The 135,004-nt window shown below is 39.4% G+C and overlaps 10 protein-coding genes and 2 long non-coding RNA genes across 18 annotated transcripts; 2 read left to right on the forward strand and 10 right to left on the reverse strand.

Moving 5' to 3' along the window:
• Positions 1–887: 887 nt before the first annotated feature.
• Positions 888–4,550, reverse strand: LOC136177211 (ADP-ribosyl cyclase/cyclic ADP-ribose hydrolase 1-like). Its single transcript, XM_065948936.1, has 8 exons — positions 3,983–4,550; positions 3,723–3,843; positions 3,486–3,618; positions 3,083–3,162; positions 2,163–2,236; positions 1,703–1,786; positions 1,437–1,526; positions 888–1,012 (listed from the first exon to the last, which is right to left on the reverse strand). Exons 1-8 carry the CDS (start codon positions 4,129–4,131, stop codon positions 979–981), a joined length of 765 nt encoding a protein of 254 aa, XP_065805008.1. The 5' UTR covers positions 4,132–4,550; the 3' UTR covers positions 888–978.
• Positions 4,551–5,063: 513 nt separating this feature from the next.
• On the reverse strand, positions 5,064–6,254 carry LOC136177226 (uncharacterized). The gene is made up of 3 exons (XR_010664864.1): positions 5,874–6,254; positions 5,610–5,697; positions 5,064–5,182 (listed from the first exon to the last, which is right to left on the reverse strand). It is a non-coding gene; the product is annotated as an uncharacterized lncRNA (long non-coding RNA).
• A 5,623-nt stretch (positions 6,255–11,877) lies between these two features.
• LOC136177228 (ADP-ribosyl cyclase/cyclic ADP-ribose hydrolase 1-like) lies at positions 11,878–14,544 on the reverse strand. Its single transcript, XM_065949092.1, has 8 exons — positions 14,301–14,544; positions 14,100–14,220; positions 13,871–14,006; positions 12,793–12,866; positions 12,624–12,697; positions 12,370–12,453; positions 12,152–12,232; positions 11,878–12,052 (listed from the first exon to the last, which is right to left on the reverse strand). The coding sequence occupies exons 1-8, from the start codon at positions 14,450–14,452 to the stop codon at positions 11,998–12,000; spliced, it is 777 nt and encodes a 258-aa protein (XP_065805164.1). The 5' UTR covers positions 14,453–14,544; the 3' UTR covers positions 11,878–11,997.
• A 555-nt stretch (positions 14,545–15,099) lies between these two features.
• Positions 15,100–18,200, reverse strand: LOC136177229 (ADP-ribosyl cyclase/cyclic ADP-ribose hydrolase 1-like). 3 transcript variants are annotated; one of them, XM_065949093.1, is made up of 5 exons: positions 18,001–18,186; positions 16,819–16,892; positions 16,518–16,601; positions 16,217–16,303; positions 15,100–16,121 (listed from the first exon to the last, which is right to left on the reverse strand). In XM_065949093.1, exons 1-5 carry the CDS (start codon positions 18,034–18,036, stop codon positions 16,016–16,018), a joined length of 387 nt encoding a protein of 128 aa, XP_065805165.1. In that variant the 5' UTR covers positions 18,037–18,186; the 3' UTR covers positions 15,100–16,015. The 3 variants fall into 3 exon arrangements, with proteins under 3 accessions (XP_065805165.1, XP_065805167.1, XP_065805168.1); XM_065949095.1 differs by having other exon boundaries at positions 17,572–18,176; XM_065949096.1 differs by lacking the exon at positions 16,217–16,303 and having other exon boundaries at positions 18,001–18,200.
• A 5,432-nt stretch (positions 18,201–23,632) lies between these two features.
• LOC109976791 (ADP-ribosyl cyclase/cyclic ADP-ribose hydrolase 1-like) lies at positions 23,633–26,493 on the reverse strand. Its single transcript, XM_020626776.3, has 8 exons — positions 26,085–26,493; positions 25,884–26,004; positions 25,655–25,790; positions 24,585–24,658; positions 24,426–24,499; positions 24,192–24,275; positions 23,974–24,054; positions 23,633–23,876 (listed from the first exon to the last, which is right to left on the reverse strand). The coding sequence occupies exons 1-8, from the start codon at positions 26,234–26,236 to the stop codon at positions 23,822–23,824; spliced, it is 777 nt and encodes a 258-aa protein (XP_020482432.2). The 5' UTR covers positions 26,237–26,493; the 3' UTR covers positions 23,633–23,821.
• A 2,643-nt stretch (positions 26,494–29,136) lies between these two features.
• LOC110004189 (ADP-ribosyl cyclase/cyclic ADP-ribose hydrolase 1-like) lies at positions 29,137–32,927 on the reverse strand. The gene is made up of 8 exons (XM_020659737.3): positions 32,649–32,927; positions 32,374–32,494; positions 32,142–32,271; positions 31,249–31,328; positions 30,635–30,708; positions 29,960–30,043; positions 29,694–29,783; positions 29,137–29,266 (listed from the first exon to the last, which is right to left on the reverse strand). Exons 1-8 carry the CDS (start codon positions 32,783–32,785, stop codon positions 29,191–29,193), a joined length of 792 nt encoding a protein of 263 aa, XP_020515393.1. The 5' UTR covers positions 32,786–32,927; the 3' UTR covers positions 29,137–29,190.
• A 3,593-nt stretch (positions 32,928–36,520) lies between these two features.
• LOC110004190 (ADP-ribosyl cyclase/cyclic ADP-ribose hydrolase 1) lies at positions 36,521–39,317 on the reverse strand. The gene is made up of 8 exons (XM_020659738.3): positions 39,075–39,317; positions 38,874–38,994; positions 38,645–38,780; positions 37,571–37,644; positions 37,412–37,485; positions 37,176–37,259; positions 36,958–37,038; positions 36,521–36,858 (listed from the first exon to the last, which is right to left on the reverse strand). The coding sequence occupies exons 1-8, from the start codon at positions 39,224–39,226 to the stop codon at positions 36,804–36,806; spliced, it is 777 nt and encodes a 258-aa protein (XP_020515394.2). The 5' UTR covers positions 39,227–39,317; the 3' UTR covers positions 36,521–36,803.
• A 1,670-nt stretch (positions 39,318–40,987) lies between these two features.
• LOC136177212 (uncharacterized) lies at positions 40,988–41,943 on the reverse strand. Its single transcript, XR_010664849.1, has 3 exons — positions 41,763–41,943; positions 41,309–41,382; positions 40,988–41,063 (listed from the first exon to the last, which is right to left on the reverse strand). It is a non-coding gene; the product is annotated as an uncharacterized lncRNA (long non-coding RNA).
• A 4,113-nt stretch (positions 41,944–46,056) lies between these two features.
• On the reverse strand, positions 46,057–52,236 carry LOC109983794 (ADP-ribosyl cyclase/cyclic ADP-ribose hydrolase 1). Its single transcript, XM_020633676.3, has 8 exons — positions 51,944–52,236; positions 51,372–51,498; positions 51,122–51,257; positions 50,329–50,411; positions 48,176–48,249; positions 46,757–46,843; positions 46,527–46,610; positions 46,057–46,412 (listed from the first exon to the last, which is right to left on the reverse strand). The coding sequence occupies exons 1-8, from the start codon at positions 52,120–52,122 to the stop codon at positions 46,355–46,357; spliced, it is 828 nt and encodes a 275-aa protein (XP_020489332.2). The 5' UTR covers positions 52,123–52,236; the 3' UTR covers positions 46,057–46,354.
• A 2,414-nt stretch (positions 52,237–54,650) lies between these two features.
• On the reverse strand, positions 54,651–76,269 carry LOC109983737 (ADP-ribosyl cyclase/cyclic ADP-ribose hydrolase 1). Of its 4 annotated transcripts, XM_065948812.1 has the most exons (11): positions 76,151–76,269; positions 69,793–69,880; positions 60,377–60,480; positions 60,138–60,261; positions 57,093–57,219; positions 56,857–56,992; positions 55,892–55,974; positions 55,679–55,752; positions 55,510–55,602; positions 55,237–55,323; positions 54,651–54,852 (listed from the first exon to the last, which is right to left on the reverse strand). In XM_065948812.1, exons 3-11 carry the CDS (start codon positions 60,441–60,443, stop codon positions 54,753–54,755), a joined length of 891 nt encoding a protein of 296 aa, XP_065804884.1. In that variant the 5' UTR covers positions 60,444–60,480; positions 69,793–69,880; positions 76,151–76,269; the 3' UTR covers positions 54,651–54,752. The 4 variants fall into 4 exon arrangements, with proteins under 4 accessions (XP_065804884.1, XP_020489229.2, XP_029133115.2 ...); XM_020633573.3 differs by lacking the exons at positions 69,793–69,880; positions 76,151–76,269 and adding an exon at positions 68,485–68,550; XM_029277282.2 differs by lacking the exons at positions 69,793–69,880; positions 76,151–76,269 and adding an exon at positions 68,481–68,533.
• On the forward strand, positions 67,088–77,942 carry LOC109983770 (inositol monophosphatase 1). Of its 2 annotated transcripts, none has more exons than XM_065948813.1 (9): positions 67,088–67,287; positions 68,187–68,297; positions 70,495–70,628; positions 71,704–71,808; positions 72,058–72,103; positions 72,301–72,409; positions 72,637–72,745; positions 74,209–74,360; positions 76,174–77,942. In XM_065948813.1, exons 2-9 carry the CDS (start codon positions 68,235–68,237, stop codon positions 76,290–76,292), a joined length of 837 nt encoding a protein of 278 aa, XP_065804885.1. In that variant the 5' UTR covers positions 67,088–67,287; positions 68,187–68,234; the 3' UTR covers positions 76,293–77,942. The 2 variants fall into 2 exon arrangements, with proteins under 2 accessions (XP_065804885.1, XP_020489292.1); XM_020633636.3 differs by lacking the exon at positions 67,088–67,287 and adding an exon at positions 67,816–67,899.
• A 6,081-nt stretch (positions 77,943–84,023) lies between these two features.
• On the forward strand, positions 84,024–88,685 carry LOC109983771 (inositol monophosphatase 1). Its single transcript, XM_020633637.3, has 9 exons — positions 84,024–84,087; positions 85,242–85,340; positions 85,460–85,593; positions 85,686–85,790; positions 86,619–86,664; positions 86,764–86,872; positions 87,225–87,333; positions 88,215–88,366; positions 88,478–88,685. The coding sequence occupies exons 2-9, from the start codon at positions 85,278–85,280 to the stop codon at positions 88,603–88,605; spliced, it is 846 nt and encodes a 281-aa protein (XP_020489293.2). The 5' UTR covers positions 84,024–84,087; positions 85,242–85,277; the 3' UTR covers positions 88,606–88,685.
• Positions 88,686–135,004: the final 46,319 nt, after the last annotated feature.

Raw genomic sequence — 135,004 nt, forward strand, 5'->3', positions numbered from 1 at the left:
ATAAAGAATTATTATTATTTATTTATTTATTTTAGTCAGGGGGGGTTTGTCGGGGTAATCTGTTATCACCATGTCACCACAATAACATTTGGCTTCTTAAGAAAAAACCCTTGATAACACAACTGTAGGCCTATTGTGGGTCTGTCTGCATTCCTCATAACAATTTAAAGTCCCTAAATGAACTATTTTAGTACACATTCAGACTTTATCACAGGTGTATTGTTCTACAGTCAGCTTAAAAAATGCTGCATGCTAGCCATTCTGTGCATGAAACAGAGCTTTATCATTATTCTTGGTTATGTAGGCAGAAGAAACACACATCATTTAGGCTGTTAGCATTAACCCTTTAGTGAACTGATGGATACTTACGGAAACGTTTCATTTATCAGTCTGATTATGGTTTCTATTCTGTGTAAGTGAAAGTCCAGAGTAGTAAATTGACTTTAGGACCTTGTTATTGTCTTAAAAATGCTAAAGACTATGATTAGCATGTTTTTGTTCATGGTCGGTACAGTGATTTAAAAAAACGTTCCTTCCCAGCACAGACACACACTGATTACGGTACGAGTGACACAGCAGCAAGTCACTGGAAAGGAAAGAGGAGGTAAAGACTGCTCAGCGGCTGAGCCTCCTCCTTCCTGCCCACAGCAGTACTCACACACTGAAAGGTCCACACTCCCCCTCTTAAAGTTCCTGTGTGTGTGTGTGTGTGTGTGTGTGTGTGTGTGTGTGTGTGTGTGTGTGTGTGTGGACATTCTAGTTCTACACACACAACAATGAAACCATCAGTAGGTGTGTGTTTTAATCATTAGGATTACCTTTCAAGATTTCTTAACTAAACATCACTTCATTGCGTTTTGACCTTTTCATATTAAACCAGAGGCTGCTTTCATTTTTGCTCAAATTATTTTTATTGTGCGATCACAACTGAGTCAGTCAAATCACATTTTAAGTAACTCTTGACATTTACAGACTCCATCAGCAGGTATTTAATATTCTCTCCACCTGGGATCTGCAATGAAGCAAAGAATAAAAACTTTATTTATATAACACCTTGAAAAACACGGACATGAAAAAAGAATAAAGGAAAAGAAACCAAACACAGACAAACATAAACAACAGCAAGAATATAGACAATACAACATAATACAGAACAACAAAGAAACAACCCAACAGCATAAGAACCCACACAACAATAGACCCAACAAACACATTTAACCCGACCATCATAAGACACCCACAAAAAGAACGCAGGCAACACAAGAACCCAACAACACGAGCTGAGACCAAAAGGACCAAAGATGTGATGATACTAAAAGAGCTCACAGCTTCTAAAAACAGATAACAGCAATACAAAGCACAAAAGGAATAAACATGATCGATATGTGACAACCTCAGCATAGAACGATGTTACTCGTGATCTTCAGTGAACTTACCTGAACACTTCCTTGCAATCGTAACCGATTTGTTTTTGTTTCAGCTCCTTTTTTAATTCCTTGAGGGATTTGTCGTTGCATCCCGGTCTCCTAAATAAAAGAAATGCAGGGAGGACACAGAACAGCATATGGTTTATTATGTTTACCAATTTGTCTTTGTATATATTTTAAGTCAACTGATGACAACTACAGCAAAAAAACAGGCCTATTTAGTTTCAAAGCGATGTGGCAAAAGTCTGCCATAAGAAATAAATATGAAATCGTACCCTTTCTTCTTAACAGCCATAATAACATCCAGTTTCGTCACTACGCCGGGTCTAAGATATGGTACCTCAGATTCTGCCAAGTACCTAATAACATAAGAGAAACATTGAGAAAGAATAAAACAAGTCAGGTTAACAGGGGCCGTTACATCAGGCAGCATTTAAAAGTACAAGTAAAGGGCTGAGATATTTTAAAACTTTGTAATACTTTGTCTTTTTCATCTCAATCAATCAATCAGACTTTATTTGTATAGCACTTTATTATACAATACAAATGTGCTCTCCATACTCTAGGGGGGGGGGGGGGGGGGGGTTGCAGACACTTGGAGGGAAGACATTACTTGTGACAATAATATTTTCAAATATGTCAGCTTAGGTGTCATGTCAAACATCACAGCATTTTTGGTTATCATCGAGGGGTTCATAAATCTGTCCACATTTCAAGTGTAGAGCTGCTGCCTACCTGTTAATATCGTATGGTTCTTTCACATCTCCATTCAGCAGCACTTTGACTTCTCCACAGGCATATTGTGCATACTACAGCAGACATAAGAACAAGTTATTAATTATTTATTTCATACAATGGTTGATCTATCCATCCATCCATCCATCCATCCATCCATCCATCAACCAACCAATTAATCAACCAATCATACTTCATTATCTGTCAGGTTTCTGCAGCTAGGCTCAGTTGTGTTTTAAAGACACAGGCATTTGACAGAAAAGTGTTTGAGAAATTAAGAACAAGTAAGTTCAATCAGGAAGACTATAACTGCCTTCATGATCGGGTATATCTCTCATTCATCGCTTTTTGAACACTCACTCATGTTTCCGCTGTCACTCTCGAGCTGTCATTTTTGGCCTGTCAATGGGTAATCGGCTGTCTCGTCAGCGGTACTCATCTAACCAATCACATGGCGTTCCTCCCTGATTTTCAACCTATCATTGTTCTGCTCCCCTTTTAAATATGATTCTTTCTGTGCATTAGTTCCTTCATGCTGATGTTTCGAGCGCCCCTCCACCTCTCCATCACCGCCAGTCTTCACAGACTCATCATCCATCAATTCGTCACCCATCCGGTCTCATCAAGTCATCAGCTTCACCACCACCAGGGTCTGGACTCCATGGGGGGGATTTATTCTGTCGATGCTCAGAATTGTCATTCTCCAAACACATCACCCTACCCATAGAGTCCAAGCGCCAAAGTATTTCTGTCAAGTCACATTTCCATGTTATTGTAATAAATCATTAGTTAGTTTACTTGTCTCTCCTGATTGAACTATATCTAGTTCCCTTGAGGCAAAGTGTTTCTGTTTTTGTACATGTCACTGACTGAATTAATGTAAGTGATGAAAAACGAGTACTTTCTCGCTGGGTACTTACCCTGATGGAGGCCGTTGTCCAAAATGAATTAGAAGGGTTGATTTTGGGCTTCGTACACTGAGAGAAATCAGTGAAAGTTTCTAGAATAAAAGACAATAAGTGTTTGTGTGATAGTTTACAGAGTTTAGACTTTAAAAAGATACAACTGACTGTGAGCGATATCAGGAATGACAAAGTGTCTTTTTATCTGTATTCAATTCAATTCAAGTTCATTTGTATCGCACTTTACATAGAAATGTATACTTAGTGTGCTTTACAGAAGACACAAATAAACCAACACAATATAAATGATCACAACTAGATTCAAAAGCACATTTGTAAAGGTCACATATTATACTATACTACACTGAACTGTTTCTGATTTAAAGGCTACGTCTTAACGTCACTATGACTAATGACTTACTCGGGCTGTTCTTCTTCCCACACCAGAACAAATCGTCCAGCACGTATCCCAACATAGTGTGTACAATGGGGACGTAGCATTTTCCTTTTTTAACCAACTTGACCAAATCACGTGTTTTGCTCCACAGCAGTGACTAACCCCAAAAGAGATGATATGCCGTTGTTAAGTATACAAATCTGCTTTAATTCATAAGAATAAGGATGTTACTCAGACAGATGTGTGGTTAGGGATGTTTACTTTTTCGCATGGATGATTGAAGGGGAACTCATCAAAGAGATCGTTGTATTTGTCAGGAGTGACAGTTTTCGGGTCCTTCCCTACATAGGCTTTTTCAAAGATAACCCATGCTTTTTCACAGCTGAAAAATAAATGTTATTACTTAGTACAGGAAAAGTTGTTTACACTTTTTTTATATATTATGAATATGATAGCAAACAATATGTTTTTACTCAACCCAGATGTTAATTCAAGTAGACTAAAAATTCAAAGAGACTTACATTTCTTTTTTCTCTTTAAACTCCGAGCACTTCCTCATGAACGTATCTTCGAACTTTTTAGGAATCAGCAGTACCGATGGAACGAGGACAACCACGACAACCACAAAGGTGATAGCGCCATCGATGGCCAAAGCCTTTTTAGAAACCATTTTAAAGCTTCCTGTAGTGGTGGGCGATAAAACGATCTTAGATCGTGAAGGATATTAACGTGCTGACGATCTGCCAAAGCAGGGAGATCGTAGAACCGGGCTAATGTGTTTATTCTATCATGCTGCAGTCTATGCTCCGATACAGACGCGTCTCCCTCCCTCCTTTTTTGCTCCGCAGCGGTGAAAATGAAAACTAAACAAAAGTCCGCAAAAAGAACTCCGTCCCGGTTATATGCAACTGTTCTGATATTTTTCCAAACCGACGCGCTGCATAGTTTGCACAGTTAAGTTTACATCTCGGATAGTGACACAAGAAATCGTTTAACGACCCGGAGACGTTAACAGTCTGCAGAGAGACAGACAGAGCGGAGCTCTGTTGAGACTGTGGTCAAGCTGAGCCTCTTCCTTCCTGCCCACAGCAATACTCTCACACTGAAAGGTTCACACTTCCCCTCTTAAAGTTCCTGTGTGTGTCGACATACATACGCCCTCGCTTCACACATATAATAGAGGTGACATTCTAGTTCTACACACACAAGAATGAAACCATCAGTAGGTGTGTGTTTTAATAAGTACTTTATTTTATTTTCAGAGATGTCGTGTTTTTCTCTATCTTCATACACCCTCTTCTAAACTGAGGCAGCAGCTTCCAGTTTCAAATGATCAAAAAAGAAACACAAAAGCACAAGTGTTCAAAAGTTGGACACATAACTAAGACAACAAACTGAGTAAAATGTGTCTGGAAACTCGTGGAATAGAAGTAACTAGTAAGGCTGTGGGGTTTGAGATAAGTGCCCACAATACTCATTGAATCATTACAGACATAGCACTGAAAATAAATGTATCATTAGGACTACCTTTCAAGATTTTTAAACTAAACATCACTTCATTGCATTTTGACCTTTTCATATTAAACCAGAGACTGCTTTCATTTTTGCTCAAATTATTTTTATTGTGCGATCACAACTGAGTCAGTCAAATCACATTTTAAGTAACTCTTGACATTTACAGACTCCATCAGCAGGTATTTAATATTTTCTTCAGCTGGGATCTGCAATGAAGCAAAGAATAAAAACTTTATTTTTTATATAACACCTTGAAAAACACGGACATGAAAAAAGAATAAAAGAAAAGAAACAAAACGCAGACGAACATAAACAACAGCAAGAATATAGACAATGCAACATAATACAGAACAACAAAGAAACAACCCAACAGCATAAGAACCCACACAACAATAGACCCAACAAACACATTTAACCCGACCATCATAAGACACCCACAAAAAGAACGCAGGCAACACAAGAACCCAACAACACGAGCTGAGACCAAAAAGACCAAAGATGTGATGATACTAAAAGAGCTCACAGCTTCTAAAAACAGATAACAGCAATACGAAGCACAAAAGGAATAAACATGATCGATATGTGACAACCTCAGCATAGAACGATGTTACTCGTGATCTTCAGTGAACTTACTCGAACACTTCCTTGCAATCGTAAACGATTCCTTTTTGTTTCAGCTATTTTTTTTTAATTCTTGAGGGAGTCGTTGTTGCACTGCGTCCTAAATAAAATAAATGCAGGGAGGACACAGAACAGCATATGGTTTATTATGTTTATCAATTTGTCTTTGTACTTATTTTAAGTCAACTGATGAAAACTACAGCCAAAAAACAGGCCTATTTAGTTTCAAAGCGATGTGGCAAAAGTCTGCCATAAGAAATAAAAATGAAATCCTACCGTTTCTTCTTAACAACCAGAATAACAGCCAGTTTCGTCACTCTGGGATGTTCAAGATATGGTACCTCAGAATTACTTAAGAAACTAATAACATAAGAGAAACATTGACAAAGAATAATACAAGTCAGGTTAACAGGGGCCGTTACATCAGGCAGCATTTAAAAGTACAAGTAAAGGGCTGAGATATTTTAAAACTTTGTAATACTTTGTCTTTTTCATCTCAATCAATCAATCAGACTTTATTTGTATAGCACTTTTTTATACAATACAAATGTAACATAAAGTGCTCTCCATACTCTGAGGGAAGACATTACTTGTGACAATAATATTTTCAAATATGTCAGTTTAGATATTATTTATCACTGCATATTGATATTAACTATACATGTTCTTGTGTTATTTTTCTATTCCAATCTCGAACAGAAACATTTAGGTTAATCATTATCCCTGAACATAATGTAATGCAGCTGTTAACTTCATCCTCTCATTAAGGTAGTGACCGTTTTAGATAATGACAGCGGGAGGACATGTGTGCATTATGACTCCTTAAATTTTTTTTTCAAAGGTTTATTATGGGGCTTTTTATGCTTTTATTATAGAGATAGGACAGTGGATAGAGTCAGAAATAAGGGAGAGAGAGTCTACAGAGTCAAAGCATTAAAACATCATCCATTGTAATGTTGGTGATTCATACTGACTTATATCTCTACATCCATTGTTAAAATGCTCATACATAAAAAAAGCATTACAAAAGGGTAATGCATTTTCTTTGTTATCATTGAAGAGGTCAAGTGTTGTGCTGCTTACCTGGAGGGGTAGTGTGGGTTGTCTATTTCACCAATAAGAACTGCTATTACAGGACCACATGCATAACGTGCAAACTAAAGACACAAACATAAGAACACAAGAAAAAAGGATGTGAGTGAGTGATATATGTTTTTATGGTGAAGATACTGTATATCATTTAAGGCCTGCATGATGGTGCAGTGGCTTGGGCTTTTGCCTCACAGCTAGAAAATTGCTGGTTCAAATCCCCCATCATGCAGGGTCTTTTTGTGTGGAGGGTTGCATGTTCTCTACGTGCATGTGTAACAGGCCCCGTATGGAGGACTGTTGCCAGATTAGATTTGTCCTGTAAATAACAGGGAAATAATGAGACAAAGCAAAGTATTGTGTTTCCTTTCCTCGCTTCTGTCACATTTCAACACAATATGCACAGAAATATACATAAACTTATACTTCGTCTTATATAACACGCAAAAGTTCTCAAAACTACAAAATAAATGTTTCTGTGTGTTATTATTCTTTAAACAAATATAAAATCATTTGGTTCTGCTACTTAAGAGCTTCTTATTAATGCAATACAGTTGCATACAGGTTCATACAGGAGGAGATCAATCCTCGCTTAGCATTATGCTAACAAATAACATGGGAAATCCCATAGAGAAACTGCAAAGCTAGCGGAGTAAGCGTTACACATTTTACAAGAAAATAAGTACAAAATATGAAAACGAACAGTCTTCATGAACTCACAGTTACTTTAAGAGATATGCAGGAGCTTTACTAAACAACATGGGAGCTAGGGACAACCCATGACCGACATACAGTGGCCACGTTCATACATATATGAACATGGCGATGAGCTAAGCTAGTGCTCATGAGCATCATAGCTAAAGTACCTTAAAACCTTCAAAACACATTTAAAACACATCCTGACACACACTTAAGGATGGTGTTAGCTTCTACATGTTACAGAAGAATATACTATAGACCACATGTATGTGATTTGTGACATTTACTCACCTGTAAAAAACAGGGAAATAATGAGACAAAGCAATGTAGTGTGTTTCCTTTCCTCGCTTCTGTCAGTCTGAAGACGAGGTCTGCCGAGCAGACTAAGCTGTCTCACCTGAAGGTTACGCCTCCTTGTGGCACAAATTGGAACCACACTCTAAATGAGATTTTACACAAAGTAACAGAACTAATGCTCCTAATTACACATTTACATATTGAAATATACACAATACACAAAAATAAATCACATAATGTGATCACACATTTCTGTGTAGCACACATGGGTGCAGTCCAAAGACATGCTCATGCTGACTCTAAGGTGCCCATAGGTGTGAGTGTAAACATGGATGTTTGTCTCTTTATGTCAGCCCCATGACTGGAATGATAGACTGGCGACCAGGGTGTAAACCCAATGACAGCTGGGATTGGCTCCAGCACCCCTTTGACCCCGAAACGGGACAAGCAGTAGAGATGATTGATGGATGTCAGCCCTGTGTTGGACTGGATTGATGGATGTCAGCCCTGTGTTGGACTGGATTGATGGATGTCAGTCCTGTGTTGGACTGGATTGATGGATGTCAGCCTTGTGTTGGACTGGATTGATGGATGTCAGTCCTGTGTTGGACTGGATTGATGGATGTCAGCCCTGTGTTGGACTGGATTGATGGATGTCAGTCCTGTGTTGGACTGGCGACCTGGATGTATACTGCCTCTCGCCCAATGGCAGCCCCCCTCGACCCCAAACAGCACAAGCGGTATTGATGATGGATGGATGGATTTGTCTTTTAATGACTCTCACAAACATCTACATGATGTACAGATAACAATCTGTAGGTAGAAGTTATCTCCTTATTCCAACGTGGCAAGTACAATTCTTGCAGCTCGAGCAACAATTTGGACTGTAATCCATGTTGATCTATTTATATAGCTCCATAGAGATCGAGAAAAAGAGCCTCAATGTTGATGAACCAGCCCAAATGACCTCTGTCCCTGCTTTAACCTGTAAGTCCCTAATACATGACACTGACTTCATTAATGTATTTGATGTTAAAAACAAATGACTGTCTATTGGGTATACTTACCGATTTCGAGGCACTTTCCCAGAATGACGTCACAGGGTTAGGTTTGGACTGTTTGCAGAGATAAATATATGTGTTTGTAAAAACACATACAAAGAAACACAGACATGTTTTTAAATAAATATGACTACTCCAATCTGTCTGCATTGTTCAGGCTTTGTAATGCTCTGTGAGTTTTCTTTCCTCTGTTGGCCTCCTGACCACACCACTCCAGTCCATCCAGCACAGATCCCAACAAAGTGTCTGTCAAGATGATAGTACTGTAAGATTAAAAAGTGAAGTAAATTCATATATTTGAGTTAATCCATGTATTTAAGTTTAAGTTAAAAATAAGTTAACATTTATACAGTGAACTATTTACATATTTGAGTTTACGAAGTTAATATTGACATACTTAAATGTTTTAATGTTTGCAGTAGCACCTAGTAACTGTGACCATATATTATATTGAGTCTACTTCTGTGCTTGTCTAATGGAAAAATATATGTTCTTGCTTATGCATTTAACACATACAAATTTCTGCTTGCACAGTGGAAAAATAAGTAACACGTACACAAACAACACATGCCAAACCACATCTGGGTGTGAGGACATTTGTACGACACCCTGTCTTAAAGAACAGCACAAAAAACACACGAACATAACTGTCATGAAACTAAGAGATAATAATAGACAAGTCTCTAGGTAGATTAAAACACATCAACATGAGTCAACCAATGAGTGTGCCCCGCTATGCGAAGTCTGGTATGAATGTCTCGATGTAACCGCTCCCGAGCGGGATTCTGCTATGCACTTGTGACGATAGTCACCTCTGTATAAGTTTCCTCCTTTTGCAAAAGAAACCCTATTACTCTGATAATAAAAGACAAAGACAAGAAACGGTTTGATTTGAGATCTTTTGTTAAATACAGAAAAATCCACAACATTTGTCATAATGTTTGCCTTGAGTTTAATCATCCTAACCTCTGATTGGCTAACCACAGGACAGGTGATGAGTAACAAGGAAGTGTTGGTTGTTGTGTAGCAGAGCAATGTGGATGACAGTTAAGTGCTGCTGAGAAAGTTATCCGTCTCCATCCTTCTGTTTCTCTTAACTAGAGTGATCCATCCACCACACATCGGACCCTCACGTTACAGTACCGAACTTCTTGGAAAACCAATCGACCACATCTTTTGTTCCACTCCAGTAGATCAGACAAATCATAAAGCCATAACAAAAAGCTTCATGAATGTTGCCTTGAATTGAGCAGTACAGTGCGAGGAGTCAGCAGTACTGAAGGAACAACCACAATCCAGATCCCAACAACCCCACCAAAGACAGCAGCACTGATGCAAATGTTCCTTGTCGACATCATGTTTAAGCTCCTTTGATGAAATAAAAACCTCTGGAAGTTTTCTTCTGCTTTTTTGTATTAGTGCTCCTATTGAGAACTCTAAGACGCTGATGGTGATGCAACAGTCCAAGTCCAGATGTCGCTCTTAAGCACCAGCATAAAACCAAACCGACCACCAAGTCACCAGCGCCTCATGGGTGGCCTTCTTCAGTGTGTAGCACCAGACACTCCTCAGGAAGCACAGGAAGGATGAATACTGGAAGTCTCTGCTGTTGACTTACAAAAGGTAGTTTCAGCTCCATGTATTTTACTTTCAATCACACAAAGGCTACCTCTTACATCCCTCCCACGGGACAGCGAGCTACAGGGACGCCGCTAGGAACTCCGGGCCCCGTGAAAAGATATCACATTGGGCCCCTACCACGGTCCAAACTAACCCGGAAAATTTCTATGACCATCACACAAATGACCCATAAAAAGAATTATACTTTGTTTTACTCCCTGAAAATAGAAGATAAATAGTCTCTGTAATATTTCCTCATAGTTTAAAAATTATTTAAACTTTGTAATATTTGCACCTTTCAGACATTTGAAGCATTTCCAGCAGCATTATTTGACTTATTAAGTTGCTATAGCCTAGTTAACGTTGTAAAGGCTTTTATTGTCTAAGTGATCTTATTGGTTAGCTTATTGAATAAAAAATTCTACGTGCATTAATGATAAAATGTAAACATACAATAAATCTGAATTAGATTCTACCATGACTTTAAAATGAGTCTATAATAGTTCTTTTCTGTTCTGACTTCACTTTAATTCTTCTTACAATGCATTATCATTTGTCTCACCTGACGTTCAAAATATTGTTTTTTGGGCAGAAGTAGCGGACTCAGTTTTGATGCTAGCGCGACAACATTGATATCAGTTGTTGATATAGTTTACAAAGAATATGTTGATATCAAATATGTTACGTTAGCTTGCTGGGAAAGATTTTAAATATCGCTCCAAAGTGGACTCTTCTTTTTTTACCGCGATGTAATATTTTTTACAAAATAGGGTCATATGAAGTCGTATCTATGAAGGGGATTCATATGATGAATTTATGCATGATACACAAATTGAACAAAACGATAATCTTGGCTTAATCTGGTTTAATCTGCAGCTTGCCACATCTCTCACTCTTGACTCGATTGACTGCCGACAGTTCAATTCAGCCGAGAGGTGCGGGGCGGACTAAACCATTCTACGCATTCAGAAGGGGGGAGGGGGGCTTTTGAGACAGACTTCACGTTTTTTCCAGAAAGGAATTCTGAATGTTTGTTTATTGATTCAGACAATTTTAGTGATCTTATTGCGGTTATAATTTAGAGAAAAAGAGCTAAATAAGAAATACATTTTTATTTCAGGCCCATGAAGGGCCCCCCTCCCCACTGGGGCCCTGGGTAGTCAGTCCCACTTTCCACCCCACTACGATGCCCCTGGCGAGCTCTGCCACGACCACTGTCAAGGCTGGACCACTGGAAAAAGTGAAGAACTTGAAGTGACTTGATTGGGGGAACTTTTGCTGCCAATCAGCCGCATAAGGTAAAGCAACACATTGATCTTTTTTTCCTAATTTTCATCAATGACAATCAATTTCATAAGACACTTTAATTTAAATATTTCAATGCCACAAAATCAGAAGTGCGATCATCAGTTGAACAGTCAAAGCAAGAATGATTTATAAGAAAAGAAAGAGAAATATATATTTTAAAAAGATTTTGAGACATACATGGATCGTGAACACCCAAAAACTGAATCTACAAGACATATAATTGCACTTTAATAAATGATGTAGGAATGAAAAAAGGATTTAATTACATTTCTTTTAAGCTGCTTCATATTGTTTTTGGCTAACATTGTAGTTTGACATTTAGGCCTTCACCAGCAGGCTCCACATGGCGTGTTGTCTTCTATACACGTCTCCACACGTGATCTACAGTGAAACAAGAGATGTACTGAATGAATACACAAAATAACATGATGTCTTTTTAACACCAGCAGTATTGGACAATGTCTTATTATTCGTACGTACTTAGTCACTGCTTTGCAGGCACAACCTATTCTTTGATCCAGGTCCTTCCTTAAAGTCCCGAGGGAATCACAGGTACAGGCCCTGAAAAAAAGAAACTGGACTGATAACTATACACCTATTAAATGCCAAGCAAAAACTTTACAGGACATCCAGACAGTTATACAATTATACTCTACAGCATGAAGGCAAACAACTGCTTTAAAGAAATGAACGCGTACCTAATCTCCTCAGTGACCAGAACCACAGTGAGGTTCTTTACTCTGGGTGGTTGAAGATTTGGAACCTCTACACCTCCAAAGAAACTAAAAGTAAAATCAAAAAAGCAACATCCAATACATCAAATCAGAGCTCTCACATGAAGCAGCTTAATGTTCGAGTAAAGAGCGGAGAAACTTTATTTTATTTTTTTCACTGAAGGGTGGGGGGGGGGGTGGGGGGGGGGGGTACACATGTTGAGTATAGTGCAGCTCACCTGTTAGAATCATATGGCTCTTTTCTCTCACCATCAAGCATTACTGATGCTCCCTCACAGGTATATTGTGCAAACTACACACACACACACACACACACCGTCATACATGTCACTAACCAAATCAGTGTATTTTTGGTTCAAACTATTGATTTTTCTTCTGGATACTTACCCTGGTTGAGGCTATTTTCCAGAATGAGCTAACAGGGTTGGGCAGGCAGTCCTCACAATTCTCAGTGAATGTTTCTGGATTAACAAAGACATGAACACACAAAGAACACATTGATGAATGTTACTTTTTCACAATTTAGAGTCACAGTTCACTTTGTCAGAAGCATGTAGCTGAGCTAATTATTAAAACTGCCATCATTTGACATTTTTGGCCCATATTTGCAGGTATTTTGATATTTTAATGACAATACTGATGTGTTCTTGTCAGGTTCTTGTTAAGTTTTTCACTGGGACTGGTAGCCTATGTTGTGTTTAACATGAGCGCCCTCTGGTGGAGCCCCTGCAGACTTGAGTGGTGAGCCCTGTTAATTGTTGCCGGTCTCAGCTGTAAGTTGTCCCCATGGTAACGTGATTTGTAAATTATGCTCCGCAAAAATACGACACAGTAATTTCGTTTTTTCTTGGTTTAAGTGCTTTTTATCTTCGTGGTAAGTTGAGGACAGTCTATGAATTTAATATCAAACAGTTTTGTGACTTTTGTACGGATTTTTTGAACAGTAATCTTGTCTCACCTCGTTGTAAAGCTATGATAGCTTCGTCATTAACTTACTAACCGTTAGATAACAGTTAGCATAATGTTTTAGCCATTTCTGTAGCTTGTTTTTTTTTTTTTTTTTTTATTTTATACAAAAATTGGCTGTGAGAGACTCAATATATGTAGGCTATGTTGGTGTCAAGTACATTTACGTTTTAATACATTTAAATATAAACTGGCCAATTTGCACTGTCGTGTTCCTGTGCAATATCTGCAGCTTATTACTTGAAAGCGTGTTGGAGCCAAATGTGAATATTTACGCCTGGTTTATCACACAATACAATAGAAAGTAGACTACACAATCAATGGAGGAGACAATACAGTTCTTGTGTAAAGATTGGCTTTAAACATTTGGATGAATGATGTATTTATCCATGTATTCGTGTGGGGTTGATGCATGCAAGTTTTTGTCTTTTTAGCTGCTACACCAATCTGTTTCCATTTTTAAGGCTATATGCCATACACTGTGACTCATGAATCTTACCATTGTTTCCCTTTTCCCCACACCAGCTCAGTCCATTCAGTACATATCCCAACAAAGTGTCCTCCAAGGTGAAGAAGCAATCTCTCTTCTTGGTGAACTTATGGACCAAATCCTTCGTTTTGCTCCAGAACATCGTCTAATACCAGAAGAGTTGATGTGACGTTGGTAAATATGTATACACATAAGAATCTGCTTTAATTAATGTGATTAAGGCTGATCATATGTTTACTTTGCCACATGGATGCTTGAAGGGGGTCTCAGCCAAGAGTTGATCATAGTTTTGGTCAGAGAAGTTACATTTCTCCTTTCCTACGTAGGCCTGTTCAAAGTTAGTCCAAATAGTTTCACAGCTGAAAAATAAATGTAAATAATTACCGTAGTCAATTTCATCAACAAAATAGTGTCAACAAACTGAAATACAGAGACTTACATGTGTTCTTCCTCTGGAAACTCCAAACACTTCTTCATGAATGTTTCCCTGAACTCAGCTTTTTGAGTCAGAAGTACCGAAGGAACAACAATAACCACGACAACCACGACAGTGACAGTACCCCCGATGGCCAAAGCCTTTTTAGAAACCATTTTAAAGCTTCTTGTATAAAATAAAGCTCTGTGGAAGTCTTCTTTTCACGGTCTGCCTTGTGATGCAAAAGTCCAAACTCTGCCAAACTTTATCACTTTTTATGATAAGATTTATTGATTCATTACTACTCTGTGACAAAACACACTGGGGACCATTAACTATCAAACCAGGAGGATTGATATTGCAATTTTACTGATAACCAAATTTGTCTAAACAAATCCCAACACTTGCTTGAATAAGTATTAACTTCCCTATATGGATGATGAGGGTATTATTTTCATCAAAATGTTTCAGTAAAACTAACAATCCTATTTTTTTGATTCAAGAATATCGTTAAATTATTTTAATGGGAAAATGTCAAACACACCTTTTGCCTATCGTTGGGTCAGCTAAGGGTCGCCATGGGCAGGCTAATAGAGCACAAACTTGAAATTGTGTTTATTTTGAAAACAAATGAGACAGAAAGGCAGAAAGCACGTTTTTTATCCTGATAGAAGAGGTTTCCTGTGAAGGGTTCGTATAAGGGTCACTGATGGAAACAAGCTAAAAAGACAGTGGGGTCCTCAAAAGTGGGACTTCAGTATTGTATCCCAAGAGTTACATTTTATATCACACATGATATGTGTACAGAGCAAAAACAATAAAAGAGATATCACATTATTTTATTATAGGTTAATCATTAACATAAAGAAGGATCTTGTAGAATGTGGAATTTTCTAGGACCTTGATGACCTCTTTACATAACACACCAGAGGAGGGACACACATGCAAAGTAAAACTGACTGCATAAACAAAGGTGTTGCACTTTTCTGGTCAATAAACTGCTTTTGTGTTTGACTTTTATATTGTTCCAATATTTTATTTTTTGCTTTTGCAGAGAGATAGTTAATGCACCCAGACTGCTCACTCGAACCCTCTCACTCTCTGCTGTTCACTGTGACTGTGACAGCCTGCTTTCATTTTCTTTCTCTGATTATTGTTTTGTTAGATTACACCCAGTTAATCAATATATGCAGATTTCTTATAATTTCCAACAACTGATTTCAATTCAATAACAAACGTTGTTTAAGGCCCAACGAGGGATGGACAAGAGTTGGAAATTATCATTAGCTATGATTCTCTGTGCAGCACATCAGTTTCATGCTCTGTATCAAAACTATGTTACATTGCATTGTCCTAATTAAATAAATACATTCAATTCCACGTATTTCAAATATTATCACACAATAAGAATGAGAGCATCAGTTGAACAAAATCTGAAAGCAATATGATTTTTTGCTGTAAAGATGTTTTTGTTTTTTAAATGATACATTCATCTGAACCATCTCATTTTTGTAAAAAATAAAAAATAAAGGAAATGCTGATAAATGTGATTCGTAACTTAACATATGAAGCCTTTTTAGACATTTTAGGGGAAACTGGAAACTTAATCAGCAAAACATGTTGTAGCTCATTAATGACCAAGCAAGGACTGAAAAGAAACCTAAACAGATTTAAATGAGTTTTATATTACAGAATTTCCCCTTTGGATTAATAAAGCCTGATTCTGATATTAAGTTGCTTTAGGTTGTGTCTTGTCTGATGGTGTCATTAGACTTTGAGTCCCGAAGCCCTGCCCAGCAGGCTCCACATGGTGGGTTTTCTGCTATGCACTTCTTAAGTTGTGATCTACAGTGAAAGAAACAAACAAGAGAAATTAACATGGGCGTTTTGTGACTTCCTTAGCATAGTACAACATTAATTATAGGCTGTGGTGAGCTTACTTTGTCACTTCACAGCAAAAACATCGAATTTGTCTCTCGTTCAGGCTACTGCACAAATCCTTGATTGATTGTTTGTTACACTGACCCCTGAACAAAATAAAAGCAAGAAGGACACAGCACAACAATTGGTTTATATCTGGTTCCCTATTTTTTATTCTAATCACGTAATTCATTGTTTTAAACAAACATACAACATGTAAGCTACGGCAAAAAATGACAACTAAAATGGAAATATGAATGAAACGGTTAGAAAAAAACAAATGTGGCAAAAATGTGCCAACTATTTAGAATGAAATCATACTTATTCTCGTCAGTAATAACATAAACGTTGACTTTGGTCACCCTGCCAGCTTGAAGATTTGGAATTTCAACACTTCCAAGGACACTAAGCAAAAGCAAAAGAGCAACATTTAGATATGTCAATTAAGGACAAAATGTACAAAAAGTCAAGGACTGAGAAACAAAACATTTTTGGACTTGAGCTAATATGAGTATGAATAATTTAAGTCATTTGATGGCTTCGTTGTTTTAAACAAATCAATGTGTTCATTTTGTTTTCTTATCATTGACTAGTTCATAATACATTCAATATGGCTGCTTACCTATTAGGACTGAATGGCTCTTCGTTCTGACCATTGAGCATTACGGTGACTGTACCAGAAGCATGTTGTGCAAACTATAGACATAAGAATATACATATTATATCAAGAAGTAAGGTGATTTTTTAGGGAAGAGGATTAGGGCCACTATAAACAATTTTTTTTGGTTCTGACTTTTTTTTTAGGATTCTGGCTCCGAAAAAAAAGTCTGAATTCTGACATTAATCTCATAACACTGAGATTAAAGTAAGAATTCTTTTTTTTTTCAGTGGCCCTAATCCTCTTCCATAATTTTTAAAGCAGTATTTTTGTAATAATATTATAAATTACTATAAAATAACAAACTGACAACATGTAAGATTTTAGACTGAAGACTTGAAGAAATGTATCTCCAATCCTGTTCTCTAATAGTGTTCTGACGGCTTTGGCTGTATGCATAATCACAGACCGATGGGTCCTAAAAGTGGAGTAATGTAAACTACTGTATAAGATTTTCTCACATGGCAAATTTGCATTCTCCGTCCATGTGCCTCTACTTCTCATCTAGCTTTAAATTCCTAACCAGGAGGAGCTAAGATGCAAGGTAAGGATGCAAGTGAAGGAAACAGGAAGACAATCAGGACAAAGACATATTGATGATGACATTGGTCTGATGACCTCTGTCCCTACTTTCACTTTTACAGTAGGTCCCTTCATGTCACTGACAGACTTAAGGGATTTGTTGGTAAAACTAGTGATTGCATTATGGGACCTTACCTTTCTGGAGGCAGCTGACCAGAATGCGCTAACAGGGGTGTCACCCAAGGTTTTAATTCCCCTAATGCCTCTTATTAAAGTTACACACAGACATGCAGAGAGACACAGAAAGATATATGTTTCCTTTTTTTGTTACTTTTGAAGGTGCAGTTTACTTATGTGTGACAGTTTTACTTGTACTAAGATCATCACTTCATCGTACAACTTATTTTGATTGATAATATAAAACATTCGGTTTCCCTCTAAAGCACAAAAATAGAATAAATATTGGAAGATGATGTTTAAAGCTGGGACAAAAAAGTCAAAGTACACATTTGGAGTTTGTTGATGGATTTAGCTTATTACCGTATGGAAATGAACTATAGCATGTTACAATAAACTGATTTGATATGTATGGTTCTGTGATGCACAGTGCCTGTTCAATCTTACCATCGCACTCACACCACTTCTTTCCATCCAGCACATATCCCAACAAAGTTTCCTCCAAGGTGTAGAAACACTCTCTCATCTTAATGAAGTCCTGGACCAAATCCTTTGTGTCACTCCACAACATCGTCTAACCCCAAGAGAGTGTATTTGACATTGTTAAATAAACAAATTAAAAATCTGCTTTGGTTAATATGTATAAGGCTTTTTATTCTTTTTTTTAAATCCTTGATGTTTATTGAAATAGCCAAAAAATTTAAGTAAAGAGAACTGACTTTTCACTTGTCTCTGGGAATGCCTCACATTTCTCCATGAATTTTTTTTTGAAGTTATAGAAGTTTTAGACACCATTTTGAAGTGTCTTCAATTACAAACAAAAACCCTCTGTGGAAGTTTCCTTCTCATATAGTGTCTTATCTTAGTCACGTGGTTCTTTCCAGTAACCTCATGAGTGCCTCATTGTGCACCAGTCCAAACCCTGTTAAAGATGACCTTCTTTTATAGTATGATAGCTACTTCACTTCTGTAAGAAATACATATTCTTTTAATCCAATGAAAGGGAACCCCAAAGGGCACTAAATCAAGTACTATCTACCAAAGGAACATTTAAAATAGACCCCAAGCTTCACTGTTTCTCACTTAATAGAAATGAAGTTTATTTCAGCATTAAAAAAAAAATAATAATAATTAAACCACTACACAAAAACAAAGCAAGAACACGTAATTATATGATCATTTCATGTAAAGATGAAATTTACAAAATAAATACATTTCGGGACCAAAAAAGTTTTGGGACGAAGCTGTGGGGTGAGAAACAAAAACTGAAGTTCCAGCATCTCATAAGATATTTTATAAGAACCATAACACCTCTCAATCCATAACATAGATTGAAATCAAGAATTCAAAACTATACCACAGGTTCAGCCCTTTGACAGAAACGCAATTCTGCTTTTTATTTGTCCTTACTTTCTGTGAACATGATGTAATAGGGTGTAGTGGTTTCACTCTCGTGATAAGTGAAAATGACTAAATAATGCACAGTTGTTGCACTTCTCAAACTCTACTTTTGTTTACTTTTTATAGGTGCTGCGCTGCAGGACTGAGAAGTTCAGGAGATCCTTTGTCCCCATAGCCATTTTGCTTTTTAACACACAGGCCAATGATAGCAGCTCATGACTGTAGCTGTAGCTGTAACTGTCACTGTCTGCCTTTCTCTTGTTTCTCTCCCTAACACCCTGGGGATTCTTGTCATTATAAGAAGTATTTAGGACTACAACAACTTTTTGTATTTTAATCATCTGTTAATATCTATGCAGTTTGAAATTATTTTTTCTCTGTTTTTAGCTAGTGAGATATGGGACACTCATGAATCTCCCCAATGGGAAGAATAAAGTATTTATCTATCTTTTATTTATCTTTTTTAAGTTGTTTGGCTTGAATATTTAGAGCCAAAACAAGTGACATCAAATTAATTCACACAGACAATTATAATCACACTTCAGATTCCAACGACAAGGGCCTCATATTTGAACAAGTATCATGTCAACTTAGTGATCCGTGCTTTTGCTCATCGAAACAATATATATTTTTTTTTTTCACACTAATAACCTAAGAAACAGAAGACAGGAAGTATATGCATAAGATGAATGGAATGTGTAGGACATATTATACTTTTTATTATTGCTTTTGTCCCATCATGTTTGACAGACAGGGTGGGGCACCACAGACGATAACGTGAATAATCATGTTTCTCTTTAACAGCATCACCAGTGTTGCTCTCTTCGACCTCTATTTGAAATACTTAAAGATTTGAGGAAGTCAGAGGATGTGATTTCAAATCTCAGCAGCTTCTTCTTAGAAATGTAAAAGCTGTTCAAAGGTCGTGATGAAGCTTTTAGAGTATTATTAAACTTCTGCTGATGGATGCTTAAAATACGGCACAAGCAAACAACATTATCGAATGAACAGTATTTGATAGTGTATTTGATAGAAGTCTTTCAGCTCGAGTGTATTACCCTGCAGAACATGAACGTAATTTAAAGCTTCCTCCCCAGGCCGTAAAACGACTCATGACATTTTTGTAAAGACACTTTTCAAAATACTTCAATAACATGTCAGAAAGAATTGCATCTGAAAATGTAATACAACAAGAAACATGTTTCTTTTGGGCTCTTCTTTCCTAATCACAATATTTTGGTTAACAGTTAACATTGAGGTTGTGCAAACCTCAAAGTACTTCGTACCTATAAGTAATATTTTTGTAAAGACACTTTTCAAAATACTTCAATAACTCAAATCCTCTATCCATTTTCAGTCCCATAGATGTAGCAGGCATAATCTAAGTGTATTATAAATTAGGCTGGTTTTCGTGGTTGACACAGTTTACACTGACTTTGGGGATTTCTGTAAACTCACTTTTTCTACAAATGAAAAGGGAGTGTGGGAGAGCAACTTTGAAGAGAGGTTGCAGATGTGGCACACAAGCATGCACAAAAGTTATCAACCTGGGTACTTTGACCTGTAGGGGGCAGCATAAAACATACAATAAGTGCCTGAGATTACAGGTAGAGAAGGGGCTAACATTCTTCTTTTTACATCAACGAGGCATTATAAAGATAAAATAAAATAATAATCCATCAAAATGGTCAGAATTCAATGTGCATGCTCTGAAAGGATTCAACTGCAGGTCACATCTGACTTTAGTTTAAATGTTGTCAAGTTAGTTTCATGACCTTTGTCTTAAATAATTCCTGTTAAATGTCTTAGTTTGGCAATTATTTATCATATGCTGTACTGGAAAGATTTAGCAGACATGTATTCTGTAGGGGGGGAAGGGAAAACAGTCAGAGAGCAGAATCCCCAAGAAATCTGCACAAAGAAGATAATGAAAGCTTGATTGGATACAATATTTTTGTTCACTTTTCTGAAAACTATTGATAACTCATGGAATTTAAACTACACATTAATCAACGTGCATCTTGAAGTCAGATAGTCAATAAAATATAGGTCAGGGTTTTCCAGTGTACGGAAGCCCTTAGAGGACATTCATCCTGAGCGCCAGCGTCTTTTCTAAACGTTGACATTTTATGACAAAGTTTACATGAAAATATCTAAATGAATAATAAAAATAAACTGACAAACAGCATACTTTCTCTAATGTCTCAATTTTTAAGAAGTACCTGTTCAAAAAGGGTGTAGGATGTGTTGAGGACGTTTGTAGATACTCGGATTATATATTTTGTTTCTAATGTATCAACACAAAAATGATCACACACCAAGAGAAAGTTCCACATCCTTTTGTTTGAAACATTTTATTGTAAAAAAAATATGAAATTCTGCCCTCAGGTAGGAGTGAGATTGTCAGTTGAACGTGATTAGATAGCAGCGTTGCTTTTGAACCCTACAGTAAATCAGAGTTTTAGAATAATAATAATTCATGAGCCTTAGGAGGTTTCTGAACACTCAAAGACACTAAACAAAATTCAAAGCTTCATCCAAAGGTAACTGGACTTGGTTGAAGATCTTGAAGATGTTTCACCTCTCCTCTGAAAGTCTTCTTCAGTTCTAAACTTAAATGGAGTTAATGTATATTAACTTAGGTTCGGGAGCAGGACTACGCCCAAGCCACACCTCCAATCACCTGACAAGCCTACTTATACTGAGCCATCCCACTCCACACCGTTTGTCTCAGTTCTTCGACGACCCACCCTCCCTTCCCTCCCTCTCATCCACTCAACCTCCTTCCTCATCCATCTCTTTTGTCTAATTCTGGGCACAGTCTGGGACGTGATCAGCTCGGGGCAGAATTACGCTTAAGACGGATCCCCCATCCTGAGTCTCCCTCTGCCTGCAGTCAGTCCAACCTTCCAGACCAGCCAACCGACAACATCCCTCTCCATCATAATCATTACCTTAGCATATTTTCTTCTGTCGCACATTCATACGATCTATCATTAAATATCTTAAACGTATTTGGTTGTGCCGTGGTCCTTGCTAGTGATCTGGTTTGTAAGGAGTTAGAAATGTAACCCTCTGTGGATCATTACATGAGAGTCGTTAGCCGAGTCGCTGACCTTGTTTCTCCTATAGTCGTAAATCCTCCCAGCTGTTTGTGGGTCGTTGGGGTCACGTGTTCCAAGGTGGGACGGGGGCAGTTGGTTTGAGAGAGAATTCAAAACAGCATTGTAGGTTGGTGAAAGATGGTGTCTCAGAGGAGGAGAGGTGAAACATCTTCAAGATCTTCAACGTAGTCCAGTTGTGTTTGGCTCAGGTTTTGAACTGACCATGACCTGGATGACGGAGCACCCGCACAGACAACAACAACAAAATAGTGACAGCAATACTATACAGTTTTCCCCAACTTTACTTTTCTTAAAGGCATTGACATTTCATTAAAGAGCCTATATTCTGCCCTTTTTGGGGTTCGTATATTTAATCTACTTTTGTAGGTTCACAATAGCTAAAGTCTGAAAAAAGTGTCTGTTTTCATGTACTGCTCCTCCTTGCTCCCTCTACGCTCTGAGTCCGTCAGCTACACTCTGTTGAGCCCACACTGTTAGACCCCACGTGGGCCAAGTCTGCTCTGATTGGTCTGCCGATCCGCTCTGTCGTTATTGGTCAGTTGCTCAGCACGCGTCTCGGAAATTTCAACATGAGCTGCAGGACTTGCCACAACGAGCCAATGGGCTTAGATCAGTGATCTTACACTGACAATGACGCACTGATCATTTTTTATCGAGGGGGGCTAGAACCGAGCGTTCCATGCAGCTAATGCTACAGCTAACAGGAGGACGTAGGAGAAGCCGCGTTTCCGCGGAGTTTCCGCTCTCTCTCTCTCTCTCTCTCTCTCCCTCTCTCCCTCTCTCTCTCTCTCCCCCTCTCTCTCTCTCTCTCTCTCCCCCTCTCTCTCTCTCTCTCTCTCTCTCTCTCTCTCTCTCTCCCCCTCTCTCTCTCTCTCTCCCTCTCTCTCTTTCCCCGTCTCTCTCTCCCCCCCCTCTCTCTCTCTCTCTCTCTCTCCCCCCCTCTCTCTCTCTCTCTCTCTCCCTCTCCCTCTCTCTCTCCCCCTCTCTCTCTCTCTGTCTCTCTCTCTCCCTCTCTCTCTCTCCCTCTCTCTCTCTCTCCCTCTCCCTCTCTCTCTCTCCCTCTCTCTCTCTTCCTCTCTCCCTCTCTCTCTCTCTCCCTCTCTCCCTCTCTCTCTCTCTCTTCCTCTCTCTCTCCCTCTCTCTCCCTCTCTCTCCCTGATGTCCGACTATCCACTGTCCTATTTCTCCAATAAAGGCAGAAAATGCACAAAAATATGTAGGAGGTTTTACCGAATCTGTCGATGTCTACCAATTTAATTAGGCTGTGCAAATTTAAAATGATATTTTTAAAACAAATAATATAAGAATAGCCGTTACTCTGTAATTAACCTACAGACATACATCGTCAACAAAAAATACAGCATAAATAGAGATAAAGAGAAATAAGGGCCACTGCAATTGTAAAGAATTGTATTAATCAACATTTTTTACAGCTTTTGCAGATTAGCGTGGGAAACTTCCAGTGAGTGAACTGAATACAACCCATTCATAAAAAATAAAAAAAAGGGCAAGATCAATAAGATGACCTGCACAGACAAAAATCAGAAGTCAGGTCAAGAGAAATATATATTTTTAAAAGATTTTGAGACATACATGGATCGTGAACCCCCAAAAACTGAATCTACAAGACATATAATTGCACTTTAATACATTTTGTAGGGATAAAAAAACGATTTAATTACATTTCTTTTAAGCTGCTTCATATTGTTTTTGGCTAACATTGTAGTTTGACATTTAGGCCTTCACCAGCAGGCTCCACATGGCGTGTTGTCTTCTATACACGTCTCCACACGTGATCTACAGTGAAACGAGATGTACTGAATGAATACACAAAATAACATGATGTCTTTTTAACACCAGCAGTATTGGACAATGTCTTATTATTCGTACGTACTTAGTCACTGCTTTGCAGGCACAACCTATTCTTTGATCCAGGTCCTTCCTTAAAGTCCCGAGGGAATCACAGGTACAGGCCCTGAAAAAAAGAAACTGGACTGATAACTATACACCTATTAAATGCCAAGCAAAAACTTTACAGGACATCCAGACAGTTATACAATTATACTCTACAGCATGAAGGCAAACAACTGCTTTAAAGAAATGAACTCGTACCTAATCTCCTCAGTGACCAGAACCACAGTGAGGTTCTTTACTCTGGGTGGTTGAAGATTTGGAACCTCTACACCTCCAAAGAAACTAAAAGTAAAATCAAAAAAGCAAAAGCAAGCTCATCAAATCAGAGCTCTCACATGAAGCAACGTAATGTTCGAGTAAAGAGCGGAGAAACTTTATTTTATTTTTTTCACTGAAGGGTGGGGTACACATGTTGAGTGTAGTGCAGCTCACCTTTTAGAATCGTATGGCTCTTTTCTCTCACCATCAAGCATTACTGATGCTCCCTCACAGGCATATTGTGCAAACTACACACACACACCGTCATACATGTCACTAACCAAATCAGTGTATTTTTGGTTCAAACTATTGATTTTTCTTCTGGATACTTACCCTGGTTGAGGCTATTTTCCAGAATGAGCTAACAGGGTTGGGCAGGCAGTCCTCACAATTCTCAGTGAATGTTTCTGGATTAACAAAGACATGAACACACAAAGAACACATTGATGAATGTTACTTTTTCACAATTTAGAGTCACAATTCACTTTGGCAGAAGCATGTAGCTGAGCTAATTATTACAATTGCCATCATTTGACATTTTTGGCCCATATTTGCAGGTAATTTGATATTTTAATGACAATACTGATGTGTTCTTGTCAGGTTCTTGTTAAGTTTTTCACTGGGACTGGTAGCCTATGTTGTGTTTAACATGAGCGCCCTCTGGTGGAGCCCCTGCAGACTTAAGTGGTGAGCCCTGTTAATTGTTGCCGGTCTCAGCTGTAAGTTGTCCCCATGGTAACGTGATTTGTAAATTATGCTCCGCAAAAATACGACACAGTAATTTCGTTTTTTCTTGGTTTAAGTGCTTTTTATCTTCGTGGTAAGTTGAGGACAGTCTATGAATTTAATATCAAACAGTTTTGTGACTTTTGTACGGATTTTTTGAACAGTAATCTTGTCTCACCTTGTTGTAAAGCTATGATAGCTTCGTCATTAACTTACTAACCGTTAGATAACAGTTAGCATAATGTTTTAGCCATTTCTGTAGCTTGTTTTTTATTTTTTTATTTTATTTTATACAAAAATTGGCTGTGAGAGACTCAATATATGTAGGCTATGTTGGTGTCAAGTACACGTTTTAATACATTTAAATATAAACTGGCCAATTTGCACTGTCGTGTTCCTGTGCAATATCTGCAGCTTATTACTTGAAAGCGTGTTGGAGCCAAATGTGAATATTTACACCTGGTTTATCACACAATACAATAGTAGACTACACAATCAATGGAGGAGACAATACAGTTCTTGTGTAAAGATTGGCTTTAAACATTTGGATGAATGATGTATTTATCCGTGTATTTCTGTGGGGTTGATGCATGCAAGTTTTTGTCTTTTTAGCTGCTACACCAATCTGTTTCCATTTTTAAGGCTATATGCCATACACTGTGACTCATGAATCTTACCATTGTTTCCCTTTTCCCCACACCAGCTCAGTCCATTCAGTACATATCCCAACAAAGTGTCCTCCAAGGTGAAGAAGCAATCTCTCTTCTTGGTGAACTTATGGACCAAATCCTTCGTTTTGCTCCAGAACATCGTCTAATACCAGAAGAGTTGATGTGACGTTGGTAAATATGTATACACATAAGAATCTGCTTTAATTAATGTGATTAAGGCTGATCATATGTTTACTTTGCCACATGGATGCTTGAAGGGGGTCTCAGCAAAGAGTTGATCATAGTTTTGGTCAGAAAAGTTACATTTCTCCTTTCCTACGTAGGCCTGTTCAAAGTTAGTCCAAATAGTTTCACAGCTGAAAAATTAATGTAAATAAATACCGTAGTCAATTTCAACAACAAAATAGTGTCAACAAACTGAAATACAGAGACTTACATGTGTTTTTCCTCTGGAAACTCCAAACACTTCTTCATGAATGTTTCCCTGAACTCAGCTTTTTGAGTCAGAAGTACCGAAGAAACAACAATAACCACGACAACCACGACAGTGACAATAACCCCGATGGCCAAAGCCTTTTTAGAAACCATTTTAAAGCTTCCTGTAGTGGTGGGCGATATATAAAGATTTTAGATCTGCCAAAGCAGGGAGATCGTAGAACCGGGCTAATGTGTTTATTCTATCATGCTGCAGTTTATGCTCCGACTCTCCGACACAGACGCGTCTCCCTCCCTCCTTTTTTGCTCCGCAGCGGTGAAAACAAAAATGAAATGAAAGTCCGCAAGAAGAACTCCATCCCGGTTATGATGAGACTGTGGTCGAGCTGAGCCTCTTCCTTCCTGCGCACAGCAATACTCTCACATTGAAAGGTTCACACTTCCCCTTCTAAAGTTCCTGTGTGTGTGTCGACATACATACGCCCTCGCTTCACACATATAATAGAGGTGACATTCTAGTTCTACACCGACAAGAATGAATCCATCAGTAGGTGTGTGTTTTAATAAGTACTTTCTTTTCTTTTCAGAGATATCGTGTTTTCTTTATCTTCATACACCCTCGTCTAAACTGAGGCAGCAGCTTCCAGTTTCAAATGATCAAAAAAGAAACACAAAAGCACAAGTGTTCAAAAGTTGGACACATAACTAAGACAACAAACTGAGTAAAATGTGTCTGGAAACTCATGTGGAATAGAAGTAACTAGTAAGGCTGTGGGGTTTGAGATAAGTGCCCACAATACTCATTGAATCATTACAGACATAGCACTGAAAATAAATGTATCATTAGGATTACCTTTCAAGATTTCTTAACTAAACATCACTTCATTGCGTTTTGACCTTTTCATATTAAACCAGAGACTGCTTTCATTTTTGCTCAAATTATTTTTATTGTGCGATCACAACTGAGTCAGTCAAATCACATTTTAAGTAACTCTTGACATTTACAGACTCCATAAGCAGGTATTTAATATGTTCTCCACCTGGGATCTGCAATGAAGCAAAGAATAAAAACTTTATTTATATAACACCTTGAAAAACACGGACATAAAAAAAGAATAAAGGAAAAGAAACCAAACACAGAAGAGCAAACACAGACAAACATAAACAACAGCAAGAATATAGACAATGCAACATAATACAGAACAACAAAGAAACAACCCAACAGCATAAGAACCCACACAACAATAGACCCAACAAAAAGATGACCTGCACAGACAAAAATCAGAAGTCAGGTGCTGCGGCTAAAGGGAAACTCACACATCTTGCAGGTTTATTTGGTTACTCAAAGTTCTTACAGGCTGTTCTAAAAGGTGTTGACTCAGAGATTGATTCAGGGAAGAAGGAAAGGGGAAAACACGCTGCAGCCACTCCTCCAGTCATCGACCTGATTATGCAGGCAGTCCAACCATGAATTGTCTAGTCAACTCATTTATTACTGAAACCTATTTCAATATTTCTACATTTATAAAGCTGCATCCATTTCAGTCTCTCTGGGAATATCCTACCAACAAGAAATGAAACCAACCTCTTGCACCACGATAAAAAACAATGAAGGTGATGATCTCTCCAAGACTTTTAAATAAAATAACAACTTTCCTATTTGTTTTATGTTTTTTACAGAAGTCCTCATGAAGTTTTATATCTTCTGTGTTTCTGATTGTCTCCTTTAAACTGCTGCTGTAAAGCAAGTTGTTTTTCTGTCATGTAAAGTGTCCTACAAATAAAGAATTATTATTATTTATTTATTTATTTTAGTCAGGGGGGGTTTGTCGGGGTAATCTGTTATCACCATGTCACCACAATAACATTTGACTTCTTAAGAAAAAACCCTTGATAACACAACTGTAGGCCTATTGTGGGTCTGTCTGCATTCCTCATAACAATTTAAAGTCCCTAAATTAACTATTTTAGTACACATTCAGACTTTATCACAGGTGTATTGCTCTACAGTCAGCTTAAAAAATGCTGCATGCTAGCCATTCTGTGCATGAAACAGAGCTTTATCATTATTCTTGGTTATGTAGGCAGAAGAAACACACATCATTTAGCCTGTTAGCATTAACCCTTTAGTGAACTGATGGATACTTTCGGAAACGTTTCATTTATCAGTCTGATTATGGTTTCTATTCTGTGTAAGTGAAAGTCCAGAGTAGTAAATTGACTTTAGGACCTTGTTATTGTCTTAAAAATGCTAAAGACTATGATTAGCATGTTTTTGTTCATGGTCGGTACAGTGACTTAAACTACGACAATATTTCAGGCAGTAGCTACTACACATGTCAGGGAATCCCATGTTGTGCTTTTTACAGCGGGGGCGTCCTTCATGTGCCACATCTGTGCAGAGAGAAACCCTCACGTTCCTTCCCAGCACAGACACACACTGATTACGGTACGAGTGACACAGCAGCAAGTCACTGGAAAGGAAAGAGGAGGTAAAGACTGCTCAGCGGCTGAGCCTCCTCCTTCCTGCCCACAGCAGTACTCACACACTGAAAGGTCCACACTCCCCCTCTTAAAGTTCCTCTGTGTGTGTGTGTGTGTGTGTGTGTGTGTGTGTGTGTGTGTGTGTGGACATTCTAGTTCTACACCCACAAGAATGAATCCATCAGTAGGTGTGTGTTTTAATAAGTACTTTCTTTTCTTTTCAGAGATGTCGTGTTTTTCTCTATCTTCATACACCCTCGTCTAAACTGAGGCAGCAGCTTCCAGTTTCAAATGATCAAAAAAGAAACACAAAAGCACAAGTGTTCAAAAGTTGGACACATAACTAAGACAACAAACTGAGTAAAATGTGTCTGGAAACTCATGTGGAATAGAAGTAACTCAAGGAGCTAGTAAGGCTGTGGGGTTTGAGATAAGTGCCTACAATACTCATTGAATCACTACAGACATAGCACTGAAAATAAATGTATCATTAGGATTACCTTTCAAGATTTCTTAACTAAACATCACTTCATTGCATTTTGACCTTTTCATATTAAACCAGAGACTGCTTTCATTTTTGCTCAAATTATTTTTATTGTGCGATCACAACTGAGTCAGTCAAATCACATTTTAAGTAACTCTTGACATTCACAGACTCCATCAGCAGATTTTTCATGTTTGCACTTCTCCAGCTGGGCTCTGCAATGAAACAAATAATAATAACTTTATTTTTTATATAGCACCTTGAAAAACACGGACATAAAAAAAAGAATAAAGAAAAGAAACCAAACACAGACGAACATAAACAACAGCAAGAATATAGACAATACAACATAATACAGAACAACAAAGAAACAACCCAACAGCATAAGAACCCACACAACAATAGACCCAACAAACACATTTAACCCGACCGTCATAAGACACCCACAAAAAGAACGCAGGCAACACAAGAACCCAACAACACGAGCTGAGACCAAAAGGACCAAAGATGTGATGATACTAAAAGAGCTCACAGCTTCTAAAAACAGATAACAGCAATACGAAGCACAAAAGGAATAAACATGATTGATATGTGACAACCTCAGCATAGAACGATGTTACTCGTGATCTTCAGTGAACTTACTCGAACACTTCCTTGCAATCGTAAACGATTCCTTTTTTTCTCATCTCATTTTTTAATTCCTTGAGGGATTTGTCGTTGCATCCCGGTCTCCTAAATAAAAGAAATGCAGGGAGGACACAGAACAGCATATGGTTTGTTATGTTTACCAATTTGTCTTTGTATGTATTTTAAGTCAACTGATGACAACTACAGCAAAAAAACAGGCCTATTTAGTTTCAAAGCGATGTGGCAAAAGTCTCCCATAAGAAATAAAAATGAAATCGTACCCTTTCTTCTTAACAGCCATAATAACAGCCAGTTTCGTCACTCTGGGATGTTCAAGATATGGTACCTCAGATTCTGCCAAGTAACTAATAACATAAGAGAAACATTGAGAAAAAATAAAACAAGTCAGGTTAACAGGGGCCGTTACATCAGGCAGCATTTAAAAGTACAAGTAAAGGGCTGAGATATTTTAAAACTTTGTAATACTTTGTCTTTTTCATCTCAATCAATCAATCAGACTTTATTTGTATAGCACTTTATTATACAATACAAATGTGCTCTCCATACTCTGGGGGGGGGGGGGGGTGCAGACACTTGGAGGGAAGACATTACTTGTGAGAATAATATTTTCAAATATGTCAGTTTAGATGTTATTTATCACTGCATATTGAAATATGTGTTATTTTTTTATTCCAATCTTTCAATTTAACAGAATAACAAGAATAACAAACACCCTTTCAACCCCTGTGCTAGCATAGAGCAACAGCTGGGAGAAACTTAACATACTATACTGAAAGTTTGATGTAATATTAATGATTTACTTGCTGCCATCAGTTGATCTAATGCTCATATTTAATGCACTGTGCAGGTGTCATGTCAAACATCACAGCATTTTTTGGTTATCATTGAGGGGTTCATAAAACTGTCCACATTTCAAGTGTAGTGCTGCTGCCTACCTGTCCAATTTGTATGGGTCGTCCTTTTCTCCATTCAGCAGCACTTTGACTTCTCCACAGGCATATTGTGCATACTACAGCAGACATAAGAACCAGTTATTAATTATTTATTTCATACAATGGTTGATCTATCTATTCATCCATCCATCCATCCATCCATCAACCAACCAATTAATCAATCAATTAATTAAACAATCATACTTCATTATCTGTCAGGTTTCTGCAGCAAGGCTCAGTTGTGTGTTTGACATTTGACAGAAAAGTGTTTGAGAAATTAAGAACAAGTAAGTTCATTCAGGAAGACGATAACTGCCTTCATGATCGGGTATATCTCTCATTCATCGCTTTTTGAATGTTTCCGCTGTCATTCTTGAGCTGTCATTCTCAAGCTGTCATTTTTGGGCTGTCAATGGGTAATCGGCTGTCTCGTCAGCGGTACTCATCTAACCAATCACATGGCTTTCCTCCCTGATTTTCAACCTATCATCATTCTGCTCCTCTTTTAAATATGATTCTTTCTCTGCATTAGTTCCTTCATGCTGATGTTTAGAGCGCCCCTCCACCTGAATTAATGTAAGTGATGAAAAATGAGTACTTTCTTGCTGGGTACTTACCCTGATGGCGGCCGTTGTCCAAAATGAATCATAAGGGTTGATTTTGGGCTTCGTACACTGAGAAAAATCAGTGATAGTTTCTAGAATAAAAGACAATAAGTGTTTGTGTGATAGTTTACACAGTTTAGGCTTTAAAAAGATACAACTGACTGTGAGAGATATCAGGAATGACAAAGTGTCTTTTTATCTGTATTCAATTCAATTCAAGTTCATTTGTATCTCACTTTACATAGAAATGTAAACTCAAAGTGCTTTACAGAAGACACAAATAAACCAACACAATATAAACTCATTATAGATTCAAAAGCACATTTGTAAAGGTCACATATTATGCAAAACACTTAACCATGCTGTTCTCAGACTAAAAATGTGTCTCTAGTCTGTCTACAAAAAGTCCATCTTCCCCGTCTTTTGCCTGCTCCACTTTTCAGAAAATGTGTGATCAATCAGGCCGTTCTGAGATTTTCCCTGTGTGACATCACAAAGGGCAGTAACCCCTCCCCCAGGTGGGTGACACTCCCACAGCTCAATGTTTGTTCTGCCCTCTGAGTCTGCCTTTCTATCATAAACAATGAGGCATAGTGCAAGAAAGCCAGAGCCACCTTAGCCCTTCCAGAGAGGGGGCGTGGTCAGACACAGCTCATTTACATTTAAAGGTACAGACACAGAAACTCACAAAATAAACGAGCAGCCAAAGGCGGTAGAAAAGTAATGTTTTGATATAACTTAAAGTTTCTACAGACCTCACATCAGCAGGTAGTTTGTTCCACTGATTGGCTAACTGTACCTTCACCAGATTTTGACTTGAAATTTGGTCATCTTTAGCCGATACTACACTGAACTGTTTCTGATTTAAAGGCTACGTCTTAACGTCACTATGACTAATGACTTACCCGGGCTGTTCTCCTTCCCACACCAGAAAAAACCGTCCAGCATGTATCCCAACATAGTGCGTCCAATGGGGAAGTAGCATTCTTTTCCAACCAACTTGACCAAATCACTTGTTTTGCTCCACAGCATTGACTAACCCCAAAAGAGATGATATGCCGTTGTTAAGTATACACATCTGCTTTAATTTAAGAATAAGGATGTTACTCAGATAGATGTGTGGTTATGGATGCTTACTTTTTCGCATGGATGATTGAAGGGGAACTCATCAAAGAGATCGTTGTATTTGTCTGGAGTGACAGTTTTTGGGTCCTTCCCTACATAGGCTTCTTTGAACAGAGCCAGTGCTTTTTCACAGCTGAAAAATAAATGTTATTACTTGGTACAGGAAAAGTTGTTTACTCCATTTTTTATACATATATATGAATATGGTAGCAAAAAATATGTTTTTACACAACCCAGATGTTAATTCAAGTGGCAACAGCTTGGACTAAAAATGCAAAGAGACTTACTTTTTTTTGTCCTTGTTAACCTCCAAGCATCTGTTAATTAAGTTTTCTTCGAACAGCAGTACCGATGGAACAAGGACAACCACGACAACCACGAAGGTGATAGCGCCATCGATGGACAAGACCTTTCTAGACACCATTTTCAAGCTTCTTCTTGAGAATTAAGCTCTGTGAAAGTTTTCATCTCACAGAGCGTTTTATATAGCCAGTCCCGATGTCTTACCATTGGTTTGGGATCTAACCCTGCCCAAGAATGGTTCTTCCCTAATAAGGATGTGTTTGGTTATCAGGGAGCAACGGCCCACATTCATTGTGTCTGAGAGACGTGGTTGACATGAGGCAAATGTGACCTCAGGTATAGTAGAAAGTTCAACAGGACACACACAAATAATGTGGCTTTTCTTAGTCAGACACAAAAGGTCTGTGTGTGTAAATGTATCATTTGAATACTTCACAATGACAGCAGGAGGACATGTATGCATGTGCATGACTCCTCAAATGCAAAGTAGGCCAAAAGTTATATGTAAAACTTTTTAAAATACTTATTTTATTGTTACCTTTCTATGTTTGTATCATTTCAACTGTATTTTTAAAGGTTAATTATGGGGTTTTTTATTATTTTATTTTAGAGATAGGAAAGTGTAACGAGAGTAAATGGACTTGAGCTTGTAGAGCACTTTTCTAGTCTTTTGACTACTCAAAGCACTTTTACACATTGGCACACTGATGCCAGAGATTTCTATGTAGTTTGACCATCAAAAGCAACTAATCCCATTCATACACATTCATACACCACCGATGAAGTAGCAGGGTTAAGTGTCTTGACCAAGGACACATTGGACATTAAGCAGAAGCTGGGGATCCAACCCTCGACCTTCAGGTTGAGAGAAGACCGACTCTACTGACTGAGCCACAGCCGAGTGGGGAATGACATGCGGTAAAGGAGCCACAAGTCAGATTTGAACCATGCTCAGAGGCACGGCTTGTCAGCAGGCCAGGCGGGCAACTGCTTGGGGCCCCAGACCAGTAGGGGGGCCCTGAGGGCTGACACACTTTAAACCACAGCAGTGGCTCAAAATGTGCAAATTTTTGCAATGACAATAGAAAACATTTCAACTGTTTTTATTTGGTTTTTCAATAATAGACAGGTCATAGTACACACATTATAAACATATTCTGTTGCCGCTCAGAATTTTTATTCTCCAAACACACTCTATGGGGTATAGAGTCCAAGCGCAAAAGATCTTCTATCAAGTCACATTTGTGTTAAGGACTCATGCGCATGCATACATGTCCTCCCGCTGTCATTATCCAAAACGGTCACTACCTTAATGAGAGGATGAAGTTAACAGCTGCATTACATTATGTTCAGGGATAATGATTAACCTAAAATGACACTCTGACAATGATATCTCTTTTATTGTAATTCAAATTCAACTTAATCCATCACGTAACTGCAGCTAGGCTCGTGACTATTTGAATATCAGTTGTGCGTTTTTATCGACATAAGAATATGAAGTGTGAAGTATTAAAATGATACATTAACACACACAGACCTTTTGTGTCTGACTAAGAAAAGCCACATTATTTGTATGTATCCTGTTGAACTTTTTACTATACCTGAGGTCACATTTGCTTCATGTCAACCTCATCTCTCAGACACAATGAATGTGGGCTGTTGCTCAAGTCACACATCTGTTGTATGTTGTATATTGTTATAAATCATTTTCTTTATTCACTTGTCTCTCCTAATTTAATTATTTTTTACCCAAAAGAGGAGATATAAAATATACCAAAGTAAAGGGACTAAAGGACTAAACACAAGAGAAAAGGATGTGAGTGAGTGATAAACGTTTTTATGGTAAATATATAGCATTTAAGGCCTGCACGATGGTGCAGTGGCTTGGGTTGTTGCCTCACAGCTAGGAAATTCCTGGTTCAAATCCCCCGTCATGCAGGGTCTTTTTGTGTGGAGGGTTGCATGTTCTCCATGTGCATGGGTGTGTTCTCGAGATTCCTCCCACAGTCCAAAGACATGCTCATGCTGACGCTAAGTGCCCATAGTTGTGAGTGTAAACATGGATGTGTGTCTCTTTATGTCAGCCCCATGACTGAAAAGATTGACTGGCGACCAGGATGTAAACCCAATGACAGCTGGGATTGGCTCCAGCCCCCCATGACCACGAAACGGGACAAGAGATGATGGATGGATGTCAGCCCTGTGTTGGACTGGATTGATGGATGTCAGCCCTGTGTTGGACGGGATTGATGGATGTCAGTCCTGTGTTGGTCTGGATTGATGGATGACAGCCCTGTGTTGGACTGGATTGATGACAGTCCTGTGTTGGACTGGATTGATGGATGTCGGTCCTGTGTTGGACTGAATTGATGGATGTCAGCCCTGTGTTGGTCTGGATTGATGGATGTCAGCCCTGTGTTGGTCTGGATTGATGGATGTCGGTCCTGTGTTGGACTGGATTGATGGATGTCAGCCCTGTGTTGGACTGGATTGATGGATGTCAGCCCTGTGTTGGACTGGATTGATGGATGTCAGCCCTGTGTTGGTCTGGATTGATGGATGACAGCCCTGTGTTGGACTGAATTGATGGATGTCAGCCCTGTGTTGGACTGAATTGATGGATGTCAGCCCTGTGTTGGACTGAATTGATGGATGTCAGCCCTGTGTTGGACTGGATTGATGGATGTCAGCCCTGTGTTGGTCTGGATTGATGGATGACAGCCCTGTGTTGGACTGAATTGATGGATGTCAGCCCTGTGTTGGACTGAATTGATGGATGTCAGCCCTGTGTTGGACTGGATTGATGGATGTCAGCCCTGTGTTGGACTGGATTGATGGATGTCAGTCCTGTGTTGGTCTGGATTGATGGATGACAGCCCTGTGTTGGACTGGATTGATGACAGCTGGTATGGTAGGTACCAGATAGGTAGGCCTTAACTAGAGTGATCCATCCACCACACATTGGACCCTCACGTTCAGTACCGAACTTCTTGGAAAACCAATCGACCACATCTTTTGTTCCACTCCAGAGCATTGTCTTAGCTTAATAAATTAAAATGCTGCTTTGTATAACAGCCACACGCACATTAATCAGACAGTTGTGTGATCGTGGATGTTTACTTTGTCACATTGATGTTTGAAGGGGGTTTCAGCAAAGAGTGGTTCATAGTCTTTCTCCAAAACGCCACAATAATCCTTTCTTACATAGGCTTGTTCAAAGTTAGTCCAAACGTTGTCACAGCTGGAAAATAAGGCATATGAAGAGTTGATCAAACAAACCATAAAGCCATAACAAAAACCTTCATGAATGTCGCCTTGAATTGAGCTGTACAGTACGAGGAGTCAGCAGTACCAAAGGAACAACCACAATCCAGATCCCAACAACCCCACCAAAGACAGCAGCACTGATGCAAATGTTCCTTGTCGACATCATGTTTAAGCTCCTTTGATAAAATAATAAACTCTGGAAGTTTTCTTCTCATAGAGCTTTTTGTATTAGTGCTCCTATTGAGAACTCTAAGACGTTTTATGTCCAAGTCCAGATGTCGCCCTTAAGCACCAGCATAAAACCAAACCAACCACCAGGCCACCAGCGCCTCATGGCTGGCCTTTTTGAGTGTGTAGCACCAGACACTCCTCAGGAAGCACAGGAAGGATGAATACTGGAAGCCTCAAAAGGTAGTTTCAGCTCCATGTATTTTACTTTCAATCACACAAAGGTTACCTCTTACATCCCTCCCACGGGACAGCGAGCTCTGCCACGACAACTGTCTGGAAAAGGCTGGACCACTGGACAACGTGAAGAAGTTGAAGTGACTTAATTCGGGGAACTTTTGCTTTCATCACTGACAATCAATTTCATAAGACACTTTTATTCAAATATTTCAATGCCACAAAATCAGAAGTGCGATCATCAGTTGAACAGTCAAAGCAAGAATGATTTATAAAAAGAAAGAGAAATATATATTTCTAAAATATTTTGAGACATACATCGATCGTGAACCCCCAAAAACTGAATCTACAAGACATATAATAGCACTTTAATACATTTTGTAGGAATGAAAAAACAATTTAATTACATTTCTTTTAAGCTGCATCATATTGTTTTTGGCTAACATTGTAGTTTGACATTTAGGCCTTCACCAGCAGGCTCCACATGGCGTGTTGTCTTCTATGCACGTTTCCACACGTGATCTACAGTGAAACAAGAGACGGAATGAATGAATACACAAAATAACATGATGTCTTTTTAACACCAGCAGTATTGGACAATGTCTTATTATTCATACGTACTTAGTCACTGCTTTGCAGACACAACCTATTTTTTGATCCAGGTCCTTCCTTAAAGTCCCGAGGGAATCACAGGTACAGGCCCTGAAAAAAAGAAACTGGACTGATAACTATACACCTATTAAATGCCAAGCAAAAACTTTACAGGACATCCAGACAGTTATACAATTATACTCTACAGCATGAAGGCAAACAACTGCTTTAAAGAAATGAACTCGTACCTAATCTCCTCAGTGACCAGAACCACAGTGAGGTTCTTTACTCTGGGTGGTTGAAGATTTGGAACCTCTACACCTCCAAAGAAACTAAAAGTAAAATCAAAAAAAAGCAAAAGCAAGCTCATCAAATCAGAGCTCTCACATGAAGCAGCTTAATGTTCGAGTAAAGAGCGGAGAAACTTTATTTTTTTTTTTTCACTGAAGGGTGGGGTACACATGTTGAGTGTAGTGCAGCTCACCTGTTAGAATCATATGGCTCTTTTCTCTCACCATCAAGCATTACTGATGCTCCCTCACAGGCATATTGTGCAAACTACACACACACACCGTCATACATGTCACTAACCAAATCAGTGTATTTTTGGTTCAAACTATTGATTTTTCTTCTGGATACTTACCCTGGTTGAGGCTATTTTCCAGAATGAGCTAACAGGGTTGGGCAGGCAGTCCTCACAATTCTCAGTGAATGTTTCTGGATTAACAAAGACATGAACACACAAAGAACACATTGATGAATGTTACTTTTTCACAATTTAGAGTCACAGTTCACTTTGTCAGAAGCATGTAGCTGAGCTAATTATTAAAACTGCCATCATTTGACATTCTTGGCCCATATTTGCAGGTATTTTGATATTTTAATGACAATACTGATGTGTTCTTGTCAGGTTCTTGTTAAGTTTTTCACTGGGACTGGTAGCCTATGTTGTGTTTAACATGAGCGCCCTCTGGTGGAGCCCCTGCAGACTTGAGTGGTGAGCCCTGTTAATTGTTGCCGGTCTCAGCTGTAAGTTGTCCCCATGGTAACGTGATATGTAAATTATGCTCCGCAAAAATACGACACAGTAATTTCGTTTTTTCTTGGTTTAAGTGCTTTTTATCTTCGTGGTAAGTTGAGGACAGTCTATGGATTTAATATCAAACAGTTTTGTGACTTTTGTACGGATTCTTTGAACAGTAATCTTGTCTCACCTTGTTGTAAAGCTATGATAGCTTCGTCATTAACTTACTAACCGTTAGATAACAGTTAGCATAATGTTTTAGCCATTTCTGTAGCTTGTTTTTTTTTTTTTTTTTTTTATACAAAAATTGGCTGTGAGAGACTCAATATATGTAGGCTATGTTGGTGTCAAGTACATTTACGTTTTAATACATTTAAATATAAACTGGCCAATTTGCACTGTTGTGTTCCTGTGAAATATCTGCAGCTTATTACTTGAAAGCGTGTTGGAGCCAAATTTGAATATTTACGCCTGGTTTATCACACAATACAATAGAAAGTAGACTACACAATCAATGGAGGAGACAATACAGTTCTTGTGTAAAGATTGGCTTTAAACATTTGGATGAATGATGTATTTATCCGTGTATTTGTGTGGGGTTGATGCATGCAAGTTTTTGTCTTTTTAGCTGCTACACTAATCTGTTTCCATTTTTAAGGCTATATGCCATACACTGTGACTCATGAATCTTACCATTATTTCCCTTTTCCCCACACCAGCTCAGTCCATTCAGCACATATCCCAACAAAGTGTCCTCCAAGGTGAAGAAGCAATCTCTCTTCTTGGTGAACTTATGGACCAAATCCTTCGTTTTGCTCCAGAACATCATCTAATACCAGAAGAGTTGATGTGACGTTGGTAAATATGTATACACATAAGAATCTGCTTTAATTAATGTGATTAAGGCTGATCATATGTTTACTTTGCCACATGGATGCTTGAAGGGGGTCTCAGCCAAGAGTTGATCATAGTTTTGGTCAGAGAAGTTACATTTCTCCTTTCCTACGTAGGCCTGTTCAAAGTTAGTCCAAATAGTTTCACAGCTGAAAAATAAATGTAAATAAATACCGTAGTCAATTTCATCAACAAAATAGTGTCAACAAACTGAAATACAGAGACTTACATGTGTTCTTCCTCTGGAAACTCCAAACACTTCTTCATGAATGTTTCCCTGAACTCAGCTTTTTGAGTCAGAAGTACCGAAGGAACAACAATAACCACGACAACCACGACAGTGACAGTACCCCCGATGGCCAAAGCCTTTTTAGAAACCATTTTAAAGCTTCTTGTATAAAATAAAGCTCTGTGGAAGTCTTCTTTTCACGGTCTGCCTTGTGATGCAAAAGTCCAAACTCTGCCAAAGTTTATCACTTTTTATGATAAGATTTATTGCGACTGCTCTGTGACCAAACACACTGGGGACCATTATCTATCAAACCAGTTACATTTGATTATATTTAAAGATCAGTTTTCTGAACCAGCAACCTTCACAACCAGCTGTTACCATAATGCACAAACAATCACAAAGTTATTTTGTACTTTTAAAGAAAATATGATGAAATCAGTCAACAGGCAATAGGGCTGTATGGTGGACATGTGAGAGACGCCAATCTCCCTGTTGAAAGTTATTGTACTATTAAAGTAACCTTTGAAACGACCTTGAAAACTTACATATTGTTGCTTTAAGACTTTCTATCCTGGAGGAGCTGAAACCATTCACTAGTTATAAGTCCTGAAGGATGACTGTCTTGATGATTTGTAAACCCAATTAAGTCAAATAAAATCAGAACCATAAGATTATCTGGTTCTTTAATGATGAACTTCATAACTCAAACTACACATATCCCTGTCCTCATCTTTGTACACAGTAGGCAAGGCTAATATATTTATATAGCACATTTCATCAACAACAAGGCAATTAAAAGTGCTTCAAATAAGACATCAAAAGCATCATGACAGAAGAAAAAAGAAACATTAAAATAGAACATTTAAAAATCACTAAAACAAACTACTCACAATCACAGAAAAGAAAAGAACCATTCGGATATTCCTTGGCATATTTACTCCTCAAAATGACATCACAATGCTTTCAAATAATCAATAATCACACTTAGGAATCGTTCCTGTGTGTGTGTGTGTGCGTGCGTGTGCGTGTGTGTGTGTGTGTGCTTGATGCAGGAGTTGGACTGCAGCTGCAAACCAAGCAACTCTGCTTCAAATACTGGGCTTCAACTCCACCACTCTGCCAGACTGTAGACTCTGTAATCGCAGTCAGCCAATTTTCATGCAAATGACTCACACTTGTTCACCTTTGCCTAAAGTTACCTTCCGCTCAACTCCTGCCGCCATCTCACTCCTACGTCAACTGGATTAACTCAGCACACATTCTGGACTCAAACTAACTGGCCTTCCCCCCTGCAAACTCGCCTGCCTTGCTCAGCTCCATTTACTGCCTGTGGCTTTTCCTATGCATACCCATGACCAAGAGAAATTCAAGTTTCATCTGCACCTACTCCCTGCCTCTGACTCTGTGCTCTGCATTTTAGTTATCAAAAACCAGCTCTGACTAACAACAGCAGCATATCACATCCTCTTTTCAGAGAGTGTCAATTTGGATAAGGAAAGATTCCCCTAAAAAACTTCTCCCAGTGAAGAAGAAAACGTGAGGGTGCATGCAAAAAGTGAAGTAATTCTGCTACATCAGATCAGATATTACTCTGGTCAAAGATGAGGTAATAATCCCAAAAAAAGCAACAATTAGAAGATTTCTTGTTCATTTCATCTTAAGCCTTGCAGTTTAACCAGACAGGTTCCACAGCCTTTATTTGTATCTGAGGTGCAACTCCTTGATCTGATCTCTGCAATGAGAGACAAAGAAACAAGTGAAGTTATGGAGCTTTGCAAGTAACTGATAACTGAAAGTTACATTACATTACCATCTTATAAATAATATGCGTAGAGAAAAGATTTTATATTTACAATATTTAAAAAAAAATCTTAGTCAAAACCATGACTCACAACAACAAAAGCAATATCTTACGTCTGATGACTAGAATAACATTCAGGTATCTCACTCTGGGGAACTTCTGGTAACACGACTTTCCCGAATGTACTATCAAAAACATTAAAGACAAAGTCTCTTTATTGAATTAAATCAACACATTTTAAAAGTGTCAGCAACATGCAGCTCTCTAGTTAATTGACAAAACAACAACTGCTAAACTACAACAACATTTAATTTGAAAATAGATTATTCATGATAATGCATTGTTATCATTTTTGGTGATATAACAAAAAAAGTTTTTGTCATTAACAATTGTTCATAAAAAGGTGGACTGGAAGAAGTGAAGTATCTACCTATTGGGATTAAACGGATTTTCGGCATATCCACTTAGCAGTGCTGTAACATTTCCACAGGCATGTCAAGCAAACTAGAGACATGAAGAAATGACAGCACATATTATATCTGGACAACAGGTCCATCACACAGAGAACATAAAGAGAGGAGAAGAAAGACGTTTTGTGAAAATATAAACATGCAACAGCAAGTTTTTTACAAATTTTTCTTGGATTATAAATAGAACAACACTGCTGTTGGACATGTATATTTTTACACTCTACTTATATAAATTGTACCAAAGATAATGCTGTTTCTATTGTGTTTTTCATCAAATGTGAAAGCATTCATCGGGAATATATTTGCAAACTTCTTTTTACCAACACAAATTTTCATTAAAGTAGACATATCCTGAAAAATTCACTTTTACAGTGTTTTTGAACATATATTTGGGTAACCTGAGTACTTACTGACCCATACAATGTGTTACGGCCAGCTCGTGTAGGCCCTAACATTCAAAATGGAGGTCCACACAGTCAACTTGCTTCTTTAGTTTCAGTTCATTTCAGAACAACCAAAAATGCAAGGGCAAAGGGAAATAAGTCCAGTCTGTCCCGAGGAACCAACAGAAAGCTCTGGCAGCCTGGCTTGTGTGCCCTTCCACTCAGGTGAAGCCCATCTGCAATCAGCAGGTAGGTGGGCGAGTCTCCCAACGCCCAGCAGGCATGCCACCACCAACCACCAGATGACGCCAAACCCTGAAACACAAAACACAAGCAGTACCAGGCCCAAACACCATGGCCAGGGCCGTCACACAATGTGAAATAAACCCACCCAGTCCTTTGTTTGTGGTCTGCATAAGTCTTACAACACAGAGAACAATGCTCTGTTTCAAATTTGTTCTCCTTGTGATGTCACAGTGGGATTCTGGTAAAAAAAATACCCTCCCCTCCTGTGTTGTCTCTGGCATGTTTTTCCCATGTCCTCTTTGCTGTATCTTCAAACCTTACATGTTAAGCACTACAAGAGAATTGCTCTTTACGGTTGTATTGACCGTAATAAAAAAAAAGAAGTTAACTGTTGTTGCCACTTACTGCAGCTCAGGCTCTTTTCCAGAATGAGTAGACAGGGTAGTTCTCGCAGACATCACGTCCTGAGCAGTTTTCAGTGAATGTTTCTAGAAAACACATACATTTATGACTTTTTGTTTTTGCCATGTCAGAATGGCCGAATGACAAGATGACAATGGATCCCAGTAATAAGTTCTCTTTTGATTGACAGAGTCCTATATTAAAGGCAGGGTTGGTAATTTTCGAAAACTAGCATGATTTTGAAAGTAGCATTCCCTCAGTGCTCCGTTGAGTTAAACAGAGCAACAACGTCATTATATTTCAATTATCGTTTCTTATCTGCAATTCAGTCCGTAGCCTAAGTCAAAGCTCTCTCTTTATCTCTCTCTTATCATAATATTTTCACAATTTGATATTTAGCGCCCTCACATCTTGGTTATAGCATGTTAGCATGTGATTACAGAGCTCCAACATGACGTAGTATTATAGAAATATGTTAGAAGAATAAAAGTTGATCATTAACAGGAAAAAGTCATTATTGCCTCTTATACGAATCACTGGCCCAATCTTGAATAACATACATCCCTTACACAATCTCGTGTGTGAACAAAAGAGTGTTTTTAGTGGGAGGCTACGGCAGCTATGCTGCAAAAAGGACAGATTTAAAAATACTTTTTTACCTACTGCAATTGCACTTTATAACGAAACCCCTTTAAGTAAGGACAAAAGACATTTACACTTTTAAACTTTAGCCTGAGCTGCATATATCAAACTGTATATTTACACACTTGACTGCTTTTTTATAATAATTCTTTATGTATCTATCATACTATGCACTGGCAGAGCTAGTATTTTGTACTGTTATCTATGAGTAACAGCTACTTATGCACATGGACCATCCATACCACTTTTTTATCCTGGTATTGTGGGCTCATGTTTAATGTATGTTTTAATCATGTTAAATGATAATGGTAACATGATCACTACAGGTATGTGGTTGGTTGTATTACCAGATAGAAAATAAGAACAATTAAAAAACAAAGTGGAGAGAAGAGTGCCAGGTTGCTATGAACATAAAAGCGGTCCAAAGATCAAAATAAAACTATTCAGAGTGAAAGGTTTTTTTAATGCCTTTATTGTAGAGATAGGACAAGTGGATAGAGACAGAATTAGGGACAGAAAGAGAGGGAAGTAACGTGATGGAAAGGAACCACAGGTCGACTTTGAACCCGGGCCGTCTGCTTTGAGGAGTGCAGCCTCTGTACATGGTGCACGAAAACTAACCACGAGACCACCAGAGCCGCTTATCAGTTTTTTCTTTTTTTTAGATTTAACAGGGGAAATAATGATAGTGATTGCTTGTCTTTAACATGCAACATGTTCAACAATGTCCATCTGTCCGTGTTTCTGCAGACTAGTTTGTTTGACTTCCTTATTCTTACCTTATTAAGTTTATGATAACAGTATCTATAAACTTTTCACTGAAAACATAGTCATATACTAAGTATGCGATCCTGGCAGCTAATGCATGATTTAGATTTTAATGTGAAGTTCAGCTGACTAACAGGCCTGTTTGCATGTCAGAAAGTATTGCATCTGAAAATGTAATACAACTTAAAGAAACATGTTTCTTTTGGGCTCTTCTTTCCTAATCACAATATTTTGGTTAAAAGTTAACATTGAAGTTGTGCAAACATAAAAGTACTTTGTACCTATAAGTAATATTTTTGTAAAGACACTTTTCAAAATACTTCAATAACTTACATCCTCTATCCATTTTTTCACAGTAAGTCCCATAGATGTAACAGGCATAATCTAAGTGTATTATAAATTAGGCTGGTTTTCATGGTTGACACAGTTTACACTGACTTTGGGGATTTCTGTAAACTCACTTTTTCTACAAATGAAAAGGGAGTGTGGGAGAGCAACTTTGAAGAGAGGTTGCAGATGTGGCACACAAGCATGCACAAAAGTTATGAACCTGGGTACTTTGACCTGTAGGGGGCAGCATAAAACATACAATAAGTGCCTGAGATTACAGGTAGAGAAGGGGCTAACATTCTTCTTTTTACATCAACGAGGCATTATAAAGATAAAATAAAATAATAATCCATCAAAATGGTCAGAATTCAATGTGCATGCTCTAAAAGGATTCAACTGCAGGTCACATCTGACTTTAGTTTAAATGTTGTCAAGTTAGTTTCATGACCTTTGTCTTAAATAATTCCTGTTAAATGTCTTAGTTTGGCAATTATTTATCATATGCTGTACTGGAAAGATTTAGCAGACATGTATTCTGTAGGGGGGGGGAAGGGAAAACAGTCAGAGAGCAGAATCCCCAAGAAATCTGCACAAAGAAGATAATGAAAGCTTGATTGGATACAATATTTTTGTTCACTTTTCTGAAAACTATTGATAACTCATGGAATTTAAACTACACATTAATGAACGTGCATCTTGAAGTCAGATAGTCAATAAAATATAGGTCAGGGTTTTCCAGTGTACGGAAGCCCTTAGAGGACATTCATCCTGAGCGCCAGCGTCTTTTCTAAACGTTGACATTTTAGGACAAAGTTTACATGAAAATATCTAAATGAATAATAAAAATAAACTGACAAACAGCATACTTTCTCTAATGTCTTGAATTTTTAAGAAGTCCATGTTCAAAAAGGGTGTAGGATGTGTTGAGGACGTTTGTAGATACTCAGATTATATATTTTGTTTCTAATGTATCAACACAAAAATGATCACATGCAGAAAATCAAAAAATGAACCCAAGAGAAAGTTCCACATCCTTTGTTTGAAACATTTTATTGTAAAAAAAAATATGAAATTCTGCCCTCAGGTAGGAGTGAGATTGTCAGTTGAACGTGATTAGATAGCAGCGTTGCTTTTGAACCCTACAGTAAATCAGAGTTTTAAAATAATAATAATTCATGAGCCTTAGGAGGTTTCTGAATACTCAAAGACACTAAACAAAATTCAAAGCTTCATCCAAAGGTAACTGGACTTGGTTGAAGATCTTGAAGATGTTTCACCTCTCCTCTGAAAGTCTTCTTCAGTTCTAAACTTAAATGGAGTTAATGTATATTAACTTAGGTTCGGGAGCAGGACTACGCCCAAGCCACACCTCCAATCACCTGACAAGCCTACTTGTACTGAGCCATCCCACTCCACATCGTTTGTCTCAGTTCTTCGACAACCCACCCTCCCTTCCCTTCCTCTCATCCATTCAACCTCCTTCCTCATCCATCTCAGCTCGGGGCAGAATTACGCTTAAGAAGGATCCCCTATCCTGAGTCTCCCTCTGCCTGCAGTCAGTCCAACCTTCCAGACCAGCCAACCGACAACATCTTTGTTTGTAAGGAGCTAGAAATGTAACCCTCTGTGGATCATTACATGAGAGTCGTTACCCGAGTCGCTGACCTGGTTTCTCCTATAGTTGTAAATCCTCCCAGCTGTTTGTGGGTCGTTGGGGTCACGTGTTCCAAGGTGGGACGGGGGCAGTTGGTTTGTGAGAGAATTCAAAACAGCATTGTAGGTTGGTGAAAGATGGTGTCTCAGAGGAGGAGAGGTGAAACATCTTCAAGATCTTCAACGTAGTCCAGTTGTGTTTGGCTCAGGTTTTGAACTGACCATGACCTGGATGACGGAGCACCCGCACAGACAACAACAACAAAATAGTGACAGCAATACTATACAGTTTTCCCCAACTTTACTTTTCTTAAAGGCATAGAAATTTCATTAAAGATGTACAGAAATTTTTTGCTGAAATGTACAAAAACCTTGTCATCTTGGGAAAATAAATTGCTACCAATCGTGCAAAGACAGATTTCACATCAAGTCAAACTGGCCCACAGGTCCAAAAAACACATTATTTAAATTACAAAGATATCACAAAGAAACTAAGACTTTATACAAATGTTCTACTAGTGCTGGTGATTGTTTCGTCTTTCCTTGTCCGACAGAATCGTCTGATAGTCTGTTCACACGTTTTCACCAACAGGATCCACAGGGGGTCTCTGGGCTCGAGCTGCACCACTGGAGCTGAGCTCTGCAAACAGTAACACACAGATTACACTGATGAATACATGGTTACATCACCATACAGATAAAACAATGTAAGGACATAGAAGTACACTCTGATCAACTAACGTGCTGTACTCACTCTGACACCTCTTTGCAGTTATATTTAATGCCTCCATCCAGCTCCTTCTGTAAATCCTTAAACGATGCATTTGAACAATTTGACCTGAAGAAGACACAAAACAACATTTTCTACAGGAACACTTTCAGCAACAAGTTTGTTTTTCTGCTCATTTCAAATACTGAACTGTGGAATAACATAAGAAACTTTACATGAACATATAAAGGAAAAACAATGAAATGAAATCTTACACATTTTTCTCCTGTGTGATGAGAACAACATTCAGACTTTTCATCCTTTGGGAGTTGAAATTCTTGACCTCAATGCTCCCAAAAATACTGGAAACGAGAAAAGGTCATATTTTGTATCACAGGCCGAAGGTAAAGGCATTTAACAAACACAATGATCAGCAGTGTGGAAGAAAAAAATATATACACAATATAAGATGTGACACAACATTATTCTAATGAAAGGTTTAATTAATAAATGTTCTGATCTGTGTCTGAATGCATTCCTTTGTTTACAAAAAAAAATCCTAATAAGGTCTGAATCAAACAATCAATCAGGGATAGCTTGTATGTAACCCGGCAACCACAGCAACTCGTGAAGACAAAGTTTGGGTTGCTATGCAACAGTCAAGTGTCAAACTAGCATCATCCTGCTTCTGTGTGTTTTGTTTCTCAGCAACAATTTAAGTGTTGAACATTGAGTTTTACAAAAAGTATATCAACAATCACCTCTTTTGAATAATATGATTATAAGCAAAGAAAATTATTAATAATTTGTAGCTTTTTAATTGTTAAAATTAAACTTCATTACTAATAATGCTAGAGGTCAGTACAACGTCCTGATAGACTTCCTCATAGATCCTCACATAATATTCCAAGAATACATAGATGAACTGAACATGACATGAAAAATAATCTCAACACATTCTGATAACCAATGAAAAAGTTCCTGAAACGCCCCCGAGACAGCGAGCAGCCGTCTGTGACCTGAGACTGAACCTTTCATACGAGGAGTCGGCCCACATTATCAGATAAAGAAGACCGATAAGAAAAAAAGAAATCCTGGTGATCCTTTTTCTTTATTATGTTACATTAGCAAGTTATATAAGGTAATGTTACATAAATATAGTGACACCCACTAGAATGTAGGATACTTCTGTTATGGATACACAAAGGAATTAACAAACACTCTGTTTTTTCACTACCTGACAATCAGCATTCAGAATGAAAGATAAACTAATGGAGAATCAAGAATCAATCTTTTTTTTAAAATTAAAAGGTAAATAGGAGCCTTTTGTGTGGGAGGCTTTTGCTGCTTGTTATCATAATAATTCATAAGAAAAAGGAGGTAGTTATACATTTTGTATTAGTATGGTTAAATAAGTGTATGACAACATATATTTATATTTTGTATTTTTACCTTTTATTTTTCCTTCAGTTATATTTGAAAGATGATCATTACAGATGTGTTTAGCCGTGGGACATTTTGAATGTTTGACAACACCTGACATCACAGTGCCTATCAGCCTATTGGTGTTGAAATCTACATACAAGGATGTGCCCCCCGAACCTGAAGAAGACCTCTGGTGCAAACTATGTGATTGTGATGAACTTTGAGGCATTTGAGGAAGTGTGCGGGCCCAGAAGTGCAGAGCATCTTACCTGTAGGGACTGAACGGTGTGGCGAGTGATCCGTTTAGCATCACTGTGGCATCACCACACGCAGCATCTGCAAACTACAGCACAAGGAGGATAATTAATATTCAAATACAGACCCAACTCAGCCTATAAAACACAAACCAAACTGTCAGATTCAGCAAATGTTACATTAAGATTCATGCAGTAACGCATGTGTAACCATAATGATCTGAACTCATTTGATCTTTTCAAACTCCGATAGGTGAAATCATCTTTTTCATACAGGAGAAAGAGGGGTTACACTCCTTTAAATTATCTTTTTTCTCTCTTTACATTTGTTAGAATTGATATCATGTATTCACCTCGATCTATTTTGATGTTAAAATGAAGCAACAGATGCATCCAGAATCCCTTGTTTGGTCAACATAATTACTGACACACTGCATCTTTGTCTGAAAGTTATCAGCAGGACTTTCTTCACTGTGATACATTACGGCTCACACTTTGTACATCACAGATAAAGGAATTCAGTTTAAGTTTTTTCCTTCTAAGGGGCACTGGTGGCGCAGTGGTTAGCGTGCATGCCCCATGTACAGAGGTTATAGTCCTCCAAGTGGGCGGTCCAGCTGAGAATCTGACCTGTGTCTCCTCTCCTGCGTGTCATTTCCCACACTATCCACTGTCCTATCTCTCCAATAAAGGCAGAAAATGCCCAAAAATAATTCTTTAAAAAAAAAAGTTTTCCTTCTAATCCGTCATGCTTTCTAGTAGTTAAACTCTCTGCGACTACTCAAACTTCCACAGCACCACCAGATGTATTTCCTTTGAAAAGCTGACTTCACACTCATTTCAGCTCTGCTAAAGTTTGACAAAGAACCAGGTTGTTTGACGCACAATAAGTAGGTGAACAGCAACACATTCCTCGCATTTCATCGACAACTCACAACTCAATAGTCCCTTCACTGGTGTGTTAAATAGTTGAAGAACAACAACACCAACATTAAAAACTGTTACACATTTCACTACGAACACACACATGTACGCAGCAAGTCAGGAGCCAAGAAACCTACAGAACTTCACTTTGTCTATCTCGTGATTATTCCCTGAAATTCAATAGTTGATCATTATTAATCAAATTCCATTATTTTGCAATCAGAACAGTTTTGGACATGCTTTTAATTTGAAATTCTTTTTGAAACTGTATTAAGTAACTTTACTTCCCGTTTGGCTACAACCCTGCTTTTAATTTCCGACCTTAATGGCAATGTGATTAAATCTTCAACGGCCCTGGTTTGTGTTTCTCTCCATTTTCTTTTTTTTATTGAGTTCACGTTCACTCTCGTTTAGAGGGGAATATCTGACTTTTAAATTGACAAAGCTCCAATTTGCGAGCCAGCTGTTAGCTTGGGCAACTAGTCTTCTGACTACAGTATCTTCTGTTTGACTTAAAACAACACTATCAGAGCAGTAAGTGTGGACTCTGAAACTGCAGTGATTATAAACTAAACCTCGTGAAATAGCTCCATAAAGCTGAGAGGATTAGCAAAAAGAGAACTATCTGTAAGGTCAGAACCATCCCTTCTGCATTGTCATCATCATTTTATACATTTTCTTTTCAGTACATTTGTAGTTTCTATAGGATTATTTACAGGTTACAGAGTGGAAAGATTTGTGCTTTGCTGCATTTAAATGAGTTGATCAGAAGTTACAATTTGCCTCTTAAAACTACTAATGTGTAGCTGCTCTTTCTTACCAGCAGTTTGAGTGACTGTGTGTGAGAAAATATCACACGAGTGTTATAATGTTGTGCTGCTCTTCAATTTTATGCATGGCACTTTTTCAAACATGATCATTCTGGTATGTTTTACTTTGAAAATCTAGAAGAGGATGATATCTGCTGGTATTTTTTTTAGAGCCAAAACCGAGCAGAGCTTCTTTGTGTGGGTTGCCCCTGCTCGCTCAGGAGAGAGCTACGCAATGTGGTTCCATGGAGACCGGCACAAAGCCTCATTGATGGAGAACACGGCCGAGGGAGCTTTCTTTTCTCCGCTCCATCCAAATAACTTATGCACAGGGGAAGTTTGCTTCACCTTTAAAATCCAAATGTGTTATTCTAACCGCTGCTTGATCCCAGGGCTGTTGTAGTTTAGACGAGTTCATTCTTGTTTATAACTTACAGCAGCTGAGACGCGGTTCCAAAATGAGCGAACGGTGTTGTTGTCACAGTCCGTCCATCCAGGGCAGCCAGCAGTGAATGTGTCTGGAACGAAAAATCACACACTCACATCCAAATCAAAAGTATTTGCCTTTTGAATGTAGTTTTTTCGGGGGTTATGTTTATTTTATTTTTTTTTGTTGGTGGTTGGGTGTCTCATCTGTGGGTTGCTCTGCTGTTGTGGTGTTTTGTGGTTCTTAAACTTTGTTATGCTCCTGTATGTAAACTCGTGTTTTTAAAAGTGCTATACAAATACAGTTAATATTATTATATCTGAATTGAATGCTCTAACCAGCTATCTAGGTTGGCAGCCTACCACATCCCGAGGCTATTTGGTCTGAGCCTGGAGAAAACACACCTTGGAAATCAAGAATTAACTGAGATGAAGCAGCAGCATGATAACAGTATATTACACCTTAGTTCATATGTGACCTTTCATTTTTTTACTTCTTCAAGATCTTGAGCCAGGAACCGCTGCAAGCCAAACAAACACTTTACGGGCTTGACGGGACTTGATATGCTTCAATATTAAAATATCATAGTAGTTGTAGGTGTCAGATAATTACACCTCTGGCATATGACATCAGCAGTTTTTAATCCCTCTGAATTTGCAGAGGCATTACACTTTGAGGTTGATGCCAAAGATGGTACAACTTCACTTTTTTAGTTAGATGACTGCATGTACTCTGCTGTGTGTAATGCAAAAAAAAAAGGAACTGGTCTGAACCTAACTTTACACCATAAAGTTCTCTTACCACTGCTGCCCTCTTTTCCACACCAGGTCAGACCATCCAGCACAGATCCCAGCAGAGTATCCTCCAAGGTCAAAAAACAATCCTTTTTCGCGGTGAAGTCATGGACCACTTCCTTAGTCTTGCTCCAGAACATCATCTAAACCAAAAGAAAACAAAACGGGTCAATACATTAGATGTTCTCTTGTGCATTGTAAAATAACTAATAAGAGAGTAATGTGCACAGAAGCAAGTCTTGATAAGTGATGATTACTCTGTTGCATGCAGGTTTGAAGGGGGCTGCAGCCATTAAAGGGTCATAGGCCTCCATGGGAACTTTGCAGGGGTCCTTCCTCACGTAGGCTTGTTCAAACGCAGTCCATATCTTTCCACAGTCGTATCTGAAAAATCATTGACAGCTCTGCTGAGTCTCAGGAATGTGGATCAGTCACATTCAGATGGACCTGGCTTTAATCAAGGCCAATCAGCCCCAAACACACCTGACTCTGCACTTAGGCGATTCATTCACCAACCCCAGTGAGAAGCCAGAGAGTGTGTCCTTACAGATATCATGAGACATTATTACTTTCACCTAAAGATTGTGCATATTTCATTCAACGATGTGCATGTGTTTATTTAGATCAATTAATATCTTACTAAAACCGTTTCAAACAAACAAGACGATACAAAGTGTATGAAGGTTAGGCTACTTGTTGAAAGACTGATGTATTAGACATCATTATCTTTTTAATTCTGTTATTTTTAGTCCTACAGTAGTTGTGAGAAAGCCCCCGTACTCATTCTATACATGCAGCATAAATAAACTGTTTTAAAAGGAAAACTTACCCGTCAAACTTCTCACATCTGTCGATAAATGTTTTCTTAAATGGCTCTGAATTCCGCTTGAGCGCGACTCCCAACGCAACACCGAGGACAACGATGAGAAGCAGGACAGCGGCGACTGTTAAAACAAGGCACCGTTTGGTCCGTCTCTTCGGCGGGGGACGACTCTCCATAGTCTCCATTTGAGAAGCACTTTTCAAAAGTAAAACTGACGCGGAGGGTTTGGCTGTCAAACTAGTGTTTGTTGTCACACAGACGCGCTGTCGTGCGTCTATTTATGGAGAGGTGAACGTGCAACCCCCTGCGCGCGCACGCCCACGTGCACTAGCCCGAGGCTATTTATGGGTGGAGCTGCCACAACTGAGGTCCGAGGACCGCAATAATACCATGAAGCAGTGATGGAGACTGATAAATACAATTTACCCTAAGTTATGGAAGAAGTACCCCAATCTTATTCTCAAGAAGAACAAGTACAAATAATAAGCAATACAATATTTATGAAAAAATAAGGTATCCTATTCAATATTCAAGCAAGGCTTATTTGAGAATGCTTAAGGTTCAATCAATCAATCATTTTTTATTTGTATAGCGTCAACTCATAACAAGTGTTATCTCAAGACACTTTACAAAAAGCAGGTAAAATACCTTACTCTTTGTCTGTTAACATTACAAAAGAGCAGGTAAAAAGACCTTACTCATTGTTATGTTACAAAAGAGCAGGTAAAAAGACCTTACTTATTGCTATGTTACAAAGACCCGGCCTATCCATCATGAGCACTTTAGCAAAGCAGCAAAAGTTACAGTGGTAAGAAAAAACGTTCTTATTAAAAGGCAGAAATCTTAAGCTCATGACGAAACAGCCTTCACAGGCCTAGACTGTGCCGGGCTCGGAAGGGGATGGGGGGAGAGATGGGATAAAATGCAGGAAGAGGGATAGGGAGCGGGGGGGGGGGGGTGTTCAGGTTGAATTATATGGTAGTCATTTTGTAAATTCTACTTAATAAGGCTGATGAAGGTGGGGCCACTAGTTTTCTTAAACTCAAGAACGATTTTATCTTTAAGCAACACCGTCCTTTTTTCAGAACTAAATTTTGTGTTATTAATTGAATATGTAACATAATTGTTGCTTCAAATGGGTTCGTGTTAAGGAGAAAAAACAATGAACTTAATCTACTGTATGTAGATTGAAACCTTTGTCCTCTTGTCTCGTCTAAGAGGGCCATTCTACTGTGTGTGTGTTCTGGAGTCTGGAGTATTGAGGCTCAGTGAGCAATTTTCTTGTTAGTGTGCATTTTCCTCGTTAGTGTTGGAGCTCCTCTTTTGTGTTCTAAAAGAAGCTCTTTTTCAGTAACTCTTTCCCTCATTTTGTGAATAAATCTTTTTAAATGTGCATATACTTGGTTCCTCCTACTTTTCCCTGGGTTTTATATTATTGTTACTCCCATCACCCATAAGCCATCTCAAAAGGAAAGTAACAATTGCAAGAGGACAAAATCAGCCCTCAGGATACACTCACCAACACAAAAACTCTCACACACACTCCAAAATAGAGGGCTGTTGCGCACACAGGAGAGGGGGTTCAACTAGAGTTATATCACCGACGATAAGAGTTCCATTTGGAGGCTGCAAATAGCCTACCTAAAGGTATCAAATAGACTTAGTTAATAAAATGTAGGACAACATTTTAATATTTGGGTCCAAAATGTGCGGAAGTTGAAGTGCAAAGTAACAAAAAATACAAATGTTAAAAGAAAGAGAATAATAACAACAAATCTTAAAAGGTATTAATGACTATTCTTTATTTCTAGTCTAAAGCACTCAAATGTACTTGTGGTGCACGCACAAACATGTTTGTGCATTTGCAAGCGTTGTTCACACTCAGTGGTTTTGAAGAAGTTCATGCAACAGTCATCAGCAGCTGAAAGATTGTCTGAGCCATAAAACAAAGTTCATGGAAAAGTCATCAATTGTGAACTTCAGCAGACCTTCGAGTGCCAAAACGTGGATTAAAACCGAAATATGGACCTTAAGGCCCAGGTTCCTTGTGTGTGTTTTACAGAATCTTAACAACCTAATGATGTAATGGTACATGTATATCTTTCCAAGGATATCTTGTGCTCTTATTATCATGCAATAAATGACATGTTCAATGATAAGAGGGTTGTGATTTCTGTATAATAGAAAGAAATGCACCTGTTGTCAAATAGGTACGAAAAATCAACATATCCGTTTTGGTGTTGCACTTATTCCATTAAAATTGATTAAGATGATTGCAACCTTCAACTCATCCACATAACAAAAGACTTGCAGAAGTTCAGGCTCTGCAGTGTTTTTCCCGGTGACCTTTAGCCCTCAGACAGAAGCAGATAGAAGCCCTACAGGGCCGCATAAAACTCTCAGGGGGGTACTAGGCTCACGGACACCAAGTGATCCCCCCCTTAGTTTTTTCGTAAAAAAATACAGATTCTGGAACATGCATCAAATTTAAAAGATAAATAAGGATGTTCATATAACTAGATTTTATTTTTTTTAAATAAGGTAACGCTAGCTCACATTGAGGTCCTTAACGTAACAGAATGAATTAGATTTGCAAAATGCAGTTGATAGCAAAGCCAGAGTTTTGTGAATCAGTAACAGATTTATTTTACTCTCCAAAAGGCTCCAAGAGGCTTTCGGATGTAATTTACTAAGGAATTGAGATTGATGAAAGTGTGGGTATAAAGTCTCCAAGCAGACAGTTTATTCAACACACCTTTTCTGTGCAGTAGACAGAAAAATTACAAAGTGAATACATGCAAAATATTTGTGTGATTCAGTCCAACGTGAGGCTTTTCTTCTGTCTGAGGCTGTTTGCACATGTTTGGCACGAGGGCTGTTCGGGGTTCTGGATGCACTGCAGGATCATCAGGGTTCTGTGGATACATTTTTATAAATGTTACTCTGGAGTACTTTCTTCCGGAGGTTCATTACTGAGCCATAAGCAACATCTGTGTCAATATCTGCAACTGAGATCTGTCGGATTTTACAATAAAATATATCAGGACTGTGATCCTTGCATGTCTTAGAATGATGTCTGATGAATCATTTATTTCAGCAAGTTTATGTTCACAGCTTATTAATAATTGGTGATTTTAGCTGGATAATTTTTTTTATACTTTGTTTTTTAGTATGCCTGAGGCTAAACAAATTGACCCATAGCTTTGTCATGACATCATATGTTTTTATCCAAATTTATTCCAAGGGTAATTAAAAAAAAAAAAGAAAAAAATGTGTAGGTCTCATTGGATGTCACTTACTGGTCGTCATCTGTGCAGGTCCACCTGAAACCTCTTGACTGAAGTATCTGGATCAGGTCTACAATTGATCCTTTGCCACATGATTCTCTGAAAGAAACAAAAAACTTTTTGATTTGTTTACCCCGCTAAGATGAGTCGCCATTTACTACGTTTTTATGAGCTATAACTAACGAAACCATCAAACACACAAAGGCAATGATCTAATCAGACTTATTTATGGAAATTGGTTGAAAAGTTACATTTACAGTTACACAAAGATTTTTTTATCCTTACATAATGGGTCCCTCTAGATTGGTCACCACCTTTATGTTGACATAATCCACTCTGTGAGGGTTCAGACTGTCCAGTTCAACACTTCCAAACATGCTGCAGGATAAAATAAAAGTGATTATTCAACAGAATGGACTGCTGAAAATGCCCTTCATTCATATATGTATTTTACCTTTTCTCATTGAAGGCATTAACAATTGATCCATTCAGTAACACAGTGATGTTGCCACACGCCATTTCTGCAAACTAACAAGCAGGTGAAGGAAATCTCATGAGACTATTATTCCACTGCTGGTTTTGGAACAGTATGTTGCATGTAAATGATAAACGACGCAGCTGTGCGCACTGCAGAGCTGTGCGGAGACATCTCTGACATTGAGCTCACGTTTTGTGACGCTTGTCTCCACAAGGAATACACCGGATGATTTCTGCACGCCGACCACTCGGGACAAGAGCTGAAATCAAAATCTGAAAATTCACAAATATCAGTTTAAGGAGCCAGCATGTGTGATGTTTGAATAAAGACATGAATGAACGATATGATAAACAAGTTACGTTCATGTGATGACATGCAGCTGGCAGATTAATAACTCAGCGCCACATCTGTATTAAAAAAAATCTTAAAGGCAAGCTGAACATACGGAAGCACAGCTGCAGCTCAATGAGTGATGTGGTTTCATTGAAATCCCAAAGCTGCAATGGTTCCTCATTGAAAAAAAAACATATGCCTGAAAGCTTCATGTCATTGAGTTGGATTTTTTGTGGTTAAAGTTATCAAAGAAAGTTTCAGGACAACTGGTTCTTACTTAATCATACAACAACAGAGGCAACTTTAACGCAAATATGAAGGCTTGTTTTTCATCCATCTGGCAATATATCTCCAGCATTCACTTTATTTTTGCTCTAGTTTGGTCTCCACCAACTCCTTTTGGAAATAGCTGGGTCCTCGGCTGCTTAATGCGCCACCATGTCTACTAGCTAGGCGATACTTATGTATGGATTAGTCACACTTAGAGCTGAGCATGAAGTGTAGCTCTTGCACAGAAAACAGATTTCTGCTGCTGCTTTAAAAATGGACTGTGAAACCAAAACAATGAGCTAAAAGACACTAAAATGCCCATTTGAGCTTAAAGGGACTAAAGATAAACGTTGGCTGATTCTAAAGTTCTCATTGTCATAACATCTTAATGAATTGACTAACTACCTTATGTTTAATAACACAGGTTTGAGAAACGCCCATGTATTACAGTATTTTCTAGTTTCCCAGTTTCTTGTAGGCATTTTGGTATAAACTGGTACAAGCACCATGTTTAAATAGTTTCTGCCTTTATAAAACCAGAACAGATCTACCCGAGTCCTCCTCTTGTCCACACCAGATGAGGTCGTTGAACATGTAGCCGACCAGCGTGTCCTCGAGAGTCCAAAACTGGCCAACCACAGCTGCATAGCTGTGCATCAGCACCCGGGTTTTACTCCAGAACAAGAACTAAACCGAGGAATACAGGAAGCATAAAACACATCAGTATTCACATTATTCATTTGGTATTAGTGAACACTGTATTACACTTTATGTACTATTTGCTCACCCTATCACAAGGCAAGGTTTGTGGCATGGCGAAAAACATGGGATGATAATCCTCCACCCTCACATTGCAAGAGGACTGACGGACAACTGCCTCCTCAAAATGTCTCCAGATGTCCTCGCAGTCATGCCTACAAATAAATGATGTATGACAAATTACATATAATCCAAATGATTAGGAAGAGGGTAGCAGCAGCAAGTCAACCTGCAAAAAATCAGTTAGAAGGTTTGGAAATGTGTATATTTTCTAGGGGTGCAAACTAAATTAAATAATCGGTTACAAGAAAAATGTAATCGATAATCGTTTTGTAGTCCACATTTTTGAAAATGTTACTTTATTTTATTATTCTTGCATCGTGTGTTCTAGGATAGGCCTAATTAAAAACAGAAAAAAAAGGAGCACGAGCGCAAAAAGAAAATAGATGACAAACAAAGAGCTGATAAAGGCTCTGTGCTGAAACGCGTCCATTGTTGATCCGTAAGCTGCTACCCTAACAAAAATATCCCTTTAATTACTCCCCTTATGAATTCACAATGAACAAAAAGTCCCAAACAAACAAAATATGCAATATGATCTACGAAAGTTCAGTTCAAATTGTCTTTTTAGTCCACAGACAAAGAAGGACTTTGACTTTGCGATTACCGCTTTACTCCGCTAAACCAATGACGTTTGATCATCCATGACAGAGCAGCATAACTAGATGTTTTCCTATTTTTAAAATCTATGATTATAAATCTATTATTTTTAAATCTTTTAATAATTACAAAAAGGATCAACTTTATAGGGAGACAGAGCTCATAGCGGACAATGGAGCGAGATTGAGCGAGTGTGTCATTACGCACAGAGGAGAAAGATGAAACAGTTCACCTGTTCTATTGTAACTTCATTAACCAGAGTAAAGTGCGCTCTACACTGCAGACTGGAGTCTTTGTTAACAGAATGTTGCTGTCAAAACAGCTTCAGCGTGCGATGAGTGCGCACTGATGTCTGCACGTCCACTCGCCACACTGCTCTAAGTATAAGTTAAAGTTAGAAGTGTTAAAATGGTCAGAAGATACGTCTGTGTGAATTTTTATTTGAGGTTTGCTGTCTGTTGAAGTAAGAAATGTCATATTTGAATCTTAATACAAAGGCCTATTACTAACAATTATTAAAATCCCGAAGATTCAAATTAATCAGTAGATACAGCCGGCATCGAGTCACAGTTGGTGGCGGGGCCTCTCGTGGGGGAAAAGAGTCACAGAAAAAAAAAAAAAAAAAAGAACTACAAAACGATTACTCGAGTACTCGCTTTAACAATGGGAAGAGTAATCGATTAGAGAAAATTTTGCATTTCTGCACCCATATATATATATATATATATAAATAAATAAAAATAGAAATATTATTTTCTGGTTCATTTTCTATTTAATGGAAAATATTTGGGTTTTAAACTTTTGATTAGACAAGACATGACAGTCAAAGACATCACTTTGGGCTCCAGAGAACTGGATTGGACAATTTTCACTATTTTCTAAGAAATCTGTAGATCGGATGGTTAAACTGGAGGGCTAGAGAACAGCCAAAATGTTTCGATGTATGTATCAATATTGGTGTAAAATGTTAGCTTATGACCTCTGGAACTTGTTGTCATTATGTCTTTGCTGAATGCATTTTTAAATTGTAAACTCAACCAGGAACATGGTTTGTTTGATATTTGCAGTACTTTAACATGATCAGTGAAAGGCTCACAGCCTTTGTAAACAAACAAAAGTGATGAACTTATCTGTAACTAAATAACCAGGAAGTGTGTTTCAAGAGAAAACCAAGCAAACACCTTTGAACTCAACTCAGACACAACTCCTGTTATACTAGCTAAACTTTCCCATGAGATCAAAATCTCTTTTCCGAACGAAGCGCATCAGAACACACCTTCGTTCCACACGATTTCTTTGCTTACCGGCCAACTTTCTTTTCAGAAAACTCAATTCAGCTTTATTTATAAAGACCTAACCCACACAACACAGTTGATCCAAAGTGATGAACAGTGAAGAAAGAGGAAAAACAAAGCATAAGTAACAGACAAGAACAACAACAACAACGATCAGGCAACAATTATGTAGAGGGTAACACAAAACTTATGGAGCTATGGATCCCTTGAATTGAAATATGTTTTAAGGTGAGTCTAAAAAATATCAATTGTAGGTGAGAGACAAACTTTGGGAAGTAGGGAGTTCCACAAACTTTGGTCCAGCAATAGACAAAGCCTGAGCTTCATAACACCTCGTCCCCCTAGATCAAGGCATTGATCGTGTTAAAACTCTGGCGGCTGCGAGGCCGGTTCTCGGCATGGACAGTGCCCCCCCAAAATGCTCAGCCTGCCCCACTAAAGCCAAATATCCTCCTTTTACCACAAGTTTCAGAAATAAAAAGGTTTGTTTTTTTTCCTGGTCAGAAAATGCCACTTTCTTATAAAATGTTTTACTAATACCTTATTGGTTGGTTTGGCCACATAAGATATGGAGATCATCGAGAGAGGTTGTCAGTTTTCTGATCATTTGACAGTCACTTAGCTGTACACATCCCACTTGTAGCCGTGTTAGCGTAGCTTGTTGAGCGATAGACTCAGTCGGTCTGGGAGATTGGTTTAAAATGAAATAAACTACAGGCGCAAGTATAAAAGTTCTGCATTGATTACTTTAGATAAAAACATAAAACAATCTGAGTTGTAGTTTATGGTCGTATATAACACTCATTAACTTTAGTCATCTCTTACTGCCCCCCCATTCAAAGCAGTCTACAACCGGGCCTGGACGGCTGCATTTTGTACGAGGTTGTAGAAGGAAAAGAAAAAGGGAAAGGAAAGGAAAATAAAAATGCATTCAACATCAACACAAGTTTGACTTTTCTTCTTGTAGGCTTCAACACTGCTGATATCATAAGCATTGTTTGTTTCAAACATCTGGAACCCAAATCCTAGAACTACCAAGGGCTTTTTGGTGGAAATCAAGTCTCTCAGGTTTAGTGACAGCTGGTTTAAAAGTCAAAGGAGTAAAGGTCAAGCTTTACCTGGAGCTGGGGTTAACCAGTGTGATGTAATTGTAACACCGTCCAACCACGATGTGTTTGATGTTGGGGGTAGTGCCGAGCTGAGCGCTCAGAGGACCAGGGCAGAAAAGGAGAATAAAAAACCCTTTCAAAATCAACACAAAAAAGAAGACATTGTATTTCACATGTGGGCGTGACATATCAAAGAAAGTAAATCAAAAAAAAAAAAAAAGTGGACAAAGTCAGGAGGAATCACTTACATACAGTCACCCTGATCATCACAAAGGATGCAGATGTTTGATGTGCGTTCATGATCGTGAGACCCATCGTTTCAGAAAACCTGCTTGTCTGTACATGCCTTAATCTGCAATAGCAAAGATAAGATTTGAATAAATTTGGATTTCAGTGTAGAAAAAAAAAAGTGCTTTCCTGGGAACTCAAAAGATGCGTGTTGACTTAAATGTAATTTTCTCGTGGCAAGTACAAAACTTCCTCCCACGTCTTTTTTTAAAATCGCTTGGAGCCTGTCAAACCTGGCAGCTTTTCAAACACCCTGCAGTTGCATTCAAACATGACCTTTAGCGAAAACAATCAGATCCCAGCATTTCAAGGAGACACACAAAAGATACACATACTTGATAAATTACAGTGGTTGGCACATCATTAAATATCAGGAGATTAAACGGGTACACATGCCCAGTTTTGTAACTGAACATGTAGAAGTATATGCTCACCATTTTCCACGCAGAAGGCTTTGCTGACAACAAGTCGCTCTAAAGAGGTGATGTCAAATGCTGTTCTCAGAGTCCCGCAGTTGTACACTGCCTTACATATAACCTCCTGGTTGTCATGCCCGAGAGGCTCGTCTTCATATGTGGACAATCACAGCTTCTCACCAGCTCAAAGGCATGTCGTAAAGGACAGAGGAGATGTTTTTTTTCCCCAGCTTCCTCTCGCAAATAGTAGATCCACATGACTCCCATTATGGTGTTAGGAATCTCCAAACAGAGCGTGTGCTGTTCTCTGTTTAGGTGGTGCCACGACAAGCCTGAGGACTCAACATATGTTGCTGTTTGTGGTGTTATTGGACTCGTATTGCTACGGTTTCAATTCACAAGGGGTGTATATTAGAATTATACGCCTGCGGTGTTCAGTTGAAGACAGGAGATGTTGTTCTTGAAGTAGTTCAGAATGCGCTGTATGGTCATAAGAGATTGTTTGTCGTCTCTTTCCATCTATATCGGTAGCCTAACATGTTTCTATCGTAATGGAGTAAGGGGACTGGCCGAAAAAATATGAATCCTCAGAAAAGAGTATGAAACATGTTGATTTGTCCACATGGGCTGGTGGTGTTCGGGGGGGGGGGGGGGGGGGTTCGTTTGGTGCCTTGCTCAGGGTCACTTAGGTGATGCCTAGGAAGTGATCTGGCACCTCTCCAGCTACCAGACCTTTTTTCCCAGATTTGGTCAGCACCAGGACTTGAACCGGTGGTCCCTACAGAATGATCTACTGCCGCCCCAGAATATATCAGATAATCTTAAATTGTTTTTTTGCAATTGTATGGATGACATTTCTCATGCAAACTTGCAAGATTCTTATCAACAGTATCACATTAAATATCCATAACTTAATAAATGTTAGAGCCTGGCAGATGTACTGGTGCGCTGATATTCTTTGTCGTTACCTGCAAATTAAAAATGTGTTTTCCACCATTCTCCATAATGGATTTCTTTTTTTTGTTTTTCACAAATGAAGGGACTAGAAGTGATTGGAAATATTGGATTGTTTAACATTGTAATAGACTTTCTGTTCAATAAAGCAGCATTCTGAGATGATTCTCATAGTCTTAAAGGTGCACGATCAACATGGAAGAGCTCTTCTTTTTTTCCAGCTCACTTCACTGGTAAATAGGTTGGTCATTCCCTTTTGAAGTTGGTATTTGTCTTATATTATAGGGACGTGTGTCTGGTTTGGCAGTACTTTGTGTTGGTGAGCAAGGTGGTGGGTTTGATGGTTAGTAGTGTTGGATACATGTTGAATCACATCTCCTTCACCTTCTCACAAGTCCACAAGTCTATAGATTCTGTTTGTTTCACTCTTTCCCCACTGTCAGTTTTCTGTCACATTGCGGTGTGTTACAGGTTGGCAGTGGTGTTCTTTATGTTGCTTCCACTAGATGATGTGTTTCATAAGGCACTTTGGGGAGTAACTTAACTCAAATATTACATGGTGGATAATGTGTGTTTGAAATGATGAGATATGTTTCAACCTTTGGAAAACAAACATTAAGTTTGTTCTTATGGGGGGAGGTGTTACGTGCTGTAGTTTTGTGTGTTTGTTCTCTCTCTCCTGTGTGTGCTCCCCAAGTGTTGCTCCTCAGCCTCAGAGTGCCCAGCATCACCTGTGGCTAATTACTAATCAGGGGCAAACTATGAAGAGCAGGCGAGGAGGCTGCCAGTTGCTAGTTGGTCGTTGGACTGCGTGTGTCTTTGACTTTGACAAATTTAGTGTGATTCTTCTGTGGAAGGATTGAGTTTGGATTAAGGCTTTGTTGTTCAGATCTTGAGTGTTAGTTTTGAATTGGCTTCTTTTTGTTTTTTTCGAAGAAGCTTATTTTGTGTTGCACATTTTGATTTAGTTTGTTAATAAATCATTTTAAACTTTGCTTACATTATTTCCCATTTCTTTTCCCCGGGTTTTAATCCCCTCCCCTCATCCCCTAGCCATCTTGGGGAACGTAACAATTTGTTTGTCCACACATCCTTAGGCCAACGCAAAACTGTGGCAATGCGCTCAAACACAACAAGAACAAGATAACTATGTTCTGTTACATCAAAATGTATTTCAGAATCCAAAGAGGAGCACGGACAAGCAGAAAAAACTTAAGACATTGTTGCTACACTGTAGGAAATTACAAAACCCTGGCAGCTACCAATGTCTTATCCCTATAAGCCACTGCTAAATTTCTGAACAAAATTAACAAACTTGGTAACAGTCATCGCAATAGTGAACCAAGTAAATTTGTTGCCGGATGCCAAACAGTAGATTCTAAAACACAACTAGCCAACACACAAACACAAACTTACCTAACTGTCTTCTGGGACCTGCCGGGCTCGAGGTGAATTTAAAGGCTGCATCAATGGCCGAAGCCTTGAAATGCCTACCCCCACCAGGAAACGTACTCCCCACCCAGGATTTGTCCCGAAAATAAGAAAGGCAAAACAAATAAAATTAGTGGCCGAAGGAAGGACTGCAACAGCCAAGCTGGTCACTCCCCTAACTAAACTGAGGAAGCTTTACACACTAAAGGCTAGACACAATACATCCCAAATAACTTACCATTAAATTCACAAGAGGTACAGTATACAAACAAACTAAGCCTACAACAATTCCCAAGTCTCTTGGATCCCGGACGAGCCCCCAAATTGTTATGTTCCCCAAGATGGCTAGGGGATTAGGGGAGTAACAATAAATTAAAACCCAGGGAAAAGAAATAGGAACTAATGTAAGGAAAGTTTAAAATGATTTATTAACAAACTAAATCAAAATGTGCAACACAAAACAAGCTTCTTCTAAAAAACAAAACAAAAAAGAAGCCAATTCAAAACTAACACTCAAGATCTGAACAATAAGGCCTTAATCCAAACACAATCCTTCCACAGAAGGATCACACTAAATTTGTCAACGTCAAAGACACACGCAGTCCAACGACCAACTGGCAGCCTCCTCTCCTGCTCTTCATAGTTTGCCCCTGATTAGTAATTAGCCACAGGTGATGCTGGGCACTCTGAGGCTGAGGAGCGCACACACAGGAGAGAGAGAACACAAAACTACGGCACGTATGAAATAAAATTGCTTTCAAAGTGTAATCAGATGGGTTGTAATTGTCAACATAATGCCTTGTCTTACAACATAATGAAACATAATTCATTGATCTGGGTAGAAGATTTAGAATTAATGAATGCACAACTGTTGCCAGACTCATTTAAATGATTGTCCTGAATTTCTGCCATGTCTTTGAGACACAAAGGCCATCTGAGGTCAAATCTGTCAGACAGAATATGAATGAGCCAGTGCCCTAGTGTTTTTAAAGCTAATTGTGTTGTTAGCACTCTGCACAGGAGGACAGAGCGTCCTCGCAGGACTGCAAAAACGTATTGACACAAATCGCTCCGAGGGGTTAAGTGGCTGAATTTCACCTCAGAAAAAAAGGAAGCCAGAATCGGATTTCGACCTTGAAGACAGAGCTGAAAATAGCAGAACAAACCTTTTTCACTGCTCTACTGATAAAACTGAAGTATGTGTACGTTTGGAGAAACATCTTGCAATGAAGAGGGATGTTTTCTCTGTAACTGATGTCACTCCACTTCCACTATACACACACAAACTGACACCTTCACGCTTTGCCCTGTTGTGGCCTCACTCTCTTTAACATCAGGATAGAAAACATGGCTACTTCAGTTTTTTGATTTTCTATTAATGGAGCGAATAGTTGATACTATTAGAGATATAAAACAGAATTCTGGAATGAATTGGGATCAAATTTGAGGAAATATTTCAGCATATCATATTGGCAATACAATTAAAAACCTTAAATGAATTATACTCTTTGGTCACCAATATTATTATTATTCAGTTCTGATTTCAATACTTTTTAATTATAATTAATAGTGGTATTGTTGTTGTTAGTATTATGGGTAAGGCTACACAAAGCTGTAGTAAACCCGAAATTGAGTTTCTTAGTCAAGGAACAAAAAATAAATATAAATACATAAAATTAAAATATTTTCAAAGAAATGTATTTGAACTTCGTGCCGACTTGTACAAATACAAACGGTTCTAGGCAGGGGCCAACGCCCCTCTAACATGGAGCTTGGTCCCACCTGTGGCCACCCCTCCAAAAGGAAGAGCCCCCCCTCATAACACTTGCACAGTATTTGACTAAACAACTGGACTCACTCTAGTATTAAATAGTTACTGAAACAAATATAAATTATGGTATTTAATGATGTGCACTATTATTTGGCATAATATATATTTTTTAAAACGATCATCTTTGTCCATTTTTGACCTGGGTTTAATGTTCCCCTCTGACAAAACAACTGGCCCCAGTTTGCCCCCCTCAGTAGAAGTGGTCTAGAACCACCACTGCCAATGAGCTTTCTTGATCTGTGAAGTGGATCGGTTTCGTCAGAGATCAGGTCGGTCCAATCACTAATTTTGAGACTCATGATTAATTTGAAAATATTCATGTCTAATCAATTAAAATGTAAATTTAAAAAAAAAAAAAAAAAAAAAAAAAGGCAAATGCAGGAAATACACCAATTCCAAACATTTTTGAAGCTTTAACCAGCAGATAATTTGAATTTCATTGACTCAAAAGGACTAAGAAGTACCAATACACTAATGAAGTGATGCAATGTCCACACATGAACCATTGCCAATACCATAATATGCAAATTAAGCTTTTCTTGTTTAGAACAGGTTTTTACATGTCGTCTGTCTTTAAATGTCAAATCAGTATTACATAACAGCGGAAGTCGCCTGCAGCAATTAAAGTCTGAACACAGCAAACATGTTTCACTCCATTTAAAAAACAGCAAACAGAAAAGAAGAGCATTTTGTCCCACACTGTTGCTGCCCCCTTCTGACCTAAAGAGGACTTGTTATGATATCGAGGTTCCAAAAGTTTTTAAACCAAACAATCCCTATTTATTTAAACTCACATGTAGCAAATTTTGATTAACTTTTAATATCAATCCAAAGCAGTAAATTACATGTTTCTTTACCATTTGTTCTTTAAAATGCTCGAGAACTTTGTTTAGAAATGTTTTATATAAAGCTTTGTCATATGAAACAAAGTTTTATCATTAGTCCTTCATTATGACAATATTTTAGACACACACGCCCACATACTCCTAACAAAAATGAGAGTTGATATTTGTTAATATATTGACGTGTATGAACTTTCATTCATGTAAGCTGAAACAAGCTGCAGTTTTGCCTCTTGTATTTGCAGATTAACATTAAACTCTGAGTGAATAATGAATTAAAAGAACAAGCTTTCTGAGAAGTTGTTCTGTTCACAAGTGTAACAAGCTCAACTTAATGGTCTCAATCTTGATTGTTGGGTTGAGATGTATCAATATTTATTCAAGCTCCATTTAAAATGAGGAAGCAGGTCGGGGTCAGGGACTGTCAGAGGGGGTTCAACATGTGGATTAGTTGCAGTTTCCAGAGAAGCCAAGCTCAGGGTGTGCTGTGCATGGATCCAGAATGACACATGTCCAGTCAAACACAGAAATAATCACATTATCTGACGAATGGGAGAAAATTCTGCTATTGAAAACACATAGGGCCGATGTACACCACTTTACAATTCTACAATTCACTTAGCAGACGCTTTTATCCAACGCAACGTACATCAGAGCGCAAGAACAACACAAGCAAGGATCTAGAAAAAAAAGGGAACATTGTCAGTAAGAGCAAACGATCAGCTTTGAGTCTGATTGGACACACAGGTGCTGACAGGAAGTGACCAGAGGCAAAGCACAACATTGAGGGCAGTTCTTGAGAGCTCTAATCAGTATAGAAACCATCTTATAAGTCATCGTTATCAAACAAAAAACATCGTCATTACCATCATCAATAATATCGAGACCATCATCATTAAGTTAGTAGGTATTCATGAAAGAGCTGGGTCTTTAGCTTTTTCTTAAAAGGTGCAGAGGGACTCTGCAGATCCAATGGAGTTTGGAAGTTCATTCCACCACCAGGGGGCGACAGAGGAGAAGAGTCTAGTCAGCGTCTTAGGACCCTGTTGTGAAGGTTGGATCAGACGCCTTTCATTGGCAGAGCGTAGTGGGCGGGAGGGAGTGTAGACCTGATGAGAGTTAAAGTAACGAGGAGACCTTTTTGTCGCTGTTTGGTAAGCGAGCAGCAGAGTTTCAAATTTGATGCGAGCAGTAACTGGGAGCCGGTGTAAGGAGATGAACAGCGGAGTGACATGTGCTCTTTTAGGAAGGTTGAAGACCAGTCGTGCTGCTGCGTTTTGTATCATCTGCAGGGGATTGATAGTGACTGTAGGAAGATCCGCCAGTAGAGAGTTGCAACAGTCGATGTGTGATATCACAGGCGCCTGTACCAGGAACTGTGTAGCGTGCTCTGACAGGTAAGGTCTGATCGTCCTGATGTTTTACAGGGCAAATCAACATGACTTCACCCAAAGAGAGCCTCACACTAGACACCAATACCTGCTCATAAAAGTAACCTTTCCTACTTCTTCCTGTTGAAAAAAAAAAACCCAACATACTGACACTGAAGAATCATGTGTTCTATATATTTTTTTGTAATTACACCACACTTTCACGAGCCTAAATGTCTTACTTTCTTATTTTTGTGTTGAAATAATTATATCATTTGAATGTAATTGATTGCAGACCAGTTCAACTAAGATACACACTTACAATGCATGAACATAATTTTTTATTAAAGCCCCGTGGGGTACAAAGAATTAAAACCTCACTTAAATTGAATAAATCTTTGTTTGTTGCTGCCTCTCCTTTAAAACAAGGAGAGAAAGTTGTATGAATAGTTACTTCCGTGTTTCTTTCCCTCGGGGAATAACAGATTACTAGCCAATGAGAGCCGTGTCTTCAACTCTAAGCGGATTTGTTTTAACCAATGAGCGAGAGTTTTTCTTTAGTCCCGCCTACTCCGGTATGTCCTGCTACAGCGAGCACAGAGAAGTCAATCCGTTTGGACTGCTGCAGGTGGGCGTACTGTAAGTAGCTTACGGCAATGCAAAGTGTTTTAAACGTAACTGTAGCTTTTTGCATCTTGGAATTAGATGAATTAGAAAGCCGTCTGTCACAACTGTTAATGTGTGTTTGAAGCTGTAATTGTCATTTTACGTCGAGCTCGTTAAATGGCTCTTACTAGCATATAAGCTAATTTAGCTAACGCTCCGTTACTAGTTGGTCCTTGCAGGTTTCCCCCGGTTGTTTCTTGGCTGCAAACATAAACACGTAACTATATGGCTTCTTAGCGTTTCGTTCTCTTCTCCAACAGGTCTCTTTAACCTGTTTGCGTGAATAACATCCACATCTACCTGTCAACATGAGCGACCCCTGGCAGGAGTGCATGGACCTGTGTGTGGAGGTCACCAAGGAGGCTGGACAGGTAATGCATGATGTGGTCCTGATACCCCCCACCTGTTAGACTAAAACATGCAATAACAATGAAAGTGATTTTTTTTTTGTATAAAAGTAGAAAATAAACCCCCCAAACCTTTCAAAAGTGTGATTTGCAGAGGAGGACCCAAATACAGAATTATCAAAAACACTTAATTAAACAAAAACTTACTTACAAAAATCCAAACAGGAGAAAACAAGGAGCCACGGGTAGACTGACAGCCGACAAACACATACAACGAACTGACAGAGAAGGGAAGAAACACAGAGACTAAATAGACACGGGGGTAATCAGACACAGGTGAGACTAACGACACAGGTGAAGACAATGAGGGCAAATCAAGGCAGGGAGAAAACACAAGAACCAGAAACACTGAGGACGATACAAAATAAATCATGAAACACTAAAGACATGCAGAACTCAAAGAGTCTAACAAAACACAGAGATACACGAGGATAAAAAAATGACAAAATAAAAACAGAAAACACTGAAGACACAACTAGGAAACCATGAACACGAGGAAACATTAACACTCAAGGGAAACAAGCAACACCGGGATAAAACAGGGAAACTCCAACACAAAGTGACAGAAATAGTAACAACTAATTGAAGCGCTTCAGCACGGCATTATATGAAAGCTTTGTAGCATAATGGTTATAGCAGCGCCACGTCGCCGTAGAGGCTCCTGGAACGGTTCGGTTCCTGGAACCGCTGAACAAATGTTTTTTTTTAACGTTTACCTTATTGGGAGATGATAACTCAAAGTGCTCCCAAACAGGAGACGTTTTCCTCTTTCTCACAGGCTCCGTTTCTTGGGAAAAAATAGAACCAAAACTCCAACTCTCAACAACCAACTAACGCAAACTCTCGAGGAGACATGACAAGTGGGATTCGCTTCCTTTTATCCACAACCCGAAACACAAACAAATCAGTGACGTAGTTCTACTCGAAGTGAGGCCTCGTTTGTCATCGATGACGCGCTTCTCTGAAAATGACACGAGCCTCGGCTAGAAACGCCCCTCCGACACGACACACGCTTCAAAGCCTCGGTGTCAAACGTAACGTCACTAACAATTGCACACCAAGCAAAGTGAAAACACACGTGAAGGGGATTATCTTGCAGAACAATTATAAAGGACAGGAGACGAGTTTGAGTTCAACGTCATCTTAATTATTATCTTGAAGGAAATCAGATCTGCAGCAGGCATCAAGTGACAACAGATACAATCAACTACCATTACAGAATTGGAGAGCGTATGTGCCTGAATCACAGCTTAGCAGTCTGAAGAGTCCTGTTGCAACACAAACAACACGCCCTGTTGGTAGTAGACAGGAAGAGTGATGCCAGTGTAACATAGACAGACTCGATTAAATCATAATTGACTGTGCATTGGTCTAACCTAGAGGTGCTGCATGGAAAAAATGCATACTGAAGAAGTTCAGACAGAGGATGGAAGATGTTTTCATGGTCTGGAAAATTTACCAAATATGGCCTTCTGGTGGGGGGAAGGGTTCATACGAGCCCATCACTGTATTTTCCGTTTGGTCCATCCTGGTCTTCTTTCAGGGACCTGAGAATGAAAGTTAAATTATTACACTATCCGCTTAACAGGCAAGCTGTGTTCCATATATTAAACTGTTATTGATTCTATTCCATGCATGTTTTAAATCATTATCCCCCACACGTGTGTATGGACATCATTTCTGTTGAAAGTGAGAGTCTAGTACAACACTGTGTCCGCTCTGAGGTTAGATTGGCACATATGAACTAAAAGCATGATAACACACTTTGGATACTTTTTAATACAAAGGTCTTTTGGTAAGAATAAGTGTGTAGACCTATTCCGTTGGGATTTTTTGTTGACTACTTTAAAGATTTATGTGAATTTCTGTCGGTCATGTATCATGTTTTTTTTCTGTATTGGGTCCTTGGAGGTCCCAGCTTTTCTTAGATACAAGTAATGGGGGCTCCAAGAGAAAAGGTTGGGAAACGCTGGACGAGTACACGAAAGAGAAAACACAAAAATACCCGGTCCTTAACACCTCATTATCACCGCCTCCTCTTCCACAAAAAATGTGACCGTAACACACATCACATTAGTTCCAATTAAAGTAGCAGATGTAGTCTGTCATCCCAAAAACAAATCCCCTCGTTGAGTTTCATCATTGTTTGACTTTCTGCCAGATGATCCGTGAGGCGCTCCAGAAGGACATCGCCGTCATGCATAAGAGCTCGGCAGTTGACCTGGTGACCGAGACGGACCAGAAAGTGGAGCAGCTCATTATATCCTCCATCAAGGAGAAGTACCCCACTCACAGGTACTTGACTAGCAAATAAGGACAGGCGAGGTGGTGTGTCTGCTGCGTGATATGGTTGTAGTTGAGAGCATGAAGAAATGAAAGATCATTTATCAGAGATTGTGTTTTTATGAAGTCTCTCTAAATCTCTTCTTTATCTTCATGCTGTCTTGTAATATTCTAGCCTTGAATGTTTCAATTTAAAATGTTTATTTGGTTTCATTTAAGTGCAGTATGGTTGAGTTTTCTGTCATTTGATTTTAAGCAGGTTCAGAGTCTTGGTGTTTGAACTGGTCCATGCAGTGCTATAGCCAACATCCTTAAATACTTAAAGAGGTCATATTATGCCCTTTTTGGGGTTCGTATATTTAATCTATGTACCTACTAAAGTATGTTCACAATAGCTAAAGTTTGAAACTAGCAAATAGATGTGCCTAAACATGCACAGGATACATGGAAAACACACTGAAGAGCATATAAAACCAGAAAAAGCAGAATATGGGACCTTTAAGAACTTCTGGGACAATTTCAACAGCTGCAGATGCTTAGAATGAGGCATGTCAGCATTTATATGTTAATAACGAAGCGATAAAGGTCAGAAATAACACGAACAAAAAAACGTATCTATTGCGTGACATCTATTTTGTCCCTTGAGGCGCACCGTAGGTAAACAACTGCAGATTGTCCCTGTAGCCAGATTGATGGAAAAGAATGACACCTCTGTGACTTTAAATGGTTAATTTCACTATTAATAAAACTCCCAGACAGCTCAGGTTCAATGGTTCACTTTTTTTTACCGTCCATTTAGCCATTTTCATTTGCTTGGTCTGGAGGAAGTTCCTTAATTCCTTTCAAAATAAAATCACTTTTCCATTTGTATGAGAATGCAAAGTAAAGCATCCTTAGCATAAAACAGTACAAAATAACAAAATAAAAGCATACTGAAACTATTTTGAAATTCTAAATAATAGAATTTCAAACATGCGATAAAAAACGTGATTAATCGCAGTTAATTGAAGTTCACCAATTTAAAAAAATATTGTTTGACAGCCCTCATATAAATGTGTCAATTTCCTTTATTTTCTGTCTTCTTCAGTTTCATAGGTGAGGAGTCTGTAGCAGCGGGCGCCCCAAGCATTCTAACCGACAGTCCAACCTGGATCATCGACCCGATCGATGGCACCACCAACTTCGTTCACAGGTACTGCCCGTTTCTGATACACAGTACAATCCACTGAGGAGCCTGATACTGCTCTGGGTCTGTTTGATCTTGGTCGCTCCTAATCTATTTTTATCTTTTAATTAGGTTCTCTCTTGGATTGTCCTCCCTGTCAGTGATAATTAGAGAATGTAGATGAAACTGAACTGATAATAGAAAAACGTTTCTCGTTAGCTAAAACCAAGAGGGACTTCATTAAGTGAATGTTTCTTGTTAATGTCTTTTGTGCAGGTTCCCCTTTGTGTCTGTATCAATCGGCTTCACTGTGAAGAAAGAGGTTCGTCTTAATTGTTTGTTTTTATTTGTTTTGACACTGTAACATCTTAATTATAGGACACATGAGCATAGTTAACGCTCCAATAATGAATTTCTGATAAGTAGAACAGCATTATTCTGTTCATATTTGCCTTTATATTGTCTCCTCCTCCCACACCATGATTCACTGCTGCTGTCTGTGCGGCTTCTTTCCCTCAGGTAGAGTTTGGTATCGTCTACAGCTGCATTGAGGATAAGATGTACACAGCACGGAAAGGGAAAGGAGCTTTCTGCAATGGAGTCCCTATCAAAGTGTCTGGACAGGAAGGTAAAGATGGATAAAGTCATCAAGCTTTAATGTTGCAGTTTTTAACAAACTCCACTAGGTGGCAGCAAGGTCACAGCAAGAGTCTCTGCATGCACTAACAGCTCAGTAGTTGTACATTTCAGACAGAGATTCTGTGTTTTTATTTAGAGGAATGACAACTTTAATTTGCTGAGTAATGTTGAAGATTAATACTCTTAGAATAATGTTGATCTCTGTTTATCACCCAGATATTAGCCAGTCTCTGGTTCTGACCGAAATGGGCTTCAAGAAAAATCCGGAGCATTTCAAAACAATGATGGCCAACATGAAGACCATCATCTCCCTCCCTGTGCACGGGTAAATATACAGATATGCAAATGTTGTAATGCTTGATATGTCAGTCCTGATTGATTAGGTGAGTCCTGTTGTTATGGACAGTAACAGTAAGTTACATCAGGAAGTCAACAGAACACAAACTGGTGCGTGTGTTGATGCAATGAAGGCTTTCATTGAAAAGTAGTGTCACTGGTTGTGGTTGCAGTGATGCCGTACAGCGTTGATGTGACAATGGGAAGTGAAAACTGAAATGAGTTACCCTGGATTACGTTCATGCATGGTTTCTTGTGAATACACTGTGTGTGTTAAGGTAGTTTGAGACACATGAGGGAATGGCAGACTCAGTCATTAGAACATTTAAAGTTCTCTTAAGTAGAGGTGTGATATCAAAATATCAATACAGCAACATATGGTCGTCCTTACCCATGTGTGTTTTGTTTTGTTGTTGTTGCTGTTGTTTTCTGCTGTATGTATTACTTTGTTTGTTTCGTCTGTAGTGTGTTTTGTATTGCTGTGTTGTACCTGTGTCTTTGTAAATATATGTTTGGGACCCCCTTGAAAACGAGGTGATACACCTCAAGGGGCTTATCCTAATACAATACATTTTCTCATACATTTTCTTATTACGCTGGGGCCAAATATTGCTATTTTAATCAATCAATCTTTATTATGTTACAAAAAGCAGGTAAAACACCTTACTCATTGCTTTATTACAAAGACATTACAACATTAATCCATCGTGAGCACAGCACAAAGTTACAGTCACAAGAAAAAACATCCTTTTAAGAGGCAGTCATGGGCAAAGAACAGCTGTCGACCGAAACTGGGATAAGAAGCAGGAAGAAGGATACGGAGGGTGTCCTTCACAAGGATCACAAGTAACCTATGAGACATGAGAGCTCAGGAGTGTTTCTGATTTAAAAGTAATACGGCTTTCTAAACATATTACTTCCTGTATCACTACTTCATGACTACTTGTAGATAGATAGATAGATAGATAGATAGATACTTTATTGATCCCGAGGGAAATTGTGATTGGTGTGTATGATATTAAACCTGGACTTTACCTGTTAGTGCATTTTGTCATCTATAGTCAAACATTTATGGTATTGGACTTTCTGTCATTGTCTTAAAATTGATCAAATATGGCCGAATCACTGTATCTTGATATAATGGGTTATTTATCGGGTATCATATTGCATCCTGAGTTACTCTGCGATTATCTCCCCAAAGAGTGACGCCTTGATATCCTTACAGTTCAGACACATGTGCATGATTCCCGGCAGATGGACCCTTTTGTAGCATGCCACACACTTCTTTTTCCTCCTCGTGTTTCCTGACTTCTTCTCGACTTCCTCTATCAGATGAGGTGAAAGTGTTTTCCTTTAAATGTTCTCTCACAAAAAACTAAACTTTGACTTGAACCAAGTGGAAGGATAACTGTGTGTCACAAGCAGTCAAACACAGAGCATTTCCATCCACAGTATCCGCTCCCCGGGCAGTGCAGCTGTCAACATGTGTCTGGTAGCGTGCGGGTCGGCTGACGCTTACTACCACATGGGCATCCACTGCTGGGACATGGCCGGAGGGGCAGCCGTCGTTACCGAGGCCGGAGGAGTTATCATGGACATTTCAGGTGAGTCACGGACAAAACATAAGGTTTTCACACCAAACTGTTCAGAGGCTGCTGAGGCACTGGGTGAAGTGAAGCAAACAAGCAGCAGCAAGGTGGTGGGCTTGTGGAGAAAAAAATTCTGAAGGAAATACAGGAAGTACAGAGCAAAGCCGGTTTTATTGCCTTCTGTTTCCCCAGCACAAACACAACAGAGGCTATTAATGCTTAAGCATCATTTAGAGTTTCTAATCCACATTGTTGTCGTCTTTTATCCCTTCTGTATGACCACACATGTCGCAGTCAGAAAAAGGAGGCAGGGCAGATAGTGGCTTTGTGCTGGAAAAGGGAAGCAGCAGAGTCTGACACATTTTATCTTAGAGTTACAAAACCCTGCCAGTGACTGACAGCTAGGCCTGCACGATGTGAGACGAGGTGCATTAGAGATGACTCACGGTTTGTAAGACCATCTGCTTTTTCCATGTTTCTCCTGAATCCAAAAGAATCAAGAAATATTTCTTCACCCTTTAAAGGAAGAGTCAGTAGCATTTTTTCTTTGCAGCTTGTAAACACAAAATAAAAACTGGGCCCCTTCTGGGCTCACCGCCTGCAGAAGCTCACACTCACTGCAGGTCATAGTGCGTACATTTACTGCTTGTACCTACACTGCAAGCTACCGCACGCTAGCACAAGCTCACCCCCGGTGTTTTGTCCCTGCCTGTCCAACAGAAAGCAGACTATTAGCAGATTATCCGTTTTCGGATAAAAGCCAACACAAGGTTCATCCTCACTATGATTATATTTTCTCTTCTTTGCCACTGCATCCATGTCGGTCATATAAAGCGGTTGGAAATTGCGTCCAATTGCTGAATGGCATCCACTTCTAATCTCACCTGTGTGCTGTCATTGGCTGGGGGAAACACACCAGCTCCAGCCCTGAAACGTCCATCAAGGAGACATGAATGCTCCTTTTACCAGATGCTGATATGGCGATGAATTGCACCGCACTTATAGCAGCTGGCATTTCATCGAGGACATTTAGGACAGTGAGGACCTGCAGCATAGCTAGCTTCTTCTTTTGCACTTTTAAGGGTCGTATGAGGCGAATCACTGCATCCAGCAGAGTCACAGAAGAAGGGTCTAACTCACTGATAACACTTTGATATGAGTGGGATCATGATGCTGGTGATTCTCCGCCCACGCCATCACCGTTTGCTCCTGGTATGCCTGTTTATCCCTTGGTGACTTACTTAGTTTTTAGCATTTGTTCACGCACACACACAACCATCTCTCAAAATGTAGCAGCAAATTAATCTAAAGCAGATTTATGGAGGGGAGCGTTCGCTGCCTTTGCCATTGTGACCAGTATTGTTTTATTACACCTTTGACAAGTCATACATCAAATATTATTATTACTCAGGAGTGTTGGAACTCTTTGAATCGCACTGAATAATAGATTGTCCTTACATAACCTGGTTACTCAGTGATGTTGTTTGTGCATACCAACAGCTGTGATATGTGAAGTGACTTTCCAAACGCTCCATAAGATGCATTATTGTCTTTGAAATGTTTGGGGTTTTATACATATAAGCCAGTTTAAGATGATGTTCTTCTGAAGACAACTAGTAAAAAAAAAAAATCCAACAGTGCATGTGTCTGAATTAGACAAAGAAAGAAGAAGAGATTTCAACATGTATCGTCTGATCCTCATCTGTTTCTTTCATGTTTGTACAACACACATGGTGACAGACAACTTTAAAGTCTCGTACCAACATAACCACATAGAGAAAATAATTGATTTCAGTATTGCTTACTTATTATTTTCTCTGTGTTCCAGGTGGACCATTCGATCTGATGTCTCGGAGGCTGATTGTCGCCAGCAGCCGAGTGATAGCAGAACGCATCGCCAAGGAGATCACAGAGTTTGACGTTGGCAGGGACGACACAGATGGCTAATAAATTCCCCATCATCGTCCTCTCGGCAGACTGAACAGGTTTTTAAACACACAACTGTTTTGCATATAGTCATGATCACTTCTATGCCTTAAGAACCAAAACAATAAACGTACCTCTGAAGAACAGCAAAGCGGGTTTTCTTAAAGACACAGCACTCCAGGCTTTCAGCCGTCCTTCTGCTGAAACGTTTCTTATTAGGACATTCATGACGTGATTAATGTTTATTGTCTGTGTGTCTAAATGCACTTGTTTTTAATCAATAATTTCTCATGTTGTCTGTATTTATTCATGTGCACAATGCAGTCAGAACAACATCCCTGATGGAATTCCTCTTTTTAAAGGTCCCATATTATGCTTTTTCTGGTTTTACATGCCCTTTAGTGTGTTTTCCAAGTGTCCTGTTCATGTTTAGGCACATCTATGTGCAAAAATTCAAAGTCCACGGAAACGCAGCTTCTCCTACGTCCTCCTGTTAGCTGTAGCATTAGCTGCATGTAACGCTCAGTTCTAGCCCCCCTCGATAAAAAATTATCAGTGCGGCGTCATTGTCAGTGTGAGATCACTGATCTAAGCCCATTGGCTCGTTGTGGCAAGCCCTGCAGCTCATGTTGAAATTTCCGAGACGCGTGCTGAGCAACTGACCAATAACGACAGAGCGGATCGGCAGACCAATCAGAGCAGACTTGGCCCATGTGGGGTCTAACAGTGTGGGCTCAACAGAGTGTAGCTGACGGACTCAGAGCGTAGAGGGAGCAAGGAGGAGCAGTACATGAAAACAGACACTTTTTTCTGACTTTAGCTATTGTGAACGTACAAAAGTAGATTAAATATACGAACCCCAAAAAGGGCATAATATGGGCTCTTTAATTTATTTAAGTTAAAGGTCACATATTATCGTCCTCTTTCACCAAATTTTAAATGGGTCTCAGAGCTCCCAGAAACATGTGTGTGAAGCTTCTTGTTCTAAATCCACTCTGATCCTGTATTTGATCATGCCTATAAACCCCTCTATTTCAGCCCTGCTCAGAACAGACTGTTTTTGTGTCTGTACCTTTAAATGCAAATGAGCTGTGTCTGACCCCCCCCCCCCCCCCCCCCCCCAGAAGGGCTGGGGGGGCTCTGACTTTCTCGCTCCATGTCCTATTGTTTATGGTGTGAAGGCAGACTCAGAGGGTAGAACAAACACCTAACTGTGGGAGTGTCACCCACCTGGAGGGGCTACTTTGTGATGTGCACATGTTTGAGCACACATTTTCTGAAAAGTGGATCAGGCAAAAGACACAAAGGATGGACTTTTCTCATCATTGGGGGCTTTGTAGATGGACTAGAAACACACATTAGTGTTTGTAAAACACGGTTAAGTATATTTTGCATAATATGTGACCTTTAAATCGTTCAAGTTTTTAACATTCATTTAGCTTTCTTGTGGGATAATTCATGTCGGATATCTGGGATGAATGAGTTGTTGTTCAATTATTTATAGGACTATTTCTTTATGCAGTCTGAAAATACATTTTAATGCCCTTCAGGAGTTTGTACTGTATTTGATGTACACCAACTGTATAACTGCTTCTCTAGGCAGTGTGTTTAAAAAAGGGTTTTTGTCGAAGAATGTAATAAATGCTGCAAATAAAAAGTCACTATCCTGTCCTACTGGTGCTCAGCCTCTTTTTAAACCCTCTATAGAGGGATGAGGAACATGCATCCACATGTTAGCTACACAAAAACTGAAGACAGATATAATCAACACAAGTGAAGCCTGAGTGTGAGTATTTGTGCAAAGTAAAACTGACAGAATACAATCTTGAGTTTGTTGTTGACGCCTGTCCCCTCTGAAATTTACAGATAAATCATCCACAACAACATACACAAGAAGATTAAGAAATAAAACAGTGTGCCAACACTGCTCCCTTGTTATGCCATGTCACTGTGATATTGCTGCAAAATGTTGCTCCTTCAGTTTGAGCAAAACAAAGCTGTTACTCCACCACCTGTTTGGAAATGTGATTTAGTCTAGGCCTACATCGGAGAATATAAAATCTCGCTGTCTACAATCTCCAGCTATGCTCTTTAGCACCATCCTACTATAGGGACATGAATCAGGAATGTGCTCCCAACACATAAATGTCCATGTTTGATATCCAAAACAGAAAAGTGACAAACTACTCTCTTTGTAAAATCTGTAAAGTAAGAATATGAAGAAAGAAAGGTGTCTCTTGTGGCAAACAGGAAACCAAATAAACTGAAAAAAAGGCTTTGGAAACTCCATAAAACACCGGGGGGAAAAACACTGACTGCTGCCGTAGTGATTTAGTAGAGATATAAAAGCATTCACAACCATTACACCATGTAAAATTCTCTGCTGCATTTCCCCTGCCCTTTCACTCAGTGCTGAAGTTACTGCACATGCAGAGCAATGGACGACCCCCTCTCTACCCCCCCTCCCAGGGAGGGCTCTATGAAGTAGCCCAGAGTTTTATCTAGCTGATGTTTGCTGATGGCTAAAAATGGTTTTAAAACACTTAACTTGAGCAAACCCAGGTCTTAAACTGCTGTGCGCCCCCCTCCACAGAAATCAATGGTCCGTATTAGTCTGCAGCAGGGGGTTTAGACGTTATCCCCCACTGCTGGAAAAAGGTTTCTAAAGTCAGACGGATGAAAGTCCTCTCTGGTCAACTCCACCTTTACACCAACAGCTGCTCATTTGATCTATTGGGCTACAAATCTTTGTATTTTTTGTATTTTCATAAAGCTTTGAATGGCAAAGTCAACTAAAACCTTCTTGTCTTACTGTATCCTGTTTAGTGCTGAAGGAGGAACCAACCATTGTTCTTTGAAAAGCTGGCAAAGCTGTGTCTTCTTGCCAAATCCCCAAAAATGTGACCCTAGAGGTCGGCTCTGTAGATGTTTATTTTTGGATTGTTTTCTCCTCTGCTTCAGTTACTCGGTCAGATTTATTTCCATAAACCCAACATCCCTTTGTGTGATCTGCCGTCACATCACTTTGCTTTGCAGTTTAACTATACTAGCAGTGCGGTTAGGTGGATGACATCACCTGTTGCTTTCTGAAGCAACGTTTTCAAGCCCAATAAAGCGATAAAATGAGCATTTTACCGTGCATGATAATGGAGCTTCCTGGCGTTTGGATGGCAACAGCAGGCCTGCCTGTCTGTCCTCATGAAGAAAGCTGTGGCAGAATTATCTGCAGACCTCCAGCTGACGGCATATTTTTTACGATTTAGGTGCTGCAGATGCTGTGTGTAAAGTAGAGAGCATAAAAGTGTTTTTGCCGGTGTGTGTAAAGCTATGAGATGCATATGAGACAACTGAAATACGCCTCAGTCTGTTGGAGTTTTCTGTTGACATTGTGAATGCTCTGCCATTTGGGTCATACACTGTGAGCACATAAATCATAAGCTGTGGTTGTGCATTGTAAACTTTTCGTACAGTTATGAGCTGACATACCACCACGACTTCTCTGCAGTCGTACAGTGTATGTCGGGCTTAAGGTGCTTTAACATGCTGAAGAACCTGCCCAAGATAGAGCTGTTGACTGTAGCATAACAGAATTTTACAGCAGTGTCCGCCCTCCCCTGCCGCATAGCTGTGGTAACTCTGATTCTGGTTTAGTATGTCTCTTTTGAGTTAACAAGGTATGTGAAGCACTTTAATTTGTTGACTTTGACAGAACCTGATGAACAGGATCTGTAAGCAGAACCCTTAAAGGAAAAAACAACAGGTTGCGAAACACCCTACAGCTAATTGTCTGTAAAATTTCCCGTTTGAAACTAATTCAAAACCATGTCTTGGAAATTGGACACAGCCTCCCTACTGGTCAAATAATCTAGCAACTTTAAAGAAGAATATTTCACAGATCTAATTCATTACCTTTTTCGGTTACATGTCATCAGGTGCACGCCATCATCAGGTCCTTTCACCAATGTAGTGATGATCTGCCAAGCTCGATATCCTGCCTGTCTAAGTAAGGAATCATTGTCTACCACATTATGAACCCCCAAGCCGAAACAAGCTCATACTTCTGGACACATTTTAATTCTTTTTAGATTCTTTTAATCTTATTAGAGTCAAGGCTGATGTCAGGTAGACCTCATTCACACCTGGTAATTAAAGAAAGCTGGATAAACAGAGATGCATTTAAATAAATGGTTTGAATGTCTTGAAATCTGAGTGTGATCAGATCTGCCCGACCACATCTGGAGATAAACTGGTCCACTTCGTAATATGTTCAACATGCAGAACATCTGTGACTCATCCGCCTCTTGCCCTGTATTCTCATCTGGAATACGGTGATCATCCCATTTGTTTCTCGTTTGGACTGAAATATCTGGAAAACTACTGGATGGATTACCATGAAATCTGGAAGAGACTTCATTTGTCCCTAGAAGACGAAGTTTACTGTCTTTGGGGGGGGTCCTCTGAGTTCTCTTCTAGCACCACCAGCCTCTTCACATCCAATGTTTTTTGGTGAATTGTCCCAGAAAGTAATATATAGAACGATATATAATGCAGGAAACATATTCAGGAGACTACCAGATTCCAGATCTCTTTGTGGAGGAACCTAACTTCTTATTTAGCACCACCAACATGCCAAAATGTTCTCTAACTCTTGATTTTTCCGTAATACCTCGAAAGCTAGTGACACACCCATCAGCCTGAGCTACACCTTGTCTTAAGTGCTAATTATCAGATGTTTCTAATATTGCTAGCCAAAGGCGGTTGTGAGCAAGTCAGCATCCCGAGGTTAGCGTTCAACTTCAAGCACCAATGTGCCGCAGGAAGGCTTCATAGAGCTGCTAGCTTGGCTGTTGACTGAAAACTCAAAAGGGGCTCCGTGACAGGACAATAAAGCACTCGAGACAGGAAACAGCTCCTGCTCATCTTTCAGGTCACACCGCTGACCTTCAGCAACTTCAGCATCATGGCAGGCCTCAGTTACAGCTGTGATTCCAGGGAACCAAACATCCAAAACATCCGTCATCCTGGATAAATTATTCATAACGGACCTGCCAGGGTGACAGCAGGACTGATGTATTTGTTTTCCTTGTCCCATCACTTCCCTCAGCCTGTCTCCCAACGTTTTAGAGCGCGTCTTATATTTAGTGCACAACAGGGACAACAGGGTGACAACTGCTCTCCTGCTGCTCTCGGTCAAACAAAACTTTAAATCCCGACTTTGTGATACCCCATACTGATCTGGTACATTCAGCAGACATTTGTTTATTTCAGCTGCTACATCTCCTGGATCCAGTCACTTGTTTAGTGAGGTGACAATGGTTTTTTTTTTTACAGCATTTTCTTCTTTTAACTAAACTTCTGTCATACAGTGATCAATAACAAACACTTCCTAAGATTCAGAAGTAGCATTTCAATGTTTTCTCATGAAGTGCAAGAGCAGATAGAAAAAAACAGGGTTTTGGTATTTCAACATCCATATACCTTGTGCAAGGTGTGGTGGTGATGACGATCATCATGTCTGTACAAGCCCCAGGAAAAAATAGCTCTGTCTGATTCTGCTTTCTTAAGTAATATCAGAACATGTTTAAACTAATGAATGCTCTGCTTTTTATCTTTGAATCTGTACCTGAAAAAGGTTCAGTAAAACTAAAAACTAGAGAAGGAGTCTCTTGGAGTACAACATAGACGCTGGTTGTTGTCTACATGTTTTCAAAGACGTTATCATTGTGGTCACCTTAAAGGATGAAAAGTAAGAAGGGGTCTTACTGTGAGTTTATTAAAACTTGCACAATTTAATTGAACAATCTGTCTTGCAGCAAGGTAGGAGGGTTTGCAATACAAAGTTATGTTGTTTTAAAAGAAGCTGATTGAAGTTTTAAAAGAGGGGTTCCTAAACTTTTCAGCTCCTGACCCCAAAAAATAATGGTGCCAGAGATTAGGGACCCCCAGTGGATGTACAAAACTTCACAAATAGATACACAGGTGTGCTCATCTTTACCTGTAAAGAGCAGAAGACACCTTCATGAATTATATCATGTGCTAACTTACATTTGAAGTATTTTTACAGTTTAATTAAGATTTAGATTTTACTTTGGGCTTTTTGTGCCTTTATTTGAGAGACAGGATAGAGTTGGAAATCAGGGTGAGAGAAAGAGAGAGAGAGAGGGGAATGACATGCGAGGAATGACACACAGGCCAGATTCAAACCTGGGGCACTCAAACTAAACCAGAGTGTCAAGCGGTGATGCACGTACTTGCACGGTTACTTTCCGTTTGAGTGACCATCTTGTCCATGTCATACTGTAAATCTTTTCCACAAGTGTATGATAACATCTAAGGGATCAATGCAATGAAAGTGTATATCTATATCTATCTCTACAGATTGAATCTAGATCTAAGAAAGATATCGGCACAAATATCAGCTTCCAAATATCAATATTGGTATCGGCACCAAAACCCCCATATCAGTCGGGCCTCAATATGAATGTAACAAAGTTTAAATCTTGACTGCACAGGCCTATAAATGGACTGAAACATATTTATTGTATAATAAATACAAATAAATCAACAGTGTGCATGGGTTCTCTATTCTCTTGCAAATGAAAATGATTGGTAAGTAAGTCACCTGTGGGCCTAAAATTCAAAAAAATTGTACCGTGCAGTGACTCTTGTTTTGTGTTTGTTTTTCACAGAGGTACAGACTATTCATTCTTATTTAAGGAACCTCACCTTCCTGTAAGATACGATAACCACAACCATCACGTGTGTGTTAACGATAACTGTTGCAACAGTGATATTGGTCAACATAGGAAAAGTTGCATCATATATGGTTGGTTATTGCTGGATTATGTAATATACATTATGTGTCAGAAATGAACAGTCTGACATATAGTTCAAATGAGTTGTTTGTATAGGAGTTGCATTGGTTCATTTAATGTAACAAAAATGATCAAATGAATAGATTTCTGTTGTATCTTGCTGCTTCTAGCAAAAAGAAAAGGTCCAACTTAGACGTAAATATAAATATTTTCAGTTATTGAAAACAAAGAATTAGAGAACATATCAAATGAAAAGCAGTCTTTCTTTTCCCCTTCTACCTTATTCGTGCAACTTCTTGCAGGCCCAGTCAGGCAGGTGCATGTAAATCTACATAATCGACTCTGACTCACCAGGAGACCCTGCAAAGTATTTCCTGCCATAGTGGAATACAATAAAGGGACGTAGGGGAGACTTTGAATAGCTTTGAAACTGTCAGGAAATATTAAACTGACTGGAGCATTGTTTGTCATGTCCAATCTTGTGTGGAAAAAAGTCAGGAGCTGACATGTCTACCTCTCTCTCTCCACATATCTCTGCCACTTTAACCTCGGTTAAAACAGATTGAGGGAAGGGTTTATTGGCTGACAGTGCGGCGTCTTCTTTTCTGCACTTTCTGTTCAAAGCATTTAAATAAACCATCAAGTCAAATACTCTCTGTACATATGTGACAGAAGTGTCATCAGCAGGGTTTGTCTGCCAGTGACATCGCCACATCGTGCAGTAGAAGAAGTCGAATCAGACTTATGGAAATTTTCCACCAACTAATCCCTCTGTAGATACTCAATGCATAAGCAGTACAGTAAGTGTGCCGTTGTTGCAAGGCTTCCTGAGCACAGACTGTTCTTCTTCGAGTTGCTATGAAGAAACACCCAAGGGCGGAGCTAGTACTTTTCCAACTCTGACATGCAGGCTTTTAAAGTTGCTTCATTTCTCAATTTTCAGATAGAGGTGCACAGGCAGCAACGGGTTACTTTGGACAGCATCACCTCACCTCACAAAGGTAAGGTTCATCTTTCATTTTTTCAGAGATCATGCAGGACACTCGTGTGCTTATCATTATAGAGATGGAGAACTGTCATTGTTGTGTAACTCATCACCTAAAAAACTATCTCTGAAGTCAGATTATTCATGGAGAATCCGCTATGATGGAACTTGTCTGTTACGTTTAATAGCAGAGATGATTCCTGTCACATTTATTAGTCACATACACATTTAAACATACAGTAGTTCAATGCATAGTGAAATATTTTTGGTACCTGGTCAGCCAGGATTTGCAGACATTATATCATAGAAACTGGAAATGCAGAGAAACTCTCTCATACAACAAAAGTTAAGATAGCATATTAAAATGTTAGACTCCAAATACAAAAGTGTTGCAGATGATGTCAAGTATAAGAAACTGACTACTATAATAAGTAAACTTTAAGATGTGAATTGCTGTATTCACACCAAAAATGACGCCTCCAGCAATAGAAAAAAAAAATTATAATTTTGACTACTTAGACAAACATATACAATATTTGGAGACAGCCACTTTTGTAAATGTAAAATGCAAAGTCAGAATTTGCTCCATTGCCAAGGCATGAGTACAAATGCAAAGGACTGATTTAAATGTCCTCTCATGTTAGAAGACCTGACAGCCGAACAAGGTCAAAATCAAAGCTGGACATGTGCAGATCGTGATTGGACGGATCTATCTTGAACACTAGTCGAAAAAAGACTTGTGAAAAAAAGGAAAAACAAAGCATGTGTGATCAACACCATAATAAGTAGATATCTCTTCACAAGTGGAGTAAAGATGAGTAAAAGTCAACTAAAGATGCAGGGAATGACTTTTCCACGCTCTTAAGTACAATACACTACCTTACCGTCAGCTATTTCTTCATCGCTATTATTCGTCTCGTCTTCAACTTGTGGTGATGAAAAAAAGAAACACGTGACTGCTCGGCTTACATAACCTTCTCTTTTTCTAATGGAAGTGTGCCAAGCAAGCTTCAGAGACAGTGGCCTTAAAGCAAACACGCCCCTCATATTTAACAACCTTGTAGTCTTTTAACTTATTGTTATTGCATTTCTTATTGACAACATTTTAATTGTTCGACGCTTTTGAGTCACTGATGTGCTTTTACAAGCTTTATGTCATGTCATCTACAGGCTCTTCTCAGTAACACCCCCCTCCATAAGAACAAAATGGGCGACCCATGGTTAAGTGCATACGACGCTGCTCTTCGAGTGGCAAGAAAAGCTGGAGCGGTATGCAGATCTTTTCTTATAAATGTGTTTGTAGCATAAGATCAAACTAGAGATCTCTTCAGCAACTGAAGGACATTTTGTGACGATAATGACAATACTCTGATTTTTTTCTTTTTTAGGTAATCAGAGATGCTGGGGAGAAGGAGATAAAGGTCTGCACAAAAAGCTCCACTGTTGACCTCGTCACTAAAACCGACGAGAGGGTGGAGAAAATCATCATCGGGGCTCTTAGAGAACAATTTCCCGATCACTGGTGAGACAGCACACACACACTTTCATAGTTTTTCATTGCATTGAATGCTTATACTTCTGCTTACTGATATCGCTCTTTAATCTGTGCTGCAGTTTCATTGGAGAGGAGTCAGTCGCTAAGGGGGAGCCGTGTATCTTAACTGACAAACCGACATGGATCATCGACCCCGTGGACGGCACCACCAACTTTGTTCATGGGTAAGATGTTCGCGCTTACAAGAAGCGTTAGCTGCGTGGGTTAAGTAATGCTCGGATCAACGCAGTCTCAGAACTGTTCAGGATCTGAATCTCTTGTATCTCTCGGCTATATTGTGTTTATGTAGTCGTAGTTTTATAAGGGGGTCAAAAAATACCCATCAAATGATATGAATCCATTTAAAGGTCAGATTTGATATTTTGTAGTGTGTCCATAATCAGACCAATGAGTGGATATATATATTTTTTTACATGTTTTTATAGCCTGGTATGGTTGGCAACAGGCTTCATTTCTCAACTGAAGCCTCCGTTCTCCTTCAGCGACACACTTCCAACGCCTCTCCACTCGCACTAAGAAGTCAAGCGCAAGCGTAGGACACATTTGTCTCCGCCTTTTGCCTGCATTGTTGTGTATGCCAGCTAATGTTAGCACATTTGAGCTAGCTTGTAGCATCACATTGCATGTAAATTGACATCTATCTAAAAACACTTTGATTCAATGAGCAGTGAGTAGGCTTTGTTGTTTTTTTTTTTTCGCTAGTCCTTGACTAAAACAGCTTTTATTCGCAAAGGGGAGGAGCCGGCCGCCTCGTCCATGTAAACACAGCTCTGAAAACAACACAGCCAGCGGGACTCATGCTTGTCAATCATTGTAGACAGTAATGACTCAGAGAGACGTTTAGAGGATATCCTTGATTTCTGCTTTATTTATGTCTAAAATGTTGCACATTCTTCCTTAAATGTACAGCTGAGTCTTGTCTAAATGATGCATCTTTACAGTTTTTTCTTTATGCTCACCAATCTAATGTACATAAAACCACTTATTCACAGATTCCCCTTCGTGGCCGTATCCATTGCCTTCGCTGTCAATAAGGAGGTATGTTATACCAAATAGAGAAAGAGTTTCACAATCAGTGATAGAAGACGATCCAAATTTCATACATGAAAGGTAAAAAAAAAAAGCTGTCTGTTTCAGTTGGAGTTCGGTGTGGTGTACAGCTGCTTGGAAAACAAGATGTACAGAGGCCGAAACGGGAAGGGTGCTTTCTGTGACGACGAAAAAATTGAAGTGTCAGATGTAAAAGGTAATAAACACTTTTTTTCACTGTGCAGTACACACGAAAATACAGGACATACTATTTAGCATATTTGAGGTAAAAAAAAATAAAGTCCCAATAACGAGGAGACACAGCGTTTCAGTTATCACTGACATACTCCATCCTTTGCTTTTGATATTGAATATGTGGAAACATTCTTATGAAGTAATAACATCAAGGTCACACATTTCTCTCAGAACAAATTGACGATGTATTAAAGCAGAACAACAAGGTTAAAAAGGACTTTGAACTTGTACTGTACGTGTGATAGTGGATACCTTTACCGTCAGTGTGTCACCTTTAAGTTGTTGGGCCTCCTTTTGGCCTGCTGTCATTGCAGATATCCACAAGTCCATTATTATCTCTGAACACGGAACCGACAGGAGCTGCGAAAAAGTTGAAAAAATCTTCTCCACCATGAAGAAGATCCTTTGCATCCCAGTGCATGGGTAAGTGAAGTGAATACAGACACTCATTATTATTGTGTCCACAGACCTGCAGAACCAAAATGACCCCAATCTGACTTGTTTTTACCATATTATAAACTTTTGAAGTCTCAGAAATGTGTAATTTCTATGAAGCAGCATCAAAAAAATGGACAAATGGAACCAAAACCTCCATAAGAACCCGGGCTTCTACGGTCACTTAACACATTAAAGGACCAATATGTGGGATATCTACTAAATCATGAAAGAGATGTTACTACATCATCATACATTAAGATACAATGCTGTGTTGAAGTGCTGGCTTCTCTGACAACAATGTAGCAGCCAGTATGTCCTCCTTTGAAGTTCAGATTCTGGTCCTGAACGGTCTGTATTTGTTTGGACCAGAGAAGGTCGGCGGTTTTAAGGCGACCCCCAGACGTCCGTTTTGGACGCCGCTTGGTTTTGCCAGGAAAAAGGCAAACAGACCGGTGCTGCAGTGATGGAAGCACTTAAAAAGCAGACCTAGACTGTTGGATGATGTCATCTACAGAGATTTAAAGTTAATTCTAAAGTGAGAAATTGATCAAGACGGACAGAAAGGGAGACGGGGAGATGTGCAAACGGCAACCAAATTAGCCTAAAAATAGACGTAATGACTTTAGGCTAGGCTATCCGCTGCCATGATTTTAGAAATTTTAATTTTGATTAAAATTCACAATGTAAGTGAACACAGGACCCTAGAAACAGAGGAAAGACCCTACAGTACTGTACTGAACATGGACTTAGCCAACACTCTTACTAAAACTATCCTTAAAAAAACAACTCCGCTCTTCTTTCACAGCCTTTGTATGATGATGCTTCCTCATATATCCGTTCATCTCCTAATGTGTCTGTCCATTCAGGCTCCGTGGGTCAGGAACAGCTGCCACTAACATGTGTTTGGTGGCGTGCGGGGCAGTGGAGGCCTTCTTTGAGATTGGGATCCACTGCTGGGACATCGCTGCAGGAGCGGTTATAGTGAAAGAAGCCGGAGGAGTACTACTGGATGTTAATGGTGTGTATTCTTTCAAACTCCAATATTACAACTGCAATATTCATAAATCACAGCATTTTTTATTTTTATTGGTTAAACTGCTCTTAATGAAAGCTATGTTTGGTCTTTTAGGGGGACCGTTCGACTTGATGTCTCGGAGGATGGTTTCAGCCAACAACATGGTCATTGCCGAGCGGATCATCAAGGAAATTGAAATTTTCCCAGCGGACAGGGACGACGCTCCCATTAAAAAGAAATAACCAAATTCTGTAAAAAATGAAGGACAAAAAGAGAGAAAGCTCGCTATATTGTCCTAAATAAAGTTTATGTGCTATAATCACCCCTGATTGTCCTGATTTTTGTTTCTGGTGTTTCATTGGCTGCACAGAATTCAGCTGATCATCACGTCTGTTTACCCGTCTTTCATTTGTCTTTAAAAATATTGAAGTTAAAGCGGAAAACTACGGAAGCCCCAAGCAGTCATGCATCCGTTTTATTTACTCTGTTTTTTTATTTACTCTGTTTTCCTGAGATAACAAGAAAAACTTCCCCCTAAGGCCCCGTGTCCACCAAGCGTTTTTTTTCTGGGAGCCAGCGTCTTTTCTTCAGTTTTATCAGCGGCCAGCGTCTTGTTTTTAGTGCTCTGCCTTTTTTGTGCGGCCACTCCGAGCGCTCAAGTTTAAAATCTTTCAATTTTTCAGAATGCCGCTGTTGACATCACCGGCGCTCTTTTCCAAATGTATGACACTCCCCGTATTGACGCCTCCTATGGATCGCATCTTGTATCTACATCCTCTTTGCTCCGTGTCTGCTGGGGTGAAAAACTATCTCAAATATTAATCATGCAGTAAAAGGTACAGATCAGTGTTGGTCGTACGACCCTCCTCCACCCCAGTCACCTCCATTCCAGCTCAGCAGAGTTCAGAAACCCACTCCTCATTACATCCTGCATTCTTCAATCACCACCACCACCACCAGGGTCTAGACTCCATAGGGGGGTCTCCTATCCTGCTGTCGGCCTCATTACCTTTCAGAGTACATGAAGTCGTCATGATGGAGTCTAATCACCAAAGACTTTGCACGTTTATTTCCTAAATTGTTAAATAATTGTTAATTCTTAACAAAGTCTCTCCTGATTAAAATAGGTTTAGCAGCTTTTAGCTTCCATTAGACATTAATTATTTTTGGATTCTCAAAGATTTTTTTGTTTTGTTTAATTTTCCCCTTATTCCCACTGCATCACAACAAACCAGAGAACACCTGGTCTAATCCGAGACAGATCTTTACTACGACTGGATTCCACCATGACTAAATGTATTCCTCCTCCTTGTCTTCTGCGACTCTGATGTGTGATTATCGGATGGGTAATGAGTGAGAATCTTCTGGGAAGATTAACCTCATTATGGAGGCAACAGTTCTTAGCAGTGAGTTGAGTCAACACTGAAGTCTCTGTATAAACACTGGCCCTGTCAAGTGTCATAAAAAGTACAGTTAACATCACCATATTGCCTCTGAGAGAGCCTCTATTTCAGCATTATTGCTTTTTGCACAATTCATTACACTCATATTACCGTTTATTACCACTAGAGGCCAGTAATGCATCAGCAATTAAATGGGCTCCTCAAGCTGCTTTTATTCCACTTTAGTGGTTGAAATTAGAGTTTTTTTTATTACTAGTATAAAAGTTTTTATTGTCGATTTATTTCTCTAGAGAGTGACAGCATGATCTAAAACACCTTCATGCTTTACTTACATTTTTTTGTTTGTTTTTTTTTTGCCAGGAGATGAGAAGAAAACTCCAGAGATGAGGTAATTTTCCATTTCTGTGCTGCTCTGTTATACTCCATCTCCATCTCTAGATTAACAGCTGGGTTAGAGATTGGTGACACTCGAGGAATACAGAGGTGGAGGAGAAAGAGGAGAGTGGAAAAAAAAACGTACAAGCAACATCGAACGAAGCAACACAAACAGCTGGAACAACAACGACAGCAGCAACAATAACAGCAGGAGGTTTGGTGGTTGGGGGTGGTGAGGAGTCTTTGTTTGAACTGGTGCCTTTGAAACATGAATAACTGCAATTTCTTTGTATAATTAAGCTGCTATACATCTGCTGCAGCTGTAGTGTTTGAGGATCTAACAGAGATGTTGTTTGTCCGTCTTTGAAAATGGCTGAGTCTAATTCCAAAGCACTTTCAACATCTGATGTGTAATTTTAAAGCTCTTTTTGAAGGCAGGTAGAGACGCGGGGGGGGGGGGGGGGGGGGTTAATGTGATGCAGAGGAGTGGGTCGGATAATAGCTGCGAATGAGGGGGGAAAAAAACCATCCTAACATTTGCTTTCACTTGCCCGAAGTAGCAGATGGCTGGAATTTGCCTTGTAGGACAAAAACCGTAAATGCCACAGAGGTCAGACAGTCGCACACAAGTTCATAAAAGTCAATTTAGCATATTTACAGGAGACTGTCTGTGCTTTCTCCTCCTGCTATATCCCAACCAGTTTACCATGCAGAGGAAATAAGAACAGTCAATAATTCAATAGTTCTGGATCATTCAATATTTGATGCATTGTGTCTTCATCGAAAATACTTGAATCGAACCTTATATTGGAACTGTATTTTACTTAATGAGAGATGATTTTGTTGCATGCTTAAACTCCTGTGAGGAGCTTTTAGCTGTTTTGTAAAACCGATGCCTCTTTACGACCCACAGAAGCAAACAGTACCTTCAGAAAGAAGATTGATTATTTTTACAACGTTAATTATATGCCTGTAACCCCTGCTGTGGCGGGGTAGGTGTCAGACGAGGCGGTTTACAGAAGACTTATTATGAGTTGTATGCTGCTCATATATAATAAAGAGGGTTTATTATCAGTAGACACTACCTACAGTAAACATGTACAGAGCGAGATCAGCATTCGATAAATTGTCCACAGGGGGGCGCCAAAGTCAACACATGAAGATAGTTGGAGCTCTAGTTGAAGTATGAAACTTCTAATCCAGGTCGAGTGTTAAAAGGGTTTCTTCATGAGGTTGTATACAGAAGAAATAAATAATTTAAAACATACTGTATCACATTCAATTTAGACATAAGTCATAAAAAGAGAAGATTAGAAAACGAGCAGAAAAGAGAAAATATTCCAGCCGTCCATTTTCTTTACACTTCGCGGGGGGCTGGAGCTGATCCTGGCTGTCATTGGGCGAGAGGCGGGGTTACACCCTGGACTGTTCACCAGTCAACCACAGAGACAGACAACCAGTCACACTCACTTTCGGGTAATTAAGAGTCGCCAGTTAACCTAACGAGCATGTCTTTGGACTGTGGGAGGAAGCCGGGGCAGGCACACGGACAACATGCAAACTCCACACAGAGAGGCTCCTGTCCAACGGGGATTCGAAGCGGGAACCTCCTCGCTGTGAGGCAACAGCGCTAATCACGGCATTTTCCTTTAAATTTTAAGTAGAACCTGATAAAAGGAAGTTGGCAGCATTTTTTCATGTTTTTCAGATCAGTTATAAGTGCTCTGAATGTGCAGTAAAGCAAAAACAAACTCATGATGCTGTCTATAGATATGCCACTAACTAATCTATAATAAGTCAATATATATATATATATATATATATATATATATAAAATGTAACTTAATACAAGAGAAGAATGTGGAACACTCTCATCATTTGTTCTTAATACCTCTTTACCTTTCATTATAAAAGAGCAAATTCTGTCTGTATATGAAGGCTGCTGAAAGAGATCCAGTGAGAGGTCCTTGAGTTAAAGATTTGTAAGAATCCTTTTGTATGATATCATTTAATGTGATTATATGATGTTTAACACTCATTAACCTTTTTACACAAAAGAGGCTTCATCCATTAGAATGTATTATTACATAATCCTGCACGTAGAGGGTCATTCGGCTTCATTATAAGGTTGGCACTGATGTGGGCTGTAGTTATCCGTAGTGTTGCAGAGGTAAACAGTAAGCACAAGCTAATAGTACCATTTAAACCCCTATAATCAACCTTTATACCTCTGCAGACAAACACATTGTCTAAACAGTATTCACATCCAGACTGAGATTAATCGTGTTTGCAGAGTGCCACGTTTCAAAAGGCTAATTGAGAACAGCATTAGCATTGAAATAAAAATACAGAGTAGTGGAAATAAGAGCCAGACCCAGTGGGACTATCCAACATGAACCAGAGACACTTAAAGAAACACACACAAAAAGAGACTAAAGACCCAAAGTTGAGTAAAATACAAGTGATTCTCTTCATGTCCATTTATCTTTTCAAACAAAGAACCAGAGAAGATTTAATGAACCACAATTTGATTCACAACAGTCACATGCATTGATTCTTTATTCAGAAAACTTTTCCACTTCCAAGCAGTTAGGCCAAAGCGCCTGTGAGGAACTTTCGGGTTGTGTTGCCATTGGCAACCATAGGGAATGCTTTTTGGGCCTTTATCGTTGGGATAGGACAGTGGAAACAGTCTGTCAGACACTTACCCCGTCGAAGCAATTTCAGGCATTAAAATTAATTTTATAGAAATACAAAATTGGTTTGCTGATGTCCTTGTTAGCTTTATAGAGGCACCAGTGTTGATTTCAGACTGTTTCATAACCAGTTAAAAACTCCCAACAGGAGCTTTAATCAAATTCAATGACAGTCAATAACATTTATTTATTTATTATTTATTTATTTCTGCCTCCTAGTCCATACAACGAAACAGGTAAGGTTTCTACCAAGTTGAAGCCAATTTAATAATAACGGTGAGCGAACCTGACCTCACAATAAGGATACTGTGAAGTAATGATCAGTGTTAATGATTATTGAATTATATTTCTTTGTATGTTTCTGCAACTGAGCGGCGCCTGAGAACGTAGATAGGCTGTGCATGGGGGTACCCCGTTAGTCATCCAAATTAATAATTTGTTGGAGTTTTGATGCCTGACTGAAGTTCGTGTGACTCATCTCATCAGTTGCTCTTCAGGTCCTTTTTAGTTTTCTCTGTCAATCAAACTCCAGCCCTGAAGCAATTTGAGATGGATGAGGCATTGAACAGAAGTGAAAGTGTGGACTTAACAATGAGGTAGTTCTTGAAGTTTTCAGAAATGTTGAACCGCCTTCTGTTAGGGAGACCTTGTAGAACATCAGAGCCTTATCTGGACAAAACCAAAATGGACCGACAACTGATTCATTTTGTAACTATCCTGAATGACACATCACAACAGAAAAAGTTCCTTTTTAAACTTCTAGAGAGCAAGGTGATGTCTTTGTGTTTCCCAAAAAAATACTTTTATATAACACTTTACAGCGGCTTAACTATACTGTCCAGTACTGGGGAAGATTGAATGGGGCACTAAAAGTCACAGGGGTGACTTAAAGTACGACACACACAGAAAATAATATAATTGCTTCACCATTTCGCTGTAAATTCTAGTATTGCTGTCTAAAAGATCTTAATTATGAAGGAAAATCTTTCCTATAGAGTTGAACATTAAGCTAAAAAAAAACAAAAAACGTCTGTACTTTATTGTCAAAGTTATAGAAAACAAATTGTTCCATCAAAATAGGTCCCATACAAAAGGGAAAGATGCACATAGAAATACATTCACAAAGTAAAAGACCAATTAAATATGATAAATAAGCATGTGAAGGCTAGATATTCAACCAAAAGTACATACAAATGCAAACAAAGGTCCCCGCTGACCCGGGAGAAAGTCGATAATAGTTAAAGGGAAAGGCAATGGGTTATTTCCACCCTCAGGCCACTCCCTGGACAGCCCCTGCTACTAAATACTGATGCCAGAGACAATAAACCACAGGCTGAATTTATAAATCACAGCAGAGTTAATGAGAGGTGGTCTGGGTGGGTTGTGAAAGTACAAAGCCAAACGACTTTATGGTTTGAATTTAGAGCCCAGCTGTGATTGGCCAACACAACAGCACTTTGGTTAAGGACAGATTCAAGATATAATATGTAGAATTTTATACAAATGTATTATCACATTGAATTATCAAAATTAATTACAAACGTTCTCATATTTTTTTGTTGAGTTCTTAGATTCCTTTTTTTAATTTGATTTTTTTTAACTTTTAATCAGTTCTTAGATTCCTATAACATTTCCAACAGTTATCAAAGCCTTGTCACGGGGCCGCAATGACAGAAGCGACATGTTTATCGTTACAGTCAAAATATATATGTTGTTCCCAAAAAGAAATCTCATCTATTTGGTAAGTTGGAAATTTCCGCCTTTTGAGTCGTGTTTTGAACAACCAGAAGTCCACAGCCCAACAAGACTCTTCATCCTTTAGTTTAAAATGAGGTGAAGCAGCAGATTATTACACGTGAGAAGCTAAAATAATCCAAACGTCGTTGTGATGGCGTGAAAAATAACCCAAATCAGTTACATTGATTATGTAAACAGTCGCTGAATAATTTCCTGTCAATTAAGTCATCGATTAGTCGACTAAGCATTTCACTTCTACCCTCTGCCACTGCATGCATCATCGTGACAAGCGCAGAGGTGCCGCTCTGACACGTCCTCCGTCATTTTCTGTTAAAGTGGCAGCACGCCTTTACAAAGGAGAAAGCGTGTGCAGGCGGGTTCATGGAGGAGGAAATTGTGACACAGAGAAGGTAATGGCAAGACCAAAGAGTAACTGTTCAGAGTCTGACAGCTGGAACAGAAGTGACAAGATGCTGGTTATGATTCACACTGCCATCACGGAAAGAGTTGCACTCAAAGCAGTTTTAAGTTGAGTGCAACATTTTATTCTGTGTCCGGGGAAAAAGGGGAAAAGTAATCATCCAATCTGTGCAGATAATAAATGATGTAACAGATTATAATGTATGTATTCAGCAATCAATGGTGCGCTGTATATTATACCCTGCAATCAATAGTGCTGCGAGAAGAAGAAAGCGCAGCAACAGTCTGAGAGCATTGCTGTTTGATTTCCTAATTTCATGCAGTTAACATCTTGAAATGTCAGTAAGTATAATGAAACTGAACACACAGGGGGAAAAAAAAACAACACAATAAAGGAACCATCACAAGCAGAAAAAGCCCCAAGATATCCTGTAAGAGTCCATCTTTTCTGGTTCAATAGAGCCAGAAACAAAGCAGGCTGCAGGGGATTGAGTGTGCAGGTCCTCTGGGTCCGGCACACATAAAAAAAAAAAAAAAACACAGTAAACAACAATAAGTATAATGAAAATGGAAGAGGCAGGAAGCCTTTAATTTATGCTTGTTACCATTAGCTGTCATCATTAGCTAATAGAGGCTGGTGGTTTAATGCACGGGTATAAAACACAGCACAATAAATTCAGTAATAGACAGAACTGTTCTGGTGATTTGCAGGGTTTTCTTTCTGGCTTCTTTCCTTCCCCTTCTTCTTTTTTTATTTTCGTCAGTCAGTCTAAAGTCATGCTATGCAAAACGTCTGAAGCAAAGCCAAAGAAATTAGCTCGTCCTGGCCGGCAGCCATATTGACTCGGGGTGGGGGGGTGGGGTTGCTTGCGGTCCCAGTTGTTTTTCGATGCACTATTACACTAATAAAAAAAAAAAAGTTGAGACACATTTCATCAAAGCCTGCGCTGAACTTCTGCAGCCGATCGATATTCACAAGCCTCCTTGAGGAAATGAGCGAACGGTCCGGACATTGTAATGAAATCCGATGTTTTTATGAGACGCGACGTGTGAGCGGTGTCTATCAAAAGCTGCTCAAACACGGCCAATCAATAGAGATATTAAAATCACGCACACACACAGATATGGACAAAATCAATGGTGATAATCCTAAGTAATAGCCCTCCGAGCCGTTCTTACATTCATTTTAACGGATTTTGTGTCCCTGCGAGGTTTCTTTGACATATTAATTGCTCGCCTAAGTGCTCTATATTCTGAGCACTTTGATTAATCTTCTTTGTCTTTTCCGTCCATCATTATTGATCCTTTAAACACACACTTAATCTTTGCTTTTTTTTTTTTTTAAATACCCGAGGTTTAATTACAACTGCTGATTCTGTACTTCTCGTCTTTTCTCCTTCCTCGCCGACCACTTGTCACCTGTCTTCCTGCGTTACAGTCTGAGGAGTTTTGAAGTGCCATCGCAGCATTACCTGCATGTTGTGTACAAGCTCCCAGTAAATTACCCTCCTTCAGCGGCATGAACACCCACAATGCATCAGTCCATCGCCACTGGTTTTCTCAGTGTCATTCAAGATGTTTGCAATGTGAGGACGAGGAATCAATATCCCTGCCTGGTGCTCGTGTAGGCGTTAGCAATTAGCAGTTAGAGCCTCAGACCGGTGGCAGATGGATCAAACTGCAGTGGGGGAGGGTTTCCTACTAGCAGCTAATGTGACAAATAACTGTAAGACGTTTCAGCCTCACCTTGCACTTTGGCACTTTTAATTGACGAGAGAGGTGGATCTCAGGGAAGTTTTGCTCTCTAAATGGAAGCGTTAAAGGAGACTGGAGATCTGGTGATATTTTCTGTCTTTTTTTTCCCCCTTTTTTTATTTTTATCCTGAAAGGACCAAAAACCACAACACATTGATCCAACTATAAAGTACTTTCTCAGCAGACAAACTTTGATACAGCTCATTTATCTGTGCCTTAGACCTCCATTGGTGTCAGAAAATATTCAAAACACTTTAACGAGCCACACTGTTCCACAGCGGTGCTATGATCCGTCATCTTAATGAAGGTGGGCTTTATTTATTTTGAGTCAATAACAAGTATAATTCTGCGGTTACCAAGGGTTACATGAAAGGATTGAACTGTAGCTTAACAAAACACAAATACAAACATTTGACTTCAAGATACCCTATTGAGTCAGCTGTACCAAGACGATGCATTTAAACGGCGAGGAAGCAAGACATTTCTTTACAGATAGAAAATGTTCAATAATTTTTTTTGAATGTTTGAATATGGGCCCAAACAATTTATAAAGTTATCTGCTCGAAATGAATACAATGTTGAAATGCTAAGCTTTCAATAATCCAAGTGGTTGTTGATGCAAACGACCAAAAGCCAGAAACATTTCCATGCAAACTAACAATGCACATTTTAAACAAATAACCTTATCAATTATATATAATTAAAACAAAGACATGTTTGAAGACGTTTGGGGGTTGGGATGTCGCCTCGCACTTGAGGGTTTGGCTAACAGGGTTAAAGTAAATATATAAGATGTGTTTTTAAAGGAGCAATATGTAACTATGACACCTAGTGTTTAAAATGGGTACTGCAGTCCAAACTCAAAACATTAGAGAAACCTACTACGTGTCCCCCCCCCTCCTTTATACAGTCTATGTGCACCAAGGTTTCCATGTCGTGAACACATAAGCATTGAAGTTTAGCCGGTATAGCCAGATCTCTGACCTCTCTCCATTTTTTAAACAGAATCTCCAATATTGATCCTAGTTTGACCACCTTTCTGTTCATTTAGCTTGTTGGAAAAATGAAGAGGTCGGGTAGAATCAGTTATAGCTGAACCATTTCACTTGCCCACTTCCATCACTGCCTGGCAAACTTAGGGGTGTCCAAAATGGCCGTGTGGGGGTGTCTTAAAAGTAAAACGGCCTTTACTCTGGACAAAGCAAAAACAGACCATTCAGGACCGGGATTTAAACTTACAAGGATGACAAACCAGACATAATGTAGAATTATTGTTCTTTATTTGGCACTTTGTGATCCAGATTTTTTTTTTTTTTTTATAAAACAAAAAATAAATTTAATGGAGAACCAATTCCCAGCAAAAGGTGGCATCTGCATGGTCAGAAAATCATTTCAGACACTTGAAATCTCACCCTTGACTTTTTCTTTTTGCATTTGATGACTAACATTAAGTTGTTTATCCACGCCAAAAGGACTGTGCACATTTTTAATTCCACTAACCTAAGACATCTTGGGGAATTCTAGAACGGGACATCAAGGAGGCAGTCATCCATTCTGCTCTTGTTTGGGTTTGCCTACTAGGCCACCGGCTACACGCTGCTTCATCTTGTGTCACTCTGTGTGTCTGTAAACAGTCAACCCCTCCCCCAGTCTCTTCTGAGAAACCCGGCACACATGGGGGTGTTATTACACATGGGGAGTGACCACATGTCGGCGGCAGGGGCGACCCCGAAGGCAGAGCATCGACGCATTTGAATAATCTATTGCACCAACTCAAGCATTTGCATATTTGGGCACTTGGAAGTCACTGGGGCAGTATGATTCACTTCGCTCTGCCAGACTGTGTTGTTACTCGTATGAAACAGGATGGATATTAAGCTTGTTTGAATGCAAGTTCCCTCATGAATCTTTAAGGCTGCCGTGTAATAAGAAAAATAAACCCAAAAAGCAGACGCCATCAGACTGCAAAATTACTTTTCTGTTTCATTCAGAGGCGTCAGCGACCGCGGGGAAGCTTTGTCCGCAAGGAGATGCCTGACAGCGCTCTAAATTGTGAAGAAGACTGACACGAGTGTGAATTTAACAATTGCCAGTTAGAGTGTAAAGAGAGGTTGTGCGGTGTGCAGTGAAGCGGTCCCTCCATGCTCTCTGCCTCTTACCCACCTCTCATGGATCTTGTAATGGATACAGCCTCTGAAGGATTTAAGGACAGCCCGGCTGCTCACCTGTTAAAATAGAGCTTGTATGCGGGTCTATCCACTGGAAAAAACTTGAGGCTTTTTCAGCTGGAAGCAAATGATCTGGCTTGGTAGCGCGGATATTTGTTGCTATCCTGCGTTGTAAACATGAAAAACACAATGAAAATTAAATCTGCCCTTTGGTGATGTTTTGACAGCACTCCACTGTGCATTCAACAGCTTTTTTTTAAATGACTGTGTGGCGTGTTCGAGCGCTGATATCCACCAGTGCGGCGCTCTGAATCAACAGAAAACACAACAGGGGAGCACTGTGTAGTCGTGCACTCACCAGCGAGTTTATTGTGAGGATTGTCTAGCAAGAAGAAGAAGAAGAAGAAGAGGAGCACAGAGGAGCTGCAGGAATGAAAGATGTTAGTCTGCCAGTTTGTCACAAAAGCAGTGTGCTCCTGTGTGATAGACTGGCAGACCGTGCTAGCTCAGTATCCTTGGGGACACACGGGCTACTGTTACAAAGTCACATTTTTTTTGAGAAGCTCCTCTCATTTTCTGAAGCAGGGAGGGGAGAGGGAAGCCACTGGTTTTGCGTCTTGAATGCTTACCGGAAAGTTCTTGTTAGTCTGCTTGTGTCTGTGAAGGTTTACGGCCTGTCGAGTAGAAAGTCCACAATCAACAATGGTGACACAGGGTAGAAGACTCTCCCCCCCCCCCAGATGGATCCTATCAGCGGTGTTTGAGTGTTTTTAGAAAGGCTGCACAGAAACTTTGGTATATAATGATATCTAGCAAAGCACTGGGGCAGGAAGAGAGGCGGAGTACACCCTAGACTGTTCACCAGTCAATAACAGGGCAAAAATGATCATGATTGGAAAAAATATACTTTTTTTTAGCAAGAAGATGTATGTGTTTTGGATGCTTGGGGTCCCCAGAGTTTTGTGCAATCAAATTGGAACCACTGCTGTAAACCATCCATTGGAATAACGGAATAGTCCTTAGTTCAGATAACGAAAAACCCCCTTCATACTAAAGAGGAAAGGAAAATATATACACCAAGATCTTCAAAATAAACCCCCAAAAGCCGAACTACCTGAAAAACAGAAACAACGGTTTAAACATACAGGTCAAGAACTACAAAATTCCTCACAAAGCTTTCGGTTGGAGAAACCAAATTATACTGATAAGACCAAGCTGTAGACTACAAATAAAAATATAACAGAACAGGATTTAATCTGCTGCCCACATCTGAGTAATATTTCAGTCTCCTTTACACTCATAATTTGATCTCTTCTGTGCAAGTTGAAATGACTGCATGTGTCATATTTGCTATATTTGTAAATCCCTGCTTCTTTACTTCCTTGAAAGTTGTTGATTTGCTCTGATTTGTGCTTCTCCTGTCACGAAAAAAAAATAACAGAACTTGTGCACTGTGGAAAAATAATAATTAAATAACGGTGTGAAAGTGTTGCTGTATCTCAGGGGTTTCACTATCTAGCACTAAAGCATGATGGGTATGGTGTAAGTGTCCAGGTCAAGGTTCAACCGGAGAGCCAACAGGAGCAAACTGGCGTTCCACTAAACAGCCAATTTCACTCTGTGCCCTGTTACTGTTGCTTGGATACCGTGTGATTCTAATTAACAGTTTGGTGATTCACATGCTCTCCTGTTAACCTCCGTTTCCCACACTCGCTACGCTATTACAGTTTATGAGTCTCATTGGGTGTTGTGATGGACACTAAATTCAATTTCTCAAATGATGGACCAAATTTCCAAAACCGAACGTGCGTTGTCTCGTGGACCGGAGTTCAGTCCGTGGGTGGTTCTGCCTTTAAGGGTCACAGACTACTAACCTCTTGGTCACTTTTGCTTGCTTGTTATTTTTCATACTGTAACACAACATGATTACATAAAATCACAAAGCATTATTTCACCACTTTTTTTGCGAACAATAAAAACCCCTTTTTATTTTCCCTGAAAGCCTGAATGGTACCCCTGGGACTCGAGCTTTCTTAGCGATCAGGGTAGCTGAACTCTCACAGAGTCTGCTCTTTAATTAAGTCCCCCTCCCCTCTCCAGCAGGCCTCTCACTAGGCTGATCTCGCAGGCTAATTGGCCTCGGGGTTGACGTTCAGTGTTTACCAGCGGTCCTCCGGGAGCTTGATGAACCGGCAGAGGGGAAGGGCCGCTGCGGCTCCCCACCTATTGCCACCGATTCCAGGCAATGGACCGCTAGCCCTTATAACTGTCCCCCGCAGCGTCCGATCAGCACCCATGGCTTTACCTTTCAGATAAACTAGAAATTCTCCTGGGTTCATGTTGGGTGACCAGAAAAAAAAATGCAGAAGGAAATGTAAGAAAACAAGAAAACCCAAGTGAATGTTGTTACTTTCTATGTTAGCATAGAGACAAAGAGGACAAAGAGGCTTCAAGGGCTAAAGGGGGAAAAAAGGCAGCTTTCTTTCTCTTTATGCAAGAATTAAAAGGCAAGCACATTTTACACACTAATACCGTTTATTGACAAAGGTTTAAAAAGTAAGTAAAAAAGACTTGCAGATGAGACTTAGAAGGTAGCTCTCGACACAGTTTCATTCACAGGACATCCTTTTTTTTTAACATTTGTGTCTTTATCTGGGAGTCAAAAGTGATGAATAATCTACATTTTGCAAAATAACGAGCTGTCAGATAATCATAGCGGAGGGAGAAACACAGGTACGTAGTCAAAAAAGTTGTAGAAGAGTAAATTCAAATAACAGAAATACTGAAGCAGGGGGCGCCTGTAGCTTAGTGGTTAGTGGGCACCCCATGTCTCGAGGCCATGGACCTCCAAGCGGGTGGCCCGGGATCAAATCCAACCTGTGCCTCACTTCCCAAACGTCATTCCCTACCCTCTCTCTCTCTCTCTCTCCCCTTCTGACTCTACACTGTCCTATATCTAAATAAAGGCATAAACAGCCCGAAAATAAACCTTTAAAAAAACAAAAAACAGAAGTAGTACAAGTACAAGAACATCGTCATTTTCCAGCCCCAACATCAATCGTCACACTAATTGCAAGCTTTACGATTGCTCGTCGCCCGTTTCGCAAAATTGACCAAACTCCAATTAAAACTAATGTATTCTGATCACTGTTTTCTATTTATTTGTCAACTTTCTCAGGAAGCGAGATGATCTTCATCTGTTACATTATGCTCTTTCCTCGCTTCAGTCTGGCGTTCGAGGGCGGCTACATTGTTATCGGTCATGAATGGGACGCACTGACGGGGAGTTTTGAAAATGCATTAGAATCACATTGTCTGTAAATTAAGCAGGCATTCTTGTTTTCAAATGGGCATTTGTTTCAATTATCTTGATCGAGCGGGGAAGCTGTGCGACTCTTGCTTTCCTTGAATCTTTTTCTGATTGAATGGGAAGCCAGATGGAAAGCGCGGCGTACAGCGAGAGAGAGAGAGGGAGGGAGAGAGTGCATGAATGTTCTCATGGCGTATGGCATTCACAGTGACTGAGACAAATCAATTACAGATAAATGCCATGTGCGCCAAAAGAATGCAAAGGGTTTTCAGTAGTTCTAGAGTCAATCGAAGCTGCACAGCTTGAGTGTCACTGACCTTGAGAAGAGAAAAATATAAGAAACACCAAGACACTTTTGTTTTTAAAATTCAAGTTGGCACCTTAAAATCCTTCTACTGCGGTGGAACGTTCACATGTATCTCCAAAGCGGTCGATTTTCTGCTCTAGAAACGTGCTCGTACGTCTACAGATTTCCTCCAGACCCAAAACACAACTCCGTTAAAGAAAGTCTGCAAATTAATGAGAAAAGTGCTTTTGTCTCCGGGGATTTGCAGCATTATTCTGTAAATCCTGGATTATTATATTTTACAGACAGCAAGAGAACTCCATATCCTTAACAGGAAAAGCAGCCTAATTTCAAATTAAAGCCGAGAGAACAAGCTTCGGATGAATAACAGCCCAAAACCCAGCAGCTTTCGAAATAGAAGGTTTTTTAGCCTCTCTTTCCTTGTTTGTGTGACAAGTGAGTCCACTTTCTTGCTGCTAATACCCAATTAGGGAGATGATTATTGATTGAGGTGTTGAAAGTTGACCGCTAATCTCCCTTCTGTCAGGATGAGGCGATCAATAGGTGAGTGTAACGAGCAACCTGCTTTCTCGGTGCTATTAAACAGAATTAGATTTAGACTAGATACATATTTCGTAAAACAACAGAGAGAGGATTTCAGGTTCAGATATCGGATTATTTTGTACGTTGTTGGAAGCGACATGTTGGCACACACATGAAAACAGTTACCCGTGAGTCAGTTAACATGGGGAAAGAAGTGAGCCGTTCTATGCTAATTAATGCTCACGTCAGAAAAAGAAGCCTCATTCCTGCTTAAGTCAACCTGCTTTCTCAGTGCTAATGACAGAATTAGATTCAGGCTTTTTGGAAACACACGAGAAAAAGTAAAATTACATCAGTAACACGAAACCTGTTAGACATCTCAGCTAATGTCAGTTAAAGTCAAAGACTGTATAAAACATGGGCGTAGTCTCGATGACGTCTCCCATTGACGACATTTTGAAGCCCATTGATGCAAGTCGCCATATTGGACATTCATCTCTCCACATTACTTTTGACCAATTTAAATCAGACAAACAGGTTGGTGCTGAGGCCTTAGCCTCCTGACAGACAGCTACACCCATCAGCGCTTTTACCAATAGACAAATGTCTCAGGACTTTTGAAGGGGTGCTTTAGGCAAGGCAAGTTTTAGGCTACCAATTAAGATATGAGCTGTTGATACCAATTTAATTTTTTGATGCAGGTTCTGCTGTAAAAAAAAAAAAAATTGTGTTTTAATTCAATTAATTAATTAATTAATGGAGATTATGGCTATTGCAGCCAGCCCTCAGTGGACACTGAAGGAACTGCTGTTTTCTGTCCTTCCCTTTCAGTGCTGTTAATTTTTCAACACTGAAAGTTGCCTCTTGTAAACAGAACTCAAATTACCATCAAACACGACCTGCTTTGTCAGTGCTAAGAAAGAGGATTGGATTAAGAGGATGTCAGGTGCAGTTTCCTGAGTGTTTTCTTTTCTAGTTGAACTGACTGAAAGTGACTTGTTTGTCATTAGCATTACTAGTTAGGAGCTTAGCATGATGCAATGCTAATGTCAGTAAAATACGCTCCCTCCTGCCAAAAGCAACCTGGACTCTCAGGGCTTCATAAGTTTTAGACTCGAAACATGTTTGTTAGACAATTGATAGAAGATTTTAAGGGCAGATATCAGTTTGTTTTATTTGAAATGACATGCAAGCAAAACAGATAAAACAGAAAAGTTACTCTTTAATCAGTCACACCAAAACAAGTTAGCTGTTTTTGGCTAGTAGGAATCCTAATGTCAATAAAAGTGCACTCATTTCTGCCAAAAGCATGCTGGGCCCTCTGCTATGCTGCTTAAAAAAATGTTCCATATCCATAAAGCCACCGCTGAAGTTTCGGTCCTGTGTTTATATTTAAATTTTCAAGACCCTTGGGTGCTCATAAACAAGCAGTGATTTAGAGCGAAGGTAAGCTAATGCCACCAATAGCCACGGCAACAGCATGATTATGGCTAATTACTTCCAGAAGGCAATTTTCCCCGCTCCACTTTGTTTTACCAACTTTGTTATGATGAAAGTGGCTCGCGAATGAGTGAGGGAGTGTTTGTTGTCGAGCCATCAAGGGCAGCTAAACAATCAAACAGTGCAGCCTGGATCATTATTGTAAGGAGAAATGTGCTTTTCAAGGACGGTACAATGGTTCTTTACATACAGGTCCTACATCATCTGTGTCTTGATGAGCGTTAATACCTCATGTCAGGCATTTCTTTGATATTTAGTTATAATTTTTGAGTTGATTTCTTGATTTCTTGACATCACAGTCCTGTAAAACACACTCTATATACAACCCAGCAACATCACCTGATTTAGTGCAGAGAAAATGTCATGTCTGCCTCCTGGTTGTCACTTTTTCCTCTGAAACGATGCTTCGCTGTGCCATGCTGCAGTCTCTGTGGGCCGCGTTCTGTTTTCAGACTTGATATTAAAATGCAGCAAAAACTTTAGGAAACATGACACATACCCCGGTGCATTAAATAACAGATTTTTGGGCTTCCGGATTCATTGTAAGATACAGTGAAGGCTGGCAGTTGCATAAGTTTCTTTACACAATGCCTTCATGATGAATAAATCTCTGATCAGTATAAAGCTGAAGGACAAGCAACATGAGAAACGGCAATGTCCTTTAAGCAGACGAGATACTAAGAGACATGTAAACATGTTTCTTTAGGATTTGTGTCCACTAACGCCTGCAGTGCTCACGGTCCTGTCCCTTTTTGGTTTTAATCGGTCAGTAAGAGAGAAGTGATATTGACAAGCGTGGCGCTGTTCCAAAAGTTGAACTGTTTTAACTGAGAGCGCTGTGACACAAAACAGCTGACCCAGAGGGTGTTTATGAACGCTGAAACACATTGGTTTTGTATTGAAAATTGGCGCTGCCATTATGAAAAGCGCCATCTGTGGACACAGACCCTAAAGCTGCTCTCATAGGTTCTTTCACCAACAAGTTTAAAATGTGTTTGTGTAGAGTGAAAGGTTTTGCCCTGAGTGAATTTCCGCAGCTTCACCAAACATTTTAACATCTTTCAGCTGATTGTTTTGGTTTCTCGTCCAGCAGCTTTACTCTTTTTGTTTCTGTCCCTGTTTTAAATGAGAACAGGGACTTTGGTAGACTTACTGAGCACTATATCTGCTAAACATTGGGCAGACATAGATAGCAACAAGCGCGGGATCATAAATGGATGACAGAATTTAGCAGCTAAAGACGTAAATGACTTCCACAGAAGTTGGTGGAGACCAAAACAGAGGAAAAAGTATAGTTCATTTTATTCTTGACTCAAACTATGTGGCAATGTGTAAATAAGAATCTGTTGGCTAACATGTTTACCATAACATTTTTATAAGTTGGCTAAAATCTACGTCAGTGTTGTGTTAGTTGGTTGATCTGCTCTGCAGGGCTAAATGAAAATTATTTTATTATTATTATCTCTCACTCTTGATTGTATTATAGGCATCTAAAACTTTAGGTTAATATTTTTACTGACTTACTTGATCAATCCAACGATCTTATTGCTAAAATACATAAATGGAATTTCTTTTTTGTATCAGTACCAAACCTTTCAAACTTGTATTTGATTGCTTATTGGCATCCTCTCCCACTTCAATGGGCTTAAAACCACATTTATGAGACACATGAATACATTTTTAAATTGCAAAAGCTGAAACCAATAATAGTTTGACTCATCAATTTCCACAATAGTTGATGACTGACCAAATCACATGAATGAAAACCCTTGGAACCTTTCTGATTTAAATTCCTGGCTTCTCGATAATCCACCACATGTCGTCGATCCCCGTCCCCAAAAACAATATCAAATGTTTTTTTTTTTAAAGACAATGACGACAACAACATTTTAACTTCAGTTCTGACTACTTGAAATGAAGAGCTCGCTCAAAAAATATGAAAAACAAAATAGCTAGTCATTGTATTTCTAATAAAAGAAGCCTTTTCATTCGCTCTTTAATTCAGAGTTATTTTGTTAACTATTCTGTTTCTCAGTAATGTGCAAGGACAAAACTATTCAAATATTCAAGCTGCATACAAATAAACTCAACTGGGTTAGCTTGCACTCTTGCCTCCCTTCAAAGTTTGATCTTGCACCACTTTCCGACATCAGTGGGTCGTGTTTACAGGTACGCTCCTGCAGAAAACTTTGCCTGCTCATTTGCAAAGCTAGGTTAAGTTTATGTAAAAGAGATGCATACCGAGTACGTTGGAGGCCCGGAAACAAACATTTCCCCCTCCCTCCCTTCCCCACTGACAGACGAGTGACAGCTATTTAAATGCAAACTGTCATTAACAAACACAACCCTGCGCGACACCTGCTTTAATCACGGCAACAAAGGCGCAGCGAGTGGCCGAGTAGGAGCCCCCTCTCTGTGTGATATTCAAATGATGGGGCGGTGCAACAAACAAAAACAACAACATCAAAGAATAGGGCTGAGTGGGGAAAGAAATGTGCTGCACTATGTGCCTCCCACCACCAACTCTAATCAGCTTCATTTGAAAGTGATTAAAGTGAGAAGTCGCTAAATCGCTTACCCTTCGGCTTGTGTGGAATTGTAGTGCTTCTTTAAGTCTCTTTCTTTTCCTGATTCCTGCAGAGACTAATTTTTGATTTGATTCTTTTCATCGAACATTATTTGCGGCTTCCGGCTATTTTACAATCCTTTTTTCGAACCCTCCTTATGATCTGAAATACAACAATATAACCCCCCATTGCCACCCCTTATACTGCCTGTATGAAAACCATGAAATGTGGAGACAATAGTTGTACTTTATGAAGGAGTTAAAGCAGTTTGTTGTGAATTCTGTGAGCCGTTTGGACATTGGCCTGATGTGTCTTGGTTCCAGTTCCTGTCTTGGGTGGTTGTTGTTGTTGTTCTGCCTGGTCATAATTTAAATGAGGAAGTCATTGGGCTGTAACATCCTGCATGCCCGCCAAGGCTCGGGCACTTGTAACTAATGCATGGCATTTCTTTCTTTCTTTCTGCAAAGCAGAACTGCAGAACATCCAGCTGTATTTGTAACAAATTCACTGTGTTTGTTCCACCACAAATTTGCCCAGTTTGAGTCGGGGGGGGGGGGGGGGAAATTAGGATAAACATTTATGTCCAGAGTATTCTGTCGTTCATTTGTTCCTCAGTGGTGCGTTTACTGTACATACAGACGGCAATCACTATAATCATGTGTTTATGTATACCATAGCCCTTCTTTTTTCTCTTCCAAGAGTAAACATTTGCATCCTTTAAACTTGTTGAGTTTAGCCGTATATACAACCTGTGAATGTGGCAAGAACATGAGGTAGAAAGGAGGAAATCCCCCCGTAGCTTTCATTTGTGCAGATTGTCTTCCGAGTACATTATCCCGAATAATTCAAACTGCTTTCTATTTAATCTCTATCAAATGCTGTTTTGACGCCCCAGATAATGATCCTGGGAATTTAATCCTGTATATTTACAGAGTGAGGAAAAAAACCGTCTCTCTATCAGTAGAAATCCCCACAGTCTCACCAGCTCCCTGCCACGTTTGACTCAGATGCGTCACTGATTGGACTAATTCCTGGAGTGAATCATGCATCTGGGCGAAGGATAGCCGCTGAAGACATGTGCAAAAAGGAGTTTGACGTTGGTATCACTACAACATTTTGGAAACGGATGTTGGTGTGATTATTAGACATCTGCTGTGCGTGTGGGAGAGAATAAATCAGCAGCCACTCTTTTCTAATCAAATGTAATCACACAAGCAGCCTGCTGGATATAATTAATGGACACAACATACAGCGCACATCTACTTCAATCTGCTGTAAATCGGAGCCCCTTTTTTAAAAATTGTAAATTTATGCAACAACATATTTCATACACATATGTACACGCCATGCACCAGAAAGCCCACGTCAAGGTAAATAAGTACTCAGATACCAGTACATTAATGTAAAATTAATCAATCATGAGTACACACTCTGCATACAAAGTCCGACTCACATGAAGCAAAATTCATAGTTTAATAATAAAGACATGCTTTACCTTTCCACACATTAATCCTCAAGGACTCATACACAACTAAATCACATTTAATGACACTGTTGCATTCGTTCTTTTGTAAGCAGTTTGTAACTGTTGAAGCTGCTCCAAGTGGAGCTCATTGAAGGTGTACAGATATTGTGGGTGGTTTAGTTCACTCTGCGGTCACTGAGGGCTCATGAGATGATTAATGGAGTAAGAGAAGGGACACATATGCTTCCTACATTTGCATATTTTTTCTTTCTTTATTATATTTTTTTCATAGCTCCTTAGAAACCGTCTTAGACATCTACAGGGGACTCGCTCGCGTTGGTATACGTTCACATTTTTGCAGATTAAATTTGAGCGTTGAAGGTAGAATCTTTGAAGATCCAGAATTGATGTCGTGACGTGGGTAAAAAAGCAAAAAGATGCGAATAGTAAGACTCAAAGTAAGTCACATGGTGCAGGAAGAGATGTTCAAAAAGTGGTTTAAACATCAGGAACGACTCATGGTTAACTTTTTGAAAAATGAAATAAAAACAAAAATTCCATCGAGATTTCTGACTTCTTCTCTGTTTGTTTTTTGGTTTGGGGATTTTTGGTACTATACTTTACTTTGTTGCATTTTTGGCAATGGTTTAATGGCGTCTTACTGGAGCTTTAGATTCCCAAAGCGCTCGATGCAGAATAATATATAACATATGAACATTGTAGCAACAATGAGGAAGTGTGGAGTTCAACAGGTGCAAATCTTTATTCATCTCATTTCGAGCAAAAAACTAAAAAAAGGCGAATAAAGCATCGGGTAATAGGCCCTATGAACCGACAATAATAGTGCACAATCCCTTTTGCTAGCAGAGATCCCAATTCAGTCACGGTCCTTCAATTAAAACGTTCACAATTAAACAAAGTGACAAAGCGAGGGTGCAAACTTTTCAGCACTGGACAATTGTATCAAGTTCTTCATAAAACCTGAAATTAACCTTCACACGTGAACTCTGCTAAACTTCCCCTGCTGTGATGACCCTAGCATGTGTAGCAAAAAAGTATGCTAGTTTCAGGGCACGCAGCTCCACCCCTGAACATGAATAACAATATAAATAGGCTCTGGTGGCCATAAACAAACAAAACGCTGAATTTAAAACTGTTTTTTTTTTAAAGGCAGATTTCAGTTAAAGATCACGTTTGTACCACATTTAGACAAAATGTAAATGGAGTAGAAAATAGACACAATGCAGTGTTTTAAGTAGTAGCGCCTCAAAATGTTTTCAAGTGCTTCAGTCAGTATACTTTTTTAAATTTCCCAATGTCTCATTCATTAAAAAGTCACCTGAGTGTATTTTTGGAATATTCAAACAGCTCAAACTTCTAACACTTCCACACACTCCTCGGTGTGCAGATAATGCCCCAGCCATGACAGTGAATGATGGCTTTATGTTAAATCATAATACTTTTAATAAATGAAGTACAGGGTGCACTGTGAACTTGTAGGATGTGATTTAATCCTCGGCTCCCTTGTTAATTAGATTCCTTCAGGTGTTAACTGCAAATGCCAGGCCTCCCAAAACGCAGCGGCTGAGATGTCCGCACGAAGACGACGCGCTCTGAAGCTCACGAAGCCTCGATCAGGTGAGGGATTTGGAGGCTTTTTTTTTCAGTAGGTGCTCACAAAGAATCCATCTTCTCCAAGAACGAGACAGTCCAGGTGACATTTAGGAGGAGAACCAGTCGAAGTCCCTTTCATATAAAATCATTGATCTGTATATAATGACTAACATTCAGAAATAATTGTGTCGGGGGAACTGAAGCTTTTTTTTTTCTTTATAATTATTGTTTGAGATTTGACAGTCCCCTCATAGCGGGGGTAGGGCTCATAAACAGCTGGCAGAATTATTCAGAAAATCTCCCGGGCTTAAATGGATCACTGCTCCCCCTCTGCTAACAACTAATTTACAATTAAAAAGTAAGACACAGAAACTCTGACATGACACAAATATAGATGTAAATGTCTCATTTGTACCTTTAGGGGGCTACCTTTGATTTTGTTTTTTCATCTAAAAAGTTTTTTTTTTTTCACTTAATCTACCACTATAAACTAGTATAAACCAGTATAAAATGCGACATCATGAACTCAATGTATCCGTCCCCATCACCCACTGCACAAAGCCCGACCTGGTAAATAAATCGTGTGGATTGTTGGATTGATTGAAAAAAAACATCTCAAAGGTTACATGTAACCGGTGGAGTCAGCAGCACAACTCAGGGCAAAAAAAGTTTGCCTAGCTTTTGCCATGTGCATGATTTCATACAGCAAACCCTCTACAACATAGTTAAAGGTAAATGGGACCCGACATTAATCCACCTCAAGGAAACAGTAATACTTTGGATAACAGGCAGAATCCTCAAGCAGGACCAGACTCATTGGTGGACAGCTCTGCTGCCAACACATGTGTCTGGTAGAGGTAGAGTTAAAAAGGCAGATTTGTGATTTCCTGTTACTTTTGAGCACAAATGTGTACCTGCAGAAAGGAGACTTTGTGGTTATTAAGTTATGAGCTTGGACACCAGCATCTGCAGGTTCAATTTACCCTCCTGGGTGAGTATGAAATAATAAATAGACACATTCTTCTTTGAGGTGGAAAGCATCAAGTTCCTTTGAATATTTGAATACCAGCTCGGTGAGAAGGCAGCTATTTTTGCCTTCCTTTTTGCCATGTGCAAGGTTTTCTTATGCCAACGACACTGTTGATTCTCATCCCTGTGACCTGTATTTATCTCTGCTCTCTGAAATGTCTCCTTTAGCCTTCAGTCAACTAGTTTCCTGAATGTTTGTACCTCATTTTGTGATGAATGACAACGGCTTTGAATGGTAACAGAACGAGCAGAACACAAGAGGAGCAGGAGGTGTTTTTAATTTGACTTCCACGGGCAGGAATGGTACCCAGGCTGAAACAGTTTATTGTGGCTTTTAATATTAATGTTAAATTAATATTATATTATATTAATGGCTGAGCTGGGGGAAGCGAAAGTGACTTAGGCAGCCAGGTCTTCTGCATGAGTAACCCTGCAGTCGAACATAAGTGGGGGAACAGAGCAGGGCGACCAACATCAACTGGTCGTCTCGCCCAGCTGGCGGATTGTCTCCTAACATCATCTTCATATTAGTGCATGAAGTCAGGCAGAGTCCCAGAGGATCAACAGAGACTAATTCCTTCCCATTTTAAATGTACAGATAAATTCTCTTGATTAATTCTTGGTCACAAAAGCAGCCGTGTGTGGGTCCTGTGTCGGCTCTCACGCCTCCCACATACTCAGACCTTGGTGCTTACTCTCTGCACCTCTTTCGCTCTGCTTAATCAGACTTCTCTGCGGTTATGAGAAACAAGTCAGATGCCAGCGCTGATTGTAGGGAGTTGCAAGAACGTGTTAAGCACCTCAGGGCTGAAAGGAAATAATTGATTTTTGCCTATAAGGTTCAAGAGAGTGAACTTTGAAAGCCTACACAGGCCCAGCAGTCGGCCAATTAACAGTTTGGCGTTAAATAACCTCTGTATTTGTTTACCGCTTGTCTGAAAAGTCAAACCAAATCCTTCTTTTCAACCTTCTGTTTCTTTGTCTGAGAGTTTAAAAAGCTCACAGGAGGTGTGTTTACACAGAAAAAGTATTTTTCTTAAAAACTGCACACATTTCCTTTGGCATTAACATCAAATACAGATATTTATAGCTCCCTTCTTACCTCGAAAGCAAGTGTGACTTTTAGGGAAATTAGAGAAGTTGCTTCACAATGCAAGTCTCCAGTGAATTCTATTTATACTCTTTAGCAACTTATATTATTACGCTTCAAAGGCTTTAATCAGCATATTTATAATAATTTTGATTATTTTATTAGGGTTGTGCATTTCATTACGTGAGGGTAAAGAGAGAGAGAGAGAGTTCTCTGGTGTTGCACATGAAAGAAAAGATTCTTAAGTATCTCATTGTTGGTCACTTTGCATGTTTTTAAATCAATCCCTCTGGATGTCTTCACTAAATGTGAGGGGAAGCAGATAAACTCGTGTTTTCTCACAGAGTTTGCTGCATTAAGAGACTCCCTCTGGAGCTTCAGGTGAGACGCCTTTTCTACCTTTTTATTTTTTTCATCTTACCTTGATGGATCATCTTCTAAAAAACGATGATTCACGGCTGAAGGGAGACGCAGCCTTCCTCGGTGCGCCCCCGTGGGAGTCGGCCCCATCCGTCTCTCTCTTTTCTTTTTTTTCTCCACCTCTTCATTGTTTGTACAGTAAAGCAGGTTGCATCGAGAAGGCTGCAGAAAGCAATCAGGCTCTGTCTATGAAATGTTGGGTTTATCTAAGCCCTGCCATTTACCAAAGTCCTGTAGAGCAAACAGAGGGAAAATGCAGCAGGCCGTTTAAATGACATAAGTGCTGTTGGATCAAGGTACCCTAATACTTTAAAGAACCTCGCCTTGATCCACTTCAGAATCTAGTTTTCCATCTGCTGTTTAATCGGTCAACAAAATGAAGTCAAAATACATCAAATAATCAAATATATGACCATAAATGGTGAATGATATTGTTAGCCATACTTTAAGTTGCATGTAAAAAAAAAAAATGTTGTTTGGTCTGATTGGTTGATTAAATTGTTGTTTTTATGAACATGTTTCCCTCTCCTGTTACTTTTTCACGATGACCTCGTCACAATTTCTTGTTTCCCTCGCACACATTTTATGATTTATCTTTTTTTTTTTTCTTCTCTCCACATATTTACTATTTCTCACCTGGTTTTTCAAAGGACGGTGCCCCGGTGTTGGCCTGCAGGAAGAAGAAAAGGAGGAAGACTGATAAAGAAGAGGAGGAGGAGGAGGAGGATGATGACGACAAGTCCAGCAATGCTCCAGAGGCGGCGTTAAAAAAAAAACTACACCAACCTTCCTGTAAGCTGTGAGATCAAAGAGCAGTTGGAGAACATCACAAGGTGAGACATTTACAAGCACATCAAAAACAGACAACAGCAGGTAAAGACGAGGTGTTCGGGGAGAACTGCTATCAATGCTGCTTCACTAAACATGCATGATGTGACTTTGTAGATATAATGAAGGCAGTGTTGTTAGACTTTGAAGGTGGTGTAAATGGAATCTTTTGATTGTCCTGTTTGTTTTTTTGGGGCAGTTTAAGTATGATTTGATTGGTCTTTGGCTGGTTTTGGAAATTTGAACTGACATAATCTCCCCCCCTCTTGTGGTATTCCCAAACAGTGTTTCCAGATGTGTGATAACTATCGTATTTGTACCATAATTTTGCCCTCTGTACGATGTACAATCAATAAAAGGCCAAATGTACGATAATTTGGCAATTTCAATGTACCCATAACAAAACATTGTATGTGATTGAGACAGCCATCACATTCAGCACCTAACCAGCACGCCCGCCTCTCTAACAGCCAATCAGATCATCACCTGATGCCCTGCTAATGCCTGTGGTACGTTATGCCAGACAGGCTGCAGAAAGAAGCACATCACAACAACTTTAGATGCTACTAACTCAGCTACACAGCGGCTGGAGGCGGAGCAGTTTGCAAACAATTTACACTTAAAAGTTTGTTCTTTATTTGTTTATTTAAATTAATGTAGTGTGCAGGGCATAGTTTTGCCATTCAGTGCGGTATTTAGGACCCTTCTCATTTAAAAAAAAAAAAGATGTACAATAGTTTTAAAGTAAAGTACGATCATTTTAAAGCTGCAGTACGATATTGCTGTATTTTCCATCTGGCAACGCTGTTCCGAAACTTAAATTTGAGTTGTGATGTGTTGTTGTGGGATGGATGGTACTGTTGTTAGAAAAGGCGTAGGCCATGGAGGTTAATTTTTCCATGGCTGGTAGTAATTTTTTTTCATTAAAATGTTGATATCTTTGACGCCTCCATCTTCTTCCCCCGTCATTATGCCATAACATTTCCTGCATGATGTTATTTTGCTATTTATATAATATGTAGACTGGGTGGCTTCTACACAGTATTTGTTCATTTGGCATCACAGAAATGAAACTGAATACACGCTACAGCTAGATAATTGGGAACTTCTTAGTAGAATTAGCTCTGTTAGCATTAGCTTGCTAAGTATGCTTTATACGCTGTTTGGCAGGTTAGTTATCTAATACCTTGAACAAAATCAAACTAGAATTATAAATTATGAAATAATCAAATCACAAAATGAGCTGTAATAAGACATGTAAGTAAAGATTAAAAAAAAGTAATTTTTTTTGCTCGTAAGACTCCTGTTGGTGAAAATATATATATATATACATGTTTCATTTTTCTTGATTAAAATAAAATAACTAGCTATAAGCCTTGTGTGTATTCATATTTTCCTCTATATTTTGGACTTGTTTGATAATGTTTCAGGTCTCTGTGACACATCGTACGCGTATCCAATCTGAGAAAATAACCGGAAAGAAGCAGGAGTGAACTCTGCACTCAGCATTGGGAGCCGTTGCTTGGGGGACATGGAGTCAGATTTATGTGAAATGATTTAGGAGATAAAACCAGGATGTGCTACATTTTGGCGTGTACATATCCATTTATGTAATTAACTAGGAGTGCTCCCGTTAGCGACAACGGTTAATAAGCTCCAGTGGGAACGTGGGAAGGCAGGTGAACCCGTGGCCCTGGAGATGTTAAACACAGATGAATAGATGCCATAGCACACACACAGCCTAGTAAATCAGATAAAACGAGCAGTGGAACAGGAGGCAAATGGGCCTAGTGCTGAAAACTCAATATCACATAAATGGACAGGCCTCTCATAGATATTGGAAACGGGTAACCTTGCCACTGCCAGCTCACCTTCTATTGCTCACACGCCCACTGTTACATTTACGGGCTTTACCTTCTTCAGGTCCATTTAAGCCTTCAAAACCTTTACATGTGCAGGCCGGCCATAATGGGCCGTTGGCTAAATGAATGTATAATTTTAATAGCTGTCGTAACAAGATAGTGAAAACAATATATTATGTGGTCCCATGTGGTAGTCTCTAAAGCTACATCGGTGCTAGGGAGGCAAGAAACTGGAAGAAAAGGCAAGGTCGCATGCTTGATGTTCATGCGGAGGAGAGGCAATGACCTCCTGAACTTTGTCCCTTGTAAAAAAATAAAGCTTTTATAGGTAGATAGATGGATAGACTCTACAAAGCAAGTTTTACTGAGATCCAATGATATTGAGTCAAGGCTGGCCTATTTAAATCTCTTTTTTTTGTGATACATTACTTGTAGAGACAATCCTTCACTGCTGACTCTGTCTTTGAATAAATCTCAAATGGCTTCTCCTATGTGTATCACGATTGGTTGATACTGTTAGTTTTTCTGACTTTTCCTTGTTGAAGAGTGTGATATAGATATTAAGGTCAGAAGAAGGAAGAACATTTTTAAAGCCAAAAATTGCATTCGGCCTCATGCAAACACTTCTGTGGACAATTTTCTTAAATTTGGATTTGAGACTAATTGAAGATAATTCAAACCCACAGTACAGTATGTAAATACCACCGCCAGGGGGGCCTCTCAATCAAAACAATAAAAGAAGATGATGTTGAGGCCAGCGGGTAATCATGGGAGTGATTCTCTCAGCTACTCCACCCTCCCCACCTCCCGATGAAAAAACAAACCCAGAGTTGACCGTGGTCAAGACAAACGTGCGAAACCGACCTGAGGAAGAGAAAATGTTTACAGACGAGCTAATGTATCCAAGAATAACTTACATGATGTGTTTTTTTTTATCAAAGCAGCACATACAGCAACAGTACGGCAGCTGTCAGTAGCAATTCCCACTTCCTTATGCAGTGGTCTTTGATTTAAGATCCGGTGTTTCCATGGCAACGATTAACAATCAATGTCATTTATAACGGCTTCCACAAAAGACATGGATCCATTACAACTTTAAAATGAAGAATTTCTCTGGCTTTGATAACTGTTGGAAATATTTGATGTAATAAAAGTACTATATAATATTAGTCAATTTTTTTATTCATTTAGACATTTCAGTGTAGAAAATTCTATGTTTCACCTTTAAGGCACTCACTAAAACATTAATTTCCCTTGCATGCAACTGAAATTCAGTTACACAAATCTTCACAGATGGTTTGCTTTCTCACTCCTGAAATTTAGAAAAGTCAAATTGTATTAATGTGAATGCCTTTGGAGTTCAACTAATCCCTCCCCAAAAGTATGTTAGCTTCAAATAAATTTCTCCAAAATAAATATTCTGTTCACCAAATTATTTTAAGCATAGCTTGCTGATTCACGAAGAGGGCCTTGAGGGCTTTGTACGGGAGATTTTATGATTTCCTTGGCATATTCTGGCACAGCAACTTGGGCGGCAGTCACAAGGTCACTTATGTGTAAATCATGACGAACAGCAAGCTGTCCAACAAATACTCCGTCGTTACTTTGTGGCAATTTGCAGCCAGAACTTTTACAATGATTGCCTAATCTGACACAGTGATCATCTCAACAGACAAAAAAAAAAAAACACTGTGCGGTGTGATCTCGGCATCACAGGTCAGCGAGATAATGAACCAGGAGCTTAAAATAAACACTGCGATAATGAAAATGCATGGTGGGTTTTATACACTTGAAGGCTTGTGTATTCTCTACCAAACCGCAACACTGTGTCATATATCATTAGGAAGTTATTCTACACACAAAAGCACCAGGGAGAACAGGGAATAATTAAAGTGTTTGATGCCAGAAATATCCATTTAGATTCATAATGCAAGAAAACAGAGTGAGAGTGTGAAGAGGGCTGAGAGGGAAACGAGCCGTGACTGTGACGACCAGCGCAGGTCATGTTTTATAGAATAAGGCTGCTAATTTAAATAGGTTTTTTGTCTTCAATTTGCTTGGCGACAAGTTTTGACCGACACTTTCCTTTTGACGATGTGTTTATGCATTGATGTAGCTTTAAAAAAAAAAACACACACACAAGACCCTGTTTCAGCTTCTGGGATACACTGTAGATGATAACGTGTTTAGTCTTTTCGCATAATGTGCCTCACACTTACCTCGCTCTCTTTATGACCTCTGTAATTACTAAATAACGGCGCGAACTTCTCCAGCGCGACTGTCTGCACTCACGTTGTTGTAATAGTAAAATAAAACCCCGGTAATAAACCCATAACAATGCACTTATCAGAAAAGTGTCTTCCATTTAAGTCGGTTCTAATTGCATGGAGTTATGGTCTATTAGACAGGGTCTGGAATAGCTGCACTTGGCACTTTTATGAAGTGAGGACACGAGAGAGGAAGTGTGGGAATGAATGCTTTTGGTGGTGTTTTTTATTTTATGAGCTTTTTCAGTAACTTTGGGCTAAGTCACCCCCCTGGCCGTGCCCTTTTTTTTTTTTTTTTTTTTTACTTTGTCTATTCCTTCCTATGATTTAAATAATGAAAGTCCCATGTTTTCCCTTTCAGCTGTGCTCTTGTACATCAGAGTTGCACAGGAAGAGTGCTTGGATCACCAGCCGCTGTCACAAAAGGACTTTGCTGCACAGCGGAGACAAAGATGGAGTTTTCTTCTTGTTTTTTCTTTCTTTAAGCAATGTCACCTTGATAAAATCACAAGGCTGGAGTTCAGGATTTCTCCGACAGTCACGGCACTGTGTTGTCTTTGAGCACTTTGATGCAGTGTGTCATGTAAGGTGTCACTTCACAAGCAGACTTCTAAATCATAAAATAAAAAAGGACGTATATTCTCCGACTTCAGGTGCAGAGAGAGAGAGAGAGAGAGAGGCACTGCAGGCGCTCTTTTCTTGAAGCAACAGTCAGATGAGACACCCTCCCCAATGACCATTAATGTAGAACAAGAAATAACTTCTAAGTTATGTGCTCTTATTTTAGGAACACAGCCTCTGATTAGCATACTCTCCCTCTGCTTGAGTCCCTTTGGTGGTGTTTGGATGATTTGCAGGCCGATATATATTCACAGATTCATCGCAGTTAGAGACGCAGATTCAATAAAACAAGAGTCCGGCTGCCTCCGCTCAGTTTCTCCAGCCCCTCTCACTCTTCCTCCGTCCTTCACTCGGCTCATCTCCGGCTCTGCAGCGGTAATTAACAGCAGCGTTACATCTGGGGAGATACTGCGAGCTATGTCAGAAAATTAGGCGCTGGAATAATGAGGGTTGAGGGACGTGCACTGTGCAGCTTGGTCTGAAGCCCTGCACTGAAATCAAAGGACTTTCACAGCTAATTGGAGGGGGGTTAAACTGCTTGGCTGACTCACCCCTGTCCCAAGCCCTCCGCCCCAAAAAGCCCGCCCCGAGGACATGAATGCCTCCTTGTTTTACTGTAATTTTGTCATTCATTTCCATACCAAAGGGCCTATTTTTTTTGTCTTTACCCGGTGAGATAACTTTGCCTGTACTCTATACGGGGCCAATTTAAACTACAAGCAATTACTCCTTGTTATGATTTTTTTCCCCCTCTTCTCTTTCTGGAGATGCAAAGGGCCACCCAACTGGGCTGTTTTCTTGTGAATGGTCACCAATTACCTCAATGTCCTCGAAATTGACCATAAGAAACACACAGCATAAATCAATGCTCAGTGTTCCCGCAGTAACCCAGGCGCCCTGAAGTGAAATTAGCACAGCGCGCAACGGCGACACCCCCTTTTCCTCGTCTCCTCTCTCCCTGCTTACAATGATGGCATCAGCAGCGTGACACTGTGTAATGAGCACAGCCACGGTCCACTGCTCAGAGGAATACACTAAGTACACTCCCTCTCCATTGTGTCGGGGCCTGTGCGGAGCAGCTGCATAGCGGCTAATTACAAGTGTATTTATGTGTATATTTAACGGGAAAATCATAGCAAATTACAGTCTTTAGCGCTTGAAATTGTACAAAATCAACAATGCATTGATTTTGTGAAAATTTTGGTTGTTTCAGAGCAGTGTGCTGTGTTTTTATTTATTTCAGGAAATGGCATTTAATTATCTTGATGAAGACGTTATATATTCTAATTACAGTAATGCTTGTAGTTACACATATAATAATGATTTTTAATAAACTCATCGAAGGAGCTTGGCACTGCAGGATCATTGATTACAGTAATTTATCTTTAATTAAGCATAATGCCATACTGTAAAATAAACACAATATAAATGCCAGTTTTATGTGCCTATTACTGTATCAAATTTACGTTTGCTCGAGAATGTCATCTTCATATCTCATATTTGTTACACCGAGTTGTTTTCTCTGTGCACACACTGGTCACAAATGACTCATCATAAAATACAACATGTGTTTTTGTTTTTTGAAAAGGCAGAAGATGTACTTTGCGAGATAAAAGTGTTTGGAAGTTTAAGAGCAAACCACTTTAAAGTGACAACAATTAAATTAATTGAAGACATTAGCTCTTAAAGGACCTGTTGTTGGAAAGCTTTCAAAAATCAAAAGAGATAAACTTATTTGAAATGTCTTGTTACAAGTATGGCACAAACCAGTGTTGTAGTTCTCCAAATTGGTTTGGTCTCAAGACCTGTCTCGAGAACACTTTATGAAGGTCTTGTCTCAGAATCGAAAGCATTTTGACTCGGTTCTTGTCTCGATCTCAGACTGGGTGGACTCTGGATTTTCAATCAAGACCACCACTAAAAGGCTATTTTGTCCATATCATTGATTGAAGGGAAACACCTCTTTCTAAAAGATCAATTAACTTTATTTCATTCAAAATTAGATTTTATACCCCAGTAATCCGATCGATCTCGACCCCTAAATTTCTTGGTCTTGTCTCGGTCTCAGAGCCCTCCAGACTCATGTACGTCTTGGTCTCGGTTAGTGTGGTCTTTATTTCTTGGTTGATCGAACTTATCTTTGCACTTTAAGTTGTTGAAGCAAAAACATCGACTGAAGCCACTTTGACTTATAGTATAAGAGGATCCATGTTTTTTTTCTTGTAGAGATTTCCTGTATGTCTAATTGAACTGTTTCCATTTGTATTTCATACAAGAACTCTAAACTACAACTTAATGCACACAGCAACTTGCCAGACAGTGAAGCCACAAACTTCCTCAGCTGCTGTTTGCCCTCCACCTCCACATTGACTTTCAGGTCAAACACGAACAAAAAACTTTTGAAAAATAGATTATGTAGACTTTTGCTCAATAGCGACTGGCCATGACACCCATGGACTTATGGATTGGTGGATCCATTTTAGACGGTTTAATGTAGAGAACTAACTGATTATTAGAATCATAAATAAAGTTCACTGAAAGATTAAGACTTTAGTTTTCAGGACTTTCCATTAACTGCTATTTAAATGACTATTGTACTTGTAGCTCCAATCTCCTAACAGGAGCTTTAATTTCCAACTCTTCAGTAAGTTTAGAGACACTGAGTCCTGGGACAGATGGGTGGCAAGCTTCCTGTAAATGTTTAAATTGCATACCTCCTCTTCTATTGGCTTGTGAATTGATTTATTTTAGCAGCTTGAGTCTGTGTCTTATATTGACAAGCATCTTAAAAAAAGAGTGTGTTTCACTTCTCCTAATAAGGTGTTGTGCTATTTTCCTGCTCCGGCTGCTTCTATTGTTAGGCCTTTATTTTTTTCATGATTATTATTTTTGTGAGCGAGAGCGTCTGCTGTCACTGTCAGTCATTAACGAGAAGCTCCAATGGGTCCTGACAGATGAAAGAGGCAAATTAATTCAAGATGGATATTAGAATTTCAAGTGTTACCATGTTGGCATGAGCTGGCCGCATTCTTGGAATAATGCTGATTGCATCGGAAATGCAGCCAGAGCTAGAAGACGAAAAAATCAACACAAATGAACAAAAAGAATGTTTTTTTTGTTTTTTTTTCAATCATCCTAGGGTACATAAATAGCATCAGCATAATCAAAGCTTTGAGAAAAGAAATGTGTGATGTCAAAATTGATACATTTTCCGATATTTCAAATGTTCTCTGGCAGTTAAGCACAACTTCCACTGTGGGTTTTTTTTCTCAGTGTATAATTGAAAACAACCTTGGAACATGTTGTATGATTTAAATTTAAAATACAACGTACATATCCATTTAAATGTTGTTCAGAAGAATGTGTTTTCAAAAAAGCTAAAAATTTCCACTCAACACTGATTTATTAAGTCTCTTTATTCAGAATGCCCTGAGACTCAATTATAACTGCCCACCTCCAGCTTCTTTATTCCACTTCCAGTATATGTTCCCATTCCAGGCGATGCCGTTGATATGGGAGAGAGGCCATAGCTTTGTTCAGTCCCACAGGGAGAGTGTGAGGTCTGCACAGGCTGTAGCCGTTTTCTCTTTTCACAAGTTTTCTCCTTGTTGAAGTCGATGAGGCGGAGAGTAGAGGCAGTGAAGCTTTCCATTTTTTTTTCTTTTTTCATAGAAAGTCTGGTATTATTCCAAGCCATGGACGGGATTTAACAGGACTAACAGTTCAATGTATACATTCAGATGGATCTTTCACATTTCCAAGGCCAGGCCGCAATGATGGAGTGAATAACTACGGTATTTCCAATAGATAGGATAGTGAAACCTCTAACACTCAAAGTGGTGATTTCATCAGAGTATAAAGCCGTCTGCTTATTCCTACCAAATGACTTGAAAAGCGATTGCTGAATTATTACTAGGGGCTTTTCTTTGGACCAAAGGCAAAAAAAAGGAAGTAGAGCAGCTTTGAAACAACCTTCATTCTAATTCAACGTTTTCTTTAATTTCTTTCGGAACTTTGATTCAAAAGGCTTCATTTTCATTTAAATTGTGTCTCATTGGTTGGATCCATGTTAGTAAAAGACTTGTTGGATAACCAGAGTTTAAGAACTTGACCTTGTACAGTTTTGGAGTTGTCTGTCTTCCCATGTTAACAGATGCAATACCAGATTCCACCAATGCATACAGTACCTATTCAATCAACTTTTTCTCCTTTTTTTCTGTAGAACCAATATCTAACCCTTCATGTCTTCCAGATGGAATCATTCTGGCAGAACAACAGCTGTTGTTGCTGTTTGTGTCATGAATTGTGTATACAGGGAGCCTTCAGAGCCTTCTTCCATTAGCTATTTTATTCTTCACCTAGTTTACATAATTTTGCCCAAATTCTGATCTTCTAATAAACCAAACCATGAAGGAATCCAACTTGTTTTAGTCTGTAGTGAATTGGCAACAACCTGTTTCATTCATGAATCTTTAATGAGTGGTTAAGGTTTTCCCAACCTTGGAGTCCTGACCCCATGTGGGGTCGTATGGAATTCAAATGGGGTCGCCTATTTATTGAGCAATAAAAAATATACTGTATATTGAAATATATTTACCACAAGCTACTGTGGCCCATAGCTGATGCCAAAACAAGACATTTGCAGAGTCTGTGCCTACTGTATCTGTCATCTAATGTGCAGAATTGTCATCCCAGCCTTTCTTCATCTGTCCACAATAATACACATCAAAAAGCCTAAATGTGCTCTAAAATGAATGTTTACTTGCAACACAGTAGAAAAAGTATTACATGATTGAAAACAAATTAATTTAGGCAAAAACGATGTGTTTGGATGTTTGGGGCTGCCAGAGTTTTGTGAAGTCAAAGTTGGGTTCATGAGCCCCAAAAAGGTTGGGAACCACTTGTGTAGTTCTTGGTTTGACTACCAGCATACTATTGCATCAGATTGCTAAACTTCAACTCTTTATTAAACCAACAAGTTGTGGTTTTAAAGAGCTCAGGGTTACAGGCTGAATGGTTTGTGTTCCCATCTCTCCTAAGCTAATCATCTCCCCGGTGTTCAAACATGAAAGTCCAATTGATCTTTTCTTCCAACTCTATAAAGAAAGCCAAAGGATGTTTTTTTTTATTCTTCAATGCCCAAACTGTTTCTATAAGCCTTACAGTGCATTACTACCTTTGCTTCAACTCCTAACTCTTTATATAATCCCTCATAAAAATGATTATGAATGACAGGCAGCCTGAGCAGACAAATCTCAGGTAAAAATGATCGTAGAAGCCATCATGATTTGTTTGTGACTGCAGAATCGAAGCCTTTGCAATTTAGTTTATGGTTGGGCATTACATTATTTTTTGATAAAATCATTAAGATAGAGTGAAAAATGTAAGACATATCATTTAAACCGCTGCAGCTTCTGCAGTAACTCAAATCTGCATTCAGTCTCAATAATGAAATTTGAAAGAAAGCCCCTGAGAGATTAGGGATTCCCCTTTGCCAACAGATGATTGTGAAATGAAAGAGTTTCAAAGAGAAGAGGCCGGGGGGGGGGGGGGGGGGGGGCGAGCGAGCGAGGCAGGGCAAGAAAGCAGCCAAAGTGTAATCTTGAGATGGAGGGAAAATGTTTGGATTCTCTCTCTACTTGCGCAGTGGGGGTAAGAGGACAATGGATGAGGCTGATTTCTACATTGTAAATGTGCAATCCCCCCCGGCAGAGGAGTGCTGCATCAGGATCAAGACTTAAACAATGTCGCCTTGCCTTTATCTCGCCGCCACACTCTCCAGCGGACCTGCTGGAATTGACTCGCAGTCTGTTATTCCCAAAAGCCTGAATCACAAACAGCTCCCCTTTTCATTCAAGTGCAACTTCATTACAGCTTGAAATATGCTCGGATCCAAGAATACATTGCTATCATAATCCTTGGCTCGTGTGACACTTGCATCATAATGTAGTTTACACGAGGCTGACATTTAATCACAGTGGCATTTCTTTCTGTAGCGATAAAACGCCTGTAAAGTTAACTGTATGGATAACCCCGGACAGCCAACCTTGACCTTCAGCTATGATAGAACATCAAACAACACTGGAATCTGAGAGAGAAATTGCTTCAAGATGGGGGGCGATACGATCTTCAAGCCGTCCTCTGTACAAATTCAACTAAAAGAACACTTGTTAAAGACCTGCACTTTATTGGACCTGAGCTGTCACATCTGATAAAGCTCACTGTAACTGAGTGGGCGACCCGGGCGCAGCAGGGGGAGCTGGAGATTGGTTGGTGCCAAACTTGTGTGACACTGAAATGCACCTTTCACTCGGCTCGCACCAGACGATCATTTCAAGCTGGAAAAAGAAGAATGGGGGGGAAAAGGCAGCAACAGCAGACCCTTACTTTCAACAATTTTAGAGCCGTTAAATAAAATCCGCTCCAAACGGCAGACATTGCTGCAATCTGGGTGCAACATTTGCAGCAACACCTTGGACTTTAATGATGGCAATGAAAGCACAAATGAGCAAGTGAAGACTTTCAGTGCGAAATCAGGAATGAACACATTAGCCTGTGCTGACAGATGAGTCTTAATTGTTACCTCTGGCAAAAAGGGACTTCACATAAGAGAACAAAAGCTCTCCTCCCAGCGCCCTGTTTGATGCAATGTGACGATGACCTTGCTGCAATGCACCTTCCGCGAGATCCTTAAGAGTTTATCTTGACAGACTCCCAAAGACTGTCTCTCAGGTGTCGCACTGATAGACCAATTCATTTAACTCTGTCACGATCCGGGGCTTTAGAGGAGGCTCCTTGATGAATCCCTATTGTTCCTCTGCCTGTCTGGCTGTTTGCACTCCTCGAGGCGAGCTACATTACTGTTTCAATAGCCTTTGGACTATTACCACATGAAAAAGCGGCGCTACTTCCAATGAGCATTGTCCTCTCTGTCCTATGTGCAAACTCCACGGTAGAAATAATAATATACACTGCTGAACAAATGAAGCATGGGGAGCCTGAAATCCTCAGTGCTTATTAATTACATAGCAGTTTAATGTTTATATGCACCATCAGTAGATCAAACACACAATCCTAAAGCGTGATTTTATCGTTATATCTTTTCACCACATGGTATTAAATTTAATGCACTGCCATTTAAAATCAATCTCCACTCATATGTCAGGTCTCCACACCCCAAGACATTGTGATAAAATGAGCGGTGTGGCCGATTCCCTTTATAATTAGGGAGAAATAATCCAAAATTTTTGAAGAGCACTATATGTCACGCGTTATGCTTGTTTGAGCTAACTGGCTGCTAGCTGTAGCATCTCATTTACAAAACAGACATAAAGCTGGTATTGATATTCTAATCTTCCTCTCCTCTAGAAACAAAATAAGCCTTTCTTCACAAATATTCCAACTTGAAGAAGTGACTTTTTTGTCTTTTTTTTTACTATCTCCATAACCTTACTGCTGTACTTTTTATAAGAGAAGTGTGCGTGGAATGAAGAGCGACTGGTGACGGAAAAAGTAGAGAGATAAGCTCCAATCTTGTTCTTGAAAGATGATTGCAGAAGGAGACATTAACAGATAAAGATTTAATGTCTCGACTGAAAGGTCAGACATGATTACAGATTTATGCATTTGTATTCTGCTTGAAAAGTTATGTGGTGCCATGTTTCACCGTTGCATCTTTTGACCTTATGTGTCCTTCATTCAACTATGCAAAGACAGGGTGGGAGAAGAGTTACTGTGAAGTTCTGGCTTTTTTATTTTCCAACAAAAGACTTATCTGACCGTCCTTGAAAACAGCTGCATATTAAAACAAAGGTGGTCTATTTTACAACGTGATGGTGAGCTGAGCCAAGTTTGTAAGACAGAGAATTTGCTAATTTCTGCTCGCAGTGACAGCATGATTGGCACCCTTGTGTTTCTTTACTTAACAGTTATAAATAACACTTGAAGAAAGTGTTTTATTGAGGTTTCCTTCACACACAAGGAACAAATTTGCATGTTAGAGGCGCCATATGGTGGCCCAAAAAGGCTTGAAAATCCAAAATCTAATACGCACTGTTAATATGATGGCGATACACTTCACACAGCATTGCTTGAAAATGAAAAAAACCTCAGAGGGAATGAAAGAATAAAAGATCTGAAGCCTGTTATGTCCACTCTTCTCTGGTGTAGCCACTCCTCACTACAGACACTTTCCAGACAGCTCATTTTAATCTTAGAGCACAGAACAGACAAAGTGGGAAAGTGCAAAGTCAACTTTTCTCATTTTGTCACCACCCTGCCTTGTAATACATCAACAAATCACCACAAGTGGTTGCATCTGACTGTGCACACTCATTTCTAGCAGCTGGACGAGCTCATTGCCAGGCAGGGAGTGTGTGAGTGGTGTGAGTGGTTTTGCCTGGTTCAGGAGTAGGCATGCGGGTGTTAGATGAGCCATTGATCGTTCCCAGCAGGCTCTTCCACCAGGCGATTCCTCCGCTCGCACATCCCCTCCCCCACACCATTGACTTTCTGCCATGACGTTCCGCTGTCACGGCAGGACCTGACATTTAATGATGCTCTGATGGAGTAACGTCACATTTATCGCTTGCCGGCAGATGTGACGGCGCAGAATCTGAGGGGCGAGCGTATAGGCCATAGCAAAAGAAAAACAAACAATATAAGGCAGGAAGCGGAGCTGCACTTTGACTGACAGGGGAAGTAATTCACAATAAAGTCTCCAAAATGACTTTGCAGATATGTCTTCTAAAGCCACCTGAACACAAAAGACAGATTCAACCACAATGGGCAGGTATTGTATTCTGAGAGGAAAAAGTAAACCCAGGTAGTCAAAATAAGCTTCGCTGACACTCCTTTTTTTTTCTAACTCTTCTTTTTTTTGTCCTGCAGATACATCTTCAATTACCTTATCAATAAATCAATCCCTAGAACAGCCAATTATAGCCTGGCAACTGTAACTAGAAACCTCAAAATGGATTTTTCCAAATGTTAAATGGTAATGGCCCTGCACAAAGAGTGATAGTTTAGAGAGTTTTGTCATTTTCCATTTTTCAATTGGAAAAACCTCAGGAGGTTGCAAAAGTGCAAGAAATGGGGTGTTTTTATTTTCCTCTTAATGGAGCTGCTTTAGATAGCGTTGTCATTGTGGTTATATGTGACTTTGTATGCGTGCAAACCACCAACCTGCCAAGGGGAGAATGAGCCATTGGCTACAATCTGGCAAATGTAAATGCTTATGTTCATTAATTGAGAAGAATTGTAAGAGATGTATCATGGCGCCATTAGCATGAACAGATAGCTTTACAGGTGACGTGTCATTAGCTAGAGTTGTATTCAACACCACATTAACCGAGACTAAGACATATAGCCAAGACCAGAGTGGTCTGAGACCAAGCAAGGTTGCGGCCGTAACTTGGGGATAAAATCAGACTGCAAATGATTTGAAGTTGTTTGTTAATCTAGAAAGAGGCATTTTCCTTCTAATCACAGTAATGATTGAAATAGCCTTCCAGTGGTGGTCTTGATTTAAAATCGGGAGTCAGTCCAGTCTGAGACCAAGTCAAATCAGAGTAAAAATGCTCGATTCTGAGACAAGACCAAGACCTCCAAAAAGTTGTCTTGAGACCAAGACTGATTTTGAGTACTTATCAGTACACTATCAGTAACCAAGGTGGGCAAGACTTAGCCAATGGTACACTGCATATCAATTTGACCACTTTAAAATATAAAGACCTCTTAATATAATAGAACCAAGCAGTGAAGCGCCTCTCACCTAACCGCCTGTGTGCTGGAATACTAAGGGAGATGGTATTCAAAAATGGATGTGTGTCTCTGTACAAGTAGGCCGAGGAAATATTTAGAGTAATGGTCGTAGCATATATATGAGTCATCCTCTTGGGACAAATGGACTCTGTTTCCGATTCAAAGATGTCCAAAATGTTGCCCGATTGCCCAGCCTGCGGTATTCTGATTATCATAAATTAAGTCTTGTATTTTCAAGTGATTCGCCTACTATTTGGCGAGTACAAAAACATCCGAAGTTCGCCTTAGCCCCAAGCGAATGGTCTCAGTTATATCTGAAGGGAAAAATCTGCACAGTAAGGTAAAATAGTGACTCTAGGTGGAATAATTATGCGTCCTACGGTGTGGAATTTGCTGCACAAAAAAAGCTGTCTAACAAATTTTGATTGGGCAAAAAAGGAAAAAGTAGGAGAAGAATTAAAAGAAAAACAATGTGAAAGGACACTGAAAGAGATGTGTTAATTTACAAAAGGCTTGAGGAAGAGTTAATTAAGCCAGCTGCAGGAACGGGAGAAAGTGCTGAGTCCTGGAGACACAAAATATTTATTCATCAGCCCATTAAAGTTTAATTCCCTCTTTTTTCCCTCCCCTGTTTTTGAAATGGAGGGAGAATGGAGGAAAGCTTTGAACATTTGACCTTATATGTAAAAGTGTAGGGTGAGTCTGTGGAGCCTCAGGGATTGTTTTAATCATTAAGAACCAGCAGCAGTAAAAAAAAAAAAAAGGAACTTGCTCGTTGCTCTATTGGAGCGGACTTACACATTATTCAAATAATTCTATTGCAGCATTTGAGCTTTCCCTTTTTTTGTTTCTGTAAAGTTATGATCCTGCTGAGATATTGGAACAGATGTCTGCCTCCTTGAAAATCAATAAGTGCTAGAAAAAAAATGGATTCATGACACAAGACTGACAGATTAAAGTCTCAAGCAGCGCTTTCATAAGAATTCTGCCACAAATATCCATCAGGTCGTTCGTAACTCTTCACTGTACTGTCAAATGAAAAGACGGGGCCGGGGCTGAGGAGGAAACAGTCATGTGCTTGAATTGTCTTCAGCCTAATTATATGGCAACAAACGAGTTGCCAATCATGAGAATATATTGTCTGGTTTTATCTCAGGAACTCATCAAGTCAACCCAATTAAAAGCTGCAGTGAGAAAGACATCGGCAGCGAACAGGGCTTTCATTCAGTTAATTCATGATTGCCAATTAAAATAGAATAGCGTGCAAAGTTGTAAAGCTGTCAGGAGGGCCAAGCTAAATTACCCTTTTCCACTTTGAATGATGGATGCGTTCTTTGCTCTCCCTTATCTTATTTATTCTCCGGGCAGGTTAGGAGGGGGACAAAGGCAGGAACAGTTTAAAGTGTGTGGCTAATGGAGAAGGTTCCTCCTTTTGGGAAACTGAAATCTGCGAGTGGATGATTGTTTTTTCTTTACTAGAATAATTAAATCACGTACAGTATCATGGATCCATAATGGAGGCCCGATATTCTCTCAGAATGACCAGTAAAAATGAAATCTGAAAACTGGAGATTCAATTCAAGGGTGGCTGTGGATCAGTGGTAGAGTCGGTCGTCTCTCACCCAGAAGGTTAGGTGAATGTGTAGGTGTGACCTGCAAGGAAAAAACGCTTTGAGTAGTCAGAAAACGAAAGAAGTGCTATAGAAGCTCAAGTCCATTTACCATTAAAGGCTTTATATGCGGTTTTTTGGTCCAGCAGATGTCGCCCTCGAGCACCAGCATGAAACCAAAACAACTTGCGCTGCATTGTTGTGTTAGCATGCTAATGCTAGTGATCTTTATTATGCTCGTATCTTCACACTGCATGTAAATTTACCCGAAATGAGCGTGATCTAGAAACACAGTCAAGCAGTGAGTACAGTATGTTATTCTTCTTTTCTCTAGTCCCTCAATTAAACAACTTTTATACGCGAAGGGGAGGAGTCAGCCGGCCGTCCTGGCGATGTAAACAAAGTGAAGATAGGACTCTGAAAACTCTGAAAACATCACAGACAGTGGGACTCGGGTGTTACACCCATTGTAGACAGTCATGACTCACAGAGTTATTTTCAGAGGATATACTTGATTTCTATTATATTTAAGTGTGAAGAATCACATTTAAAGTCAGTTCTGATATTGATATTCTTCTTCTAGGTGTTTTAAAATTATACCAAATAATTGCAGTGTCAGCTCTTATTGACTACGCATTATTCTTTCCTCTCAAAATTCTCTTCTTTTGTGTCGACACAGAGCTTTAGATGCCATTTGGAAGTGTCCATAACAGTTAAAGTGAAGGCAACTTATCCTACGTGGTGTCTTCTGCACCATTAGCCACTGTTGCCACACTATTGATGGCCTAATTAAAATGTGTCAGGCTGAAATGTGTCACATTTTTTAGAGGCTGAAATTGATAGCTCACATTAATTTTCACTTTCTCAAAATGACCTTTAATTTGGCTCGCCAAATGCAGGCTTGTGTCTACACCGGCACACCCTCCCGTTCTCGCTCCTGAAACAATATGTCAAACGGCTTTGACAACACAGGGAAGAGGCCCCCCGTTCCTCAGAGCAGAGTGTCGAAAAGCTCAAATTGAAGGCGCTCTCGGATTTCAAATAACTGTGAGAAAATGATTTGCCAACGCCTTCCTTTGGAATAATGGCTTCTGACATTTTTTTTCTGTTAGTAAGTTATCACTTATAGTAATAACCCTCCCTTTGCAATTTGCTTGTTGTTGCTCTATCCTGTGTAGCCCAGCTTTTATATTTCCCCCATGGGACTCTCCTTGTGAAAGCAAAACAACTTCGCCAGATCCGGAAATGTCACTGTGGCAAGGTTTTTCTTGAAGCAGCCAGGGGAAAAAGTGATAGTTTCCTTTTGGGCTCCAGTATCCAAGAGTTTGTTCTCATCCCCAGGAGACGTGCTCCACAGGTCAAGCTCTTTGCGACGGATTAAAAGAGAGTGTCACTAATGTCACCCGGCTGGGGAATCAATGGCATGGCGTAGGAAATGAAAGCTGTGACAGACGAGGACGACCACATCAGCTCCTGTCACCGTGTGTCCGCTAAGAGTATTCTCCTCATCCTGGCAGCTGCCCGGGACCTGAGGGGGGTCCTGTCAACTGGAGCCAACATGGCCCGGCACATTCCTGAACTGTGGAAATCCCACTGGGACCTTTTTCTGGGGAAAGGCTTCCAAGGCTTCAGACACACCATCGGCTCAATCAACTTCAGACTTTTGCTGCTACAACAGTGTGGAACTTTTTTTTCATTTCAAACATGGGCTTGTCCTCACAAAAGAGGAAGTGCAAAAGTAAGAAAGAGACAAAAATCGAAGTCACAGAAAAAGTAAGAAAAAGTAAGAAAAAGTACAAATGAAGGGAAAGAAAACTAAAAGACTTTACTTTCTGCTCAAGGTGATGATCAATGGTTGAACACAGTTGCGTAATTTTTGTTTCATTAAGTGGTTGCGCTCATTTTTCTTGCAATGGATTTAATCTTCTTTTAAATTCTCTTTTTTCTCTTGGTCCCTATGTGCCTGGAATCTCCTAATTTTAGATGTGTTCATTTGTGCCCATTTTAAGTGTTCAGTGTACCTGCATTCGCGCTCAATGCTTCCCTTATAGTTCCTGTTTTGAGGCTCCGTCTAACTTTTTAATGCACATGGGGTCTGATTATTAGGTGCAGATTTACCACTCAAAATTATTTGGGTGCGTTCGAATTGTCACTCCTATCTCCTTTCACTATCCACTTACCTTAACCCCGCGAAAACGTCATGAGGTTAAGGAAAGATGTTAGGAGAATTCATAAAGGACTTAGGGAAAGGCGATCTCGTTGCTCTGACAATCCGACCGCATTTTCCACTAGGCGACGTCATTAAATGCGACAGGCCGGCGGAGGTTAATGACGTAGGTCTGCCGTGTTGAAACTACAATGTTCCGAAAATGGACTACAAAAAAACGCATCTAAAAAACTTTCCCCTGTCCCTTCTTACCGGTGAAATAATCCTAATTACCACAAGGTTGGGATTGAAATAAAAGCAATATAGACTACCAGACTACAAGTAAGAAAAGTGAAACAATCAGCTTCCTGTCCACTCAGAAATCAACATCAACATAAATATGATTGTATGAAAGTAATTGTTACATTTCTGCAAGATATAGCCTACACATAATGTTTTAAGCATACAAATGTACAACTGCACAGCATTCTTAAGTGAATTAAATATGTTGAATAAAACATCATCTGTGTCACTTTACGATCATCGTTAGTGTTCGTGAACGGTCGGATGCACGACTCGCTTTAAATGTTGCGGCCGCAAGGAATTGTGGGGCGGCATATCTCATCTCCTTTGGTAAAGGATGGTCCAGTGTATCCTATGCTAAAGGAGGTTATAAAGGAAGCACTGACCCACCTTTCCTTAACTTTTAGAGAATTTGAACGGCTCTTATCATGGCCGCCACTTAAATGCTTCCGGGGTTGAAGGTAAAGTGGATAGTGAAAGGAGATAGGAGGGACAATTTGAACGCACCCTTTGTATTTTTTAGAAGAAACATTGTTTTTGGGCTTTACGGTGGTGCAGTGGTTTGCACTCAGTGGATGCCTCACAGCAAAAAGGTTCCTGGTTCAAATACCTAATCGGACAGTTTGCTCGTAGGTTGATTGAAGCCTCTTAATTTCCCCGTAGGTGTGCATTGGTCTGCTTGTTTGTCTCTGTATTCTGGCCCTCTGATTGACTTGCGACCAGTTCAAGGTGGACCCAACCTAATTCCAAATGGCAGCTGGGATTGACCATAGCCCCCCGCGACGCTGAACAGCTAAGCGCTACAGATAATGGATTGATGAATCCTTGTTTTAAGACAGAAGTTGACCGAAGCAGGGGAGAGAAGAGATGTTAAATTTATGCCTTCATGTTTCAATTTCTTAAACAATACATTTCCTTTTTACTTTTGCAAGGGCAATAGCCTTTAGGATAAGTTCTTACCCATGTATAATGCCATCAATTTAGCGAAATCCATGAGCAGGACAGGGCTGCTAACCCCTACCCCACACACATTAACGTCGGCCAAATCCTAGAGAAACAATAGCTGCACAGTGGACGTGCTAGAAGTGAACAGAGCTTTGTTGCCAAGATACACAGCATGCAACTTGGCAAAAATAATAAGTATGAAGGCTTCCAACTGCACACTACAGCTAGCTACTTATCACTGGATACCTTATATTGTGATACGTAATAGCTTACAAATAAGCCTGGTGTATTTTGTTAGATCGATAGCTTTCATCCAAAGACAAGCTGTGCACAAGTAATTCCTATTATATTCCTGACAAGTCTCCACATCCATCACTGGGAATTGCCAGTTCTATAGAGGTGTGATTGTTTAGTGCTGACAGGGTTGCCAACAGCTTATAAAAACAGCACAACAAAGAGTTAATCATTGTACTTCTAGTGATGAAAGGCACAGCAGAAAACTCAAAGTACGCTTCAATTCCGTTATCACCCCTTTACCTTTTCCCTGTTCAATTCTGAGCCATGCAGCTACCCAGATCCTCGTGTCTACAACACATTTGATCCTTTGCGACCACAACAACAAAAAACGATAGGAGACAGGAGAAAACAAAAGTACAAGACTGTGTACATAACCTTTTACAGGAGTGAAGGAACTACGCATCCCAGGATACATTGTGATTCAAACAAGATGAATTTGAATTCACACATCCCAGCTCTCTACATTTATCTTTATTGTAGTGTTTATATGGTTTATAATATTGTTATATATTTTGCAGGTTGTAATAGGCTATATTGTGTTATATATTGTGATTTGGTATCAGCCAAGCCTTCTTCCATGCCACACCATCCACAGTTCTTCCAATTTGACATATGGTAATGTTGTAACATCTTTCTGGAACATTGTTCTTACAGACCTGTTGTTATTACTAACCACGTGGCAAGTCTTTCTTGGATGGTTATGACATTATGGCTGATAATCCAATCCGCTATGAAAAAAAGAAATGGGATTTTTACTTCCAGAACCACACCGTTGAGCATCATAATGTAGAACTCATTTGGGGCAACAAATGACAAACTTTTGCCCTTGTGTTTAAGTTCTTGGGAGGCTTTGACAAGATGACATTTACCTTTCAAGTCTGTAAATTACGGATATCAAGGGTTGAAGTCATTTGAACCTTAAGGCCTCCTCTTCCTTGTTACAGCTGCTAAGATCTAGTTTGACAAGCTGTTCCGTCTGGGTGAGGTGTTTAGCTTCCAGTCACCTAAAGCCAGAGGCCACGAGGGAAATTAACAATTTGTAAATGACGGTTTAAGCAGCCTCATCCTCCATCTTCACAGCTACTTTTTTTTTTTTTAAATTATGCTTAGACTCCAGAAAGTGTATACGATTATTATGCAGCATGGTGAAGCTGCATTATCTTAACAAATTGAGGTATTACACCGCTGACAGCAAATATTTGTCCTTGTTTTTCCCATTTTGAACACAATCTGCTTCCCTGCTGTAAAGCCTATTTTTACTTTGCAGGGACAACAATGCCTTATTTTGTATTCCTATTCTGTGTTCAAGAGGCAAAAAAAGAAAAGGAGAGGTTGGTAATGTATTTCGTTCTGCTCGCCCTCCACCCACTGACTCAGCAAGTGTTTTTGGCTCGTACAATCTCATTCACATAAAGACGTATAGAACATTTAATGGGTAGAAAAGAAACTCCTGGAGTTAATGAGAAGCATATGAGCCAGATAAGAGGAAGAAGTCCGGAGTTTTCCGCAGTCAACCCGGCTCCTCCTGTTTTCCCATTTGACACTTGTTGGTTGATATAATCCATTAGATAATCTCAGTTCATTTCCCTTTTCTCGATATCTGAGTCTCTCTTGTGTCACCA

Source organism: Labrus bergylta, chromosome 20, assembly GCF_963930695.1.
Source record: "Labrus bergylta chromosome 20, fLabBer1.1, whole genome shotgun sequence".
NCBI classification, from domain to species: Eukaryota; Metazoa; Chordata; class Actinopteri; order Labriformes; family Labridae; genus Labrus; species Labrus bergylta.

What these genes read in the sequence shown, in the direction of transcription:
- LOC109983770 (XM_065948813.1), top strand. Translation starts at nt 68,235, where the DNA reads ATGAGCGACCCCTGGCAGGAGTGCATGGACCTGTGTGTGGAGGTCACC. An exon ending in GAGAAGTACCCCACTCACAG is followed by an intron (nt 70,629 to 71,703) that starts GTACTTGACTAG and finishes TGTCTTCTTCAG; the next exon opens with TTTCATAGGTGAGGAGTCTG. An exon ending in ACCACCAACTTCGTTCACAG is followed by an intron (nt 71,809 to 72,057) that starts GTACTGCCCGTT and finishes TCTTTTGTGCAG; the next exon opens with GTTCCCCTTTGTGTCTGTAT.
- LOC136177229 (XM_065949093.1), bottom strand. Translation starts at nt 18,036, where the DNA reads ATGTGCTGGATGGAAAGAAGTGGTGTGAGTGCGATG. An exon ending in GAAGTGGTGTGAGTGCGATG is followed by an intron (nt 16,893 to 18,000) that starts GTAAGATTGAAC and finishes TTATGTCTATAG; the next exon opens with TTTGCACAACATGCTTCTGG. An exon ending in GTTATTACTGACGAGAATAA is followed by an intron (nt 16,304 to 16,517) that starts GTATGATTTCAT and finishes TATTTTGTTCAG; the next exon opens with GGGTCAGTGTAACAAACAAT.
- LOC109983737 (XM_020633573.3), bottom strand. Translation starts at nt 68,543, where the DNA reads ATGTGTTTGTCGGCTGTCAGTCTACCCGTGGCTCCTTGTTTTCTCCTG. An exon ending in TGGACAAGAGGAGGACTCGG is followed by an intron (nt 55,975 to 56,856) that starts GTAGATCTGTTC and finishes GTGAATTTTCAG; the next exon opens with ATTTTGATTTCAGCTCTTGT. An exon ending in ACCTGCACAGATGACGACCA is followed by an intron (nt 54,853 to 55,236) that starts GTAAGTGACATC and finishes ATGTATCCACAG; the next exon opens with AACCCTGATGATCCTGCAGT.
- LOC109983794 (XM_020633676.3), bottom strand. Translation starts at nt 52,122, where the DNA reads ATGGAGACTATGGAGAGTCGTCCCCCGCCGAAGAGACGGACCAAACGG. An exon ending in TGGAAAAGAGGGCAGCAGTG is followed by an intron (nt 50,412 to 51,121) that starts GTAAGAGAACTT and finishes TTTTCGTTCCAG; the next exon opens with ACACATTCACTGCTGGCTGC. An exon ending in ATCACACAGGAGAAAAATGT is followed by an intron (nt 46,611 to 46,756) that starts GTAAGATTTCAT and finishes TGTCTTCTTCAG; the next exon opens with GTCAAATTGTTCAAATGCAT.
- LOC109976791 (XM_020626776.3), bottom strand. Translation starts at nt 26,236, where the DNA reads ATGGTTTCTAAAAAGGCTTTGGCCATCGGGGTTATTGTCACTGTCGTG. An exon ending in TGGGGAAAAGGGAAACAATG is followed by an intron (nt 24,659 to 25,654) that starts GTAAGATTCATG and finishes TTGTTAATCCAG; the next exon opens with AAACATTCACTGAGAATTGT. An exon ending in GGAAAATAGCCTCAACCAGG is followed by an intron (nt 24,500 to 24,584) that starts GTAAGTATCCAG and finishes GTGTGTGTGTAG; the next exon opens with TTTGCACAATATGCCTGTGA.
- LOC136177228 (XM_065949092.1), bottom strand. Translation starts at nt 14,452, where the DNA reads ATGGTTTCTAAAAAGGCTTTGGCCATCGGGGGTACTGTCACTGTCGTG. An exon ending in GGAAAATAGCCTCAACCAGG is followed by an intron (nt 12,698 to 12,792) that starts GTAAGTATCCAG and finishes GTGTGTGTGTAG; the next exon opens with TTTGCACAATATACCTGTGA. An exon ending in GAGCCATATGATTCTAACAG is followed by an intron (nt 12,454 to 12,623) that starts GTGAGCTGCACT and finishes TTTTACTTTTAG; the next exon opens with TTTCTTTGGAGGTGTAGAGG.
- LOC109983771 (XM_020633637.3), top strand. Translation starts at nt 85,278, where the DNA reads ATGGGCGACCCATGGTTAAGTGCATACGACGCTGCTCTTCGAGTGGCA. An exon ending in CCTTCGCTGTCAATAAGGAG is followed by an intron (nt 86,665 to 86,763) that starts GTATGTTATACC and finishes TGTCTGTTTCAG; the next exon opens with TTGGAGTTCGGTGTGGTGTA. An exon ending in AGTACTACTGGATGTTAATG is followed by an intron (nt 88,367 to 88,477) that starts GTGTGTATTCTT and finishes TTGGTCTTTTAG; the next exon opens with GGGGACCGTTCGACTTGATG.
- LOC136177211 (XM_065948936.1), bottom strand. Translation starts at nt 4,131, where the DNA reads ATGGTTTCTAAAAAGGCTTTGGCCATCGATGGCGCTATCACCTTTGTG. An exon ending in GAACCATACGATATTAACAG is followed by an intron (nt 1,787 to 2,162) that starts GTAGGCAGCAGC and finishes TTATGTTATTAG; the next exon opens with GTACTTGGCAGAATCTGAGG. An exon ending in GATTGCAAGGAAGTGTTCAG is followed by an intron (nt 1,013 to 1,436) that starts GTAAGTTCACTG and finishes GCTTCATTGCAG; the next exon opens with ATCCCAGGTGGAGAGAATAT.
- LOC110004189 (XM_020659737.3), bottom strand. Translation starts at nt 32,785, where the DNA reads ATGGTGTCTAGAAAGGTCTTGTCCATCGATGGCGCTATCACCTTCGTG. An exon ending in TCAATCATCCATGCGAAAAA is followed by an intron (nt 32,272 to 32,373) that starts GTAAGCATCCAT and finishes TTTTGGGGTTAG; the next exon opens with TCAATGCTGTGGAGCAAAAC. An exon ending in GACCCATACAAATTGGACAG is followed by an intron (nt 30,044 to 30,634) that starts GTAGGCAGCAGC and finishes TTATGTTATTAG; the next exon opens with TTACTTGGCAGAATCTGAGG.
- LOC110004190 (XM_020659738.3), bottom strand. Translation starts at nt 39,226, where the DNA reads ATGGTTTCTAAAAAGGCTTTGGCCATCGGGGGTACTGTCACTGTCGTG. An exon ending in TTTCCAGAGGAAGAACACAT is followed by an intron (nt 38,995 to 39,074) that starts GTAAGTCTCTGT and finishes TTTATTTTTCAG; the next exon opens with CTGTGAAACTATTTGGACTA. An exon ending in GTCTGCAAAGCAGTGACTAA is followed by an intron (nt 36,859 to 36,957) that starts GTACGTATGAAT and finishes GTTTCACTGTAG; the next exon opens with ATCACGTGTGGAAACGTGCA.